The sequence below is a fragment of the Jaculus jaculus genome, chromosome 3 (genome assembly GCF_020740685.1).
Source record: "Jaculus jaculus isolate mJacJac1 chromosome 3, mJacJac1.mat.Y.cur, whole genome shotgun sequence".
Taxonomy (NCBI): Eukaryota; Metazoa; Chordata; class Mammalia; order Rodentia; family Dipodidae; genus Jaculus; species Jaculus jaculus.
In genome coordinates this window covers 154,638,172-154,782,350 of record NC_059104.1, presented here as the reverse complement: position 1 = coordinate 154,782,350, position 144,179 = coordinate 154,638,172, and the positions used below count along the sequence as shown (strand labels likewise).

The 144,179-nt window shown below is 38.4% G+C and overlaps 2 protein-coding genes, 1 non-coding gene and 2 pseudogenes across 5 annotated transcripts; 1 reads left to right on the top strand and 4 right to left on the bottom strand.

The window, feature by feature from the left end:
* Positions 1-15,918: 15,918 nt before the first annotated feature.
* On the bottom strand, positions 15,919-16,022 carry LOC123459684. The gene has a single exon (XR_006636442.1). It is a non-coding gene; the product is annotated as a U6 spliceosomal RNA (small nuclear RNA).
* Positions 16,023-55,867: 39,845 nt separating this feature from the next.
* Positions 55,868-116,082, top strand: Folh1b (folate hydrolase 1B). 3 transcript variants are annotated; one of them, XM_045145940.1, is made up of 20 exons: positions 55,868-56,101; positions 57,279-57,387; positions 58,989-59,175; positions 65,608-65,709; positions 78,848-78,973; positions 79,089-79,275; positions 82,536-82,629; positions 87,710-87,808; positions 88,051-88,136; positions 89,512-89,631; positions 92,092-92,174; positions 94,053-94,116; positions 98,841-98,908; positions 100,978-101,069; positions 104,399-104,489; positions 106,640-106,904; positions 107,267-107,348; positions 108,494-108,586; positions 115,469-115,692; positions 115,821-116,082. In XM_045145940.1, the coding sequence occupies exons 1-19, from the start codon at positions 55,990-55,992 to the stop codon at positions 115,656-115,658; spliced, it is 2,250 nt and encodes a 749-aa protein (XP_045001875.1). In that variant the 5' UTR covers positions 55,868-55,989; the 3' UTR covers positions 115,659-115,692; positions 115,821-116,082. The 3 variants fall into 3 exon arrangements, with proteins under 3 accessions (XP_045001875.1, XP_045001876.1, XP_045001877.1); XM_045145941.1 differs by lacking the exon at positions 55,868-56,101 and adding an exon at positions 56,119-56,228; XM_045145942.1 differs by lacking the exons at positions 55,868-56,101; positions 58,989-59,175 and adding an exon at positions 56,205-56,228.
* Positions 112,135-113,655, bottom strand: LOC105943990 (annotated as a pseudogene).
* A 4,555-nt stretch (positions 116,083-120,637) lies between the features above and the next one.
* On the bottom strand, positions 120,638-121,540 carry LOC101601622 (annotated as a pseudogene).
* Positions 121,541-135,286: 13,746 nt separating this feature from the next.
* LOC101601321 (olfactory receptor 14C36-like) lies at positions 135,287-136,209 on the bottom strand. Its single transcript, XM_004658116.2, is given in 2 exon segments — positions 135,287-136,119; positions 136,122-136,209. Coding segments are annotated over 2 exon segments (921 nt in total).
* Between the last annotated feature and the right edge of the window lie 7,970 nt (positions 136,210-144,179).

Below are 144,179 nucleotides of genomic sequence, written 5' to 3'. Positions count from 1 at the left end.
AAAAATATTTGTCTTTCACCTCCATCTATAAAAAGCAGGTTCCTTTAGCCAAGAGTGAGGGTAGCATTGATTAAAGGGGCCAAATATGCATTCAAGAGGCTTTTTGATTGGCATAAACTCCACCTAGCCAATGAACAGTAGTTTCCCTCTAGTATCTATGACCTTCCGGGCAATAGACTTGTGACTCAGTTCTCAGTACCAGGCATGGATTCACTCCCACTGGGCAGTTTCACATCCAGAGAGTTCCCCCATAACTTACACGTGTCACTATTGTACCAGCGGGTACATCCTGCGTGGCAGGTTGGTATTACCCTCCAGAAGCCAAAGTAGTGATTTCTAGCACTATGACAGCTGTCCAGCAGGAAGATGGTTTCCATCTCAGTTCCAGCTTGACTTCTCATGGTCTTGCAACCAGGGAGACCCAAGACCCCTCAAAATGACAAGGGAAAGCTGAGTGCTTCTCACTGGATGAGTCATCTCTATAAAAACCTCCATAGCCCAGGAAGCAGTATGCAGGAAGACACAAGTTAAATGTGAGTGCTGCTCTCAGAGAACCTTCTCTACGGATGCTGGTAGACACTGAGAAGACTCACAATGCACCAAAACAGAAAATATGATGATGCTGAGGACTCAGCATGAAAGGAGACTTCTATTATGTCCCCTTAGTATGTCCCCTTGGGCTCAGGAAACCTGGCAGAAGAGGGCGCAGAAAGAATATAAGAGCCTCAGGGTAGGATGGTGGACTGTGATGCACTGTCCTCCCCACAAAAACGGACTGGTTTATGACCCCATAGTGATTACCAGTACCCCCATTAAGGAGGGTCCTCGGTACAAAGGGGACAGGGGAGGAAGAGGGACAACCACATGGGAAACTGACAATTCATAGCTTATTCATATATTAAAGCTTCCAATAAAAATTAAACTTAAAAATGAATTGACCTTTTGAAGTAGTAAGATAAAAACACTTTGTATCAAAATTGTGATTTTAAAGAAAAACTCATAAGTTCAACCATCAGGTGTAGAGAAAAATGACACTTCTGAGTGCTGCCCTTGAAATGTCAGCCTTGGGCCTGGTCTAAATCCTGTAAGCAGTCAATCCCTGAGGAGGCCAGCGCTCCTTGTGGGAGAGTGGTGAGAGCCTGCCGCTTCCATCCAGTCAGCCTTCGTTATGCCTCTACATGTGGGGATCCAGCCCCTGGATGGACACCATGGTGGTGAAAACATGGGCAGAGGCACTGAGGAGATGACACGGGGCAGGGCCAAGCCCAAAAGCCAGGGATAATTTTTAAAAGTGGCCCACATGGTATTCGCCAGCTGTGGCGGCTCTCAGAAAGGTGTTTTCTACTGGCCTGGACCTTGCTTTGACCCGGCAGCAGGGCCGGTCTGAGCCTGGGATCAATGCAGACTGGCTACCTCGCCGCTTCAGGCCATCTCCAGTGCGCTTAGCGTGGGAGGGAAGGAAAGCTCAGGTCTGGGGTCAGCTGTTGCTCTAATGCGATGGGGCTTAGCACACAACAGAAGCCAGGATGAGAAAAGACAGAGCGCAGTAATGTCACTCTGCAAAGAGGTGAGCGGACACAAGTCAGAGACCAGGGCCAGCTGCTAGGACAGCACCGATGGCTGAATGGCCTTCTTCGAAGACGCCAGGCCCCCAGCAGGCCCACCTCTTCCTCCGAGAGTGTTTGGTGAGTGACTTCCAGATTTGGTTGTGTGTGACCAAGGTTATGTCCCCAAAGTTCACTTGCAGGATCTTGTCTCCCATCTGTAGCCCAGCAATTTCATCTGGGCCTCCCTCAAATACTCTTGTGGTATCAGTGCCCTTGTTTGTCTTGCCCTCTGAGATTCTGTGAAGAATCCTGGTCAGTCCTGCCTCTGATGCTGGAGCTCAGGATTAAGTTCTTACCATGACATAGCTTGTGAATTTCAAATTTTTGCTATGCTTTACGGGTGACGGGCTGACCTGGGATATAGAACATTTTTGACCCCAATCTGACAATCAGGAAGCTATCCACAAAGCCTTGCAGCTGGAACCAAAAATTGTCTTTTTATTTCTGTAGATCAAGCCCACACACATGCGAGGCAAGCACACTGTCAATGAGCTACATCACCGTTAAACATCAGTATTTTGTGTGTGTGTGTGTGTGTGTGTGTGTGTGTGTGTGTGTGTGTGGCACTAGGAGTCAAATCCCCAAATTCTTCCCTTAGTGAAAACTTTTCCTCAGAACAATACTCGTCATTCCAGATTACCATTAGCCCTATGCTGTCTCTGTTGACACATTCCTCTCGGATTGATCCTTGCCTTGCCTGCCCCTCCACCTGAGTGAACATTCTCAGACCTGTCTAAGCTTATGAGAACCGAGCACTGGGATTTGCATACAGCAGAGGTTCATGACGAAGACACAAGTGAAAGAATGAGTGAAAAGTAGATGAATGAATGACTGGCATCAATACAAAACTGAGTATATGTCTGAAATTGAGTGACAACCAAAACTCAATGAGGCTTTACTTGCTCTTCATCTTCTGACTTTCCTCTTAGCCATAATATAGTAATAGTGAGACAGGCCAAACATATCTTTCTGCAGGGATGGTAATTTCCTACCTGTTCTTAAAATGGAATTTTGATTGTTTGTGATAAAGATATCAAATCTCCACCCTTAAGCAACATTTTATTTCTATTTCTTTTACTTGTCCTGTGGTAATGTTATTTTCCCCTCTAGAATTATCTATGCCTTAAATGAAGACTGAGTATGAGTCTTTATGTATCACTGCAATGTTGTTCACTGTATTTATTTATTCCTGAATTAAGTTTGTTGCCCTTAACACTCTCTATGCTGTTCACAGATAAATTTTTATGGATATTCACAGATATTTATTGTTGTCAGTTTCAAACTATACATCATTGACTGTTTTACTTTGCTACATAAACAGCTATAATTAAAATGCAGTTACAGAGGTCTAAAATATGTGGTAAATACTGACTGTATGTGTGTGACACAGAAAATAAGTATAGTGATCAGCTTTGACAGTTTAATTCCTAAGTGATCCAAACTGTCTGAAGGTCATTAACAGTGACTTAAGTAGGCTGTGGTACACACACAGTGAAACGATGCACGTTTTACATCTTAAATTCAATAGTTTTGTTTTCCTTTGTTCTAAATAGTAGTGCATAGCTTAAGATTCAATATTTGCAATGTCTACATATAATTTTCTATTTCAAAACTTCATGTCAAAAATAAACAATTTGCATATACAAATATGCAATTCTGTGTATAATATATAAAGAGGCAATTTTCTCCTCAATCTATGCATCTAGAATATCATATTAGGAAATGAAATAGGGGCTTATTATATGTTATGAGTTTGTTTTTCTTTTCCTTTATTTCATTTTTGTTTTGTGATATACTAATCCTTATGACATGCTGAAGAATTTTTCAGTTCTTTCTGGTTGAATAACCTCTGCCCACCCCTTGAGGCCCCAGGGCTTGTAGTCCTAATTACAGATTCTTCACCCTTGTCTAGCCAAATGCTGCAATGTCAAGTTTCTGGCATTTTCCAAGGCTTCAGCACACACTAGCTTTGATAGAAGCTGACATTAAGATTCTTTTCACCATCTTGAGGCCATGGAATCCCTTAGGCCTATTTAGAAGTGTTTATCAGTAATTTCCCCAAGATTATCTTCTCCCCTTTACCTTCTGGTGAGCCACCATTTACACAATGCCCAGTGTCGAATCTCCTGAACGCATTTAATTTCTCTTAATCTCTTAATGTTCACCCTGCCTTCTGAAACCCATTATCTGTGGTAACTCATTTGTATCCATATTCTCACCTAAACACCACATGGTTCTCCAGTTCCTAGCATTGACTGAATCTTAAAACTTAGTGGGAAACACTGATGAATCTGCAGACATTCTCTGAGTAGGGCCATGGAGTCTCTATCTTGGGTTTTGTGGTCATGAAGTTTCTGTTGCAACTAATCATCTTTACCATTGGAACACACACAGACACACACACAAACCAACACACACACACAAAGCTACAAACGATATGTAAATAAATGAGTAGAGCTGTGCCCTCCCTACTCATGAGTAAAGGGCAATCATCCTCCCATGCTCTTTGTGTCTCCAGAATAAGGGGTTGAGTCAGAAGCCATTTAACCTTCTAATGAGCTGCCCCCAGCTCTTGTGTATGACACTTTCCACCCTTATCTAGAAACTGGCCTTGACCAACGTCTTGTTCTCACCTGAGCATGTTTGTTAAAAAAAAAATCTAGTGATTCATTCACATTGTTCTTTTTTAAAATTAAATTTTTCTTTTACATGAAAAGGTTTTACTTTTTGATCCCTCATCCCCCACCGAAGTTCCTATTCAGTGGAGTTATTGGTATTCAGTGTGGGGTTCTGAAGGCCTCCATCAATCTCTGTGGTACCAGCAGTAAGGTGTGTAGGGGGGAGGGGTATGCCTTAGGCTAATACTACCCACTCTGTGGCACTTAACAATCTTTACATCCCTTCTTCAGAGGTTTTTCCTGGGCATTGGTGGGTGTGTCAGAAATGCAATTTCATGTTGTGTTCTCTGTAGCCTCTGTTTTGATGAGGTCTGAGTGACCATAGGGTCTGCTGCCATTTTCTTGAAGCACATGTTGCTGCTTCCTCTGCAATAATGACTCCTGGGCCCAGCAGATGTGGTAGAGGTGACCTGACTTGTGATAGACAGTCCTTCTTGTATTGATTCATGTTGGATTGTCCCAGTATTCTGCTATCTGCAAAATAAAACAAATTCTCCAACCAAAAGTAAGAGCAGGGCTGGAGAGATGGCTTAGTGGTTAAGGCACTTGCCTGCAAAGCCGAAGGACCCAGGTTCAACTCCCCAGGACCCACATAAGCCAGATGCACAAGGGGACACATGTGTCTGGAGTTCATTTGCAGTGGCTAGAGGCCCTGACATGCCCATTCTATCTCTCTCTCTCTCTCTCTCTACCTGCCTATTTCTGTATCTCTCTCTCAAATAAACAAATAAAAATAATTTTTAAAAAGTAAGAACAGCTTGGATTAAAGGGGACAAGCATAGTTATTTGAGAGAGGTTTTAATGTGTATACCCATTCCTTTAGTCAAAGGGCAGTAGAGGCTTCTCTATGGAGTCCGAGTTTCCTATCCATGGAATTCTGATTTGGTTCCTAGTATGAGATGTGAGTTCCCTCCCACTAGTGGGCTTCATGTCCAAACAGCGCAATAGGTTACTCACATGGGCTGTGTGTCACTATTGCACAGGTCTGTACTTCTTGCCTGGATGGTTGAGACTGTAACGTTCACGATCTCTTGTTTATTCATGGTGTTGGTAACCATTATCCCCCAGCAGCTCCCATAGTACTTCCAGCACTCTATAGGCTAGCCAGAAGAGAACTGGATTTCCTCTCAGTTCCAGCATGGTCTCCTGATATCCTGTGATCACAAGCTGTCTTCGACAACAAAGTCTCTTAGCTCTGGCAGGTAATCAACTGCTTTGGCAATGGGATGAATGATCTGTGGACTATCTGATGTCTGAAATTTCCATGGCAGACATTTAATATCACAACACAATTAAATACCATGGCACTTAGTGATCTTTCCTTGCAAGCCAATTGGTGATTATTTTGAACACCAAGAATAAAATTAAGAAGAAATGAAGTCCTCAGGAAAATGAGGTTTAGTGGTTAAAAAACACCCCAGGCAATCAAACTTCATGCAAATGTAATATTCTTCAATAAAAAAAAATCATGTGAAGTAACATGAGCAAATGAAAGAGAATGCCAGTGTCTAACTTTCTTAACAGATGTATTTACAAATAAAACCACAATTCATCTGGACCTTAAACAAATTTGAAACTTGGCAGAAACAAAGAACAATATAATTTCATATAAAGAAGGAAGCCAGGTGTGGTGGTGCATGCCTTTAATACCAGCACTTGGGAGGCAGAGGTAGGAGGATTGCTGTGAGTTCAAGGCCACCCTGAGACTACATAGTTAATTCCAGGTCAGCCTGAGCTAGAGTAAGACCCTACCTCAAAACCAAAAATAAAAATAAAAAAAGAAGCAAAACCATGTGCAGCAATACTGCAAGATTGGTTCTCTACAGAAGGGAACGGCAGTGAAAGGCCTGGGACTGTTAGAAAAGGAAAACAATCTCTATGTATTAGAAAAGCTCCAGAAAAAAATAGAACAAGAGGAAATCAACCAGGCTTCTGAGACTTGTTCAAAGCCAAGGAAAAAGAACATCTGAAGGAGTGGACCAAAAAGCTTCAAAGAAGTCATGGCATCAGTGGCCAAGGAACAACATCACTGAAATTCTGAAGGCAAAGGTCGATTTGTGACTTTGTTGAAGAGTCAAAACCAGTTTTATATATTTAACTTTGCTTATCAAATCTTATGATTTCTGTGAACATAACTATTGTGCATATCACTACTGAAAACTGTCATGTCTTGCTTTTGGAATATTTGGAGGTTTGTGCTATCTTTGGAATTTAAAGATACTAAGGAAAGGTTAGACACATTTTCAGCATGCTTTATGATGACCTTTGATATTGAAATGCAGCCATCAGTAGCTTTATTTTTTTTCACTGCAAGAAGGCCTTAGATTTATAACATATAATTCTTTTCTTTATTATTTTTTACATCTTCTCTCCTGCTTCTGTTTCCATGCTTTCATGATTATAATTCTTTTCTCAAAAGTGATCAAATGTTCACTTGCTTTTTCTTTACTTTACTTTACATACTACTTTTAAACACTATTTTAAAACTTTTGTTGCTATAACTTTCTGATTCAAATAAATTTATAACCCACATTAAATAAAATGCAAATTATATGATAAATGCTATTTTATTGTTAAAATAGAAATACACCAATCATTTTAGGTTAAAATAGCTGCTTCTTTTAAAGTTGGCTTTCAAAATAGTAACAAAATAAAAGCACCTTATAATGCATTCCAGAAATCCTGAACTTTAGACTAAAAGTGCTTCCTCTTCTAAAAAGATGAAAATAGTGCTGATTGTGCCCATTTTCAGTCTCGCCGGGTCATAAGTTTGCTCTGTAGCCATGTGATAATAAATTACTAATTAATAATGAGGACTTGCTTCTTCAGCAAGTGCTCATCTGTCCCCAAGATGGGTCAGCACTGACCAGACCTTTTCACCCACTGTGGGGTGCAGGTTTGTACAGTAAGGGCATTATGGAAAAAGTTACTATTGGAATGATACTATTGCATAATATTCTACATGAAATAAAGGTGATATGTTTTATTCTGTCTCCTTTTGCTTGTGATGTTACATGGGAGATAAGAGGATCTATTTATGAGTACCATTTATTTTACAGCCCTCTGAATGAATTAAACCTATGAACAACATTTACTGAGCACAAGAGAAAGGAGAAATGCTATGAAAGGAACAGAGCTCTTTCCAACAGGTATAAAGGTCACAGTATGAGTGACAAAAAAAAAAATATATATATATATATTGACTAAAAGACACTTAGTTGGAAATGGGCACTGTTAGGAGCCGTGCAGACGCTATTACAAGTTGGCACCGGTTTCTGGCCTCTTATTGGTCACAGCTGGTGTAAATCAAGCACAGTGCGCATGCTCCAACCCGTCGGGGGCCGATGCTAATGAGGCATCCAGAAAGTAACCAATCACTGGTGGCCACATATCCGCAGTTGACCAATCATTTGTGGGTAAGCGGCCTAAAACCCTATATAAACAGTTGCCTTTCGTGGTTCTGGGTCTTCGTGTCTTCGCATCTAGCAGTTTGGCAGTCCCCAATAAAGTGTGTTCAGAAGAATCCTGATTGTGGCGTCCTCCTTGCTGGTGAGGCGGGCGTGACAGGGCACAGCTATGGATATAAGCCTGATAGAAGAGTTTGTGGAATTTGAAAATGAGGTCATTGAGAGATCACTAAGAGTAGATGAGGTCATGAGTCAGGTCCCCATGTTGGCACCAGTGGTTTATAAGCGGAAGAGACACTCAAAGCAACATGTTCACTCTGCCTTGTGATCAGATCCCTTCATTATGTCATGATGCGAAGTTCCTCACTAGAGGCTGAATACTTCCAAGCTATTAGACTTCCCAAAAACATCACCAAGAACCAACTAAACTTCTATTTAGTTTGGAAATCAGCCAAATTCAAGTGTGGGGGGAATTACTAAGGTAATGGCCTTGGATATGTATTTTGTCTACCTTATTATATCACTGTTCTGTGAATATTGCTATTTGCTCAGCCACACTGATTGCTTCCTGAGAGCAAAGTCTAATATTTACCAAATATGTGATATTGTTCAATTTTTCCATACCCCTTAAAACCTGAAAAATTAGAGGTTATAAAATAATTTCCTTGCTTTTTTTATTTAGTAAGATAAGCATGTAAAACACAAAGCCTAATTCATAAACGGCTTGAACAAGTCAGTTAATTTCTTTGTTATATGCACAGTTGTAAACATTGATCCAACAAGTGCCCATTCAACAATGGACTGAAAGTCTTTGACTGGGCTTCTGGTAGGCTTGTGATATGCTAAAAAATGCAGTTATATGTGCTAAAGGTAGATAACTTCTGTATAAATGATACCCAGAAAGTTAATGTGCTCCCATGGTTTAGTGATTATTTCTTTCAGTGAGATCCTAATAAGATCAAATATCCTCTGGAGTAGTACCTTCAGTTATGAAAAACTTCATTCTTATTTTCGTTAGAACATGGGAAGTAAATTATCATGTGTGGCAATGATGCTTAAGGTTTGCATACAAGCTTAATAAGGATGGTGCCAAAGAGGAAAATGTTATTATGTCAAAAATAACAGTAATCAGTGGTGAGGAGGACCAAAAGAAAGCCAGTATAAGGGGAGTCAGGGAAAAAGATAAACAGAAAACTTATTAAGGTGAAGGTTTACTCATATCTTAAGTTCTATGACATCAAGAAGGTTTAGGTTTGGAAAAACATAACATCTAACCATCCATATCATGGCAAGGGAGATAATACCTGCATGGGAAATGAAGTTTTCCACAATAATATTATATGTTCTATTCAAAGAAAGCTGCCAGGGGTTTGGGAGATGGTGCAGTGGTTAAAAGTACTTGCTTACAAAGCCTATCAGCGTTCAGTGCTCTAGAGCCCATATAAAGGTGGATGCAAATAAATAAGTGGACATATTTTTAAAACGTATTTTATTTATTTACTTATTTGAGAGAGAGAAAGAGGGAGAGAGAGAGATGGGTGCATCAGAGCCTCCAGCCACTGCAAACGAATTCCAGATGCATGCACCCCCTTGTACATCTGGCTTAGATGGGTCCTGGAGACTCAAACCGGGATCCTTTGGCTTTGCAGACAAATGCCTTAACAACTAAGCCATCTCTCCAGCCCAGTGAACATATTTTTATATAAGCAAGATGTTGGCTACTTGGCTTTTTCCTCAGACTTCCATATACAAGCCTTTGTGCCATTGTTCTTGGTTAGGTTTCTTCTATCCTTGCTGGCACAATCTCAAAAAACAAAAAGGCACCAGAGGCCAGTGCTTGCTTACTGAATACATGAGCACTATGTTGCTTTCCGTAGCTCTGTTTCATATAGTCTGTAGAACCAAAATCATCATTCAATACCAAAAGGGTTGGATGCCACCTGGTTTTGAAATGACCATGGACTTGGAATGACAATGTGGTCTTTTTCTCTTTTCAGATACATCTACATTATCTTACAGGAGACAAAGGTTATAGTGATAGTTACAAATACTTAAGCTTCAGACGACAAGAACACAGTTTGCTTACGGTGATGGATGACCAAGAAAGTAATGACATTAGTAAGATTGATCTAAGCATCTACCTATATACATCATAGATTTGTTGGTAACCCAAAGTTTAGTTTATTGAATTACATGACTAAGAGACAGAACAACACTAACCAAGTCACCCAGATTTCTCAAAGGGAAATTTTAGAGAAAGGTACTGTTGTATTCAGTTCCGTACTGCTAGGATGAACTTACAAACCAGACACAGTTTATAGAGAAAGGGATTCATTTGAACCTTATAGATCTGGGGGAAGTTCCACTGATGGCAGAAGCAGCTGGCCACTTTTGACAGATCTAAGCAAAGAGACACCAGCAAATGGCCAGCAGCAGGGACCCAGAGAGAACTCAAGCACCCCACATCTTTAGGCTGGACAATCAGAACAACCCCTGAACACACCATAGCGCTGGATGCCCAGTGACACCTCTTCCAGCCAGGCAGCTAGAAATCCAGTTTACAAGCTTTAATCAAACTCCTGAGTCTATTGGGAGACATACATTCAAACTAACATGGGTACTTATAGGATTTTTTTTTTTTTTAGATTTTTTATTTATTTATTTGAGAGCGACAGACACAGAGAGAAAGACAGATAGAGGGAGAGAGAAATAATGGGCGCGCCAGGGCTTCCAGCCTTTGCAAACGAACTCCAGACGCGTGTGCCCCCTTGTGCATCTGGCTAACGTGGGACCTGGGGAACCAAGCCTCAAACCGGGGTCCTTAGGCTTCACAGGCAAGTGCTTAACCACTAAGCCATCTCTCCAGCCCATTTATGGGATTTATATAGTTTGTTTTGTAAGTCATAGTTTAGTTTAGTTTGTTACACAAATCACAGCACAGTTTGTTTTGTAATTTGTCGTTTCTGTTTTACCTTTTCAGAATGACTTCCCTAGTGTTTAGTAAAAGAGAATAAAAAGAAAACATCTTTCCTTTGGAAGGGATTATTGCAAACTTTTGTGTAAAAAATAATGTAGTCATTTCATTGCTATTCCATCCAAGTAGCTTACTGAGGGAACAACTAGAGGGAGAAACACCAGCTACAGATAGATGGAAGTGTGTTTTGATTTCTGGGATTTACCAGGTAGATTTTCATATAAGAATTATTGCCAGCAACATCTGCCATTGTGAATAACTTACCCATAATTTTGCAGTCTGTTTACTCACAGTGTGGTCACAGACAATGTAAACACTGGCACTCTCACCTTTGAATCTAATAAAGATACCATGAGCATCTTAGGATATGGCAGAATCAACAATAAACACCTTGAGGAAAAAAAGTAATTAAATCTTGAGGCACTGAGAATTTTAAATATTAAAGAAAAAAGGAGGAAAGGTAAATAAATGTAACAAATTCCTTTTAATACCAGGGAATACACTAATTTCCCTAATAAAGAAAATAAGAGGAAGTATAAGGATTGTAACATCTCCAAGGAAGCCTGGCTATGAAAAACATGTTGCTAGCCATATTATCGCAATCCTATTAAAGAAAATAATTACATCTCTCTATTAAGAAATCTTTGAGTAAGAATCACATGTTTTTCTTTAGTCATTAAGTATATTTGGCCATAAAAAATTGAATAAGCCTGTTATTTATTGGTTTCAAGTAGTAGTAAAAACCCAAGTATGCTATTAAGCACTAAGCTTAAGAAAAGGATAGTTAGAATCAGTTGTGATTTAAAATTATCACATAGGTAATAATCTATAGTTATAATTTATTTCATGAAGAGGGTGTCTTAAAATTATTTAGTGCCCATGTGAAACACAGCTCTAAAATAATTAATAGTTTATTCTGAGCAAAAGATGAGTGATCTGGGCTGGGAAGCATGGATTCACTTGCCCCTAATAACTTGTTCTAAGTCCTGGAAATGGTTAAATGTGCTTTTTTGGTGACAGAGCAAAAAAATAATAAATTAAGGCATTTACTGAATACATTGATGAGAACATTGGGTAGATGGATTCCAGCAGGGAGCAGAAATCTCTTCTATAGATCTCTGATGTGGTCTAATGATGTTTTCAGCTTTGATGTTGGTGGAAGTTAGTGGCCCGCTAAGTTAATATATTCCAAAAGTTTGAACTGATAGTTGAAAGGATGTTGGGTCAGATAAAGAGGCGGGTGATCAATGAGCATAATGGTAACTAAAGGCAGCAGATTCAGAACCACAGTAATTTTGGTTCTGAATCTGTAACATTTCAACTTTCCATAATCACTAAATCCTGATAGGGCAATCAGCCTTCTAAGTCAACAGAAGTTTATTTCGGGGGGTTGGGGTGGCCTGGGAAGGTGAGTTCACATTTGTGAGAATAATGGCTTTTAATTTGTTAAGTCTGAAAATGACTCAGATGCTTTCTTACAGTTTATAGTACATTCGTATATGTAGTCTCAAAATTTAGATTTTTTTAAGTAATCTAGTGAGTAAAAAGAATCTTCTTGAAGATAAAACCCCTTTATGATATTGACTAAAATGAAATGAAACTGCTTTAAGATAAAAGGAAAAATAATTGCTTTGTTAAAAATAAAAGGTCATAAGCTGGGCTGGAGAGATTGCTCAGTGGTTAAAGTCACTTGCTTGCAACGCTTGATGGCTTGGGTTTGATTTCCCAATATCCATGAAAAGCCAGATGAATCTAGAGTTTGTTTGCAGTGGCAAGAGGCCCTGGCATCCCATTCTCCCCCTCTCCTTCTCTTCAAATAAATAAAGATATTTATTTATTTATTTATTTATTTATTTATTTATTTATTAAAGAAAAGAGGGGACCATGGGTGCACTAGGGCTTCCAGCCACTGCAAACAAACTCCAGACATATGTGCCACCTTGTGCATCTGGCTTAAATGGGATCTGGAGAATCACAACTGGGTCCTTAGGCTTCGCATGCATGCACCTTAACTGCTAAGCCACTTCTTCAGCCCTAAAAATATTTTTAAATAAACACCATGTGACTCCAGAAACTCCAGTGACTTCCAGATAATATGATTGGTTTGAAGTTGCCCCTTTGTGAGAAATTTTTCAAAAAAAAAAAAACTTAAACTTTGGGCTGGAGAGATGGCTTAGTGATTAAGGTGCTTCCCTGCAAAGCCTAAAGACCCAGCTTCGATTCTCCAGATCCCACATAAGCCAGATGCACAAGGTGGCGCATGTGTCTGGAATTCGTTTGCCTTGGCTAGCGGCCCCAGAGCACCCATTCTCTCTCTCTCTCTCTCCTTCTCTCTGATTCTAATAAATAAATAATAATAATAATAAAACTTAAACTAAAAAGAAATAGATTCCCATTCATGTAAGAGAAAGAAAAAGGAAATAAGCTTAGGTAAGAATTTCTCAGGGGGAAGCCCAGCTGCCCGTGCCCAGCTGCAGCTCACGGCTCCTGCCAGCCCTTGTCAGCTGTAGCCTTCAGCGAAGTGCTGCGGTGAGCAGGCGCGGCAGTGATGGAGAGCGGAGGGCCAGCAACTGCAGTCAGACGCCAGGTAAGTCAAGCACGGGGAGTGGCTGAGAGCTGGGTAGCAGGTTAGAGGAACAAAAAAAGTAGACCAGGAATCTGAAGCAGAGACCAGGAGAGAAGGATCCCCTCCTCTGCCATTGTCGCAGGGAGCTACAATGGCTCACATGAAATTCTCGGTGGAACCCAGCGCAGAGTCCTGACGATGCACCCAGGTACGCTGAGGTGGGCTGACCATCCACACCCTGGGAACCTCAGTCCCACACAGCCCTGCCTGTAGAAAGATCAAGCCCCACAATAACAAACACTGGGTGTAACTTGGAGGCAGAGGCCTCAGAGAAGTTTATTCTGGAAGAAAGAGATTTTTCCTTGCTGACTTCCTTCTCACCTGGAAGGCGGGGCATTACTGGGAGAAGCATCACCATCTCCGCCGCCTGTGGAGACTGACGCAGAAGACATTCCCGGAGAGGGATAAAACATGTATTCTCGATCAAGAGGAAATGATGCTGGCTGGTGGCCCCATTACCTTTTATTTCATTTTATTGCTTTTATTTAGTTATTCATTTATTACTTACAAATTTACACTTTAAATTTTGTTTGTTTGCTTATTTTTATTTATTTATTTGAGAGCAACAGAGAGAGAAAGGGGGAGACAGAGAGAGAGAGAGAATGGGTGCGCCAGGACCTCCAGCCACTGCAAACGAACTCCAGACGAGTGCACCCCCTTGTGCATCTGGCTAACGTGGGTCCTGGGGAATACAGCCTTGAACAGGGGTCCTTAGGCTTCACAGGCAAGTGCTTAACCACTAAGCCATCTCTCCAGCCCTACAATATCCTTTTTATATTTGTTTTTGTTGTTTGTTTGTTTGTTTGTTTTCGGAGTAGGGTCTCACTCTAGCTCAGGCCGACCTGGAATTCACTATGGAGTCTCGGGGTGGCCTTGAACTCACAACGATCCTCCGACCTCTGCCTCCCAAGTGCTGGGATTAAAGGCGTGCACCACTACGCCTGGCTCCAACTTATTTCATATGGATGCATCATGTGTTGGTACACTCTTTTCCGTCATCCCTGCCTCCATTCTGTTGGGGATGCTCCTCAGTGGGGTTACAGGCATTTCCTATGGAGCAGCAGTCAGTTATTTTGGGTGGGAGGGAAAACCTCTGGTCATAATATCTCAACCTGTGGCTCTTCCAATCTTTCTGCCCCCTCTTCCACAAAATTCCCTGAGCCACAAAGGGTTAATTTTCAGTCTACTTCAGTGACAAGCTATTAGGGACCTCTGGATTTCTGCTTTGGTAGGTGTTCATTATCCTCAGTCTGTCTCCTACAACCTGGCGCTGATTATCAGGTTCAACATGCAAGCAAAACACTTGCTCAGTTCCGCATTCCTCTGTGGTTTTAGCTGTGGCTTGGCTGAAGTGTCCCGGCTACTTTATCTTCTCTGGTGTCACTACCTTTCTGAAAGAGACCAGCTTCTCAATGAAGAGTGAAGTCAACCTAGTTTAAACGGGATAAGCATTATTAATTTAGGAAGAATTTGATGTATATTTGATGACTAGTGACACCTTGACACTGGAGAGCATAATCTTTGTCTCCGTAGGATTCTGATATGGTTCCCAATTCCAGATATGGGTTGTTTTACACTGAGTGGATCTCTTAGCCAATCAGAAAGCTATAGATTACGGCTGTGTGGCACTATCATACTGGCATGTACATTGTGTCAGAGTGTTTGCTTCTGAGTATCTTAGACCTCTGGTTGTTCAGATTATTTTTGTTGACCACTTTCCCCCAGTAGCTCATGTAGCACTTTTCAGCACTAGACAGGCTAACTGTCTGGGGACTGGCTTTCTTCTGAATTCCATCCTGGTCTTTCCATGCTCTGTGTCAACAGCATATGGTGTCTTCAGCAATAGTGTCTCACCTTTTGCCTCAGGTAATCAAGTGCTTTGACAGAAAGCTGTCTTGACTTGGGGACCTTATAGGTCTCTCCAATCAACAACTCAATGTGGGTAGCAACTCAATGTGGATAGCAACCAATCTCTGGTACTGGGAGTTACAGGCCAGAAACAGAAAAAAAAAAAAAAAATCTTTTAATCTTAGGCTTCACCACACCCTCTCCAGGGCTGTACATTTCAGGTGTTCCCCCCGCCCTTACTCCTTTTGAGGGTTGTGTATTTTATGTTATCTCCAAGGATAAAAGGTTCTATGGTACCAGCTCATTTTGGATTTACTGTTTGTTTCCTCCTCTTCTCTCCCAAAACTTTTCCATCCCTATTGTCTGGGCCTTGAGTTGCCTATCAGGTATGTCAGCAACTCCAGCAGGTCCAAGTTAGAAAATGCAGATAGGTGACACCATGCAGTGTTTGCCTTTCTGTGATTGTGTGAATTCGCAGAGTATGATCTGTTCCAAGTCTGTCCATTTTTCTAAAATTTTTTATTGTTTTTTTCTTACTGCTGAGTAGAATTCCACTGTGTAAATGTACCACAACTTCATTACCCATTCATCCAGTGATGAGCATCTGGGTTGATTCCAGTTCTTAGCTATAATGTGTTGAGCAGCTATAAGCATGGTTGAGCAAATATCTCTTTAGTGATGCTTGGCGCATTTAGGATAAATGCCCACTAAGGGAATATATGGGTCTGTTGGTAGTTCTGTGTCCATCCTTTCTAGGAATCTCCATGTTGATTTCCATAAAAATCTGGAACTCTTCAGGAATTTACATGTCATCCTTGAGCAGGGGCCATGCTAGTCTCTGCATTGTTCCAATTTTAGTATATGTGCTGCTGAAGTGAGCACCATTTACAATGCCTTTACATACCTACATTAATCTCTCTGCTATGCATACTTCCTCCTTATGTAATTTAATTCTCACTTTATTTCCTCTCCCACTTTCCCCATGTCATCCTCATTTCACTACTAAAATACTGATACTCTCAGCTCCAAAATACAAAGGTATACCTTCCACCCAAGTGCTGCTGTCTCTGAACCTTATGGCCCCAGCTTAAATGCAGATGTGGGTGACTTTTTTATTGTTTAGTTCAGTGAGTCCTTTGTAGGTTGTGGATATTAAACCTCTGTCAGATATATAGCTGAGAAGCATTTTCTTCATTCTGTAGGTTGTCTATTGATTCTGTTGATGGTTTGCTTGTCTGTACAATAGACTTTTAGTTTCATGAAGTACAAGTGGTTTAGAGTTTGTCTTATTTGCTACTGGGGTCTTATTCAGAAACTCTTTCCTTATACCTATATCTTGGACTGTTCTCCCTATTTTTTTTAACCATTTTAGAGTTTCATATCTTATTGAAGTCTTTGATTCGTTTGGAATTGATTTTGGTACAGGGTGAGTGAAGGGGCTCTAAATTCATTCTTCTAACTTTGGTTATCCAAGTTATTTGGAACCATTTGTTGAAAATGTTGTCTTTTCTCCAAGGAGCATTTTTGGCCCATTGATCAAAGATCAGCTATCTGTAGTAACTTGGACTCATACCTGGATCTTTTACTCTGTTCCATCGATCTGTTTCTATTCCACTGGCCTATTTTGTTCCAGTACCATGCTGTTTTTATTACTATGTATTTTTGGTATATATTGAAATTAAGTATGGTGAGTCTACCAAATGTAGTCCTTTAACTGATGAAATTTTGGGCTGTCTTAGGCCCTTTGTATTTCCATATGAATTTTGAGACTATTTTTTTCTAACTCTGTGAAGAATTTTGCTGGCAAGTTGGAATTGCATTGGATCTGTCTATTGCTTTCAATAGGCTGGCCATTTTAGCTATACTAATTCATGTGATCCATGAGCATGGGGGTCATTCCTTCTCGTGTCTTCTTCTAGCTAATACTAATTCATCTGATCCATGAGCTTGGGGGGTCATGTAGCTGATCTGTAGAGAGGTGCTATAAGAGTATAACCTTTAAAAATATAACATTTAGTTTTGAAAAGATGAGTAAACAAAGGAACAAATTTTAAGGATGAAAAACAAGATCAAAGCAATAATACATTCAACATCCAGACATGTAAGAAACAAAAAATCAACATGACAAAAATTTACAAACTCTGGAATACATTCAAGAAGAAAAACCTATTAATCCATGGGATAGAAAGTCTTGAGGTCAAATTTAAAGCCATAGACAATTTATTTTATTAAACTACAGCAGAAATTTCCTAATCCTTGAAAAAGAAATGGGCATCTAAACATAACAGACAACATATAAATCCCTAAAAATAGAAATGACCAGGCAACAACCTCCTCACAAAATACCAAACTCAATATGTCAAAACTATAAAGGACAAAACATTAGAAATTAAGAGAAAAATTTCATCTCACCTACAAAAGCAGAAATATCAGAAGAATATCAAACTCTCATCAGTAACATAAAAACCTAGAAAAGCATGAAATAACATGCCGCCATGTCTGTCCCCACGAACTTCCCTAATGTAATCTCATAGTAAATTCCTGATTCTTCTTCACACTGACCATGCACATCTATGGGTCATGTAGACACTGGGCTTTTCTTCTGTTCTGTCTCTTTAGAAGACCATCCCTTCAAGGAACCCATTCTGTGCCCTCATTTGATTAAATATCCCATACATAGATTGTGAAAGGACAATGCTCCTGGAGCCTATGTGACATTGATTAGAACTATAGTAATATGTATGCATGCATTTATATGTAATTTTAAGGGAGAAAGGAGAGAATGTTCTTATCAACACTTATTTGGGGGGAGTTCAGCATATCTTTTTATTATGCTTTCTATTGTAGTGCAGTTTTACATTTTTAAAATGTTATGAAGATCATACGGAAAGTTGCCATGTGCACAAATCAATAATTACTATTGTTAATATTTACCATATTACTACTGTAAATAGTGCTGCAATAAACATGGACGTGCAGATATTGCTCTAACTTACTGATTGGATATCCTTTAGGTGTATACCCACAAGAAGATTTGGTAATATCATATGATAGTTCTCGATAATGTTTTGAGGAATATTCATAGTCCCTTCGCTAGTGCCTCTATCAACTCCCACACGTGCTTCCTCTTCCCCACTTTCTCTACAACACTTACTTAAAAATCTTCTGGTAATAGCCATTCTAAGAAGTATGAAATGACATATCATTGTGGTTTTGATTTGTTTTTCCCTGGTAATTAATGATATTGATCACCGAGCAGTAAAAATATCTTTTCAGGACTTTTGCCCAATTTTACATAAGTTTGTTGTTAAAGATAGGGTTGTTTGGTTTATATTATACTCCTTATATATATATATATATTCCTTATATATTTTAGATATCAATATGTAATCAGATATGTGGCATGAAATGTTACTTCCCCAATCTCTTAGTCACATTTCTGTTTTGTTAATAATTTCCTTTGCTGGCAGAAACTTTTTATTTTGGTATACTACCACTTGTTTTTTGTCTGTTTGTTTTTATTGCCTGACACTTTTGTATAATATCTAAAATCTTATAGCTAGAGAACATACCTATATCAGGATGTCTGTGGTTTCTACTTTAACAAATTTTGAATAAAATTTTGTCAGTGGTGTTAGATATGCATCTATTTTTCTTTTGTAGCTGAACATGTAATTTTTGCAATACCACTGATTGATGATTGGGAGACTATCGATGGGACTCTGTTGTATTAATAATATGTTTACTCAAACAGAGTGACCATTGCATTGAACATACCCAAGGAAATATATTTGGACCACAAAGAGACATTCGTCAATGTAGTGAACGTGACTGAACAAATTTACTTTTTCATTTTTATACGTATCATTTGCAGGATATATAACAGGGGGTGGTCTGGTAGAAGGTGAAGGCAAGCATGAAACACAGATTTCTGGCAGATAACTAGTAGGTTAGGAAAGAGGATGATTGAATGAATCTAAAAATTGTGGTCAAACTGAAGCATTCACAGATAAGTAGAACTCAGTAAGCATTGAATCTCCGTATAAGCCTGACCAAAACAGTTTTACTGAGGGGGAAATTTGGATTAAAAATATAGGATCTAGGATCCAGGGAGATGGCTAAGTTGATAAAATGTTTACTGTACAAGCATGAAGGCCTGAGTTTAGATCCCACTGCCCACATAAAATCCAGGTGTGGCGGCATCTGCCTACAATCCCAGCACTTATAATCTCTGTCTGCTGGCTAGCAAGTCTAGCCAAATCACTAAATTCTAGGTTCAATGAGATACCTGCCTAAAAAAATAAGATAGTTAAGGAAGGCACCTTATTGTAACCCCTGGCTTTTGTTCACACATACAGATACAGACATGCAAAAGGAATGTAGTAAATCTAGATTTGCTCGCTTGTACTTGACTCAACTAAAATGTCATTTTGCAGAATGGGATAGCCACATTAAAGAAACAATTTTGCCCCTGAAGATGTACCTAATCTGCAAACATGGCATAGGACATTGGAAGGCTAATAGGTAAGCCAAATTTGTCAGGAAATACTTGTTGACTGAAAGGCTAATTATTATGGGATGTATTATGTTACAAAGCTAAAGATGTTTGCCTGCACTGTGGGGTTTGACACAGGCATACCCCATAAACTTAGGTGTTCTGAATGCTAGGTTCCCAGCTAATGGAGATTTGGGAATAAATGCCTCTTGGAGGTGGTGTATTGTTAGGGGTAGGCTTATGAGTGTTATAGCCAGTTTCCCCTTGCCAGTGTTTGGCACAGTCTCCTGTTGCTATTGTCCACCTGATGTTGGTCAGGGGGTGATGTCCATAGTCTGCTCATGCCATTGTTTTCCCCTGCCATCATCGAGTTTCTCCTTTGAGCCTATAAGCCAAAATAAACCTCTTTTTTTCCTACAAACTGCTCTTGTCTGGGTGATTTCTACCAGCAATGCAAACCTGACTGCAACAGTAAAGTGATACCCAGGAGTGTGGTTACTGCTAGATAGCTGACTATGTGGCTTTGGCTTTATGGAGCTGATTTTCAAGGGGAATGTGGAAGGATTTAAAACCTTAGCCTAAGAGATGCCTTGCAGTGCTATAAGTACAGCTTGATGGACTATTCTGGTCAGAGTTGAAAGATGAATGCAATAAGGACTATGGACTGTGAGGTTTGGTTTATAAGGGTGATAAAGTGCTTTGCTTAGACTGGGCTAGAGGCAGTTTGTATAAAAAGCTTGCTGTTTTGCCCATGTCCTGAGAAGTTGTACAGGGTTGCATTGCATAGAAATGGACTGTTGTGAGCACAGGGATATGACACAGAAATGAAATCTTTGAGTGAACTGCTGCCCATTCAGCTGCAATTGAGAGATTATAACCATTGAGATTGGGCCAGCTGACCTACAATGGGGCAACAGTAAGAATGTAGGCTCCTTTGAAGTTGCCTGAGTGCTTAAGGAGTGTCCTGTTTTTCAAAGTCTGCTTTATTTCCCCCTGGATTAACAAATTGGCACCCTACCTTGTATTGTGGAATATAAGAAATGCAGGAAAGAGAGGGACATTGAGTTTGCAACATGGTCTTGTGTTTTGGAAATGGCCATGGGCAGTGTGAAGCAGGTTTGTTGGATGCCTGCACGGAGACCCAGTGGAAATACTGGGACCATGGCATGGTGCTAAGGAAAGTTGCCCACCCCAACGAAGTTTTCCAGGACTGTGAATAGTCTAGCTCAAGGGGCAGAAATGGAATGCCAGAGACTTGTTGCTGGTTAGGATTATCAGACTTGGAGATTTGTCACTGACTAGAGTTGTCGAGCTTGGAGCTACAGACTTTGATATTTGCCCTGGTTGTTTTAAATATTGTATTGGTTGAATATTTATTTGCTATACCCCATCTTTTCCAGTATGTTTATTCTGTGCCATTATGGCTTTTGGAGGGACCTTTTTGGTATTATTGTTCAGTTAACAGACCTTGGGTTATGAGGATGTTTGACCATCATTAGGATTGATTAAAAAAAAAAAACTGTGAGGACTTTTAAAGCTGGACTGAATGCATTATATTTTATATCATGTATGGATATCAGTTTATGGAGGCCAGGGGAAAAATGTGGTGATTTGATTCAGGTATCCCCCATAAACTTAGGTGTTCTGAATGCTAGGTTCTCAGCTGATGGAGATTTGGGAATTAATGCCTCTTGTAGACAGTGTATTGTTGGGGGTGGGCTTATGGGTATTATAGCCAGTTTCACCTTGTCAGTATTTGACACACTATCCTGTTTCTATTGTCCACCTGATGTTGGCCAGGGGTTGATGTCCACCCCCTGATCATGCCATCATTTTCCCTGCCACCATGGAGCTTCCCCCTCGAGCCTGTAAGCCAAAGCAAATCTCTATTTCCCTTAAACTGCTCTTGGTTGGGTGATTTCTACCAGCAATGTGAACCTGACTGCAATGTGCACCATAGATAGCTGAGTGTTGGAGCTTTAAATGTAGATGTTGACTTAGGGAGGGACGATCTACCTCCTGACTACGTAACGCGACACATGCTCTCCTCAGTGTCACTAACATAGGTGTCACCAAAGTTCCTCCTCAGAGGTTCTAAGTATACTGTCTATTCCAGTGTGAGCCTAGGATTCACAGAGCTAAAAATGACACTTGATTTAAAATTTGTAACTTTTTGTGGCATAAAAGTATGGCAAAAAGCAGGTAAAAAATAAACACTAATAAAATCTGAGTTTGATATGCATTGCTGAACTGCAATTGAGCTGTATTGTAGAAAGAAATTCTTGAAGAGTTACTGCAAAGAAATGTTCAAAAGAGAATTGACGAGGCCTTAGAAACAAGCGTAAAATGCCAGAGGAAGACTATTGCAGCTAGGAGAATAAAAGAAGCTATTACATAACCTCTTGCGATACTTTAGAGTGTTTTGCTGGTAGACAGCATATTTTGAGAGCACATAAGGTCATCAGAAAGAAGCAGAAGGCTACCAAGTGGCCAGTGAATTCCAGGAAGGCCAGAGGTACAGAGATCATAGAACGAGCACCAGAAGGCCAGTTGCAGGGAGACTGCATTCATCATTTGTACCAGAGAGATGACTTCAGGGATTCCAGCATGCAAAACAACAACAAAAAAAGCCTCTGCCAGAGATCTGATCTGTCTGCTTTGCACTCCCAATTAAGCTGGCTCTATCACAGAGCCAACACACGGCAGCAAGGCTGCAGCGATGGGAGAGAAACTGAGGGATCTATTTAGTTACTTTCCATGTAGTTGCCACGTTAATGTCACAGTTAGTGTGTTCTGTTGCAGCATGCTCGTCCTCCTCTGTCCCAGCAGTGCCTCACGCCTGCATTGTATCAGAACTGTGTCATGTTGATATACTCTACATAAGTCTGCCACTAAACTAACAACCAAAGTGAGGTAATTTGTAAAGCTCGTAATATGGAACTGTTTGCATGGTGTGTATGCACGTGCCACATTATCTTTATTCATGTATCACTTGGTAGACACAGGTTGCTTCTGTTTCTTGGGTATTGTGAACAGGACTTCAATGAACATGGGAGTTCTTCAGTATACTGATTTCATTTCCTTTGGATCTTCACCCAGCAGGTGGATTGCTAGATCATGTACTTATATTTTTAGGACCCTCTTTGCACTCTTCCATAATGGTTATACTAATTTATATTGTCAGTTAAAGTATGCAATAGTTTCCTTTTCTCAACATCTTCACCAGCATTTGTTACCTTTAGTCTTTCTGCTAATAGCTATTCTAATTGAAGTGAAGTGGCCTCTCCTTACGGTTTTGATGATTGCTGGTGTCAAGCATTTTTTCATAGGCCCCATTCAAATCTGTAAAGTAAGGGGTGAAGTGATAAGGACAATTGAAATCGTCCTTATGCACACTTTAGAGCTAATAGTTTATCTAAATCACTAGATAAAATAAACTTAATTTAACATTTAGATATACTAAACAAAGACTGGCACTATTGAGATGAGAGGCCATGAGCTAAATTCCCTAGCAAATTCTTGAAGTAGTTTGTAAGATGTTTATTACCAAATCCTCTCCAACCCCCAACATAAAATTCCAGTGGGGCCCAGACTTGTTGGAGGAAGGGAAAGAAAGCAGGATACATCAAGGAGACATTGATCTGCAAGGTAAACTCAACAACAGCCTTAGCTGACTATGTGCAGAGGTGGATAGCTGCCAGAGCCCTTCAGCTACCCACTTGAACCAGCATGCAGAAGCCTCTATATCCTGTTATGTGCTGTCATTTTAAATGGGCCATTCTGGGAAGAAAGTGTTTGCTGGAGAAAGTGATGTAGCTGGGGCAATCTGCAGGGTCAGTGGTACTTCCACTGGTCCAGGCAAGACCTTCACTGATGGGTGATTTGGATGTATACCAAATGTTCTACTCTGTGGTACGACACATGGGCACTCTGGAGAAGACACATGGTGGTATAGGTAGGTAACTTCTAGTTCTTTCTGTGTGGTAAAAACAGAAAGAATCAATGTGAAGCACACATTTCAGGGAATATAAAACATGATAGCATCATTTTTTGATACAAGTTGTACAAACTATGCTCTTTCATGACTCAAAATTTTATTTGGAAGTTATTCATAACAACTTCACTTTCAATGACTGCTGTAACAAATTATCACAGATTTAGCTAATTAAAACCACAAAGTTATTTTTTAAAATTTTTTTAAAGATTTATTTGTTTATTAGAGACAGAGAGAGAGAGGAAGAGAGGAGAGAGAGAGAGAGAGAGAGAGAGAGAGAGAGAGAGAGAGAGAGAGAGAATGACAGGGAGAATGGGTGTTCCTGGGCCTCAGCCAATGCAAACAAACTCCAGACACATGTGCCACCATGTGCATCTGGCTTACATGGAACCTGGAGAATCAACCCTGGGTCCTTAAGCTTTACAGGCATGCACCTTAACTGCTAAGCCTGATTTTTTAAATTTTTATTTTAATTTCACTGTTCACTTATGCATGCCAAAAATCTTAGGACTTTCTACTTGGTCTCACAGGCTGAAATCAAGATTTCGGCAGGAATCCTTTTCTGTCTAGAGCTTGAGGGAAGAATCAATTGCCTTGGTCATTCACATGAGGAATTAAGTTTCTCGCAGTTGTAGGATTAAGATCTCTATTTTCTGTATTGAAAGCTATTTGCAACTATTGACACCACCTACATTCTTGGCTCGCATCCCCCTCCCTCTTCCAAGCCAGTCACAGTACGTTTAGTCTCTCTATCTCATGATTTGACTCTGCTCTGGTTCTTTTTCTATCACAGATTAGACTGTTAGTTTCTCTCCTCTTCTACTTCTAAGAATTCGAGTGATTATAATGGAACCAGCCCAATAATCTAAGAGAATCTTCCACTTTTGAGGTCCATCCATTTAGTCTGTAAACTTTCTTTTGCCATCGTATATCATTGCAGAATCCAGAGATTAGGACGTGGACATCTTAGGTAGCTATTATTCTGCCTATCATAACACTTTGTATTAATGTGTTAGGAGATAAAGTTAAACGCTGGCAGAGTAATCCCTCAGTAAGCAAAAGTCCTGCCAGGAGTCTTTCAAAATAGGCTCATTAATAACCACTGGAGTCATCAGTGACAACTTCATGGAGAAGGGCTAAGTCTTAAAGGAAGGGAAAGATTTAGATAAGGTAAATGACAGACAAAAGGCTATTATGCCATGAAAATAAAATAAGGGATAGAACAGGCAGAAATTTTACCAGCAAGTCCCAGACCTTGATAGCAAATAGATGTGAATTCAAATGTTCATTCTACTTGCTGTGAAGTTTGCTTTATTAAATATAATAAAAATATCAACCTCAGTTTTTTTTTTCTTTTCTACCAAACATCTATATTCGAGAAGATAAAAAAAGGCATTTATTATCCTGTTTTTTTTTGCCTGTCCATTGTACTAGTCACTGTTGGCAAAATAGCACTGTGTTCACAACCATGTTCCTGGCCATTCCCAGAAACTAAGCAGCTTCATCTGCTTGTTTCCTTCTAAAATGAAGAACGTCAAAAGGTTCATGACCACAGGAAGAGAAGATCTAGAGCAAATGTCTCCATGCTTCTGTGATGCTTTTTCCCATCACTGACATCTGAGAAATAGCTGCAAATATGTGCTAGCCTCTTACATAAGGGGATAGTAGCTCAGGAGGGCCACCTGGGTCCTCTACTTATGACCTTTACAGAAGTGGGAAGGGAAAGTTGCCTTCATAGTTTGCAAAATTGGTGCATTTGGCCATTAAAAATGTGTGAATCGACATACAGATATTGCAGTGTACAAAGAACACTGAAGATCTGCAGTGCACAGTGCCCACACAGAGAATTAGATGCTGTTATTCACCCAACATGCAAATAAGGAAATATTTTTGAAATGAGATGCCTAAAAGTTGATCATAAATACATTCTTTCAAAATTTCTGCTTTTTCCTAGTTTAGGGCTACAAAGAAGTTAAACTGGAATTAAGTTATTAAGTGCTACGTCATTAAGGAAGTCAGATGTGGCAGGGACAGAGTGATTCTGGAGTAAAGTTATAAAGTAACCTAAGTTCTGGTGCTGGTGCTGCTACCAACTGACTATGCAATTTCTGACAACAGACTTAAGTTCATAATTTCCTCAGCCATAAAATGAAGGCATTTCATAGTATAAGAGGTATTTTAAGAATTCTTGAATTCATGGGAAATTCCTTCTTTCTTCTGCTTTTTGAAGTAGCATGCATCTTATTCAACCTTTGTTGACTTTTCTTTAAGGCTACATCAATGACTTCCATGTGTGAAGATTAGCAAGATCTTATGTAAGACAAAGTAGGCAATACCTAAGCACTATATTGTATCTACAAATAATTAAATATAAAATATTTAAAAATAAAATATATTTATATTTAAATATAGAATATAAATAGAAAATGACATTTAATAATAATCACCATTTCTTAATAAAAACACAAAGCATTCAGAATTCCATTTTCTCCTGGGGTTGTAATTTTGCAGCATTGTAATAAGAAGTAGTGATTTCCAAAACAGAATTCAAGGTAGGTGCGCCACTTGTTGATACTTTAAATAAGTGTATTTGCAGTCAAATGCTCTACCACTGAGCTATACCCCCAAATAAGTGTATTTCTATAGGACAAATGGAAGGATACCTGAGGGGATCCTGACTTGCTTTGGTGGAGAGGGGCATTTCGATAGGTAATCCAACAACAATTGTGTTACATCTAACTCCAGACTGAGCTTACAAAATTATGCTTAAGCATAACTGTATCTAATATCCCAAGGATTAACAATACTTCAAATTAAATAGTGGAATTCCTATCCAGAAAACACAGAAAGAATCCAGTTTCATATGAGGCCAGTAGTCTGAAGACTGAAAATTATCATTGCTATTTCTGCAAGCCAAGAGTCTAAAACAAACTTGCCATTTCCGCTAGGTTACTTTTTCTAAGCAAATAGTTTGGTGAGTTGAAATATGCTTGGAGTCATAAAATATGAGTTTAAATACTGGTTTCTCCTTTCACTAGCTGTTAAGAAAGGTTATAAATTTGTTAACCTCAATATATAATTTATTTAGGACATGGAATTAACAATATAAAAATTACCCTGTGTTTTTGAAGAGTTATGGATGAAACACAACCATGTGCCTAATGTAGAAATTGCACTAAAATATCTTTAGAATGATCTGATATATTATAGGGGCTAATAATTAAAATATAAATAAGTACATGCTTAAATAATTAACTTGATATTATATGCAAATGTCATGAATTAAACCAATAAAAACAAAACAGGGCTGGAGAGATGGCTCAGAGATTAAGGGACTTGCCTGCAAAGGCGGATGACCCAGGTTCAATTCCCAAGTACTCACATATAGCCAGATGCACAGTGACATATGCATCTGGGTTTTTTTTGGGTTTTGTTTTTGTTTTTGTTTTTGTTTTTTTTTTTTTTTGCAGCTGGATGCCCTGGAACACCCATTTTCCTCTATCTCTCTTCTCTCTATTTCTCTCTGCTTACAAATAAAATATTTAGAAAAAAACAACGAAGTATAGCTCTACTTTCAAGGATATTACAATTTCTCTCTAAAAATATACAGATAAACATACTAACATTCCTCTACTAATACCACAAGAGTTTTATTGCTAAAACTCTCTGAGGCTCAATTCCTTCAGCTGAAATGTTGGAGAACCCCCCAATATTGGCTTTTTTAAGTCTTAAAATTATGATTGGAAGAGATGATTCAGAATAAGGACAATATGCAAAAGTAAGATTTGGCATTAATAGGGCTGGAGAGATGGTTTAGCAGTTAAGGCATTTGCTTACAAAGCCAAAGGAGCCCAGTTCGACTCTCCAGGACCCATGTAAGCCAGATGCACAAGGGGGCACATGCATCTGAAGTTTATTTGCAGTGGCTGGAGGCCCTGGCATGCCCATTTTCTCTCTCTCCCTTTTTCTCTCTCTCTCCATCTTTCTCTCAAATAAATAAATAAAATATTGTTTTTATTTTTTTTATTTTTTTTATTTTTTTTAAACTTTTTATTTATTTATTTGAGAGCGACAGACACAGAGAGAAAGACAGATAGAGGGAGAGAGAGAGAGAATGGGCGCGCCAGGGCTTCCAGCCTCTGCAAACGAACTCCAGACGCATGCGCCCCCTTGTGCATCTGGCTAATGTGGGACCTGGGGAACCGAACCTCGAACCGGGGTCCTTAGGCTTCACAGGCAAGTGTTTAACCACTAAGCCATCTCTCCAGCCCAAAATATTGTTTTTAAAAAGGATTTGGCATTAATAAAAGAAAATGTTGGGCTGGAGAAATGGTTCAGTGGTTAAAGTTACTTGCTTTGAAAGCCTGAAATCCTAGCTTCAATTCCCCAGTACCCATGTAAAGACTGACATACAGAATGGTGCATGTGTCTGAAGTTTGCTTGCCAAGGTAGGAAGCCTTGGCACAAGTGCTCTCCCTCCTCTTTCTTTCCCTCAAATATATAAATAAATAAATAACAAATATTAATGGGAAAACGTTGATTGCACATCTGGTCTAATTGCAAATACAAGAGCCATAGAGAACAATGGTATCTTTTAAGAAAAAAATTTAAAAACTTATAGGTTTTATTATTTATTTGAGAGACAGAGAGAGAAAGAGGCAGACAGAAAGAGGGAATGGATGCACCAGGACCTCCAGCCACTGCAAACAAGCTCCAGATGCCTGTGTCCCCTTGTACATCTGGCTTATGTGGGTCCTGGAGAATCAAACTGGTGTCCTTAGGCTTCACAGACAAATGACTTAACCACTAAGCCATTTTCCCAGCCCCAATGGTATCTTTAATCCTATCCCTTACAAGGATGGTGGGTAAAATGATTGACTAGATACATTGAATATACTGTAGAGCACTCAACAAAGACTTGGAGCTCATGGAAACCATGGAGGTCAGATCCTGCGTTGCTAACTTACTCTGACTTCCATTATGAGTATAATGTATGACAAAAACCCAAGGAGGACTGTGAGGTTTGTACTAAGACTCAGCTTTGGAGCATGTGCCCTCTTCACCCAGGATATGTACTTTGTACAGTGCCACATGATGCTGTTCTCAGTAACTACAACCTTCAAGTACTGTCAGTCCTATGCTGTGAAGCAAAATAAGACACTGGTGTTCCACTTCAAGGGCATTTTCCAAATCAGATTTGAGAAAAAAAAATTCTGTGATTATACAGATGAATTCTACCTATTATATAGTTGGCAGGATATATACATTATATATATCCTGCCAACTATATATATATGTTGTGTAGATGGTGGTGGTGGGGAACCATATGTATGTAACTGACATCACAGCAAGAAAATGTTGGAACTAAAACCAGACCTTGTGTTTTGTAACCTGCAGTCCAATTGTTAGCTTTTTCAGTGTTCCAGACTTGTCAACCATAATTATAACAATTATTTACAGAGCACTTTCTGTGTGTCAAGCACCATTCAGAGCTCTTTAGTTATTATTGCATTTAGTCAAATTTTCTCTGCTTCCCACTTTGTCACAGAGAAAGTTATTATTGTCACTTAACTAGCAAAGAATCTAATGCTTGGGTAAAAGTAAAGCATCTTGCTCAAGGTCACATAGTCACCAAGTGGTAAAGCCAGTATCCACAGCCACATTTCCCTACCTTTCCTGCCTTCTCTCCAAGTGGCATATGTATCTTTGGCAGTTGCCATTTGGGAAGCTCCCCTGCAAGGCGCTTATATTGAATCAAAAAGCAATTTGTCAGAAACAGCAAGGCAGTGCAGTAAAAGACTCGGCATGGCCTTCTTTTTAAGTATCTCTAGCGGCTATGATTGGGGTGTGACATTATTTTATATGACTTATACATGCTAAGTTTAATTTCCATGCCCAATATTCTGGAGGAGACCTGTATATCAGATAGTTGTTTTGTTTTATTTTAACCAATATCTACCACACAAAACACATTTAAAAATTATGTATGTTATATTCTGCCCCTCTATACATATGTAAAGTAGGAAGGAAAATATAAATACTATACATATAATATCCTATAAGTATTCCACATATGTTCACATATATAACATGCAGCATATGTTATACAAACACATCTTTCATGAGCACAGAAGATTTTTTTTTCTTCCAGACAATAGCAAAATATTCTATAATGTTCACACAATTCAGACTGCTCAAATGCTGCTGGGTATGGAGGTACACACCCATGGTGCCAGCACTTGGGAACCTGAGGCAGGAGGATCGAGCATTCCAGGACTACATAGCGAGGCTGTGTTCTTACCTTCCCCTCCAAAAGGCAAGTCAACAAGATGCACAAACCTCATTAACACCATTCCTCGCTGTAAGCACTCTTCTTTCCCTTCTTTTTTTTTTCTTTCTTCACTGCTTTTTTTTTTCTCCCTCTCTCCCATGCCTTGCACTTCTACCATTTACCCATCTAGTCAAAATTTGACATGTCTGCTCTGCTTAGCCCAAGCATGACTATGGGGGAGGGACTTGAGCTCTAGGTGAGGTAGGAGTGCGTGTGAGGTTAAAAACTGACATAGAAACAATGAACAATATGTTGCAGGCTATATGTAGTACATACTTTTGCTAAATTCACAAAAGCTCCTAAATAATGTTCCCCCCACCAAAAAAAAAAAAAACAAAAAAAAAAAACACTTGCATTCACTCTGAATAAAGTCATAATACATAGTATAGGCAAAGAGGATGTGTTGTAAAACTCAGAGAACTCAATAGATTAGTGTTAATTCAGCTTCCTCTCCATGCACACCTTCCCTTTCTCTCAATGACCCAGAAGTTAGGCCATGAGAAGTTCTCCAGCCTACAGTAGCCTGAGCCTCATGCTTGTTTTCTTTGCCTCTGCTGCCCCCTCTGATTGACATGGTCTCTAGCAAACCATTAAACACTTTGAAGGTCAGCTCAAGGATAAGTGGTTTACATGCTCTGTAAAGCTTAGCCTGCCTTCCTGGAGACTCCCACTGTGCGTTGCATATAATTCACTGTGGTATCCCATCTTTGCTTTGTAAGACCTGTGAATTCTGCCCCTGAGCCATGCTTTATGACACTTATTGTGTAAGTGCCACACCATCAACTGAATGGCACACTTAGAAAATGCTCAGTAGATATGTTCCAGGAATAGATAAAATCTAGAAAAAAATATTCAGAAACCTAGTCTATATAATTTTTATACTAGGGTAGTGGCTGTAACATTTTAGGGGTTCCATCTAATTCAAGTTATTCTAAAAAAATATTTGCCTTGTGTCTTAATCCTGGGGAAAATCATCACAGAGGAAATGAGAATGAGAGAAGCCGTACCATGGAAGGAACTATGTGCAGTGAAAACTGAAACACAAATGTGCACAGAAAGAAAAATGAGCCATTTGTACAACAGTGTCTGAGTCTACTACAAGTGGCTGTGATTACAGGCCACTGGGAGCAGCATGAATAAAAGATTAAGCTGTGTGTATTTTAGGTAGGTGGATGGGTGGGAAGTACAGAGAATTGATTTTTAAAAGTGGAGAATATTCAGATTACATATTCAGAAATATCTAATATAAATAATTCATTTCCCACTGAGAGTATAACCCCAAAAATGACAGCTGCTAAAATTATATTTACATGGAGAATTAAATAATTTTTGCTCAGGACTCATCACCCTCAAGAAAAAGTACAATGAGAAATTTTGAATACTTATTAACAAGAAAAGTTGGAGCAGTCTCTAAATGACAATGTTATATTACACTGTGTATCAAGCCTTTATATGGGAACAGTGCAGAAACAAGAAAAGGCATGAAGGTCTTCCAGCTTCAAGGTGGATAAAAAAGGTAGGCCTCCTTAGAATAAAAGAGAGGGTGTTTGGTGATCTGAATGTTTAGAATAAAACAGAGGGTGTTTGGTGGTCTGAATGTAAAATGCCCCTGGTTGGCTCTGGTGTTTGAATATTTAATCCCCAGATGGTGACACCATTGGTGAAGGTTGTGGCACCTTTAGAAGGTGGACCTTGCTGGAGGAAGTATATCACTGGCCACCAGCCTTGAGATGTTACAGCCCAGCTCCCAAGTCCAGTTCCCTCTCTGCCTCCTGGCGGTGCTACAATGTCAGACCAGCTTCTGTTCCAACAGAATGTGTTTTCCCTGCCATGAGGAACCTTACCCTCCGAACTAAAAGCAAAATTCCTTCTACATAAAATCATAGTAATCCCTTCTACAACATCTTCTGGTTGGTTATTTCTCCTTATCAATGGAAAATTAACTAATGCAGGATGCAGCAGGTCCTCAAAATTCACCTTGAGCTGACTTTCTGGTGACCAGAGTTTGAGAATTTAGGAAATGCTTAGCATGAAGTGGGAACCATAGCTTGTCAGAGGTGAAGGGTTGTTATTATAATATGTGTGCGTGCAGGAGGTACCTTCTTTGGCCTGTCCTATTTTCAGATGAGGAAGTCTTAGAGTCTAGAAAAGCAGAGTGCTTATCAAGCGTTCACGAGACTCCAAGTTCCATGCCGTGTCCTGAAAACAGGGACCAGAAAGGTGAAGAAACACATGAGAGAAATGTAGAATTTAAGCTAAAAGCAAAGTGTCTCAATTCTCAGTCCAGAGCTCTTTCCCCTGCATTAGAATTAATCAAAATCCACCTCCAAATAAAATACTAAAGAGTCCTAGCCTTAACTCCCCAAGGTTACAAGGATACATTTTGTGCTCCAGGTTCCAAGGTCACATCTTTGTTTTCTTCTTGTTGACACAAAGAGCAACCTGGCCCATAGTCTCCTAGTGACATCTGGTGTACGAATCAGGTAATACAGAAATATAAGAAGATTCATTCTTTTGCACCTTTATTTATGAAAATTTTGTATAATAGTTAAGTCTAAAACTTGGACGATAGCTTGTGATTTTTAAGACAGCATTTTGTGGTTCCCTTCTATATTAATATGCCTACAAAAGAGGAGCCATTTTATGATTTTTTTCTTTATTGTGTTAACAGGAGCTTGTTGGCAATCTGACCTAAATTACATCATTACTTGAACAAAGTTTTACAATAAAGAAATCATTGTCATGGGAGAAACTGAAACACTTTCATTTGAAATTCTTACACTCTCTCTCTCTGTCTCAAACAAATAAAGTTATTTTAAAAAATATTAATTCCAGCAGGGCCTGAACTAGAGTGAAATCCTACCTCAAAAAACAACAAAAAAAAAAAATTAAAAGGGGGGCTGGGAGAGATGGTGTAGCACTTAGGGCACTTGCCAGCAAAGGCAAATGACCCAGGTTTAATTCTCCAGGACCCACATGAGCCAGACTCACAAGGTGGCGCATGCTTCTGGAGTTCACTTGCTGTGGCTGGAGGCCCTTGTGCTCACACTCATATTCTCTCTCTCTCTCTCTCTCTCTCTCTCTCTCTCTCTCTCTCAAATAAATAAATAAAATTATTTCTAAAGAATAGTAAAAAGAACTCTTGCACTCTGAAATATAATTATCTCCGGAGCTTTAATACAATATAATCACTACTATAATTAAAATAAATACAACACTAAGAAACATTTGGCTGCCTAGAAAGTCAGAAAGGCTTCTGAGAGTATATGACCTTTGATCCAGAGTCCTACAGAGTCATTAGGTATCTGCTTGACTCAAAAAAGCAAAAGATAATGACTATTTTTTCAAAAATAATAAAAAGTACCCATAATTTAAATATATTTGTTCAAATTCATCCCATGAATATAATTGCCACTGATATTTCCTTATTATTGATTACCTTAGTCTGTCTGATACTCAAGGTACAAAGTTATGAACAAAATCTATACCCTATAGAGAGGATACTAATCAATAAATGCATAAGTAAAATATGCAATGCATCAGTTGGATGTGCAGGAATGGGAAGTGTGGTGCTGGGGGAGAACAGTGCAATTTTAAATCTGGTGAGAACCACCCAGAGAAGTTGGCATGTGAGGAAAGGGCTAAAGGTGGCCATGGAGGGAGGCATGCAAGTACTTGGAGAGAGTACTGCAAACGTAGGTACAACCAAGGGGTGGTCTTTGCGGCAGGTACACTTGGATTGTGAGGCAAAATAGAGTAGTGTGACTGATTTACAATATCCAGAGAATGAAAGTTAGATCTAAGTAGAAATGAAAAATAGGTCTTGTTGGCATTTATAAAGAGGCTGGTGGAAAACATTGTAGTGTGATGCAAAGAGATGTCATGGGCTGACCTGCCTGACCCAGCTACTATGCTCATCGTAGACAATAAGAAGGCAAGTGGTGAAGAAAAGAAACAAAAGGTGTTACAGAATGGCCATTTGAAGAAGTTAGCAGTGAGAGCAGAATAATCAGTTTCTTGATACATCGGAAAGTACAATTCACAGGATTCTGATGGGACAGATGTACATGAAGAAAGGAGAAAAGCCTCTAAGAGGAAGATCCTGCCCTGAGTTGCTTAGGTAATCAAAAGAAAGTGGAGGGCAGTTAAAGGTGCTTGCTTGCAAAGCTTGCTGGCCCAGATTCAATTCCCCAGTACCCACTTAAATCCAGATACACCAAGTGGAGCATGAATCTGAGTTTATTTGCAGTAGCACAAGACCCTGGCACATCCATCCTCTCTCTCTCTTTCTTTCTGTTTCTCTTTCTCTCTCTCCCTCACTCACTCCAAATAAACAAATAAAATAATCTTTAAAAATTAGGTAACATTTGAGAAAAATACAGGAAGAACAGGTTTGAGAAGATGACCATCAGGGTTTTCTCAGTCAGGTTGTAATAAAATTGAGTTATTCGTTTGCTATGTAAGGGGGGATGTCTGGTAGCAGCTAAAAGAATCTCAATCAAGTTCAAGGAAGATAATATTTGTGCACCAGCAGCATCCAGGAAGTACTAGAAGTAATAAGGTTGGCAGTGTGACTTTGGGACTGAGCATTAGTAGAGGAGAGAATGAATCTAAAGACTGAAGCCTAGTGAGCTCCGAAGCAGACCTAATATGAGCCAGTAAGCAAAGCCTAAATGCACTAATGATAAAGCAAATATAAGAAATGAGAATACATCCTAGGAGAATGAAAGGAAACTGTTTCAGGGAGGAGGGAGCAATCATTCAGTGGATTGAAACTACTGAAAAGTCAATAAAGACAAAGTGTGTGCCATGGGGATTATGGGGAACCATGAGAAGCTCTCTATGTGGTGGACTGGAGTTCCTTCAAGTAAGGGATTCAAGAATGGGAGGAAGGAAATAGGAAACAGTGCATACATGAAACGTTAAGGAATTTTACATTTGGGAAAGCAAAGGATTCAAATAAAATTGGTGATCATTGTAAAGAAGGGTTTATCCTTTAAAACAGAGGGACAACACATACAAAGGGGGGAGAAATGGCTCAGTTGGCAAAGTGCTTGGCTTGTAAGCATGAGGACCTAAGTTCAATTCACAGAAACCACATAAAAATGCCACATGTGGTTATCCTAGTGCTGGAAAGACTGAGGCAGGAAGACCACGGGGTTTTGCTAGTTGTTGAACTCCAGGCCAAAAGAGACCTTGTCTCAAGGAGGTGGATGGCATTCCTAAGATACCCAAGGTTGTACTCTGTCTTCCACATACATGCTCATATATGGACATTCATGCACACATGTGCCCTCATGTATATTACATACACACATTTACACATACCACAAACACAAAGTATAAAAAGGAAGATAGTTTACCATGCTAACATAGCTATGGTAACTGTCCAATTCAATGAAAATTTCCTGCTGCAGAAGGATAGGGAAGGTACTTTCTGAAGTGAAAGAGGATGAAACCTTGGGCATCAGTGTTACCAGGTAGGGTCATGGGTAGTGCCTCCACAGTGACAAGCAAGAAGACAGACACGCATGTGCAGGCAGGTGAGTGATCCACATAGCAGTGATGGGACATATGGATAATCTATCTATTCCTTCTGTGTCTTTAGGTAAATAGGAAGCAAGTGAAGAAGAGTGAGGCAGTTTCAGAAGATTAGGGAAAATAAATAAGGGCTGGAGAGATGGTTTAGCAGGTAAGGCACTTGCCTGTGAAACCTAAGGACCCAGGTCTGATTCCCCAGTACCCAAGTAAGCCAGGTCCACAAGGTGGAACATGCACCTGGCGTTTGTTTTGCAGTAGCTGGAGGCCCTAGCAACCCATTCTCTCTATCTGCCCTTTCTTTTCTCCTTCCTTCCTTCCTTCCTTCCTTCCTTCCTTCCTTCCTTCCTTCCTTTCTTTCTTTCTTTCTTTCTTTCTTTCTTTCTTTCTTTCTTTCTTTCTTTCTGTCTCTCTCTCTCTCTCTCTCATAAGTAAAGTAAATAATTTAAAAAGATATAAGGCAGGGGCTGGAGAGATGGCTTAGCAGTTAAGGTGCTTGCCTGAAAAGCCAAAGGACCTTAGTTTGATTCCCCAGTACCCATGTAAGCCAGACTCACAAGATGGCACATACATCTGGAGTTTGTTTGTAGTGGCTGGAAGCCCTGCTGTGCCCATTCTCTCCTTCTTTCCCTCTCCCCCTCTCCCTCCTCTCAAATAAACAAATAAAAATAAATTTTTTTAAAAAAGATATAAGGTAGAATTACAGGGATTGAGAAGAGACACATGCAACTAAGGGTCAAGAGTTTAACATGAAACAAGTCATTATTGCTATTTCATCTACATAGATTCAGGCACATAGAATGTTGAACTTAAATAATAGGAACTAGGGATCAGGTGTGGCTCACTGGGAAAACACTTGTCTAGAATGTACCTTGGGTTTGATCCTTGGCACTGAAAAAAATATGTAAGTAAATAAATAAATGAAAATAATAAGAAAAAGGCGTACATTTTTATAAGATCAACACAATGAAAGATGAAAAGGGAAAACAGATGGGGATGTTTACAGAAGTGTAGTAATCATGGAATGTTAGCAAAAGAAAGGGCTTATGAATTTTAGAAATATATAGAATTTTAAGGAGTGAAGGGCTAGTGGATTTTAAGTACAGTGGAGTCAAAGAATGTTTGGAGGCAAGTTTCTAGAGGTAATGACTGAACACCTATAAATGATGACTGGTGAGTGGAATGCTTAAAATTAAAATATAGAAGTGTATAATTACAAATGTTGAAAAGTTCTAGGTTCTCTCAGGGATCTGAGTGACTGAGGTAGGGTGGAAGCCCTCAGAATGAGAAAACACCAAGTACAAGCCTGTTAATAATCATAAGATTTAAGCCAGTGTTTAAAGACTTACAGTAAGATATGCAGGATAAAAATCTTTAAGCAGTAATGAAAGGTGTTGCACAATAAAGTCTGAAGATAACAAGCATCATGACTGAGATACTTTTTAAGGAAGATGGATGTGTGTTGTGTGTCAGGGGAGGGGTGTGATCTGGAATAGTCAAATGGAACAGAGAATATATTCCCTAGATCTAGATCTATGGACACAATATAGGAAATAAAACAGAACTGTGCAAAGCACATATTTCCTAAGTTTATAACTTCCATTTTTCTTTCAACACATAAGTATTTAAATACCATCTGTATTCATTCCAATAAGCCTTGGCTTTTTTAAGAAAAATGGACTCTGGCACTGTATGACTTTGTGTTTATCTTAATAGGTTTTATCCCATTCGTATTTATTGGCATCTACTGCAACAATGGAAAAAGTAGGCATTGACAGTCTATATCCCAGCCAGTTTCCATTAAGAACACCACATTGTCTTTCCTGGCATTCTTCTCTGCTATTTCAATGGGGAAAAAAAAAACATTCTCTGTTTCATGACATTGAGCAAAGACAACTGGGCTTGAAAATTTCCACTCTGAGGAATAGCAGTGGATTGGTGTTTTGCCTCATTGGCTAGGGGTGATACCCTGTGTTCAAGATGCTTTCAGTCCATGCAGGACAGATACCCAACAGAAGAATTGGCTCAGTATTCACACAGGAGCCTCAGCAGGAGATAACTGCAATACAGCTGGTTCGAGATGTCACATTAATTTTTCTTTTTGGGTCATGTCACCATCCTCTCACCCAGTACCAACTGTATTTTCCTGAATTTGATCTCTTTTTAATTTATATAAATCTTATTTTTCTTCTATAAGAGATTTTTATTCTATAAGTTCAGATCATCTTTGCTTACTTATATAAACAAGGGATTGGGTCCTAGGAAGACAGTGAATAAATCATAAAAGAATCAAAGTTTAAAAATAAAACAAAAAATTATGAATGGAAAATTTATCTTTAAATGCTACAAGTTTGCGGTAAAAGTGTGGTTTACATTGCCTGTCTGGTTTTTGTCTAGATGGGAGCATGCACTAACTACAGCCAAGTCCCACAGCAGTCCCCGGGGCAGTAACAAGCATCTCAGGAGCTTCTTCTAAACACTGAGCAAACCCTAACCTTGGAGCTGTATTTTTCATGTGCTCTTACCTTAAGTAAGTGCCATGGGGATACTAGTTCTCTCACTTTTCTTACATCAGTATTGTCACATGTGTAGATCATGTAACTACTTTGTAGTCTAATACCTGCTATTACTTGTTACAGAGTAAACTTTACTGTCTTTAACTAGGAAGATAAAGAGCTGCCCCAACATACCTCAAAAGGGGCCCAACTGAAACTAAGGATAATTGACAAAACAAGCAAGGGTGATGTTTTCCTGATAAACCGGATACCAGCCCAAAGGAGAAGGAGACCAACACAGAGAAAAATCAACTTCTACCAAATCAGAGAGCCAGAGCCTCAGAGGCCCCCAACACCTCAGCACTGAAGCAGACCAAAAATGAACCCAACATGGCTCAGGGAAATTTTGCGGAAGAGGGGGCAGAAAGAATGTCAGAGCCACATGTTGGGTCATGATATGCAGAGACATTTATCGTACCAATAACTGTGGGCTACCTCCACAATGCACAACCCATTTACATCAACAAGAAGGATCCATTGGAAGGGGGTAGATCATAGATGAGCCTAAACAATGGTACCAAACTGCCTGTATTTGCTGAAAAGAAAACTAATAAATTAAATTTAAAAAAATTCTAAAATCTGTCCTCAACCCACAGTTCACTTTTGGAGATAGTCCTTACTCTGGAGAGAAAAGACAAGCAAACAAAAAGAGTGTGTGGAGCCATAGACCTCATTACAAGTTGCAGTCAACCCTAGGAGTCAGACTGGGTACCATTTAGTATGTCATTAGAACATGAATTCAAAGCAGCCATCTAGCAAGTGTCAGGTCTTCTCATCTGTAGCTTAAAAGAAATACAGCCTGTGGTGGTTTGAATGTGAATGGATATTCCCCAGTCACAAAGATTTTTCTTTTTTTTTTTTTTTTTTTTTGATTAAGGTTAAGCTTCCTACTTTAAGTCTAGCAGCCTGCTGGAAGGCCAATATTTGTATCAGCATATGTTCATTGTATAAAATAATGGGCTTCATCGTGCTACTTTCATCCATATACCTTGGTTTATTAATCGCTTCCCATTGCCCTCTCCTTTCCTCACTTCCCTTCTAGCTGGTTCTCCATTCCTTTCAAGTCTTCTTTATTTCTTTTTTATAATTTATTAGTTATGGACACAGTGTATATAGCCATGTTAGTACCATCATAACCCTCCTCCCTGTCCTCCCCCATTCGCCCTCTTGTAGCCCACAATGGTGGGAGCTTGATAATGGAGAGCGGGCTTAGTTTTGGATAAGGCTCTGATTTGTTTCCCAGTTCCAGCTATTTTTTTGTGTGTGTGTGTCTATAATATGGGGTGTGTGTGTGTGCGTGTGTGTGTGTGTGTGGTGCATGCATGTGAAGGTGCAGGTGGGTGTGACTTTGTATGCACAGGTAGGCCAAAAGAAACTGCTAGGTGCCCTTCCTCTATACCTCATCTGCATATTTCCTTGACACAGCATCTTTCTCTGAACTCAGAACTGAGTTTCTCATACATTTTGCCAGCCTCAGCAAAGCCTCAATTTCTGCTCCTCACAGCACTAGGGTTACAGATGTGTGTGACCATGCTCAGCTGTTAATGTAGGTCCTAAGTGATTTTGGGCTTCTTGGATTCCCAATTTTATGAACCCCAGTTTTATGTCCTGTCATATTTTAAACAAAGAATTGAACAAAAAAATGGACTCATGAAAGCTAAATTATGAATTGTTCAGTTTATTTATGGAGAAATCACAAATTGGGGGGGGGTTATTTAGGGGAAATTGGGGCCTAGGACAAGTCAGAAGCATGTGAAAGATAGGAAACAAACACTTGTGTGGAAAGCACAGCATAGTTCATGAGGTTCATTTAAGAGAAATGGAGGTCCAGGAAGAGGCTGGGGCTGAGTCATAAACATGTGGAAGATAGAATCCAGCTGCTAGAGTAATAAGTACACACACCATCAGCTCTGAGTTTTCCCGTGGAAGAAAGTTAAGAGAGCAAATGTTGGTGGACGAATAGCAGAGGGAAAATTTCAAAGTAGAGACTAAGAACTTCAGATGAGGAATTAGCAATAAAGAGAGTTACACCCACGGTTACCCTGAGTTTGGAAACATTGCACAGGGAGCAGGCCCAGACTTTAGAAGAAACACCCAAGTGGTCAATCTAGAGTGTAAGGGAAATACTCACGTGGTAGATTCAGAGACCAGAGGACAACTACACATGTATTTAAAGTGAGACGTTACCCCACAGTATAAAGCAGAGGCAAGCAGAAAATTGCATAGTACAAGAAACAGTATTCTGTCCTCTCCCACCTCCAACAGGGATAGGAAAACCATGCTTTCATGTATCCAGGCAGAGAGCACTGGACAGAAAGTAAAAAGTGGCATGGACAAGCCTTTACAAACAATTGAAGATGCATTCTTTCCTCAGATTCGGGTATGTAAGGAGAAGGCCTGATTGGTTTGTAGAGTCGAAGGGTACGTTCCAAAGGCCAGCCCATCTAGGTAGTGTGCTAGACTGCGGCAGCAGGGGACAGTGCAGCTGCTGCAGATGAATCTAGAGCAGATAAAAGCTCCATTCCCGTGCCAAGGTGGAGAGCACCTTCTGGTTCTCTCTGTGGGCTCTTGTCCCTAATTGAAACTGCCTAAAAGAAGCTAGCTTTCTCCTGAGTCTCTTTCATTCGGTAATCGAACTCAGGATGTCTCGGGGCCCTTTTGCTTGTGGCAAGTACTCTTCACTGCTGCGTCATGTCCCCAGTCCTCAGTTGAGACCTCAGCACCATGTCCTCTTCTTGGAATCCTCTACTAACAGTGAATTTGCTGTATTTATAGCTGCAGTCATCAAGAGCCTCAGACAGTTTTAAGCTTTGCAGATCACATAATTGCCTCACAACTTGTTCACAACTTCCTGTTTTAGCTACATTTTTACAACTCTCCAGAAATAAGAAAAGTTAAATAACTAAAATATAAGTAGTCTTCATTGTTTTTAATGGAATGTCATATTGTTTTATGCCAAGGATAGACCCAAATACTGATGAGCACTGAAGTATGTAATTTTATAAGTTTGTGACACTTCTGAGAATCTTCGTTTTCTAGAACACGTCTACATCTTGTTATTATTTCCTTGCTTTTGTTTTATGTTTGCTTGAGTGTATAACATTACTCATAATACTTTAGATCAACACATCTCAAAGTTCTTGCACACAAATTATTACTGATACACAAACAAAATAAGAATTCAGAATTAAAATCTGAGGAGCTAAGGATATAGTGCATTGGTTAAAAGTATGTACTTAGCAGTTACATGGCCCTGTGCTCAGTCCCCAGCATAACAATATTTTTAATTCTATAAAATAATTAAAACATAGTGTCACTTTTAGCTCAATAACAGATTTATTGTATAGTAATTTTACTAACAGTGAACGCCACATGCAGGTTTACATTCCAATGTGGTTGCCTCATCCCTTCATGGACTGGTGGCTGACAATTCATGGGCCAGACCAGGCTGTGACCATATTTTGAATAACGTGCTCTAGATGATAATAAATATTCCACTACAGTGCATGCTCACTCACCACTGCTCTGCTTTGCTCAATGAACTAAGCACTAGAAAAGTGAGGTTTGTTTGTCTTTTTTTTTTTAAATAAACTTTCAAAGTATACAAAGTGTTATTTAGCTGATTAGGTTTAACAATTTAGAGAGTAAAAACTACATTAATTTTTATAAAAGTCCTGAGAAATCATATTCTAACTTAACATTTGTGCAAAGCAATATATTATCCTTTGTTTTATTTTCTATGTTTTTAAGGAAGGAGAGTTACTGTAGAGGCATTTTGAAAGCAGTAATTTTAAGTGTAACAAAATGTGGTCCCCTGTGTAGTCTAGACATTGCTACACAGGAGACTACACATCTATTACATCTTTTCAATTTTATGGAAATAATTTTATTACTTGTTTTCAGAAAAATACATTATACATGTAAGTATTAAACACTACATGTTTTCTGAAATGTATTCCTGTAGAGCGCTTCTACAAACTCAATAAAGTTGTTAAATTGGAAAGCAAAAAACAACAGCAGTGACTTGGTTTTCCTTATAATTTATTCAGAACTTCATATTCATAAACAAGCCAAAGGGTGTCATTCTCAACTTCAGCTGAAGACTATATCTGAAAGCATTTCATATAAATTTTTAGGCTTTTAATACTCCCCTTTGTTTATTATAGAATTTTTTTTATCCTGATAAGAGCATATCCATGGCATTTAACCTGAACTTCGAAGGCGGAAAAGGCATTCATTTCCACGTAGTTATCTTGAAAAGATTAGGGACTGAGGAACTGTCTACTTATAACCAACTTGGAGTACACGTGAGAGTGAATTCTGGTGCAGGAATGGCAGTGATAAATGAGCAGCAGCCGATGTAATTTGTCCTTGTCATTGTCAAGTCACAAAGTGTTTGAAGCCAAGTCACAAAGTTGGATGAAATTAATTTGAACGATATTCTTTTTAACATTTTGTTTCATTTTGACATTTTTGGACATGCATATAAATAATGTGCTTTGACGACATTCACCTTCCATTACCCTCTCTTAACGGTCCCATTGAATGCCAGTCTTTGTTTATAGTCGCTTTCTAATTTTTTTTGTTTGTTTGCTTTTAATCTAAGATCACATGTGGGAGAAAATATGAGATGCTTGCTTTTCTTAACCTTGCTTATTTTGTTTTGATCATCTCCAGGTTCACACATTTCCTACGAATGACATGATTTCATTCATCTTAATGGCCAAATGATACCCCATTATGTACACGTCACATTTTCTTTATGTGTTTACCCACTGAAGGACAATGAGGCTGATTCTATAACTTGCCTATGGAATTGTGAATAGTGTTGTGACAAACATGCATGTGCAGACATCTCTCTGATATACTGGCTTGGCTTCTTTCAGATACATGCTCAGGGGTAGCATAGATGAGTCACATGGTAAATCTGCTTTTAGTTTTCTGAGGTACTTCATATTGGTTTCCATAGTTTCTAGACCAACTCATATTCTAAGAGTTCTTTATCCCAACTTACCAGTATTTGTCATTTGTTTTCTGATGGTAGCCATTCTGACCAGGATGAGAAGGATTATCAGTGTAACCTCAATATCTATCTTCCTTCTGGCTAAAGATATTGCACAGTGATTTGTCCGAATATTTATTCCTAATCTGCTTCTGACTGACATATCTTTTATATTCCAAACAAATCTGAATAGCTTCCCATTGGACCACATAAATCTCATTTCTTTTGCTTTTGCCTTTTATTCCCTGGCATCTCTAACCTTCCTTAATTACTCTGCTAGTTGTGGAATAAAAAGAACCTTTCAGCTGGGCAAGGTGGCTCACCTAATCAACACTAAAGAAGCTGAAGTAGGTAGGTTGCTGTGCATTCAGAGCCATCCTGGTCTATGTAGTGAGATGCTATCTCAAAAAGAGAGAGAGAAAAAGAGAGAGAGAGAAGAGGATAAAGAAAAAGAGACTCTTCTATTATATTGATTACTATGTAAAGTTTAATCACCAGCTTGTGTAGGAAGTAGATTTTCATGTGCTTTGGTTGTAGGAATTACACAAAACACTTTAGAAAGCTGAAATTTTCTAACACCAAATAGTTTCATTCCTATGACTTCTAGATCTATTCACAAGAATCAACTAACTTGATCAGAGACCTTGAAATAAGAAATGAAACTCTGAAATTGCTATTTGAAAAAGTCAAGAAAACACTTCAAGATATAGGCATAGTAAGGACTTTCTGAATAGGGCTACAGTTACTTGGGAAACAACCGTTAACAAATGGTACCTCACAAATTTGAAAAGATTCTCTATAACAAAGGTAACTTACTAAGGTAAAAAGGAAACTTAAGCAATAGGAGAATATTTTGTCAGCTTTACATCTGACAAATGATTAATATTTAGAATGCACAAAACACTCAAAAATTAAATAAGAAGATGAACAACAGGATTTTAAAAACTAGTTCAGAACTGAAAAATGAGTTCTTATAAGAAGATATACAAATAACGAATAATGATAATTGTGTTCAACATTTCTAGAAGACATAAAACTGCAGAGTAAAACTACCTTGAGATTCCCTCTGACCCCAGTTATAATGGCTGTTATCAAGCAAAAATTGGGCTAGAGAAATGGCTCAGTGTTAAATGTGTTGCAAAACCTAAAAATCTGGGTTTGATTCCCCAGTACCCACTAAAAGCCAGATGTCCAAAGGAATGCATGCATCTTGAGTGTGTTTGCAGCGACTGGAAGCCCTGGAGTGCCCATTTTCTCCATCTTTCTCTCTCTTGCTCTCTCTCTTCTCTCTATCTTTCCCTACTTGCAAATAAATAAATAAACTAGTTTCTTTGAAAGGGAAGAGAGTAAATGATACAAATGCTGGTGAGAAAGTGGGGAAAGAGGAACCCTTATTCACTGTTGGTCAAAGTATAAACACATATATAGACATACATAAATAAATACACACACATGCATATATATATATATATATATATATATATATATATATATATATAATCTTTATAAACCTACAGTACTGTGTCACTATTTGTAACAGAATTCAAAATAGGTCTCCTTCATCAAAGATAGTGTTATAAAAGTGATGTTAGACAGGGTTTAGGAGGTCCTGACTCAGTGAATTCATTTTGTGAAAATTCACCAATCTATATAATTATGATGTGTGACTTTATGTATGTATTAAACATTTCCATAAAATAAAAAATAAGTGAAGGAATATACATATATATGTATGTATATATGTGTGTATATATATATATATATATATATATATATATATATATATATATACACATATATACATACACACACACACACACACACACACACACACACACATATATATATACAGGCTATACACTTTTATTCCTGTTCCTCTGCTTGATTGCCCTGAGGGTCCTCCTCAGGGTAGTTATGGTATTCACTGTGGGCTTATGAAGGCCTCAGTCAATCCCTGTGCTGTAGCAGGGGAGGGTACCTCAGGGTATTCCTGCCCAATCTGTGCCTCTTACAGTCTTTCTGTGCCCTCTTCAGCAATGTTCTATGAGTCATGGAAGGCCTGTTGGCAGACTGATTTGGTATTGAGTTCTTGGTAGCCTCTGAATTTCTGCTTTGATAAGTTTTGATTTATCACTGCATCTGTCACCACTGACCTAAAGCTAGTTTTCAGGCTAGCAGTAAGAGCAGTATTCAGGTCTCCCCTCCCTCTATAATTTCTCCTGGGCCTCAGCAGATATGACACAGGTGTTACTTCCTGTGATGGGCAGTCAACTATCTTCTTGTCTTATGAGTGGATCTTGATTCTCCTCTGATTTCACTGTCTTTTGTTAAACAAAACAGATTGTCTAACCAAGAGTGAGAGCAGCTTGGGTTAAAGGGGATATATGCAAAGTTACTTGGGAGATTTTTTGTTGTGCAAGCCTACTCTTATTCTCCAGAGATCAGTGGGGGCTGCTCTCTGAAGTCTATGAGTTTCCTGACCATGCGATTCTGAATTGATTTCCGGTACCATTGATGAGTTCTCTTCTGCTGAGTAGGTCTCAAGTCTAATCAGAAACAGTTGGTTATCTACAGAGGATATGTGCCACTATTACACAAGTGTGTGCTTTTTGTCCAGCTGGTTGATTTTGTAGGCTACAGGGTTATTTGGTTATTTTTGCTGGTAATGACTGTTTTCTTTCAGCAGTGTCCGTAGGGCTCTGCAGCACTATGAGGACTAGCCAGGAGGTTGTTTCTCTTTTGGTTCCAGCATGATATTCTGCAGTCCTTTGACCACAGCCTGTGATGTCTTCAGTAACATTGTCTTACCTTTTATCTATGATAAGTAATCAAGTGTTTGGGGTACCTCTTATGTCTACTTGGCCACCAACTCATTTTAGGGGTCAACCCAATTATGGACCAGGGATTTATTTGCCTGAATCCATGGTTTTGAGGTTAAGCATTTTCCATGTTCTGTGTGAACTGTCTCTTTCCCCCTTTATTGGTAATTATATGCTGTAGAATGATAGATAGAAGGAGGGTTTCTCTAGAACTGATTAATGTTGTCTTAACTTTTGTGTAATTCCCTCCCTACATTCTATACCCTCTATTCCTATAAGCCCTTTCAACCCCCTATATTCTATCCCTAGCCTAGCCTGTCAAGTAACTCCTCCTCTACTCTCTCCCTCTTTCTTCTCCATCCTCATCTCATTCTGATTTTGGGCCATATTCCTGGTGCTTACCATCATTTGCATTCATCTACAATTTATCCCAGTTAGGAACTGCAAATGAGAGAGTACATGAAGTGATTTGTCTTACTGGGTCTGTGTCACCTTCCTTAGACAAACTTTTTTTTTCAACTCTAACCATTTTCCTGTAAATTTTATGATTTCATTTTTCTTTGCTGTTGAGTAAAATTTCGTTATGTATAGGTACCACATCTTCATTATCCATTCAACAGTATATGGGCTGATTTTGGATGTGAGGGCAATCTGGCTACGAAATCTGTCACCCCATTGATCGCCAGGGTTGATTCGGCTGATCTGGCTGGCTAGGCGGGTGTCCTCTTGCTCCCTCACCACTTCATGTGCGTCTCTCCTGAAGCTGCGTGCTCGGTCGAAGAGGACGACCTTCCCCGAATAGAGGAGAACTGGTCTTCGGTCAAGGGTGTACGAGTAGCTGCGCTCCTCTGCTAGAACCTCTAAACAAGCTCTCAAGGTCCAATTCCTAATTATTGTGAATAGGGCTACAAGAAACATGGCTGAGCAAGTATCTGTAGTAAGGAGTGGACTCTTTAGGGTATAGGCCTAGGAGTGGTATAGCTGGATCAAAAGTAAGATTTACTTTCATCTTATTGATGAATATTAATGAATATTAATTTCCATAGTGGTTCTACAAGTTTGCCCTCTCACCAGCAGTGAGTAAGGGTTCCTTTCCCCGCAGGCTCTCCATCATTTGTTGTCATTCAATTTGGGGATGAATGCATCCTGACTTGAATGAAATGAAATTTAAAAGTTGTTGTAATTTGAATTTCTCTTATGACTAAAAGTGTGTACCATCTCTAAGTGTGTAAAGTTCATTAGTATTTCTTTCTTTGAGAGTTCTCTGCTCGATTCTCTACTCCATTTTTTGGTTGGGTTGTTTTTTATTGTTTAATATTTTGAATTCATTGTAGATTCCAGGTATTAGACCTTTGTCAGAGGTACAGCTGATGAAGTTCTTTTTTCCCCCATTCTGCAGGTTGTCTGTTGACTTTGTTGATGGTTTTCTTGTCTGTACAGTAGCTGTGTAGTTTCAAGAGGTCCCAGTAGCTGAGTGTTGATTTAATTTCCTGTGCTACTGGAGTCTTACTCAGGAAATCTTTCCTGATGCTTATATCATGGAGTATATTCCCTTTTTGTCTTTGAGCTGTTTTATACTTACAGGTCTTATACTGAGGTTCTTAATCCATTTAGAGTTGATTTTTATGTAGGGTGAGAGAAGTGGGTCTAATTTCATTCTTTGACAGGTGGTAATCAGATGCCCCCACACCATTTGCTGAAGATGCTGTCTTTTCCCCAGTGTGTGTTCTTTGTACTTTTGCCAAATATAAGGTAGCTGTATTTGTTTGGATTTGGAGATGAGTCTTCTATTGTGTTCCATTGTTCTGCATGTCTGTTTTTGTGCCAGTACCAGGCTGTTTTGTTTATGATGGATTTCTAATATATCTTGAAGAAGGTTCTATAGTTAGGTTCACATTGCTGGCAGAAATCAACCAACCAAGAGCAGCTTGTTTGGAAAAAAAATAAAAGGTTTATTTTGGCTTACAGACTTGAGGGGAAGCTCTGTGATGGCAGGGGGAAACAATGGTATGAGGAGACAGTGAACATCTCCTCCTGGCCAACATCAGGTGGACAACAGGGACAGAAGAGTGTGCCAAACACTGGCAAGGCTATGATACCTTTAAGCCTGCTGCCAACAGTACACCGCCTCCAGGGCACATTAATTCCCAAATATCCATCAGCTGGTAACATAGCTTTCAGAACACCTAAGATACAGGGGACACCTGACTCAAACCACCCCATTCTTCTCCTAGCCCCCATAGACTGATAAACATACATGATATAAAGTGAAATGGATTCAGTCCAACTTTAAAAATCCCCATAGTTTTATCAATCCCAATGATGTTCAAACATCCCTATAATACAAGGTCTTTTAACTGAGCCATAATAACAAAAAATCCCACCTCACCCCCAGAAAACCATAATGGCACAGAATAAACACCCACACTGTAAAAGATGGCATTGGGCATAACAAAGAAATACTCAACCATTGTAAGATAAAAAAATAAATAAATAAATAAGCAAGCATCAAATTCTGTAGCTCCTACTCCAACAACTCTAGTCCAATAATTCTAACCACTGATAAGTCTCTAGAGTTCCAATTCTGCCCCTCCAGCTAGGCTACTCACAGTCCAGGAAAACTTCATCTTGGGTTGGCAGCACTCCTTAGCCATGTTGTGGCCCTGGCATCTCCACTGGGTCTCCACTGCAACCCATGATCCATCCTCAAGGCTCCAGTGGGTCTCCATGCAGGCATCCAGCAAACCTGCTTCCCACTGCATATGACCATTTCCAAAACACAAGACCATGTTGCAAATTCAATGACCCTCTATTTTCTGCATTTCTTATACTTCATAATGCCAGGTGGGGTGCCAAATTGTTAATCCAGGGGGAATAAAGAAGACTTTGAAGAACAGGACACTCCTTGAGCATTCAGGCCCCTTCAAATGCTTCATTCTTTCTGTGGTTCCAGTGCAGGTCAGCCTGCCCAATCTCAATGCTTATAATCTCTCAATTGCAGCTGAACAGGCAGCAGTTTCACACAAAGATCTTGTTTTATTTTTCCTCTATCATATCCCTCTGCTCACACCAGTTGTTGCAGTCCTGTTCGCATTGCTGGTAGAAATCACCCAGCCAATAACAGCTTCTGGGAAAAAGAGGCTTATTTTGGCTTACAAGCTTGAGGGGAATCTCCATGATGGTAGAAGAAAACGATGGTATGAGCAGAGGATTGACATCACCCCCTGCCCAACATAAGGTAGACAGTCACAACAGCATGCCAAACACTGGCATGGGAAAACTGGGTATAACACACATAAGCCCACCCCCAACAATACACTCCCTCCAGGAGACATTAATTCCCAAATAGCCATCAGCTGGGAACCTAGCATTCAGAACACCTAAATTTATGGGAGACACCTGAATCAAACCAGTCCATTTCTATGCAGTGCAACCCTGCACAACTTCTCAGGACATGGCCATAAAAGCAAGCCTCTCACACAAACTGCTTCTATCCCAGTCCAAGAAAAGCTCCTTTTCACCCTCATAAGCCAAACCTCACAGTCTATAGTTTTTTCTGCATTCACATCTTGCAACTCTGACCAGAATAGTGCATCAAGCTGCACTTTTAAGCCCTACAAGGTGTCTCTTAGGCCAAAGTATCTAATCCTTCCACATTCCTCTTGAAAATCATCTCCAAAAGGGCCAAAGCCACATGGTCAGGTGTCTAGCAGAAATCCCACTCCTCAGTACCACTTTACTGTTGCAGTCATGTTCGCATTGCTGGTAGAAATCACCCAACCAAGAGCAACTTGTGTGAAAAAGGTGTTTATTTTGACTTGCATGCTCATGGAGAAGCTCCATGATGTCAGGGGAAAACAATGGCATGAGAAGAGGGTGGACATCACCCCCTGGCCAACATCAAGTGGACAGCAGGAATAGGAGGAGAGTGTGCCAAGTACTGGCAAGGGGAAACTGGCTGTAATAGCCATAAGCCCACCTCCAACAATACACAGCCTCCAAGAGGCATTAATTCCCAAATCTTTATCAGCTGGGAACCCAGCATTCAGAACATGTGAGTATGGGGTCACTTGAAACAAACCAACACATAAGGTAAGATGATACTTCTAGATATTTTTCTTTTGTTGGAGGGTATTTTTTTGGCTATCCGAAGCCTTCTGTTCTTCCATATGAATTTTGAAACTTGATTTGTTTTGTATCTCTGTGAAGAACATTGCTGTAATTTTTATTGAAATTGTATTGAATCTGTGTAATGCTTTTGGTAGGAAGACCATTTTCCAACATTAATGCTTTCAATCCATGCATATGGGAGGTCTTTCCATCTTTTCCTGGCCCCCTCAATTTATTTCTTCAGTGGTTTTTGTTTTCTTTGTATAGGTCTTTGCCACAGACTGGCAAAGCTGGGACCACCAGTCCAAGGGAAAATTGGGCCTTGGGAGGTGGGCAAGGAGTCAGTGAAGTGACAAACAGACACACACACCAGGTTGATGTATCTGAGTGTATTTCACTGAAGTAGAGCATCAGGTTATACACAATTCTGGATGCATAAGTTTAGCCTTTGTTGGGTACAATTTCTATGAATAGACTGTTCCAGGAATCAAGGCACAAATACATGAGTAAAGATTACAATCTCATATTTAATAGTTAATGTATCACCAAAATTAGTGTTAGATAGTCAGTGGTTACAAATGACTTTTGGTTTTTAGCCTGCTTCAAGCATCAAGTATTTTTTAAAAAAAGTTCTAAGAGGGCGACTTCATAACTCTAATATATTTTCTTCTTTGAACCATACCATAAAAATGTAGGTGTATCAAAGCCTGCCTTCTCATAATTGGATCCCAGTTGTTTCGTAATGCTTTCTCTTTGTGCGTGAGTAAGCAAGCACCAAGGTGGCCTCGACTTAGCAAGTCTGTCCACAAAAGTTAAAGAATACCAAGAAACACACTTCCCGCTATTGTTTACTAGTGTATCCCCATTCCTATACACTCCTGTACAAGGTAATGGTTCATTGATTGGTTCTGGTCCTTGGAATTCTGACTATGGCTTGAAACAATAGCGGGGTCTTTGGAGTAAGGGTCACACCATCAGGTAACTCAATTTTTGGAAACTGTTCCATGTCTAATTTTTACTAAATTGTAAAAGAACATCATGCTGCTGTCATATGTCAGGAACAGAACAGTAGTAAAGAAGAAAACAGCTATTAGAGAGCAGCAAAAGGCACTACAAGCCTGGAGAATGCACATCCTTCCAGGAGGCTTTCTTCCTTGAAGCTTTCGCCTCGGCCTGGTGAACAGGTCACGCAGACTCCACTGGAGTTGGCATGGCAGGTCTTTAACTTCCTTGGTTACTGATATTCCATGAAAATCTGGTTATGTCCTTGGGAAGCTCGTCTTTCCTAGTGTCCAAACTGGGTGCTGTTTTTCTAGTCCTATTGGTTATTTGGATTTTTGGAGTGACATCAGCTCCCAGCTTCCTCTAGGGGCTGGAGCTGGTACACAGTTTCTCTCTGCTTCAGCTTTTCTTCAGACACCTTTTTTTTTTTCTGGGAGGGTGGGCAGGACAGGGGCCTACAAAGTGGGTGTGAGAAGTAGACTCCAATCAGGTATACTAATTGCAGCTATCCTTCCTTCTCCTGGTATGTTCCCTCCCTCAAGCCAGTGTAGAATGACATCTAGTCCTGGCACTCAACTGTGGCCCTCAGTCCCATCTCACAATGGCACCCTGCCCTGCTCACTACTTATTTCTTCCCTGTGTGTGCACCCCCAGGCTCCCAAGTAGCTGCCACAGAGCAGCAGCTAGCCCTGTTGCTCAACCCTGGCCCTCTGCCCTGTCTCACAATGTCATCCAGCCCTGTTATTTTTGTATTTATAATCTATTGTTTTATACATAGAAAATATCTGTAGTGATTATGTTTTCTTGTAGGGGAAGATGTGGCATGCCCTATCCCAAACTTATTTTTCCATTGGGTCTATCCTTTACTTGCCATTTTATAACTATAGTAGTACTGCTATTTTCTACTTCTCAACTTTCCCAAACAAAGAAACTTATCTGCAAAAGTTTCCTTTGAAAAGATCCCCCTAGTTCAGGTCAAGTAACTACAAGGAGAATGCAGATTAATGAATTTAAGTGAATTGAAGTAAATCAGTTAGAAGTATTCTGATTTATCTTTGTTACCATTATTTGATCAAATCAGGATTTTTTGGTTTATAACTTATATTCAATAAAATCCATTGATTTCAAATATACAGATGAGAGAGCTCAACAAATATATCTTGTCATCACTCAATTTAAAAATATTGAAAAAAATTTAATAAATTTAAAACATCAAATAACTTGGAAAAATTAGGATTCTTATCTTCAAGAAATATGTCATTTACTATGCAGCTTTGAGTGTGAGAATGTTGTTTAAAAATTGAAACAAAGCCAGGGAATATTTTAAATAACATCAAACATTTTCAAAAACAAGTATGTATTAAAGGCTATAGATAAAAGAAGATAAATGTTACTTTTTTCTCCCAAAACAGAACCCTATAGATCAGTATCATGCTTTGTTCTAGTTGATGTTTCTACCAAGATTTATCTTGTCCTAATTTTTATTTTGATTGATGTCATCCCTTTCAATTTGTGAGAGAATACTTAGCTTTGTGGCTAGTGTGTCTCAATAAACATTCCTTGAAAGTCCAGTGCAGGAGGAAGCATGGCATGGGGAAAGACATCTGAGTGAACGAGAACATGCCTATGCAGTTCATTGCTCATGAGACAGGGTCAGTAAACACCAGCCATTACTATCCTGCTCCCCACCCCCATCCCGTGCTGGTTAGGCTTTACACTATGAACATTTGGGTAGACAGAATAAATACTGGATTTCTAAATCCTTCTCATCTATTTAACAACTTTCCATGTTATTTCACTTTTCTCAGAAATCTTTTATTGGAGCATCTCTGACACTGTACACAAGCTCTATGGGAAATAGAAAGCAAGATATTGACTAACCCTTGAGCATCCTTTGAGTTCTTGCCTTTTGCCTGTGCTGATGGACTCCAGCCCCAGCTATGTCTTCGTTCAAATGCCCCTGTACTCCAAGATTCTGTATGGATTACCATATGGATACGCCTTCAATTCTTCTTCTTTTTTTTAAATACTGCAAGTGTGAGGATTTTTTTTTATTTTTTTAGATTTCAAAATATATATTTTATATTTATTTATTTGAGAGAAAGAAAGAGAGAGAGAGAGAGAGAGAGAGAGAGAGAGAGAGAGAGAGAGAGAGAGAGAATGGGCATACCAGGGTACCCAGACACTTCAAACCAACTCCAGATGCATGCATCTGCTTGTGCATCTGGCTTATGTAGGTCCTGGAGAATAGAACGAGGATCCTTGGACTTTGCAGGGAAATGCCTTAACCAATAAGCAATCTCTCCACCCCAAAATATAGATTTTTTATTTTCACAATTTTTATTAACATTTTCCATAATTCTAAACAATATCCCATGGTAATACCTTCCCACCCCCTGCACTTTCCCCTTTAAAATTCCATTCTTTATCATATTACCTCCCCAACTCAATCATTGTACTTACATATATACAATACAAACCTATTAAGTACCCTCCTCCCTTCCTTTCTCTTCCCTTTATATCTCCTTTTTAACTTACTGGCCTCTGCTACTAAGTATTTTCCTTCTCACACAGAAGCCCAGTCATCTGTAGCTAGGATCCACATATGAGGGAGAACATGTGGCACTTGGCTTTCTGGGCCTGGGTTACCTCACTTAGTATAATACTTTCCAGATCCAACCATTTTTCTGCAAATTTCATAACTTCATTTTTCTTTACCACTGAAAGGAACTCCATTGTATAAATGTACCACATCTTCATTATCCACTCATCTGTTGAGGGACATCTAGGCTGGTTCCATTTCCCAGCTATTATAAATTGAGCAGCAATAAACATGGTTGAGCATGTACTTCTAAGGAAATGAGATGAGTTCTTCAGATATATGCCTAGGAGTGCTAAAGCTGGGTCATATGGAAGATCAATCTTTAGCTGTCTTAGGAACCTCCACACTGATTTCCACAATGGCTGGACCAGATTGCATTCCCACCAGCAGTGTAGAAGAGTTCCTCTTTTTCCACATCCCCGCCAGCATTTATGATCATTTGTTTTCATGATGGTTGCCAATCTGACAGGAGTGAGACGGAATCTCAATGTAGTTTGAATCTGCATTTCTCTGATGACTAGTGATGTAGAACATCTTTTTAGATGCTTATATGCCATTCATATTTCTTCCTTTGAGAATGCTCTATTTAGCTCCATAGCCCATTTTTTGGCTTGTTTGATTCCTTATTATTTAACTTTTTGAGTTCTTTGTATGTCCTAAATATTAATCCTCTATCAGATATATAGCTGGCGAAGATTTTTTTCCCCATTCTGTAGGTTGCCTCTTTGCTTATTCACTGTGTCCTTTGCAGTGCAAAATCTTTGTAATTTCATGAGGTCCCAGTGATTAATCTGTGGTTTTATTGCCTGAGCAATTAGGGTTGTATTCAGAAAGTCTTTGCCAAGACCAATATGTTGAAGGGTTTCCCCTACTTTTTCCTCTAGCAGTTTCAGATTTTCAGGTCTGATGTTAAGGTCTTTAATCCATTTGGACTTAATTCTTGTGCATGGAGAGAGAGAAGAATCTATTTTCACCCTTCTATAGATATATATCCAGTTTTCCCAACACCATTTGCTGAAGAGGCTGTCTTTTCTCCATTAGTATTTTTGGCACTTTTATCGAATATCAGGCGGCTTTAGCTACCTGGACTTACATCTGGATCCTCTATTCTATTCCACTGATCTATATGTCTGTTTTTGTGCCAGTACCATGCTGTTTTTGTTACTATGGCTCTGTAGTATAGGTTAAAATCAGGTATGGTGATACCACCAGCCTTACTTTTGTTGCTCAGTATTATTTTAGATATTCGAGGTTTTTTGTGATTCCAAATGAATTTTTGGATTGTTTTTTCTATTTCCATGAAGAATGCCTTTGGAATTTTGATGGGGATTGCATTAAATGTGTAGATTGCTTTTGGTAAGATTGCCATTTTCACAATATTGATTCTTCCAATCCAGGAACAAAGGATGTTTCTCCACTTTTTAGTGTCTTCTGCAATTTCTCGCTTGAGTGTTTTAAAGTTCTCATTGCAGAGTTTCTTTACTTCCTTGGTTAGGTTTACGTTCAATTATTCTTTTCCTCCACACATCATTATTTAAAAAAAAAATTGTACCAAGGATAGAAGCTTGTATGGCTACCTCAGTTAACCCAAGCAGTAACCGATTTGACAAACAGTGGACAAACAGGGCGGTGACGTCAAAATGAAACTGCAGCCTCCAAGGACATTGTGGGATGTAAATCTCTGGGACCTGGTAGGATAACTCCCTACATGGTCATAAATAACTTGAGAAAACTTCCAAGGACAAAGACCCTCCCTAATTTTTCAGGCCAGTTTAACGAACTCCACTTTTTCTCCTTGAATTCATACTGAATAGTTTGCAATTTTTTTTTTACAGGATTTAAGATGGTGAGGAGGGCAGGAGAAAGTGGGAGTTGAGAATAAATTCTATCTCCCAACTAGCTGGAGTCAGTTTTGGGGCATTTTTCTAGGCAGAGCAGAAGGGCATTTTGCTGAGTTACAAGACTAGAGGAAAGAAAGCCTCTTCGCTTCCCAGTCCCTCCCCACCTCCCAGTTTTTAATAAGCAAGAGCTGAAAATTTTTCCTAAGCGGAGAAATTTTTTTTTTAAGTGTCCTTGGGAAGGGGACATGCCTTTCTTTTGCCTCTCTGAGATTGGTTGAAAGTAAGCCAGAAGTCTTTAAGAGGTGGAGAAAGTGGATCTGAGGCTAGGAGTGAATTCCATTGGCCAGAGGCGCTAGAGGGAGGGAAACTTTTTTTTTTTTTTCTTCTGCCGTGGGACTGCGCACTCCCGGCGCCTGGTGAGGCCTCGGCGGAGCGCAGGGCCAGGGAGCGGGGCGCTGGTCCCCAGAGGCTGCGGAGCGCCAGGGCTGCAGAGTACAGGTCCTCCCCAAACCCCCAGGCCTTCAGGTCCCCGAGGCCAGGCCCCTGCGCGGAGATGTGAGATGTGGAATCTTCTGCACGACTCCGCGGGGGTCCCCGGGCGCCGCCAGCGCTGGCTGTGCGCCGGGGCGCTGGGGCTGGCCTCCAGCCTCTTCTTCGTGGGCTTCCTCTTAGGTAGGCACGCACTTGCCAAGCCCACCGCCCGCCCAGCCTCCGCGGGCAATCTGGCTGCTCCTGGACTTTCCTGCCCAGCTGGCACCGCGCTGGTGTCCTGTGGCAGGCCTCTCCGAGAGGTGGCCAGGTGGGGAGGAGGGTATGCGGAGGTCCCGCGAGCTAGGAGGAGGGTTGCTGTCTGTAGGAGGGGGTGCAGGAGCCCAGTGCTGGACCCTGTGGACCCGCGTGCTGGGCGGGAAGCAGCTGCTACCTGGCGTGGGGTTTCTAGTGTGGCCCGGGGTGCTTCCTTGTCCGAAGCATTGGGGCAGCTGCCATGGGATTTCAGGTCTCTTCACATTCTTCCCTCCTGAGGGTGGGTGTATAGGCCTTTCCCCCAACTCATGTACCTTAATATTTACGTTTGTGTGTTAGCAGATCTTTGGAAAAGCTCCACGAACGCTGGCTGGGTGCGAGGGTTTGTAGTTATTTTATTCCCAAATTTCCCTGTAATGATGTTTTATCTCTCAGATTTAAGTCACCTAGAGACTAGTGAGCTTTCACTGTGTGGCTGTAAATGGCCCTGCGGCCTTCTGCTCACTGACTTTCTTGCACAGACATTGTGTAAATGATAGTTCACTATCGCTATTTAAATTTCAGTTCCTCAGACCTTTTACAAATGGAAACATAAATTCTCAGCACATTTTGTTTTAGTTTCATAACAAGAGCAGATAAAAAGTCCGAGTTTTCTTTAGCCTTTGAAGTGTTTTATGCACTTGGGCTATATAAATCGTCATAATCACTTTTAAGTGTTTATTCTAGCGCAACAGAAAAGCAAGGGTCTACTGGTGAGAAGACCTTAATGGAAAAGCTTTATTTCCCAAAGATCTTGTTTCTCCCCATTAGCGGAAACATTTATAACATCTAACTTTGGTGATGTGTTCCATATAAAACTTTTCTTAGAACTAGCAGCCACAAATATTATTGTAAAATTTGTTGCAGTTGCTTTTTAATTTAAAATAAGTGTACATGACTTTTTTCTAGTAGAAATTAGCAAGGGAAATTAAATTTCAAAACAATCTCAGCTAATGCCAGAGATAATCGATCAAGTGCATCTTACCTAAGGTAGATTCACTAGTAAAGACCAGTAAACCCTGTCTGTGAGCTCATCTCTCATTCCTCCCCTTGCGTCATTTTTCAGGGTGGTTTACAAAATCTTCCAATGAAGCTATGCACTTTGCTCCCCAGCCTCATATGAAGAAGGCATTCTTGGATGAACTGAAAGCTGAGAACATCAAGCAGTTTTTATAGTAAGGACATTCTGGAAAATGTGCCTTGACAGTATGTTGGAGAAAATTATTCTGTTCAAAGTTTAGATCTAATATTACATACGAAAGCAAAGACTTAACAAAAACTTATTTGTTGAGGATCATGTGTTATATTCCATATTGGGAAGTTTGTACTTTCACAGCTAAACTTCATATTAGAATTCTTATCAAAAGCTTTATCTAGAGCTTCTAAAGGGGAGTCAGCACAAGTTCTGAGTCACTGGACCATACTTCACAGGCAGCAGATCTCTGTCACAGCTACTTGCCTGTGGTAGCACAAAAGAAGCCATAGGAAATACATTAGCAGATATGTGCTCCAGCCCTGATAAGGAATCATTCATGAGCACAGGAATTTGAATTCCATGTGTTGGTACTTCACCAAGCTCTGTACTTCTGTTTTATTCATCTGTTTAAATTTAAGAACCATTCTCTGCCAGTACAGTAGCCAGATTTGGCTGTAGGAACATAGTTTGCTGACTCATGCTGATAGTATATTTTAATTTAAAAAAAAAAAAGTAGACTTGGATCAGACAGAATTGAGTTTGATGCTCATTTACAGAGAAATAACTTTGGGTAAATATTTAATTTTCCCAAGAATTCATCCCCACACCTATTAGATGGAGATAATATTGCTGTGATAAGGATGCAATTTATCTGATATTTGGCATATAATAAAAATTAGTTCCCCTCTTGCTGTAAGTTTGTGAAGCAAAAGAGATAAGTAAAATTTAAAAGTATTGGGCTAAAGCTGGGCATGGTGGTACACCTCTTTAATTGCAGCACTCAGCAGGCAGAGGCAGGAGGATTACCATGAGTTCAAGGCCACCCTGAAACTACATAGTGAATTCCAGGTCAGCCTGGGATAGAGCAAAATTCTACCTCAAAAAAAAAAAAAAAGAGTATTGGACTAGAGATACAGCTGAGTGGAAGAAAGCACTGGCGATCCTCAACAATGCAAGAAGTTAAAAGTTAAAAGTATTTACAAATTAATTTCAAAACTATGTGTATGTATCAAATTAGAATATGTAATTGATAAGAATATTCTCTTGGGAGTGTATGTTGAAAATATTTGAAATTTCTCTAGTGATTAAAGGAACTCATAATGGATATAGATAGTGACTTGATGTAAAAAGACTTTATATATATGTGTGTGTGTGTTTATGAATATGTCTCCTGTATAAATTATAAGTTAATTAAGACTATGACCACTGTGTGGTAGCTCATGCCATTAATTAATCTCAGAACCCAGAACTCAGGAGATTAAGGTAGGAGGACCATCATGAGTTCAAGGCCAGCCTGGGCTAGTTTGAGACCCTTCTTCAAAACACAATGACAAAAAAATTAAACCTGTGGAAAAATTTCCAAGGACACCTCCTAGGCTTTTGGATGGTACCCTTCAAATAAGAGACCTTGAAACTTAACCATCTTTAGTGTTTTGAAAACCATCTTCTGCATCTTGGACTTACTCTAGGATAATTGTTTGTAATTGTCATATTGAAAGTAGAAGTTTCATCTTGGTTTTGATTTTAGGTAACGACTGATTCAACATAATTTTTTCAGTTTCTAAAATTTTCCTTTCTCAGTAATTTCACACGGATACCACATTTAGCAGGAACAGAGCACAATTTTGAGCTTGCTAAGCAAATTCAGTCCCAGTGGAAAGAATTTGGCCTGGATTCGGTTGAGTTAGTCCACTATGATGTCCTGTTGTCCTATCCCAATAACACCCATCCCAACTACATCTCAGTAATTGATGAAGATGGAAATGAGGTAAAAAAAAATAAAGACGCACTCATCCTAGCCCATGTTTTTCAAATGTATTCAATGAAAGAATAACTTATACCATCATTAGATATTCATGGAATTATTGAAGGGTGTGACTTAATATCTCATTACCAATGTCAACTATTCTTTTACAGTGTTTGAGTTTAATGTGGTCGAGGAAAAACTTTGAAAAATTAATGCTTGATTTATGTCTTTATTTTTAGTATTATATACCAATTCCAAAAGGAATATGTAATTAAGATTCCAAGGCACTAGAATATATACCTTTCATGGAATTAAACCTTAAAGATCTCGCATTGATTTAGAGTTGCTAGGATAGAGAGCCAATGTACAGTTTGAACCAGCACAATTTTCAATGATTATATTTCCACTTGAGCTTAGCCAATAGTCCTAGAAACCATGAATTATTATGTTTCTATTGTCTGTATTCAGACTTTTGCTAAGAGCTTGTATGTTGGCATTTGAAACGGAAAACAATTTTGAGGGTAAGTTTATAGAATATCTACTTCAAAGAATTTGCAATCTGTTTGCAAGTTAGGGTACATATGTGAAAAATAAAATATAATACAGAAAGGTAAGATAATTCTGATTGTGACATATATATAATAAGAAAGGTTGTAATTTATAACTGAAGCATCCATCTGTATTCAATGCACCTTGTTAGTAGAGCTGTTATATCTAGCATACTCCTCAATCATTATTGCTTCCAACTGTTATTTTGTTACTGAGCCTCCTAAACTATAAATAGCATGCTTTCAGTCATATATGTTAGGAGGTTTGATTAGTCAGCTGAAAATGGCATGTGATCTGAACTTCTGTGTATATATGTGTGTGTTTTCTTTTTTATTTGAATTGTTTCCAAAATACATCATGAACCTCCTTTTTTGCTGATATTGTATCTGTTTTTCTTATATATCAATACATTATTGTTTATTACCATCAGTGATATAATCTCATGCTGTGCATCTTGATTCTTGTTTTAGTTCCCCTTTCCATCGTGGTCTCTTTTCAGTTTTGAGTTGATTGTTTTGACACATATTACTTTTCTATAAATAGCAAAGGCACTTTGTTTTCATTGTAGATTTATGCAAGTTCTATTAGCATTGTGGTAATTCAGCTCTATGTTGATCCCACTGCCCTGGAAAGCAATATGTTTTCTCACTGTCATCCATTCCCCTTAGTTTATTACTACTGAGTCTTGACAGCTCAGTTGGCTGGTGAACTACTGAACCAGTTACTGTGCTCATTGCTCAGATCAGATAACCTGACAAGAGTGACTTAAGGAACTTGAGCGACTTATTTTGGATCACAGACTTGAGGGGAAAGTACATCATGATGAGGGGTCATGGCGACAGCAGTGTGAGGCAACCGCTCACATTGTAGTCAGGAAACAAAGAAACAAACACTGGTACTCAGTTCGCTTTCTCCTTTTTATTCACTCGCTTACCACAACCCAAAGGGATGGTATCACCCACAGTTAGGGTGAGTCTTCCCACCTCAGTTAATCTAGTCTACAAGCCCCTTCACAGGTATGCATAGAAGTTTGTTTCCTACATTGTTCTCAATCCTGTCAAATTGACAGTCAGTACTAATCCACACAGCTGTGATTCCTTCTCTTCTCCTCTGGAGCATAGACAAGTTCCCGTGGCCACAGAAAACTAACATGGCTACTAGTTTGTGTAATCTATCAGAAATCTTCTATTTTTTAATGCATAAAGATACACTATTTCACCTTTTGTGAAAAGATGAAATGCCTTAGAGATTAAAGTCTAATAAAAAAATAAATATATGCAGTAAAAAAATATGAGTCAGGTGTGGTGATGCATGCCTTTAATCCCAGCACTTGGAGGCAGAGGTAGGAGGATTGCCCTGAGTTTAAGGCCGACCTTAAGACTACATAGTGAATTCTTTTTTTTTTTTTAATATATATTTTTTAATTTTTAATTTATTTATTTGAGAGCGACAGACACAGAGAGAAAGACAGATAGAGGGAGAGAGAGAGAATGGGCGCGCCAGGGCTTCAGCCTCTGCAAACGAACTCCAGACGCGTGCGCCCCCTTGTGCATCTGGCTAACGTGGGACCTGGGGAACCGAGCCTCGAACCGGGATCTTTAGGCTTCACAGGCAAGTGCTTTACCGCTAAGCCATCTCTCCAGCCCAAGACTACATAGTGAATTCTATGTCTACTCGGGCTAGAGAAAGACCCTACCTATAAAAACAAAACAAAGCAAAAAAATTATGAAGTTTGAAGGACCATGAATAACTCTGGTAATAATTTTATTAACCAAGATGACCCCAAATCAGAAAGCTCAAAGCAACATGTTCTCTCTCACATACAGATGATAGCTTGTAATACTTATAGTTATATAAATTGGACAAACATGGGTAAAGCCTAAAAAGCTAGACAAGTGACCAAAAGAGAGAAAAAAGAGATGGTGAAGAAAGGGAGATGGAGGAAGCACAAAGGAATGCATGTGACTTGTAATCAGAGAAGTGGCAAAACATGAGGCAACAAGAAGATGGGCAAGTAGAGGAGGGGAGGAGAATCAACCTAAAGAAATTGTGTTTGAAAATATTATAAGTACACCTAAAACTTTGTGTGCTGATTAAAAACTTTAAAAATAGAATAGATGAAATATAAATAAAATATATAGAAGAAAATAAATAATATAAATAAACTAGAAATAAAACAGAGTACATTTTCTACTTTCTCTAAGTTTTCATGAGTCTTATATTCTTACCTCTTAAAATCTGTTCAGCATCTAAAGAGAAGTCTTTTTAAAAATCTAATATTGATTTTTGTGCTTTTGCTGTTTTTTTTCCTTATTGATCTTGACAGAGATATGTCAATTTTGCTATTGTATGCAAATAATAAAAATTTGACTTTGGCAATCTTTTTTATGCATCTTCCCTTTATGTTTTATTAATTATGTTCTTACTTTAAAGTATTTCTTTACCATCTCTGTATTGACTTTTCTGCTCCATGTGGTAGCTTCTGCTGAGTACTTAGCTTCCACTGGCAATCAGTGTGCATTAAAATAAGAGCTTCAAGGCTATAACTTTTCCTCATAGAATTGCTTCAACTAAATCTCACAAGATTGGGTAAGAAATTTTTATTTATCATTGATATGTAACTATTTTCTAACAATCATGTTTTCTTATTTGATACTACAATGATTTCAATTAATTTTATTTATTTTTATAGAGAGAATCTTGCTATGTAGCTTAGCTTAACTAGAACTCTTCTTGCCACAGCATCCTCAGTGTCGGTATTATAGGTATAAGCTTATATGCTTAGCTTAGAATTTTATTTTATTTTAAAGTTTTTATTTTTTATGTATTTATTTGAGAGCAACAGATGGCGGGGGGGGGGGACAGAGAGAGAGAGAGAATGGGCTCACCAGGGCCTCCAGCCACTGCAAACAAACCCCAGAGGCATGTGCCCCCTTGTGCATCTGGCTAACGTGGGTCCTAGAGAATCAAGCCTCGAACCAGGGTCCTTAGGCTTCACAGGCAAGTGCTTACCCACTAAGCCATCTCTCCAGCCCTTAGCTTAGAATTTTAAGTTTTTGACTTTAAATATTGTTCTCATCCAGCTTGACATTATTTCAAAATTAAATATATTACACTTGGATAATAGCGTTTATAGGACACTAATCCTGTCACAATTGTTGAAGTTTATGTTCGTGCCTAATATGGGGTCATTTTAATAAATACTTGAGAGGACTTAGCAGTTAAGGCATTTGCCTGCAAAGCCAAAGGATCCCAATTCGATTGTCCAGGGCCCACAACAAGCCAGATGAACAAGGGGGTGTGGCATCTGGAGTTCATTTGCAGTGGCTGGAGTTTCTTTTATATTCTCATTGCTATGATTTGGTTTGGAGCTAAATAATTCTTTCAGATCAATCTCCTACATTTATCATTTTCTACAACTTTGTCTGTCTTTGTTTTTAGATAGAATCTCAATATATAGTGGACACGGGCCTTGAACTCCCGATCTTCTAGGCTCTGACAAGAGGATTGTGATTGTAAATTTAGTCTAACCTGAGCCACATAACAAGATGCTGTCTCACAAAGTAAATAAAAATATTTTTTTCAGCATTCGGTGTGTGCCAATATACTGGGCTTCTTTGCCTGCTTTTGTTAATTACACATTATTTGTAGTGTTTTTTCATGATTTAGTGTCAAGTGCAAACATGATTTTACTCTGTTCTTTCTGTTTTCTCTTTCCTCTAGTACTTGGTATGCACTTAGTGATTTTATTTATTTACTTATTTTGGTCTGTTGAGGTAGGGTCTCTAGCCCAGGCTGACCTGGAATGCACTATGTTGTCTTAGGGTGGCCTCCAACTCTCGGCAGTCCTCCTATCTCTGAAGTGCTGGGATTAAAAGCATGTACTATCATGCCCTGACTCCCAGTTAGTAATTTTGTTAGTTTGATTTTGGATCTGAGTTCTTCCTTACAATTTTGTGAGAATTCTTAAAGTTACAACTTCATGGGTCATTCATCTTGGTAATATTTACTAGGATTCAGGTGGCACTACAAACCAGGGAAGACTTTATTTAGTTAGTTATTTTTTTTTTTATTAATTAGTTTTGTACTCAGTAAATTCAGTCAAGATGGTACCATTGTTAGCCTCCTCCATGTCCTAACCTCTCCCCCTATCCCCTCCTCTTTGAGATAATATGGGTCATGCATTGTGGAATTAGCCCACAGTTATGGGTAGGAGGAAATGCCTCTGCATATCATGACACAATGTGTGGCTCTGACATTCTTTAAGACTTTAAAATGAATTCTTTATCCTGTGAAATTTTGTACCACATAACTAGTGAATGGAAACAAGCTTTATGCAGGGGCCTCCTGTATTACTCAGTTACTTGGATTGCACTCAGATTTTCTTATGCCCCTTTCATGAACAAATTATCCTGGTCAGATCTCATTACCATAATAAATTTTTGAGATAGTTAGCTTGTAAGAGTTAGGATTTTTTGCTTTATGTTTTTGATGATTCCAGTCCATGATTAGGGAGTCCGATGGCTCCGGGCCTCTGATGTAGCCATATTTAATGATAGGAGCATGTGGTAGAGAACATTTCATGATGGGAAAGCAAAGAATGAGGAAGAGGCTGGGGTCGCCTTCAGGATCACATTTTCAGTGACCTAAGCAATGCCTCCAAAGCGCGTCACAAAGATTCCACATCTCCTCAATGGTGCCACCCTGCTGACCAAAGCCTTCAACATATGAACTTTTGAGGAACCTTTGATATCCAAACCGTAGCACAGGCTTGAGTGCTATCTCCCAATATCCCAGCGGTCATCTTTGTTTTCTGACTTTTCCTTACTTTTTCCAAATGATTCACTTAAGAAGACATATATTTTGTGTTTTTCATTCTTTTAAATATGAATTTTGTTCCATGTATTCAGATACCATATAGTTCCTCAATTATGTAACGTTTTTATTTTTTACAGTAAATTTGTTATAGAACCTTTCTTTGTTTGCTTTTTTCCCAAGGCAGGGTCTCGTTCTAGCCCAGGCTGACCTGGAATTCACTATGTAGTCTCAGGGTGGCCTCAAAATTATGGTGATCCTCCTATCTCTGCCAGCTGAGTGCTGGGATTAAAGGGGTGCACCACCACGCCTGCCTAGAACTTAAATAATTATCTTAGTATTATTACTAGCACTGTTACTATACAATAATATATTTGTACTTAGATTTAAAACAATTAGCTAGGGATGTTTATCCGCTAAATAGATAGGTGTGTTTAAAGGTCCTCTCAGGGACCTGACGAGGTTAATACATCACTAACATTCTGTGAAACAATTGCATATTTTGTGCCACTTTTTACAAAGTGTACTGCTAAGTCTTCCTTGCTTGAAATACAGCTGTTCTTCCCTTTAGGAAGTCATTGTGGGTCTTTTGAACTTACTCTTAAGAGATTCAGAAATTTGCTGCAGTATGTAATCTTTTATGGTTTTTTTTAGTTTGCTTCTTTTTCATACGTCTGTGTGTGTGTGTGTGTGTGTGTGTGTGTGCAGAGTGCAGAGGTTGACTTCAGGGGGTCTTCCTCAGTTGCTCCCCACCTTATTATTTGAGAGAGGCTCTTCTTGTGGTTCCAATGAGCCCTATAGATTCCCCTTGTCCGCCGTGCCATCACCAGGATTTCAGGTGTGTACTGCTACACCCAGCACTTCACTCGGGCACTGCGCATCCAAACTCAGACCCTCATGCTTGTGCTTAGTGGATTTCAGGAGCAGGTTTAGAATTTCCTCATCTCATGCATTTTTTAATCTTCTAGCCGAGTGTTGAGTACTAATATGAATTAGGAAAACACTAGAGGAGATAGCATGCATTTTTCTTGCTTCACTGTCATCAACTTTAAATGGATCTACTTTTGATTAGTGCATTTGTTTCTCTAGATTTTCAACACATCATTATTTGAACCTCCACCTCCAGGATATGAGAATGTTTCAGATGTTGTTCCCCCTTTCAGTGCCTACTCTCCTCAAGGACTGCCCGAGGTAAGAACACAGAACCACCAAATCATGATAAACAGGAGCCGGGAGAAGTGGCAGAGGTTGGAGGACTGCTGTGAGTTGGATGCAGCCTGGGACTAGAGAGGGAAGACCAGATCATCATGGGCTAGAGTGAGACCCTACCTTGAAAAAAAAAAAAAAAAAATGACCGGGCTGGAGAGATGGCTTAGCGGTTAAGCGCTTGCCTGTGAAGCCTAAGGACCCCGGTTCGAGGCTCGGTTCCCCAGGTCCCACGTTAGCCAGATGCACAAGGGGGTGCACGCGTCTGGTGTTCATTTGCAGAGGCTGGAAGCCTTGGCACGCCCATTCTCTCTCTCGCCCTCTATCTGTCTTTCTCTCTGTGTCTGTCGCTCTCAAATAAATAAATAAATAATTTAAAAAAATGACTAACGGAAGCTTTCCTACCCCTCATACACTTAGGTAGTAATTAAAGACAGTAAGGGTGTTTTTGATCTAATTCAAATTCAGACCTTTCACAAGAAACTAGGATATTTTTAGTAAGAAAAAGAATTATTGATATGTTTGTTCATGGTGTTTTTTAAGATAAAAACAATGAGATGCACAAACCCATGTGTGTACTGACTATTGACAAATGCATAACTGTAATCCAAACATCATCAACGCATACAGCATTATTGTTATTTCAGAAAGCTCCCTTATTCTGCTTCTTTTAAAGCATTAATTAGCATATATTAATTATACATAATATACACTACAAAAATTTCACACAGGTATATCATTTTCATACATTTGTACAATAGATTTTGATCACATTTGACCCTCTATTGTCTTCTCTTGCACTGTTCCCACTCCAGCTGATCTACTTTTTCCCAAAAAGTCCTACTTATATTTTCATATCTTCTTATTTTTGATTGTTTGTTTTTTTGATTTTTTTGTTTTGTTTTGTTTTGTTTTTTGAGGACACAATGGATTTCATTAGTGTTGCTGACAGGAGCTTGGGAGAGGGATTGTTTATAGGAGTAAGGACACCTTACCTCTAGCTACCCCACTGAAAATAAAAGTCTCTTCTCCTGGATCAACTGTGTATAGATGCTCACATTGGAATCTGCTTACATTGATTGTAAATTACAACATCTGAATTTTGGAGGATATATATTCAATCCATAGCAGTGAGAAAGTCAAAATTTGCAGAATTTAATATATCTTATTAATATTGTTTAAAATACTCAATGTCAGTTTGGGGTATGTTGAGTTTGTGTTGTTTTTAGGATAAAGCCATTTGAATTTACTAGTTTCTAGCTGGATATATTGGATTACCAATTAGGATTACCATTCCCAGTGATTTTCCATCACTAAAACATCCTAGGCAAATTCTTTGCACTTAGGATTAAACAGTATAAATGGTGTCTTTACCAATCAGATAGAATTTGTGGCAAGAACACAATGATAAATGAGGTATGACAGACACGTATGTGGTCTTAGGTACTTGGGAAACTGAGGTGTTTGGATTACCCAGGAATTTGATATCAAAACAACATAAGACTGATTTAATGTCAGGTAATGACATATACTTATAAATTTAAAAATATTTCTGGGGCTGGAGAGATGGCTTAGCGGTTAAGTGCTTGCCTGTGAAGCCTAAGGACCCCGGTTCGAGGCTCGGTTCCCCAGGTCCCATGTTAGCCAGTTGCACAAGGGGGCGCACGCGTCTGGAGTTCGTTTGCAGAGGCTGGAAGCCCTGGCGTGCCCATTCTTTCTCTCTCCCTCTATCTGTCTTTCTCTCTGTGTCTGTCGCTCTCAAATAAATAAATTAATTAATTAATTAAAAAAATATTTCTGTGGTTTTGAAATGAATTTGATTTTTTAAATTCATTTCAAATTTTCAAAAATCTTACAAATTTAGAGGAAAATCACATTTTCTATTTGTTATTTGAAACATATCAAATGGACAGTGCACAAATCTAAAGCTGAATCAAACAAGGGTGCTTATAATCATTATAGTGACTTCATAAGTGACATTAGGTTGGAGATGAAGTGATAGAAGATTTTAAATTTTACATGTAATAAAGTTATTTGACTATATTATCACATAAAAGTAAATGAGTATTCATCCGTGTGAAGTTCCTACTTGTCTTACTTTATTTCTAATTTTACTTTTAATCTCATGCGACCTTTCCTCTCCCCACATTCACGTATCTACTCTAGTGTATACATATTCTTAGACATGTTTGACTTAGGAAAATACATGGCTTTGTCTTGCATTTTATGTACTTTACATTTGTATAAATGGCATTATACTTTACACCTCTACTAATCTCAATCATAGTCTATTCAAAATCTCTCTCTGGCTTTATGTTAGAGAAGGTCATTAATTTTCATCATTCTGCTATTTCATCTTATGTGCATGCCACAGGTAACTTACTCATTCTTTTAATGGCAAACATAATTTGTCCCTAAAGTCCCATTATCCTAAGCAGTGTCACAGTGTTTATCCTCACGTTTGTCTGGCTGAAGGCTTTTGAGGTTTTCTCTGTGTGCAACAGACCAAGCATTGCTGTGTTGTAGGGAATGCACAGTTTTTCAAGTGCAGCCTGTAGCCATTTGTATATGCACTTACAATGCCTGAGTGTTCCCTCTACTTGTAAACACTTGAGGTTATATAATTATAATTTGCCTCATCTAATTGTTCTCTCATTTTAATCTGCCTTAATTCACATTTCTCTTGATTATAAATGAGGTTGCTCATCCTTGAACATGAATATTTATTAACAATTCTGGGATTTTACTTTGTGAAATGATTCAGTATAGCCTTTTTGTTTTGTTTTGTTTTCCTGGTGAATTTCTGACCACTTCTTTTTGTTATAGTGGTTTCTTATGAATTTTATTTGCCTATCTCATAATGGTTTTATACATTGTAAATATCTTCTAATTTTTCAACTCTTTGTTCCTTTTGTCTATGTTGCTCTTTATGAAAAAAGTCCTTAATTTTGGTACTGTCAACATTTTACCCACCAGGTTTTGTGCTTGGGTCTTTTAAAGTTAATTAACTGATTAATTTGCATAGACATACACACACATAGTTCAGTGGGCAGCTGCCAGGATTCTACGCACCACCTTCATTGAGGCAGTCTTGGGCTGCAAGTGAACAGCCAGACTAGATAGCACCAGCTTGGGATTCTTTGCCTCCCATTTCCATTGGACCACAGATGCATGTCCTATTTTGGACCTAGCTTTATGGGTGGTGGGGAATTGAACCTGGGTTGGCAAGATTTGCAAGCAATCTCCTTTAACCTCCCAGCCATCTCCTCAGTCTCTGCTTTGGTTCTTTTAAAAATTGTGTACATTACTTACAATACTACCTGTACATGGATAACTATAACCAGTTATATAATATAAAGACTATTAATTAACAAATATTTTCAAAACAAGATTAATATTGTCATATCAGAGTTAAATATATGGGAAAATAATCTGTAATAGCAGAACATATAACAAAGGATATAGCTTAAAATTACCATAAAAAGTACACTTTAAAAATCTTAGTGGAGTAGTCTGGAGAGGTGACTCAGTGGTTAAAGGTACATGCTTACAAATTCTGATGACCCAGGTTGGATTTTCCTGCATCCACGTAAAGCTAGATGCACAAAGTGACATAAGTGTCTGGAGTTTGTTTGCAATGTCGTGCCCCTTCTCATTCATTCTCTCTCTCTCCTTACAAATAAATGAATATTTAATAAAATATTAAAATGAAATAAATATTTAATAAAAATAAAGAATATATTTATTATTATTATTATTTAAATTTTATTTATTTATGAGTGAGGGGGAGAGACAGAATGGGCATGTCAGGCATCTAACCACTACAGATAAACTCCAAATGCATGTGCCACCTTGTGCATCTCGCTTACATGGGTCCTGGGGAATCGAACCTGGGTCCTTTGGTTTTGCAGGCAAGTGCCTTAACCATTAATCCATCTCTCCAGCCTCCAATAAATAATTTAAAAAAAATATTAGAGATTTAGAAGAATGTGAACTGAGCAGTGAAAATATGTATGTGAAAACAGATTGCACTTCTAGACAGTGAGACAGTGTGTGTAATAAGGAGGAAATTGTACCCAAGTTAGTTTGTAGGTGTTTTGAACAACTGATTAAAATCAACTAAGTAATTTTAAGTTGTGTAATATTTCACTTATAAGAAAAGTGCTGTATGGGCTGGAGAGATGGCTTAACAGCTAAGCACTTGCCTGTGAAGCCTAAGGACCCCGGTTCAAGGCTCGATTCCCCAGAACCCATGTTAGCTAGATGCACAAGGGGCGCACGAGTTCTTGGAGTTCCTTTGTAGTGGCTGGAGGCCCTGGTGTGCCCATCTCTCTCTGTCTGTATCTGCCTCTTTCCCTCTCTGTCTGTTGCTCTCAAATAAATAAATAAAAATAAACAACAAAAAATTTTAAAAAGAAAGCACTCTATGTGGTACCTAGTGGGCTGTGCCTATGACCCCAGCATGCAAGATACACAGGAAAGAGGATTACTTCAAGTTTGAAGCTAGGTTAAGTCAGTTAGACACTGTCTCAAAAAAAAAAAAAAAAGACAAATCACAACATAAGTCATTACTACTCCTTTCAAGTGTGCTTAAATTATTTCATATGAATGAGTGATGGGATAGAAAGAGCACATTATTCTCGATGGGGTTGCTCTTTACATTCAAATAGGACATGAGCTTGTTGATCCCATGATTTGCTGGTCATCTGTAACCCAGCAGAGTATTAATTTTCTTTTGAATTGTATATGCCTGTTATATATGTGTAACATATTTCCTACCTGCTGTCTTTCAAACTACCTCAAGAATGTGGGACCTTGGTCAAATTTAGTGTTTCTCAAGCTTTAGTGCATGTCGGATTGCAAAATGCAGATTCTGGTCTCTCCACCCCTTGTGTTCCAGTAGGTCTGAGAATGAGTCTGAGAGATTGTGTTTCTAACAAAGTCTTGTGTGATGCTCCTTCTGAAAGTTTGGGACCATTCTTTCAGAACCAGCAATTTACCCTCCCTATCTTCTCTTTTAACAAAGGCAGGAAAAATCATAATGAAGAAATTAGGGAAAAATTCAAGCCAATAGTGCAAGATTGTTATTTATTCGTGGCCATAGAACAACAGTACAGTGTAAATTACACAAGGAGTCATTGTCTGAAGACAAAGTGTTTTTCTAGTCAAGTGTTACTCACATTTGAGGACTGCTGGAAGGGCATCTTTATCTGTTATTTTCAAAATGCAGTTTACCTCCAGCTTTAAGCTCATGTCTTCTCTAATCCTTCTCCACTATAATTTGTTTTATGAGGACCACCCATTCACGAAAAGAGAGCTACCATTTACTAGCATTTTAAAAGGAGGTCTCCCAAAAATTTTGAGTTTCTTCCATGTGAAAACGTATTAATAAAATTAATAAATATGATTTTTTTATCTGATTCAGTGAACAAGTAAGCCATTCATTCACAATTTTACATGATAATGCTTTATTATCTCACTCATCATATTAAGATAAATTTGTAGTTAAATTATGTGCTTATGTATGTTTAAAAAATTAATGGTATTATTAAATTTACTTCAATGTTAATAAAAATCACTTTACTCCCAAAGATTTTTTAACACATAGTCTTTCATAGGAAATAACTATTTCTAAAAATTCAATTTATATACTACACATGTTTAAGGAAATTTGTCAGGCTAACGAAAGTATTTTATTAGTTTTTTGGTAAGCATACAAAGAAATGGGTTTAACTGATATTTCCAGGCAAATATATCCTTATACTTTGTTCTTCTTTGCCCTCCACCATCGTCCTCCCCAGTACCCATCCCACTATTGGTTCCTTCTGTATCCCAATGGTTCCTGTCTCTGCATTCATGACATATATATTCTATTATCCTCTCTTATTCCCTTCTCTCCTACATCTTATTCCAGTTCATATTCCTCTTTCTACTTCCATGTTCTACTTATATACATATATAAATTTAAATCTAGATCTCACATGAGAGAAAACATACTCATTATCTGTTCATCTGTTGATGGACATCTAGGGTGGTTCTATATCTTGACTATTATGAATAGTGTAATAAGAACATTGATATGCAAGTGTCTCGATGGTGGATTAGAATCCTTCCAGTACATTCAGGAGTGGTGAAATTGGGTCACGTGGTGATTCTATTTTTAATTTTATGAGGACCCTCCAAACTGATACCTACAAAGTCACTGATATCCACAGATTACATTCCCATAAGCAATGCAGAAGGGTTCCTCTTTCCCCACATCCTCACTGGCATTTGTTGGCATTTCTTAATAATTGCCATTGTGACTTGATGATTGACATTCTGATGGAATCTTGGTGCAATTTTAATTTGCATTGTTCTGATGGCTAAAGATGTTAGAGCTGGTCAAAGAGACATAAAACTTTTTAAAATATTTGCTGGCTTATATATTTCTTCTTTTGAGAAATATCTATTCAGTTCATTATTCTATGTATTGATTGAATGACTTGATTTTGATATTTAATCTATGGTGTTCTTTTTAGAGTCTTGATAATAATATCCTTCCAGATACATGTTGACAAAAATTCTTCCTCTCTTTAGGCTGTGTTCTCATTATACTGAACTACTTCCCCCTTACTATGCAAAAATTTTAATTCCATGCACTCCTATTTGTCAATTTTAGAGATTATTTCCTGTGTTACTTTTCAAAAGTCCTTGCCTATCTCTCTCTATATATCTCTATATATTGGAATGTTTTCCTATAGGAGTTTCATAGTTTCAGGTTAGAGTGAGTTCCTTGGTCATTTTTGAACAGATTTTTGTTCAGGGTGGTAAGATAGAGTTTCATTCTTTACATATAGAACTCTGGTTTCCACAGCAATGTTTATTGAAGAGGCTCCCTCCACCCTGATCAATATGTGTTTTATTTTGCATTTTTCTCTTTTTTATCTGTTTAATTGATAATATTCATATTTGAATATAACATAATTTGATCATAATCTCCTTCAATATCTTCCTCCCTCACATACCTCCCTTATACCTTCCTTATACCATTTTTTCTTTCCAACTAATCCCTCTTCTATTTTGATAATTTTTTTGTCTGCCTCCATATCCATGTCAAAATACTGATGAGCTCAATATTATGGAGGTCTTGAATACTTTGGGACCCTGTCTTCTAGCTTTGCATTTATTGCTTCATGATTTCACATTACGTGTCATAACCTGCAGTGTATGCTTATGACGCGTTTGTCAAAGATTAGGTGGCTGTGGCTGTGTGTGACACTGCCCTCTCTACACTGTTCTGTTCTCTTATTTAAGTTTCTTTCTTCTTCAATGAATGCTATGCTGTTCATGTCACTATGACTCTGTAGAATAATCTGAGATTGGATACTGTGACGCCTCCTACATCGCCCTAGAATTGCTTTGGCTATTCAGGATCTTTTGTGTTTCAAAATGATTTAGAATTACCTTTTCTAATTCTATGAAGAAAGTTACTTTGTAATATAATCTTGACTCTAAGGTGCTTTTGATACTATGTCATTTTCACAATATTAATACTGTGAATCCAGGAACATGGGCAGACTTTCTTTCTTCTAGTGTCTTCTTCATTGTCTTTCTTCAGGGCCTTAAAGTTTTTATTGTAGAATGTCAGTGCCATCCTGTGGGAGAATGTGGAATGATTACAGAACACACAAGGTAAGAGTCTTAAGGAGTCCTAGGGGGAACAGGGAGTTCCTGCACTTCATGTCCTTCCAGGTATCGCAGGACAGTACTGGCAGTAGAAATCTATTCATAGTCTTTTGTTTGTTTGTTTGTTTGTTTTTTAAGCTGTTGCAAATAAGATTTTCCCCCAATCTCATTTTTACAAGATTCATTTTTGTTTATATTAAAAGAAATATTTGTGTGTATGTTGATTTGGTTTCCTGAAAGTATTTTTCAGATCTAAGGATTTTGGAGGAATATTTAGGGTCTTTTAAGTGTCTTCTGAGTAAGGAGGATTTGACTTCTTTCTTATCAGTATTCCTTTTATTTCTTGCCCTATTGTTCTAGCTAAGACATCAAGCACTGTATTGTTTAAGAATGATGCCATTGAGCATGTTTCTGATTTTAGAGGAAATATCCTTCCCATTAAATTATTTATTATTTTTTTTTCATTAAGAACATAACTTGTATGGATATATCATATGTTGGTGCCCTTTTCCCCTCCTCCCTGTCCCCATTCCACTAGGGACGTTCCTCCGTGAGGTTGGTGGTATTCCCTATGGGTTTGTGGGTTATGCATTGGGGGTGCAGCAGTTAGTTGTTGGGGGAAGGCAGTGTGTCTATGCATGACACCCCAACCTGTAGCTTTTACAATCTTTCCACCCCCTATTTCACAAATTCCCCGAGTCATGGTGGGTGTGTTTTGTGTTAAGTCTACTTCAGTGATGAGCTCTTCGGAGCCTCTGGATTTCTGCTTTGGTATGTGTTGAGTATCCTCAGCGTCTGTCTCCTTCACTCTGGCACTCATTGTCAGGCTCACCATGGAAGCAGCACTTTTGCTCATCTCCCTAGTTCCTCTGTATTTTTTTTTTTTCATCTGGGCCTTGACTGAAATACAAACGGTAGTTTATTTCCTTAGGTCTCACAAATTTCTGAAAAGAAAAACAGATTCTCCAGAGGAGAGTGAAGTCAGCATAGGTTAATTTGATAAGCATTATTAATTTAGGGAGATTTTGATGGATGTAGCCCCTCTTTTAGCCAAAGACTAGGGGGAGCTTGGCATTGGAGAACATAATATTGACCTGGTTCCCAGTTCCAGATATGGGTTCATTTTCAGTGAGCAGATCTCTTAGCCAATCAGGAAGCTATTGGTTACCCACCGAAGCTGTGTGCCACCATTGCACTGGTGTGAACTTCTTGTCAGGCTGGTTGCTTCTGAGTAGCTTAGACCTCTGCTTGCTCACACGATGTTGGCTTCTTTCCCCCTAGTAGGTCATGCAGTGCTTGAAGGGCTGTCTGGGGCCTGACTCACTTCTAGATTCCAGCTGGGTCTCTTCCTGTTCTGCCTTCCACTCAATTCTCAAGTTCATTCCCTTGACTGTGTTTCCGAGTTCTGGCTTGTCGTGGTCATTCTTTTGCTTTCTTTATTTTTTATTGTAGTCTATTTTCTTTTACACTAGCTACTTTTTAAAATCAAGTTTCCTTTTGGAATTTTTCTGCATACTTAGATTTTGTTGACCCACCTTCCCACCTGTTATTTACATATATCTATACACACACACACACACATATGTATATATATATACATATATATATATATACATATATATGTATATATATATATGTATATATATATATATATATATATATATACACACACACACATATACACACACACATATACACACATATATATATGTAAATTGACAACTTCTATACTTACAGATAACAAACCATGGTATTTTCCTCCCCTCTCCCGCTTTTCCCTTCATAATCTGATCTCCATCATATCCCCTCCCTCTCTCCATTAGTCTCTCTTTTAATTTGATGTCATCATCTTTTTTCCTATTATGAGGGTCTTGTGTAGGTGTTGCTAGACACTGTGAGGTCTTGGATATCGAGGCCATCCCTCTCCTCCATCCCGTATAGCCTTTTTCTAGCTTTTGGGTCTCTGCTACTTATTTTTTATTCCAGCTTACACACAAGTCTATACAATTGTAAGCAGGATCCACATATGAGAGAGAACATGCGATGTTTAGCTTTCTGAGCCTGGGTTACCTCACTTAGTATACAGGATAAGGTGGCTGAGTGGTTAAAGTGATGGACTGCTATCCCACACCATTTGTACCCCCACTTAACCCGTTCCACTCCTGGTGTTCCCCCTCCCACATGCATAACACACGTTATCTTCCCCTCCCCATCTCTCCCACTTTTATCCTGTCATGGGCCCCTTTCTATATTCCTGGACTCTACATACACACACTCTCATATAAATATGCATATGTAAAAATTTGAAGTACGTCTTACCATAACTGATGTTTGGATGTACCGTTTCTCTGGTATTGTCTGTCATCCCAGTGATTCTTCCTTTTGCTTGATTTCTAGTCTTGTTTTATTTGATTCATGGAGTTTTCCTAAGATTTCTGTCTTTTTCAAAAAATTCCACTTCTCATATTAAATTTCTCTTTTATGTTGTTGATTTGTCTCATCTATGTTGCTGATTTTCTCACCCGCTTTGCTGACCTTCTCTTCTGTGTTGCTACCTTTTCCTAGCTCCTCAATTAACTCCCTTTATTCATCCTTTTGTTTGTATCCTCTTTTAGGTCAGTGGCTTTTAAAAAATGTTTTATTTATTTGAGATAGAAAGAGGCAGTGTGTGTGTGTGTGTGTGTGTGTGAGAGAGAGAGAGAGAGAGAGAGAGAGAGAGAAAAGGAGTGCAACAGGGCCTCCAGCCACTGCAAATGAACTTCAGACACATGTGCTGCCTAGTGCATCTGGCTTACGTGGATCCTGGAGAATCGAACCTGGGTCCTTAGGCTTTGCAGCCAAGTGCATTAACTGCTAAGCCTTCTCTCCAGTCCCAGTGATATTTTTTTAATTTTGTTTATTCTTATTTAATTATTTGAGAGCAGTAGACAGAAAGAGAGAGAGAATGGGCACACCAGGGCCTCCAGACACTGCAAATGAACTCCAGATGCATGTCACCTTGTGCATCTGATTTATGTGGATTCTGGGGAACTGAGCCTTGAATAGCGGTCCTTAGGCTTCACAGGCAAGCACTTAATGGGTAAGCTATCTCTCCAGTCCCCCCAGTGATATTTGTAAAAGCCAACTTTTTAGATCTTCATCTGGTATTTTATCCATTTCATTATCTTTGAATTTGGTAATTTAGGAGTTATGAACTTTTAGAGGTTTGTTTCTTTGCTTTTTCATGTTTATTATATTTCTGTATTGTGAGTTATGCAACTGCTGGCTTTATTTGGATATTTTTCTCAGGAAGAAGCCTACTCTTCAAGGCTCAATCCTTTCTGCCACTTAAAGAGGAGAAAACAAACTGCTCTGGGATGAGGATTCCGCTTCCCATTCCCCCGGCGAAGAGCCACTCTGGAGCTGTGTTCCGCTTGGCTTTCTCCTTTCACTCTTCTGTTTCTCTTCACCTTTCAGCTCTCCTATGGCTCCTTTATGAATTTCCAATGCTTACTCTTTCTTTTTCCTTTCTTTTCCTCCCCCATCTCTCTCTCTCTCTCTCTCTCTCTCTGTCTTGGATAGAGTCATTTTTCTTCCTCCCCTTGATATTTCTCCTTCATTGGGTCACAAATAGCTTCTAGTCCACCAGTTTTTAAAAAAAAAAAAAGTCTTTTATTTGTAACTTGGTTCAAGATAATAGAATCCAAAGTCGACTTTAGTATGCTAGGTGGCAAAGCAAATGCTCTTTAAATCTGCATCTGATGCTGTGTGCAGCAGATGAGCATTTATATGTGCTACTCTTGATGGTGCCTGTATATGTTTATAGCTATGAAATATAAGATGAAAATGAATTAATTTAATGCATATGCCGCCAATTCATCCATTTGCTTTCTCCACTTAAATGAACTTCTTTAAATCTCTCATTTGAAGTTCATGCTGGGTTAGGTAAAATAAGTCACAGTACTATGATACCAACTCTGGGACAGCCATGGCTGACATTAAGCAGCACATTGGAAAAATCCTGTCATAATTGCCCTAATTCAGACTGAGATTTTTATCAGCCAGTGATTGAATATATGGTATCTTCAAAATTGGAAAGTGGCATGGCCTTGGGCAGGGTGGCAGAGTGCACCTGAGGCAATGTCTGGAGGCTACCCTCAAAAAGTGTTCCTTGCACCCTGAAGCAGGAGAGCCTTCACTGCAGGATAATCCAGGCAGCACATCCTAATGCCCATTGCACGTATTTCTCGAGTTAATGCTCAAGAAGAAAATGAGTGATAAAATTGTGATAGTAGAGGAAAGGGTGGGTGGTCATATTTATTTATTTTTAATTTTAATTCTTGTTCATGGTGTTTTGTTTCAGCTATGTTCTGGATAAGCACTCTACCACTAAGCTACATCCCCAGCTGGTATATGTATGTGTGTGTATGTAATATATAAATATAGACATATGCACATATATTTTTAATACATATAATATATATTATATTACATGGATGATGTTGCACAGCAAATAAGTATAGGTAGTATTAAAATTCCTTAAGACAAATAAAGTTACATAAATTACATCTAAAATTGATATTCATACTATGCTAGAAATCATATTCTTTGTAGATACTTAAAAGTATGATTAAAAATTTTAGATGCTGGGCTGGAGAGATGACTTAGCAGTTAAGGCACTTGATTGCAAAGCCAAAGAACCCAGGTTAGTTTCCCTAGGACCCACATATGCCAGATGCACAAGGTGGCACATACATCTGGAGTTTGTTTGCAGTGGCTGGAGGCCCTGGTGAGCCCATTCCCTCTCTTTCTGTATCTGACTCTTTCTCCCACACAAATAAATAAATAAAAATAAAATATTTAAAAAATTTAGATATCTGTGTTAAAAAATGTATGAGTACATTTTTTGTCACATTAGTTTTGGAACTGGAGGAAGAAAACATATTGGAAGATGAATAGTCAAACCCAGCAAGTTATTTTATAAATGAAAAGGTTGAGACTTAGAAATGCCATAATATTTGTACCTGACTACAAATGATAAGACTGAGAACTGTAAAGCTGGTTATTTTTCTGCCCCTGATGTTTGTGAATACCCATGATGTTCCTGTTTGAGAATGCACAATGGAGATAGAAATCTTTCTTCAATAGTTTCTCAGTCTGTAGTGCCTGGACCCTTTCAGAGTGCATGCAGCGACACGTGTACCTTTATGTGGTATTCTTGAGAACTGTGTCTATGTTTTATAGCACCAAAAAAAAAAAAAAAAAGACAAAAACAGATTTACTCTTGAATTCATACCCCTTTAACTTGCCCAACTAGTTTTTCAATTTCAACCAAGTTTTGCTGTGAATCTCTCCTTTGAAGCTGATACCTTTCTGTCAGCAGGCCTTGTGCCCCTTCCATTGATACAAAACATCCCTCATGCAGAGAGATGCCTTCTTGTTATATCTCATAGTAAATCATTCCTGATCTCAACAGGGGGATCTAGTGTACGTTAACTATGCACGGACTGAAGATTTCTTTAAGCTGGAGCGGGACATGAAAATCAATTGCTCTGGGAAGATTATGATTGCAAGATATGGGAAAATATTCAGAGGAAATAAGGTAAAGAAAATATGTCATTTGTCAGAAAATAGGTGGACTGGAGATCATGGTGTTAAGTGAAATAAAACCGAATCCAGCTTACTTAAACAAAGAAAAGAAATGCTCTATTTTCTAGGTTAGAAATGCTCAGCTGGCTGGAGCAAAAGGAGTCATTTTGTTCTCAGACCCTGCTGACTACTTTGTTCCTGGCGTGAAGCCCTACCCAGATGGCTGGAATCTTCCTGGAGGGGGTGCCCAGCGGGGAAATGTCTTAAATCTTAATGGTGCAGGGGACCCTCTTACACCAGGTTACCCAGCAAATGGTGAGTAATCAGAGCTCAACCATCATAGGATACTTAAACGTTTTAAGCGATTTCATACAGGACAAAATGACAAAATGAATAAGCATATCTTCTTTTTCCTAATTCTCTTTACAACTGGGAAAAAAATGATTCAAATTCTAAAAGTTATTTGTTCATATCTTTTGTCCCTTACTTGGAAGCCTGAGGTTTGATGTGTTTGGAGTTCTGACTTTTTTTAGATATTTAAAAAGTTATATCGTACATGTACCATATAACATAACATGCACCTAGATCTTTGGGACAGAATACAACAAATACATAAGTATTTCAGATTTTACTGCCAAATGAGTCCTGGTCAGGTCAGTGTTTAATGTCAAGGAAATTCACCCCAAGTTATAATATTCAGGATATATATTTGGATTTTTCTAGTGCATAATGGGCAGGAGAATAAATATATATATAAAGTCATTAAAGAGCACATTTATTAGAATACTGAGCCCAGCAAAGGCTTTGTCACTGTAGTAAGATACAGTGGTAACTATTGGGAATGTTTCCTACATGCCAACATCTGTGTGTATTAGCAACATAATTAAATTATCTACAATGTTATTATGTTTATTTGACATGGAAGAAAGAAAGGCTAAAATTAAATTGCCAGAGATCACTACACCACTGAGTGTGGCATTGGGATTCAAATTCCAAGTCTGAGGGAGTCCACATACTTGCCAGGCCAAATTGCTGAGCTGTAAAGCACTAATATAAAAAACTTAATTATTGTGGCTGTACTAAACTATGTGATGATGTTAACAAAAATTTATGCTCATTTAATATTTTAAAACTAAATTTGTATAACGTGGATAAAGGACTTTGCCAAAATTCCTATGAAATTTGCATGTTTATCTTTCATGAGATTTTTTAAAAATCAAATTAGAGATTGCTCTAATGCTTATGTGTTTGGGGGGATATGATGTATATTTTCTTAGAACACAGAACATTGTCGTAAATTGTTTTCTTCATAAAATACTGAACATCACTTTATCATAAGACCACATGAATCTGAATGAACTTTATTTACTTTGTCTTTTGATTCAGACATTTAAAAAAACAGTTGGGCATGATGGCACATTTGGGAGGCAGAAGTAGGAAGATCTCTATGAGTTTGAGGCCAGCCTGAGAATACATGAGCCTGGGATAGAGCAAGACCCTACCTCAAAAAAAAAAAAAAAAAAAAAAGAGGGCTGGAGAGATGGCTTAACATTTAAGATGCTTGCCTGCAAAGCCAAAGGACCAAGGTTCTATTCCCCAATACCCACATAAGCCAGATGCACAGGTGGCACATGCATCTGAAGTTCATTTGCAAGGGCCCAAGGCCCATTCTCTCTATCTGCCTCTTTCTACCTCTTTCTCCCCTTTCTTTCTCAAATAAATAAGTAAATAAATAAAAATAAAATATTTTATGGAAAAATAAAAGAAAAATGAAATATAATTTATGTAGGATATTTAGAGCAAATATGAAAATAAAATGATATTTACTGGAATGTTTCAGTCAATGATCTTTGAATTTCCTTTTGTGCCCTTTATAAATTTCCATTTTAATTTTAGCTTTTAGTATAGAATATATCTACCATAATTGTCTTTATAAATACATGCACAGGTATAGAGATAATTATCAGTATTTTGACAGTCTTTTATCTTCTATTGATCCTTCTTTCTTATTATGCTAGATAACTCAAAATCAAATCAAACATAGAAAATAATCCAACCATTTTATCAATCAAAATGTTTATAATCACTTAAGTTTCTTACTAGATCATTTTAAATGTTGGAGGAAAATGAAAAATTGTTTTTTTTTCTTAAATTTGAAGAAATTTCAGAATATATATTCTTTTAACATAAAGTTTACATGCAAAAAAATGCATGGTTCTTGAGTTATGATCAATAGATTTTGAAAATTGCATGCATTAATGCCACCTGAAATAAAGTATAATGTAATCTGTGTCACTTTTGAAAGTTATTTCTGCTTTTTTCTGGTTGATTTTCATTGTGTTCTATAGAAGCAACTGCTTTTTGGTGCTTGACACCATATATTACTTTGCCTGGCTTTGAACTTCATATAAATGGAATCAGACAGTAGGTATTCTTTTGTGCCTTGCTTATGTCACTTAGTATAATGATTTTATGATTTTCCATGAGATTTGTCTGTGATGTATGTAGTAGGAATTTGTCCCATTTAATTTTTAGCACATTTTGTTGTAGAACTGTGCATGTGTTATGTATTCTACTGCTGTCACAGATGTGGCTGTTTGAAACAATTTTGTATAGATCTTTCTGTGTTTCTGTCTTTCTTGGGTTAATAGCTAAGAGTGGAAACGATGTTCCACAGACCATTATACCTGTTTGATTTCTCTTTCTCTCTCTTTCTGTTGGTAGGGTGGGTGGCTTAAGTGCATGTTGGCAGGTGCAGGTGCATGCGTGTTCATATGAACACGGGGGCCAGAGAACAACCTCGCGTGTCTTTCCTGAGACACCATCCACCTTTCTTATTTTTCTTGCTTTATTTTGTTTTGATTGAGACACGGCCTCTCCCTGGACTGGATTTCAACAAATGGGATATAGAGTGGCTGGCTATTGAACCCCAGAGATCTACCTGTCTCCACTTCCCCACTACTGTGATTACAAACATTTGCTGCTACCATGCCCAGCTTTTTTTGTTTAATGTGGGTTCTGAGAACTGAACTCAGGTCCCCATGTTTGCAAGGAAAGCATTGTGCCCCTTGAAATATCACCCAGCCCTTATTTTTCTTTTTGTAATGGAGCTACCCTAAGCAATTGTCTGATGGTACATTTTCATAAGCAACGCTTGAGAGTTTCAGCTGTTCAACAGTCTTGCAAACTGTTGGGAATAACCATCTTTTTTACTTTACCAATTTTTTTAAAGATAATTCATTTTTATTTATTTGAGTGAGAAAGAGGGAAAGAGACAGAGACAGAGAGTGAGAGAAAGAGAGAGAGAGAGAGAGAATGGAAAATCCAGGGCCTTTAGCCACTGCAAACGAATTCCAGATGCATATACCACCTTGTGCATCTGGCTTACATGGGACCTGGGGAATTGAACTTGGGTACTTTGGCTTCTCAGGCAAGTACCATAACCACTAAGCCAACTCTCCAGCCCTACTTTACCAATTTTGCTGAATGTGAAATGAGAATGTGTTTAATCTTATTCACAGAAATCTATTGGAAAGGGTGATTTAACTGTAAATATGTTCTTTTGTTTTTCCCAGAATATGCATACAGGGGAGGACTTGCAGAGGCTGTTGGTCTCCCCAGCATTCCTGTTCATCCCATTGGCTATGACGATGCCCAGAAACTCCTTGAGTAAGGTGGCAAGAAACAAATGGGTGCCTGTTTGGGTATTTCTCATTTTGGTGGTTTTAAATGTGTTACTTTTATCTTCATTTTTTGTTATTCTATTAATAGAGATGAGTGAACCATACAATTTTTAATTTTTTTATATTTATTTATTTATTTTGGATTTTCAAGGTAGGGCCTCACTCTAGCTCAGGCTGACCTGGAATTCACTATGTAGTCTCAGAGTGGTCTTGAACTCACAGCAATCCTCCTACCTCTGCCTCTCAAGTGCTGGGGTTAAAGGTGTGAGCCACCACGTCTGGCTATTTTTATATTTAAACATTTATTTATTTACTTATTTGCAAGCCAAGTGAGAGACAAACAGAGAGAAAGAAACTTACAATTTAAAACCACAATTTTTAAAAGTAGTAGCTCACTTCTGAAACTTACATTATATTTGGATATCTGATGTGTGACAGCCATGAAAAGTGGTCATGCCAGGTCTCTGACTCAAGGGAGCACATAGATCAATTTCTGTAGCCACAGTGTTTTGAACCCATCACCCTGTTTGTATCACATACACACTTCCCTACATGTTTCAGACAGGCAGTGACTGAATCTCTCAGGGATGCTGAAACAGTTTTGTTCTGGTTGGCATAGTTCTCCTTAGGTATAGGACTTCAAGTTGAAGACTCCTTAACAACCTTGCTCAAATAAGTGCTGCACTCACCCTTGCCTTGTTTTTTTAATTTTTTTGTTTGCTTTTATTTATTTATTTGAGAGCAACAGACAAAGAGAGAAAGACGCACATAGAAAGAATGAATACGCCAGGGCCTCCAGCCACTGTAAACAAACTCCAGACACATGAGCCCCCTTGTGCATCTGGCTAACGTGGGTCCCGGGAAATTGAGCCTCCAACCAGGGTCCTTAGGCTTCACAGGCAAACGCTTAACTACTAAGCCATGTCTCCAGCCCATGCCTTGTTTTTTAAAGTATTTTATTATTTATTTATTTAAAAGAAAGAATGGGAATGGGTGTGCCAGGGCCTCCAGCTGCCACAAACGACCTCCAGCCGCTTGCACTACCCCATGCATCTGGATTTATGTGGGTACTGGGGAATTGAACCTGAGTCCTTTGACTTTGCCAGCAAGCACCTTAACCACTAAGCCATCTCTCCAGCCCACCCCTACATCGTTCTGATCTTCCTTTCCTTTCTACTTGGCCCTGTATCAGACCACATTGCACTCTTGAGGGCTTTCTCAGCCTTCCCTATATCTCTCCTCCTTCTCCAACCTGCTCACACTTTTCCTTAACATAGCCCATATGTCCCAAAAGTCATTTACCTTCTTTTCACCCGCTTTAAGGACCAGAATAACATGATGCAACAGCTGATAATATTTCATTGTTAATCTCTATTCCTGTTTCCTTTTTGTTTTCATTATTGAAACTTTTGTACTTGTTACTTACATTGGAATTCTTCCCTTTGCTACCCTACATCCATCCATTCATCCTCATTCCCCTCTTCTTTCACTACCCTTTTGGAGGAGAAACTGAGTTTTCTGAAAGTGAAGTTGATAGAGCATCTGGTTCATTGATCCTTTTCTTCTTTTAGCTCAAAACATTCTTTTTCTTTGTTTTATTTTGAGATATTGTTTCACTCTGCAGTGCAGGTTATTTCCAAACTTTTTCTTTTTAGTTCATTTTTTTAATTTTTTTTATTTTTATTAGTTTTCTATTCAGCAAATACAGGCAGTTTGGTACCATTATTAGGCTCATCCGTGACCTACCCCCTCCCCAATGGCTCCTCCTTGTTGATGTATATGGGTGGTGCATTGTGGATTTAGCCCACAGTTATTGGTATGATAAATGTCCCTGCAAATCATGACCCAACATGTGGCTCTGACATTCTTTCCACCCCCTCTTCCGCAAAATTTCCCTGAGCCATGTTGGGTTCATTTTTGGTCTGCTTCAGTGATGAGGTGTTGGGGGCCTCTGGGTCTCTGGCTCTCTGATTTGGTAGGAGTTGATTTTTCTCTGTGTTGGTCTCCTTCCCCCTTGTGCTGGTATCCAGTTCATCAGGAAAACAGCACCCTTGCTTGTTTCACCAATTTTCCTTAGTTTCATTTGGGGCCCTTTTGAGGTATGATGGGGTGGCTCTCTTGTTAGGATCTGCATCTATCTGAAAAAGAGAAGCAGATTCTCCAACGGAGAGTAAGTTAGCACCAGGACAAATGAGATATCCCTTACATTTTAATAGAGAGTTTAGTAGGTGTAGGCCCTCTTGTACCCCATGATTGATGGTAACTTGATATTGGAGAGTGGACTTATGTTTGGATATGGTTCTGACTTGTTTCCCAGCTCCAGCTATGGGTCCTGTACCACTGAGGGGATCAGTTAGCCAAATCAAGAGCAGTTGGTTCCCCACCATGGCTGTGTGCCACTATTGCACTTGTGTGGATATTACAACAGGTTATTTGTTGCTAAGTAGGTTAGATCATGAGTTTCTTGGACAGATATTGGTCATTTCCCCCAGTCGCCCATGAAGCACTTTCTGGCAATAGACGCATTGACTGTAAACTTTTTGTTTGTTTATTTTTGGTTTTTCAAGGTAGAGATCACTCTAGCTCAGGCTGACCTGGAATTCACTATGTAGTCTCAGAGTGGCCTCGAACTCTCCGTGATCCTCCTACCTCTGCCTCCTGAGTGCTGGGATTAAAGTTGTGTGCCACCACACCCAGTTATTCCTGAACTTTTTATCCTGCTGCCTCAGCCTCCCAAAGGTTAAGATTACAGATGTGCACCATCATTCCTAGCCTCAACATGAGTACCTGAATTCAGAACCCCAGAGCCCACCTTCAAGCTCAAAGATGCCAGAGGCTTCTGTAATTGAAGCATACCTATAGCAAGATGGAAAATGAAGGCAGAAAAATTTCTTGGAACTCTGAAATTACGTAGCCTACAGCTAGAGAGGTGAGCAAGAGATTTTGCCATAAATGAGGTGACTGATACCCAAAAAGTTATCCTCTGACTGCTTTACATGCACACTGTGGCCAGAATCAAACACAATCACAATAACAGTCACACCATACTTATATCATACATATATACCCACACTAATAAAAGAGAATAAAGTGATTATATGATTGTAAGAGTGGAAACTTTTAAACAATATGAGATACCAATAACTTCAAACATGTTTCTGGTACATGAAGTACATAAAACTATTAATTTAAAATGTGAGTATAATGCAGGAATAATGCTAAGGAACATATTTGTGATATAGTAAGTTTAAGAAGCAGATTTCAAAACAACATATAAATGATTCTTGCTATAAAAGAGGATAAAATGAATCCATATTTTCTTTATAATCACAAAAGGAATTCATGGAATTTTATAGAATTCAATGCAAGATTTATTTAATAATGTCTACTAATTGGCTGGTCCAGGCAAGTAGATCAGTCAGCTCTGTCCTAACTGTGTAGGAGAATTATTTGATTGAAAAATTACAAATGCTATTTACTCCAAGTTAAGCCTAGTTTCTAAGTAAGTTTCCAAGCTTTGGGGGGCATAATTTCTTTGTTTTTATTGCTGAATAATCTTTCATTGTATGATTCTACCGTAGTTTATTTAAACATTAACCAGTTGAAGGACAACAGGTTTTGTTCCCACATTGTTGTTATGAGTAAAGATACTATCAACAATTACATATTATAGTCATCATATATCTTTATGACTATGGAGTTCCACTGATGATAATAACATGTTTTGTTTTGTTATTTATTAAATTATTTATTCTTTATTATTTGCTTACTGTGCTGGGGACATGGCTTAATGGTTAAGGTGCTTGCCTACAAAGCCAAAAGACCCTGCTTTGATTCCTCAGGACCCACATAAGACACAAGCACCAGGTGGCTCATGCATCTGGAGTTCACCTGCAATAGCTGGAAGCCCTGGTGTACACATTCTCAATCTCTCTCTCTCTCAAATAAATAAATAGAAAAAATATATTTATTTACTTACTACCATGTGTGTGTGTGTGTGTGTGTGTGTGTGTGTGTGTGTGTGTCCTGTGTGTGTATTCAGGCATGACAGTGTTTGTTGATGCTTCAAAATAACACCCTTCCAGCTTTATGTGAGTGGCCTCTAAGGAACTAAACTGAAGCCATCAGGCTTTGCAAGCAAGTGCCTTGGACCACTTAGCTTTATCCCCAGCCCCCAATGGCTTGTTTACAATGATAAATTGGCAAACTATTTCCAGATAAGCTGTACCATTTTAAATCCTATAAAGTGTATTAGAATAATATAGTTCCTTTCCATAATTCATTGAAGTACCTCATATGTGCTGACAAAAAGTGCCAAGCTCATTTTTATCTTCTTTTCACATTCCCAGTTTTCTGATATTTTTAAAATCATGACTGCATGTTGAATTTTGCCAGTTGTTGTGTACTGTATTAGTAAATATGATTGTTTCCCTTCTTTCATCTGTTGATATGAAACATCTCAATGGTGTAAGTTGTACCCATCTTGTATCTTTGAAATATCTCCATAGAGCCACAGTTGAATTCAGTTTGTGAACATGCATGCTATTGAGATTGTTTTTTTAATCTATGTTCATAAGGGGACTTTGTTTTCCTTTTCTTGTGATCTGTTTATCTATCTTTTCTTCTTTTTTTTCAAGGTAGGGTCTCACTTTAGCCCAGGTTGACCTGGAATTCTCTATGTAGTCTCAGGGTGGCCTTGAACTCACGGTGATCCTCCTACCTCTGCTTCCTGAGTGCTAGGATTAAAGGCATGCAACATCACGCCCTGCTCATCTTTATCCAATATTTGTGTCAGGGTCATTTAGTATGTTTACCTAATTTTCCTCCATTTTGGGCTCTTTATTTGTCAAGCGAGAGTGTGACTAGACACCATCCTATAAGAATGGCAGAAAGGATTAGGTGGCACATTATATGTAAAGCATTTTAAGCTATATATATTTATATATATTTATTTATATATATTGGAAACTATTATAAGCAAATGCTTAAGAATGCACACTAGCTGACATTTTAACTTGCAATAACAATGTTTTCCTTCAGTTTAAATATTGTTTTATGTCCAACAGACACATGGGCGGATCAGCACCACCAGAGAGCAACTGGAAAGGAGGTCTCCACGTGCCCTACAATGTGGGGCCTGGCTTTGTTGGAAACTTTTCTACACAGTTAAGAGCCTATTTTAATTCTTTTATGTGAAATGCCTTAAAAGCAAACAATTATAAAAAATGTAAAATCTATACTATCAGGAAACAAGACCAGAGGTTGAGCAGGATAATGCTTTTAGATCTTTACTATTGACCTGTGTACAATTAAAGTTCTTCTAATCAATGATGGAAGACTTAAAAATTGTGGACTTTAAATTTGTCATGCAGTATTTTAAATATGGTGTCCTTTATCTTTGAATTAGAAAAGTTAAGATGCACATCCATTCCAACAATAAAGTGACAAGAATTTATAATGTGATTGGCACCCTCAGAGGAGCAGTGGAACCAGGTAAATGAACCATTTGTTCAGCAGGTATGAGTGCAGCAACCTTCATGTGCCATGTCTTGTGCTGCATGCTGGCAGAGCCAAGTGAACAGAGGAAAAATATTTTGTTGTCCCAATGAGCACCTGAATACTTAGTAGAGAAATATGCGGTCATATGATTTGCGATAAAGAGGAAAGTGAATATTTGAAATAGGTTAGTAGTTATAAACTGCGTGTTCTGATTAAAAGATCATGAGAGGAGCAGTGAGCTTTATAATAAAGTGTTTATTCCAGGAGTCTTCAGTATTTATTTACCTTGTGTTTCACATAAAGAAATATCTTTGTGATGACTATAAATAGCTCTATATAAGATAACACTCAGAAAATTAAAGTAGCCTTGTAATTACAAATTCTTCACACAGCTTTATTTTCATATATAAAGTACTTAACAATAGGACATATCATTTCTGTACAACTTCAGTTGGCCTGTTCATTGATATGTTTTGTACATAGCTTATTGTATAATGTTTGGGTTCCTTAGTATCTAGCTGGTTATTTTATCTTTCTTAATCAGAACAGATACAGTTAAATTGCATGTGTTTTTCCATAAGCATATGCTTTATTTGTGTTGCTGTTTTAAGCAGTGTCTTCTTTATCCAGTTGTACAGTTGAGGATGACCTTGAACTCCTGATCCTCCTGCCCCTACTTCCCAAGTGCTCAGATTACAGCCATGCATCACCACATTGTCACAGACACATACTTTCACTTTAAAAAACAAGTATATTAGGATATCAGTGCCTTACTATGAGCACTAAGCTATATATATGTAACCAGTTACCTACTGGTGACAAAATATCTAGTGTGTACAGGCGTTGTGCTGGACATTGGAGATGGAGGGATTTGCATGTTTGCGCACACACACACACTCACACACACACTTAGGGACAAGTAGATCATGGTTTGAAAGAGAACTCAGACATTGAAATGTGAATATGAAAAGATTCACATATGAAAAGACTTCCCAGAAAAAAATAGAGAGACAAAGTAATTTCCTCTCTATAGAAAATATTAAAAGTTTATAGAGGAAGAACATTTTGGGGTAGACTTTGAAAATTGAATAGTATGGGTAAGATAGAGAATTATGAAGAAGTAGATGGATAAAGCTATGTCATACTTTCTTATATTACTTATTGACTTCTAATTTTAACAACACATTGAGTTAATGTTTTATTTATCATTTTTATATTTTAATTATGTAAATTAAACAAATACTAAAATTTGAACAAAATATTTTATGTGCTTAAGCCTTTAGTACCCTTGCTATTTTTCTTTGAATCATTCTCAATTTGCTCAATTGTTGACCCTGAATTATAATCATTTTGTCATCTTGCTTTCTAGACAGATATGTCATTCTTGGAGGTCACCGAGATGCGTGGGTATTTGGTGGCATTGACCCTCAGAGTGGAGCAGCTGTTGTTCATGAAATTGTGAGGAGCTTTGGAACACTGAAAAATGAAGGTAAGAAAAACTGTGAGTGAAAAATTAAGTTCTATGAGCCTTAGTTTAATCTCCTTCAAAGTGAGTGTGAAAATAATCATCTCAGGAGTTGGGAAGCAGCTGTATGCTAGATTGCATGCCTCATGTGCATGAGACCCTCTGTTCCAACCCTAGCACCATAAATAGCTAAATAAACACCTGAACAATGACTGTGAATTTGCAACAATACCAACAGAAATATTAATGTCAATTAATTGGATTCTGTATTAATTGTGTTAGTTTGTAGAGTATTTGTAATTGGCATTTATTCATTAAATGAATGTCTAATACAAAGCAGCCATACTCTCACTGACTGCTATTTACAGATTAAGATGAGAGGGGACACACCACAATCTGTACTGAGCCAGTGGTTCCCAGATAGAGAACTGGAAGCAGATATTTCTAGACTTCTCCATCCTTGCTTGTACCAAAGTAAGTGAGGAGAAAAAAGGACTACTGAGAAAAATGGTGGTCTCGCTGCCGGTGTCAGTTGCTATTTCCTTGCTGGAACAAAAATCTGCTTAAGGGATGAAGGGCTTATTTCAGTTTACAGTTCCTTGTCCATCCTTGAGGAGAAGGTATGGAGAGAAGATTTGAAGCAGGTCCACAGTGAGGAAACAGAGTGATGAATGCTGCTAAGCTCGCTGTTTTTATATAGTCAGGACCCTGATCCATGTAAAAGCATGCTGCCCACAGCTAGGGTATGTCTTTTCACCTTGATTCACCTAATGGAGGTGATACCTCACAGATGACTCCAGGCCCTGTCATGTTGGCATTCAGTAAAATGCACCACACTGTCTATTGGGATCCTGTCCAAACTTTGGTGTCTGTATCTTCATATTCTCAGCTATAGGGTTAGCATCTTTGATTTAGTCACTTGAGAATGTTTATATGAAATATGAAAATTAAAGATAAAAAACTAGTTCCAGTAGCTACTTTTTACAATAGTGGTCACACATTGTGAGTAAGCAACCCATTTCCTTTATTGACCCTATAAACAAGGTACCTGGGAGCTGTCCAAAGTAATTCTCACATTTTGAGCAACAATTAAGACAACGTTGTATACAGTTTCCTTGGAGATTTTCCCATGATGTTTTCCCATAATGGCCTACTTTGAATTCAGAGCAACAAGTGGCAAATTTACCTAGTTACTTCTGCTATCATTTTACAGGTAAATTAACATCCCAGACTTATATAGGTATTGTGTGGCAGAGTGAGAAAAGTCAAAGTTCACTTTCCAGTTTTTGGTCACCAGTGCACAAACCCATGTTTCTTTAAAATAAAGCACAGAAATGCTATATTCCTTTTTCCACCTTGGTGCCTCGTATTTATCAAAACAAAAATAATGGCAGTTTAAATGGAGTTGCTCATGATTCAGGTTGTGTTTAATATTACTTAATAAAAACAATTGGTTTTATAATAAAATCCCTGTGGTAGATGCAAAACAGAATTTTTTCATAGAGTTTGCCAAAAGAGTGAAATTATAATGATAAGTAGGAAATTTGAATAATACTATAACAAATTTTATCAAAATAAAACATTGGATAATAGCTGCTTGAATAAACATTTCTGAAATACACGTAAATAGATGTAAATATTTACTAACATAATGACAACTTAAAATTTTCACAATACTAAGTGCTTTGTAAATAATATTCCATTTAATCTTCCCAACTCACATTTACTCTGTGATGCCTGGCACATAGATGAAGAAATGAAAGCCTAATCAATTGTAATCACACCTGGGAAGAAAGAAAATCAGAGTTTGAAACAAGATCATTTATAACTCTGAAACCACTATTTATCATGTATAAGCCATAAAACTTCCCTCTTGAAATATATTGTTTTCCACAGTAACAGACATTGCTGACCTTACTGAACCGCTGATAATTAATTTTTTCAGAAAATGGTGAATATCATACAACCAGATGACAATGTGTGACTGGTCATGTGATGTCAGAGCACCAGGGAAGAGTTGCAAAGTAATTTCTTCCTCCATGTTAGACATCTGCAGATGACAGATGTGCATGGCCAATCATTATAAACCCTTCAGAATACTGACCTTGTGAGATGTTTACTGTCTAAATCCGCCCCCCCTGTTTATTCAAGATAGAGTCTTGCTATAGCCCAGACTGACCTGGAACTCACTGTGAAGTCCTTGGCTAGCCTTGAACTCACAGCTATTCTACCTACCTCTGCCTCCTGAGTACATGGATTAAAGGCATAAGACGTGACACCTGGCTCCATTTTCCCCTTTTTCATTGCATTGATGTTGTTTTGTTTGAGCAAATCAGCTTGTAGAGCTTACAAAAGGAAATTGTATAAGGGTTCACAAAACATCCTACCAAAAAGTAATATTTTGGGTTTTTCCACCCTGAGTAGTAGGCTTTCTCTGTATTATGCAGCTTGCCAACATTTACACATTATATGCATGTATTTTAGGATGGAGGCCTAGAAGAACAATTTTGTTTGCCAGCTGGGATGCAGAAGAATTTGGTCTCCTTGGTTCTACTGAGTGGGCAGAGGTTAGTTGGCAGTCGGCTTCAGTATAAATTTTCATGTTTACAAAGGACATAATTGTCAAGCATGTGAAAAGAACAAGTGAGCCCAGTGAGAAAATGCTCAAGGTTTTCCCAAATCATCTAATGCTTGATATCCTTGTTCAAAAATTAAACAAGAAAAAACTTTATTTCACTTAAGTAGGCTTTGCATGAAATTTTCAGAAACAGTATTAGTTATTGAAATTAAGTTATCTCCATTTTCTGACATTATGGTAGCAAATAGAGACATTGGAAACCAGCCATTAAAAAACCATGCTTAGCCGGGCGTGGTGACAACACGCCTTTAATCACAGCACTCAGGAGGCAAAGGTAGGAGGATCGCTGGGAGTTCGAGGCCACCCTGAAACTCCATGGTGAATTCCAGGTCAGCCTGGGCTAGAGTGAGACCCTACCTCAAAAAAACCAAAAAAAAAAAAAAAAAAAAACAAAAAAAAAAAAAACCAAAACATGCTTGACTTCTATTGTGACTCTGTTATACATTTTAAAATGGCTCTTAATCCCAGCTACACTTAAATACCCCTCAAGTTCATGCAGTAAGATCTACTTTTGACATTTAATCTTTTCATATCACAGTGACCTACTCTCAATTAAGTCATTCAGGATATAAGACAGAGAGCCTTACCTCAGAATATTTGCCAGGCTCCCTGAATTATTTATTTGAATGTATTATTGGTTTTATGTAACAGAAACATTAATTTTGAAAGATATACAATTACTATGGACCCCAGTGCCTTCCCATCATGTTGTAGACACTTGTTTGACGCCTTTAGTACTGAGTTATGGTGTGAAGCCTTATAAACTTCAATTTTCTTTGAAAGGGTTGTAGCATTTCTGTCGACATGAGTGTAGCTTTCATGACAAAGTTTGATGCTGATGTTGAAGGGTCTATAAACATTTTCATGAAATAATGTGTCCCCCATGATATTCTACAAATTATTATTAATATTGTTGCTGTTGTTCCTGTTATTATTGTCTTTGTTTAAACATGAGGTCTCATTATGTAGTCCAGAGTGGCCTGCAACTCACACAGTCCTCTTGCTTGAGCCTCCTGAGTGCTGGGTTAGGACAGATAAACACGTCCTGAGTGCTGGGTTATGATGGATATGCACCTCCTGAGTGCTGGGTTATGACAGATATGCCCCTCCTGAGTGCTGGGTTATGACAGATATGCCCCTCCTGAGTGCTGGGTTGTAACAAATAAGCACCTCCTAAGTGCTGGGGTTGTGACACCACCATATTGGACTCAAATTACTTTCATCCTGTAGAATTGCACACGTTTACCTTTTTGTTAGTTACAATCACAATGTTTGAGATATCAGACATTTTGGAGACTCATACTCTATGTCAATATCTCAAAATCACTGCTATACCTCTTGTTGTGGTTAAAATTGTGCAGTTCTTAGTCTTCACCAATGGGTGGAGCTGTCCTACAGTAGAACTTGATAATTTGTAGATATTAACTTCATAACTCTCTCAGCTCCTAGCTCATTCCTTGTGAATCCAGCAAGAGTCTCTACTAAAATAATATTATTTGCGGTGGGGAATAATTCTACTCACAGGTTACTTATGTTCACTGAGAAAAGTAATGAAAGGAATATGTAGATAGTTAAAAAACACAACTCCATTTCCTTAAGAATGTTTAAAAATGTTTTGCTTGCTGTTTCTCATTAGTAGCCATTCGTGATTTTTTTCAAACCTACTTTTTTTTGAGACTCTTGTATGCCAAACTTGTGGACTACATGATCCCACTTGCTTCAGAAACCTACATTCAATAAAGGCAGATGCATGCTGAGTGAAAGTTATATCTATAATTAGCTAAGGTTTTCTATGTCTTTCTTATAGGAAAATTCCAGACTACTTCAAGAGCGTGGTGTTGCCTATATTAATGCTGATTCTTCTATAGAAGGTAAATATTGTTATAGTTGGCCTCATTAGGAAAGGCATTATTATTCTGGAGGTAGCAATTTAGTTGACAAATTCTGTCCCCACAAGGAAGGCAGTCCAACACAACCAATTAACACATGCTGTCTTGGGAGAGCATTTTTGGTGAAGCAGGGCAGAGTGCCCAGTCCCAGCTAAGAGACTGCTTTACCTGGTTTACCCTGTTACTGAGTGCTGATTTAAGAAAACAGCATTCTTCCATTTGCATCCACTTGGGGTGGGGGCTCTTTAAATAGGCAGCAGAGATCTGCTAAATGACTAAATGGGGGAACCTAAAGAATCTTTGAATGGAGTTTATGATAGTTCCCTCTTAGCCTCTTCAGTGTTGATTGCTAAGGTTCCATCTTTCACCAGATATTTTTCTTCTGTATTTCTTTATTTGGAATATATTTTTCATTAATGCTTGTCCATGCAATGCACTTTTCCAGGGACTGATAAGTCAGGATTAGCAAGGGATGGCAAACATGAGGGCTTATGTCTCAGGATAAGTAATAAAATGAATCTGTCTTATAGTATATGCAAATATTGTAAGTGGAACTTAATTAACTTCTCGGGAACTTCAGAGGAGAGAATAATAGCAATTTGAGGCTAGGATTAGAAAAGAGCTGTCCAAGTGAGATAGGTCTTGAGGGTGGGATATACTGTTCACAAGTAAAGGTCAAACTAAATGACATCCCAGGCTGATTTCCACAAGAAAAAAAAAAAGCCCATTGTTATTCCTGTCTGCATTGATACTATCTACAGTGCTGTGATTCTTGCTTTTCCTGTGACCCATGCAAGTACATCTCTGTTCTCTGTCCTCAGAAAGCTCTCCAGTACATTCTCAGTCTTCCCTAAAGTGTTGTCTTTTCAGAGAAGCATAGTTTTGTACCCATCTTGCATTGCCATTCTTTTCAAACTTGATTAAACTTTTTAAAATTTTATTTATATATTCATTTATTTATTAACTAGAGAGAAGAAGGAAGAATGGGCACATCAGGGCCTGTAGCCACTGCAGATGAACTCCAGAGGCATGTGCCACCATGTGCATCTGGCTCACATGGGTACTGGGGAAATGAACTTGTTTCCTTTAGAGTTCTCAGGCAGGTACCTTGACCAGGAGGCCATTATCCAGCCCTCCATGCTCATTTTTAATTGTTTTGCAAGCTTACTTATTCTGAGCAGATAGATCAGTGATAGAATGTTTGCCTAGCATGAGTTTGATCCTCAGCACAAAATAAAGGAATGGGAGGAGGAACCAAGGGAGGAAGAAAGGTAGGAGGGAAAGAGGGGAGAAAAGAGAGAAGAAAGGGCATGAAAAGCCAGTTCTCCTCAGTCAACTGCATTCTTCAGCGAAGAACAGGCAGTAAGTAGTATGTTTTCTCCCTCCTGGACTTCCTAATATTTCATTAAATAAATATTGGTGGCATGGATGCAAACAGTGAAAAAGGAAACAGAGAGTAGACATTTACAGTGATTCCTTTCTTGTATTAAAAACGTATTGGTGTAAGCCTAATGTAAATTTGCCATGTCAATAATTGAAGTAAAGCTCTGGGAGGGAGTCCTGTTGACTTTTATATCTTCTTCTTTGCACATCTGGGTTTCGCTCTCTGAATGATTTGCCTCCTCAGCACAGGTTAGCGGCTAGTGGCTTGGTCTTACACATCACAGTGTTGGGATTCCTTCCTTACCCTGCCACCTCTTTTTCTATACAACTTCAAGGTGTTACTGTTGTATCTTTTTGTTGTTGTTTGTTTGTTTGTTTTTAACACCCATGCAGTTTTACTAATGAAACCTATCTCAAGGGTCTTGTTAGGACAAAAGGAGTTAACATTTGACAATTTCCCAGACCATCTGCCTTGCATAGAGGGACTTCAGTGATCTTCATTCCTATTCAAACCATATGATTACAGGCCTGGGGCTGTAGCTCAGTGGCAGAGAACTTGCCTAGCATGCCCCAGGCTCAGTGTTCAATCCCCAGCACAGCAAAATGTACAAATATTACTAGGTGAATCATGTAAGCTTTACAGAATAATTACTCTGAGTGTACAATTTTCAAATAAAAAGAAATAATATTCTTTTTATTACTAGTTTTATAAGATTTCATTCTTTCTATTTTTTTTTTTTTTGGTTCTGTGTGTAATGTGGTGGTGATAATGGCTGCTTGTGTGTGAGTATGCACATGTATGCAAGTGTATGTGTCCTTGTAACATCTCATGGGCTGGCATGGAAAGTCGGGTGTGGTGTCTCTTTTCTTCACTCTTTTACCAGTTCTAGTTTGAGCCAGAGTCTCTTGATGATCTCTGAGGCTTGCTGGCTTCTTATTGTTGTGGTTTGTTTGTTTGTTTTCATGAGCTCTGGGATTCCTGGGTCTCTGTTACCCTACAGGACTGAGGTTTCAGGCTCATGTGGCCATATCCAGCTGCTTAATGTGGGTTCTGGTGCGCAGTATCCAGCCCCCTCAGGCCCTCATGCTTGTGCAGGAAACACACTTAACTGCTGAACCATCTTTCCAGCTTTTTTCATTCATTAAAAAAAATCACTGGGATTAATTTTTTAAAATTTAAAACATTTATGAACTTTCATTTCTCATATAATACAATAAATTACATATTTGTGAATATTTGTTAAAATACAAAATTTACAAATAAGCCAAACTATATCCAAGCCACTCTTACATTTTATCTCCTCCTCAGAGGAGCTATAGCTCACAGTTTGTTGCCATTCAAATAGACTCTTTAGCTGACACACAGAACCAGCAGTGTTGCAGGTGCTGCCTTGATTGTTTTATATATAAATATTTAATTGCTACACCCACTGTGTGATGTATTTTTATTATTGCTACTGTAGAGAAGAGAAGACTGTGTCTCAGAAGTTATGTGCCTTTCCCCCAAGATTATATTGTTAGTAAAAGGACAGAGCTGATACTCAAAACTAGTCTGTTTCAGCTTTATTATTCTAACCATCATGTTTGCTCACATGAGATCATATTTGAGCTAAGTAGTTCTACAACTTGCCTTTTCATTTGGCAAACATTATAGAAAACTTTCTATATAGTGAATACATATTGATATACTTCATTAACAAAGCAAATAAAATTAATAAAAGAACTATATAATGTATTCAGCACACCAATTATAGCAGAAAGAGTCTTTTAGTTTATTTCAGTAAATATCCTCTGTGCATTTTTCTATATAATGTGTGAGGAGGATAGTCACAAGTATAAATCTTTTGTCCTAGGCAATGTGCATTGAACTTGTAATAAATACTAATACTACTAGGCTGTTCCCCTCCAGTTTGTGCTCTTATAACATCATTGATGTTGCATTTTACGCTGGGTATATAGCTCATTTGGTAACACAAAAGGCCCTGGATCCATCCCCCACACACCAAAAAGACCAGATGCAGTGGCACATGCTTGTAATGCCAGCACTCCAGAAAGATCAGAAGTTCAAGATCATCTGCATGTTTGAGGCCAGCTGAGCTACTTACTTGACACGCTGTCTCAAAAAATAAAATAAAAAAAATAAAAAATAAAAATAATAAAAATAATAAATTTTTTTTTGCTATTATTACTTTATTCTTGAATTTTTTTTTTTAATTTGGAAACAAGGGGTCTCACTTATGGAGCCCAGCATGTCATATGACTTGTGATTCTCATGCCTCATGCTCCTGAGTACTGGGATTACTGACCTGCACCCCTATACCTACCTTGAATTTTAGAATTTCAAAATCAACTTTTCAAGTTCCATAAATAATCCTGCTTGGTTTTCACTACTGGGTTTTTAAAGGGTCAGCCTTTGTTATTCATAGATGCAGAACCTGTGCCTTGGGGATAAGAGCCATGTGTCATCTTGGCCTGTAGTCTGTGCACTTACATCTTTGAGCCTGTTTGCAGCTCTGCTCTTAGTGGAAAAAATGCCATTTCTTTTTTGGCCCAGATATTTTCTTCTGTTCTAGAAATCTCTGCTAGGGAGTCACCCTGTGGGCTTGCCTTCCTCTCCCTCAGTTCTCCACAGGCAGTTGCCCCACGCTGTGCCTCCAGGAGTCTTAAGAGCCCCTCTCCTGGCTGCTTTCTTGGACTCTCCATGCCAGCGGCCCCGCATTCTGGAAGTGTGGTGACCACATCCCGGCTCCCTGCCGAAGCAGCGAGAATGTGGCTGCCTTACAAACTCATTTTCATAGCAGATATCTATTGGGAGAATGCTGAATGCTGACCTTTTCAGGACACTAGAAACATGGCAAGCTTGTTCAAGAGAAGCACCACCTGCTCCCATGGAACTCACAGGCTAGTTGATGGGTAGGTAGTAAGAAGACAGATACTCAGTGTATGAGGGAAGTGAGTGATGTGGAAAAACACAGGCCGAGGAGAAAAAAACTAGAGCATGCGGTAGTGTGCAGCGTTAGGTTGAGTGGTCAGGGAAATTGTGCAGAAAGCAAAACATGAATGGAGCGGGTAAGTCATGCAGATGTGATGCAGAACACTGGTCATGCCTAAGGAACATTATGTGTGAAGACTCCAATACCTATACTTATTTTCATTATGTCACTCTGCTAAGGTGATGATGCTGGATTTTATAGTGTGATGGAGAACATTAGAGTTTTAATTAAATGTAGGTTTTCTGTCTAGATCTAGCTATTGTTGTGAATAAAAGAATAACAGAAAGAAATGAAACAAAAAATCCAATCTGTTATTACCTTCTATTTCAGGCAACTACACTCTAAGAGTTGATTGTACACCACTGATGTTCAGCCTGGTATATAATCTAACAAAAGAGGTAAAATAATTGCAGACAATTTAAGAAAATCTGTTCTACAAATGATGGTTCTTTGAGGTACTGTTACTGTGTTACACATTGATATTGTTTCATAACTCACTTTCTTGTCATAGGAAAACATTTCATGAACCTTTACACCTAGCAAATCATAAGTACATCTTCATGTCTCCCACACCACTGTAAAGCACTCTTACGTGTATTATCTCCATTCTGAAAATGAGAACATTGTCCTTAAGAAAAAAAAGTGGAGCCGCCCAAGTCATACAATTATATAGCTGAACCAATGGTTTCATCCTTTATCCTATACCTGGTTCATACTACGTAATTTAGGCTACATAACTCAGAACACTGGAAGGTTCTAAATGATTACATACAGTGTACATGAAAATATCAGCTCAGTTTTGGCAGGGACTAGATGAAACCTTGTAACTCCCTGTCCAACTGTTGTCTGGAACTCCAATCAACAACGCCCTGGCACATGGCTGACATGTTATCTTAATTCTCTAAACGACAGAAGGAACAGAAGCTTATTGAAAGGCAGTGCTTAAAATTCTTTAAGAGAAGCTGATATCTATTTGAGTTCTTCCAATCAGTAACTCGCTGTTTCTAGTGCAAATGAAGGAGATTTGTGAATGACATTATACATATATATATATCAGCTTTTCTTTGAACTCCAGATCCTCCTGCCTCAACTTCCCCAGTGCTGGAATTGTAGGCATCTTTCATCATTCCTTGCCACATGACAGATATTTGAGAACTCTGATTTTTCAGACTGAGTCTGAAACCGACATGAAGTGAACTACAAAACAAAACAACAAAAAAAACAGTAAAACCAATTATTTTGAGTAGATTTGCCAACCCAAATGTAATTTCTAAGAAAAAACACATGTATATTCCTTCACATAGGTATTAAAAATAAAGCCTACATGTCATTGAGCTTTGGTTTCTTAAGTACTCAATTTAGCCATGTAACCTAACTTCTAGTGGAATCGAAAAATATTAGTTAGAAGTTCTTTCTTTATCTAGATAGTAAAGAGCTCTAACATTTGTGTTCAATTGGATCAATTACTGTGTAACATGTAACAGTTTGAATCTCTGAAACCATGTGTTTCAGAGACTTCACTGTCCAAGTTAAGGTCAGTGAAGCTTGGTGGTTGTTTGCTGTTTGCCAGCAGAAATGGCAACATCCTGCTACAGTTTCAGCAGCACTGCCCACCAGATCACATGTGGCATTTGTGAAGCCTGAAAGTTTCTAGTTTCATTTTATTTTGATTTCTTTGTTTTGGGAGATGATTTGTAGGAATTTAAATATAGCTGGTAGACCAATGATTTGATAACACAGTCTTACACTGTTATATTTGTGCTTTAAAATAAATACAGAGTGAATTTATAAACCCTTGTGAAATACTTTTTCTTCCTTGCTTGTTTCATTTTTTTTATAAGTGGAAATGTTGGTTTGACTTCTGGCTGTCTTCCTGCTATGCAAATTTAATTAGTGTCCATATGAACCTTTGTAGATATATGTTTATTACAACACGCACACATAGCACATCGAACTCCACGTTTTTGCTTACAGCTCTCCTATAAAGAATATTCGATGTGCCTTTTGGTCTCTGCATCCCTGGCATGTACAAAAACTCTCAAACAATGTAGGTATTTAATAGCTTTTTTGAATTGAACTTGCTGCAAACTAGTGCTTTTGGCACTTACTAAATATAAAATAAAAAACATTACATGACTATTCAGTTTCCTGTAACAATAACTTGGGATAGTCTTCCATGAATTTCATGTGTATCTTTAACATATATGTACATATATATAGCATAAACATATACATAACATAAACATTTTCCCTTGTTGGAAATACCTTCTTATAATTCCTTACAACTCTCCCCCATGCAGGGAAAGCATTCTACCACTGAGCTACACAGGCAAGCCCATAATAAGAGGTCCTGTAGAGGTTGCATCTTCTGCCTGGCTGAACTGTAGTTAACTCTTCATTCACTCACTTATGTATGTTTAAGTTTACTTCATTAGACTTATGGATATTTTCTTTCTGATTTGTGTAGCTGCAAAGCCCTGATGAAGGCTTTGAGGGCAGATCTCTTTATGAGAGCTGGAGGGAAAAGAGTCCTTCACCTGAGTTCACTGGCATTCCCAGGTATGCAAACAACCTGCTTCTTCCCATTTTGGTTGCTATATAGAATTGATTTGGAAATTGAAGTGTAGTTTATTTCAAGCATTAATTTTAAAAATAATGTTCAAAATACTCTGAAATCTGACAGATAAAAAAATCAAGGCTTACAAATAAAGCACCATGTGTCTGAAGTTGAATATGTAGGGCATTAAAATCGATTCTTTGGAGAGCTGAGTGTAGGAGGCAGTAGCGTGAGGGGAGTTCTCGGGAGACATTGGATCCGTGAGAGGCAGGACAGTGGAGCTGGGGTCACATGTTCCTCTGACCAGCCATATGGAAGAAACCGAAAAATGAGACAAAGACAGTACCAAGGATAACACTGATTCTTCACTACAGACTCAGAAGGAACTGACACTGCCAAGGAACAGGAACCTCAGAAATCAAAAAGTTAAAGGAAGAAGGAGAAAAAAGAAAAAGAGAGGACTGGAATAGTATTCATTGGCAGCTTGAAGCATCAGCACTGATTGAGATACCGCTGCAGTAAGGCCAATGGAAAACAAAGATGGATTTTGCCATAAAACATGACAAAAAAGTAAAGACAGAAGTACAAAAACAACTCCAAGTTTTGATAATAATGATGAACCAAAAGAGAAAGAATGACACTAAAAAAAAAAAAAAAAAAAAAGACTATAAAACACAAAGTGGAAAAAAGGAAGACTCCTGACTATGATGTGACTGCCGATGAACACACAGGATGGATTTGAGGAGGCACAAAGGCCATTACTACAGAACATGCACAGCAGGGTATGTCTGCTGCTTCTGTTCATGAGAGTAAAGGTCTGCACCTTTGGTGTCCTCAGTACTTACCTCTGAATGTACTGGTGATGATGTGGGAAGCCTGACCTGCGTTCATGATGAGTTGAGTCGGGCCATGTTGAGTACAACCCTCGCACACTGTGAAGAGCTGAGCACTGGGGGCGGCAGCTAAAGCTCCACCAGGCATTGACCCCTTGAGACATCATTTTGTTCAATTTTGGCATCTAAAGGTGTTAGGTACAAAAATCGTTCCTGCAACAGAGGGACCCACTGCCACTCAGATTCAAGGCCTCTGATCAGATTGTTTTCAAACAAAGGAATTATAAGTACAAAACAAAAGCAATACGTAAAGCAAACAGAAGTGGAAGTAACTCTGGGTAAAGATTCTTATAAAAAAAAACTTTGAGAAAAAAAAATTTCTGATTTACCTTTCCTACTGGCTGAAAAAGAAGATGAAGTTTGTCATTATAAAGGTTAACTAATCCAAAAAAAAGATTAATTAAACCATGGGTTAAAGCAGACAGAAATGCTAACAAATTAAAAGAAAAATTACTCCATTTCCAGGAATCTGTAATAGACTCTATTGAACTTCTGCTTGAATTTCTGGAAACATCAGAAGTACTCTGTGCACGAATTAGCATTGTCCAGACCAGAGGAAAATCATTAGGAAGGCTTCAGGAATGTTGCAACATGATCCTCAGTGTGTAGTAACTAGGCCTTTGGTGTAAGGAAAGAAAGCGATGCACCAGAAATGACTGATAGTTTGGGAATTAGAATTGCAGTCCAGAAATTACTTATCACTTGTGCGATGTCTGTATGGAAGACAGACAAGTCTGTAACAAATAGAAGCAAGGAAAATTTAAACATTTCACGCTAGTTCCCTACAAGATGAAAGGTGTATTTCATTTTTCAGGATTCAGTAACGACAGGAATGTCTATGCTAGCAGGCCATGTGACAGACATGAGGGACACCCCTGGGCATCCCTAGCAACAATGTTGACATCAGAGTAGCATGTATGAAAATCAATCATAAGCAAGTGGATATTGTGGAATGCAATAGGGTCAAAATATATGTCAAAGTGTTCAGAAGACATTTTGAAGCTGCAGGAACTCTGGTCTGTAAAAGCAGTGGCAGTCCAACCCTGCACTGAAAGGCTGCTTCTGAGAACAAAGCAGAAGTGTGAGCCGCAGCTTTTTGGGGAACTAAAGAGAGCACTTGAAATCATCTAAATTTTCCACATGGGACAACAATTGGAGTAAATGCGATACCATTTTGTAATCACCAACAGAGCAAAACACACACACACACACACACACACACACACACACACACACACACACACACAAATGGAACAGTCTTACAGTATTTAACTCACCACTTCTGTGAATTTTGTTGTCTTTGGAACTATTTGTTTGTTTTGGTTTGCTTTGGCTAGTTGAGGTTGATTCTCACTCTTGTGGTTTGTAGTAGAACTTTGTAGTTCCAGGCTGGCCATGGGCTCATGGTGATCCTCCTGTCTCAGCCACCAGAATTAAAGATGTGCACTACTGTGCTGAGCTTTTGGGGACTTTTAGATGTAAGAATTGTCTACTCATCTCTCAGTGATTTTCCAACATTTTTGTTCTGCCCTATGCATTGAGGGATTTTTTTTCTTAATTGAAAGGGTAGGCATTCTGAAACTTCTTTGTATGTTTTATATGAAACTACAAGGTAAAGCATAGCTGACTGCTTTTTACTGCTTCCACAGATCATGAGAAGTCTGTGTTAACAATAGAATAGTGCTTCTCATGAGAATGGGTAATACTTGCACATGATTCATTTAGGTCAAAGTGGATATATTGGGGAATGTAATTCCTCTCATATTTCCATTAATTTGCTAAGCTATAATTCTTTTTGCAGAGCATTATGTACTTAGAAAATATTTTGTTTAACCAAAATATAAGTATGACTTCATTGCTGGTGTCTTCCCAAATAAGGGAAGATAAAGAAATTTCTCGGTAGGTTGTGAATATAGACATGAGTAGTATGAATAATTTAAATGACCGAGAGCAACATTTGCCTCTGTATTACCTGAAAATGCTTCTTTTCACTACCAAATAAAACAAATATAAATGAAACAAGAAATCTAAAGGAAAATGTTTTCTAATTTCAGGAATTTTTAAACAAAAATTACGAAATTTTCACTCCACCCAGTAGTCTTATAGAAATGAATGACTTTTTGCCAGAATTAATGTTCCTCTCATTTTTGCTGCTGAGTGTGTAAACCTATGATAAATGTGTATATATATATGTTGAGGTAGGGTCTCACTCTAGCTCAGGCTGACCTGGAATTCACCAAGTAATCTCAGGGTGGCCTTGAATACACGACAGTCCTCCTACCTCTGCCTCCCAAGTGCTGGGATTAAAGGCGTACACCCATGCTAAACCTATGATTTTTTTTTGTAATAGTGAAAGTGGAGTTTAGTTTAATTGACCTTTAAATCTATACCTGATGAAAAAATTCAGTGAACAAATTTTGCTGTTTTATTCCTCTAAGGATCAGCAAACTGGGGTCTGGTAATGATTTTGAGGTGTTTTTCCAAAGACTTGGAATTGCTTCTGGCAGAGCACGGTATACTAAAAACTGGGTAAGTGCATTTCAATGAATTCTTCAAGTTCTTTTACGAATATATTCTAATTAAAAACCAGTTTGAGGGCTGGAGAAATGGCTTAGCAGTTAAGGTGCTTGTCTGTGAAGCCTACAGACCCAGGTTTGATTCTCCAGGTCCCACGTAAGCCAGTTGCACATGGTAGCACATGTGCCTGGAATTCGTTTGCATTGGCTAGAGGCCCTGGTGCACCTATTCTCATTCATTCACTCTCTCTCTCCCTCCCACTCCTCACTCTGTCTTTAATAAATAAATAAAAATAAATATTAAAAATATTTTTAAAAAACATTAAAATAAGTTTGACTTCAAAAGGTGACTGAAACATTAGAGGAAGTGGTGACTTGAAAACAGAATGATGATGCAGGTGGATGATGTTGCTACTCCCCACCTCACTTGTCTCTTGGCACCCATATTGCTGACTGCAAACTTAAACTGGCATGTTTCCCCTCAAATACATTCTCTGTTTTCCTTGGTGATTCAGTTTTCACTCCAGCATATAGGTTAGAAGTATAATAATTACTCAGCACTATTCTCTCCCCATTATCACTCATGATCAATCTGAATCAAGGCTTGTAAATATTTGAATCTTTATCTTTGACTATAGCTCTGATCTTTTAGTAAATAACAAACCATTGAACAATTAATGACATAAGACAGCAAAAACAATAAAAATCATGTTTCTTTCCCTTTATTTTTCAGATTGATGACTTTTTTTAGTCTTTCTTTGTCAAGCATTTCTACACATCATAACTGAAATCAGAGGTTTCTTTTCTTCTTTCCATGTTTATCCCTTCCCTTATTTCTGCCCATCAGATGAAGTATTGCAGCCTTTTAAGGTATTTCTGACACCTCCCTCCATGGTTACAGGTAGCATACCACTGCTTGATGAAATGTCTTATTTCAAACATAGATGTTGTCAGGGGGAAGAGAATGAACTCTACTCCACAGACTCCGAATGAGTTCAAGTCCTTAAAGTCAGATGGGAGTTTTCAGCAGCATTTCCTGTCAGTGGTTATTTTCTCATGGACTGGTTATTCTCTCCCAGCCAATAATCTCTTGTTATTAGAGTAAGAAGCTAAGCAGTATATGGTTATTCAGGGGTTTTGATACAAATAGATATGAATATTGCCTAGATTTGACTTGAATAACTACAAAAAAGAAAGGTCATGACCAACAAAAGTTCCTGGTAGTAAGTCCTGAAGTGAGATAAATACCCTACAATCTAGTATCAGAGTCATTGTCATTCCAACACAGCACTGTATAAAGTGTGCTTTTATATCAGTGGCAAAAATCACTATGAAGAATTATCAAAAGGCATAAGTCACCTCTTCACTGCTTGAAAAGTCCTTCATAATTTGTCATGCATACAATTGATTTTCCTTAGGCCTGTCTATGCATTCACTACTGTACCATTCTTAGCATCCTGCTTGTTAGAGACTCATTTCTCCATGGGCTTTTCAGTATTTAAACAATTTGACATAACCCTTTTATAATATTGTATAATTCTTCTTGACTTATCTCTAACAATTTCCTGACTCTTTACTTATTTATAATATGAGCAATTTTGTGTAGTCTTTTCTGCAGACTCCTGAAGCATTACCATCTCTCTCATATATTTATTCATTAATTTATTTGAGAAAAAGAGAGGCATACCGAGAGAAAGAGAGAGAGAGAAGGAGCACACCAGGGCCTCCCTCTAGCCACTGTAAATGAACTCCAGATGCAAATGCCACCTTGTGCATCTGGTTCGACGTGTGTACTGAAGAATTGAACCTGGGTCCTTAGGATTCCCAGGCAAGTGCCTGAACTGCTAAACCATCTCTCAAGCCCTTTCTCTCATATTCTTGACAACAATTCTTTTAGTTCTCTATAAGAATTCATATTGTTGTTTATATCATATGTACATATATTTTAATTTGTGCATGCCTGAAGTGTCCTTAACTAAAGCAGTGTTAGCATTGTGCTCAGCAGGTTACTATGGTACTTTCATAGGTCCTTTTACTCATCAGTATGAAACATCCTTGTCAGTATTAATAGTAAGTACCATGTTATGTATTATAAATAGTAAATACCTTGCTATATATTTTATTGTGAGCTGTCTTACAAAAGATGTATTTTCCCCTCCATAGGAAACAAACAAAGTCAGCAGCTATCCACTGTATCACAGTGTCTATGAAACATATGAGTTGGTGGAAAAGTTTTATGATCCTACATTTAAGTATCACCTCACAGTAGCCCAGGTTCGAGGAGGAATGGTGTTTGAACTGGCCAGTTCCTTAGTGCTCCCTTTTGACTGCCAATATTATGCTGCCGCTTTAAAAAAGTATGCTGACAAAATCTACAATATTTCAATGAAATATCCTCAGGAGATGAAAAAATACACTGTATCTTTTGGTATGTCACAACTCCTATTTCAAAACTCACCTTTATGTTTCTATTGAGTTCTGTCACTTATATTTCACTTCTGTTATACCTGATAAGATATTCTGTTTCTATCCTGTAAAAATTTATTTACCACTTCGTAAATGCTCACATCTGATACACAAAGAATGGCTGTCTATATTGTACTTATTTTTGTTAATAGTTGTCATGAGGAACCATGGTATCTGTTTTATGGAGATACAATCTCCATATCTTTACCGACTGGTGTCCTCATGCCTTCATCTACTGAGCGCTGAGATGACAGGCATGTGCCACCACACCTGGTTTAGGGGTTGTGTTCTTAAAACTTTGGATAACTGAAATTTCCATTCCAGATCCACTGTTTTCTGCAATAAGTAATTTTACAGAAATTGCATCTAACTTCAGCAAGAGACTTCAAGGCTTGGACAAAAGCAAGTATGTTTACATTTATTTATGTATTTAATGGAGATTATTAATATAAAATACTTGTTCTTATTTCTGTTGCTGAAATATGTTTTGGAAATGCTTTCCTTTTTTTTTTTTTTTTTATTTTCAAGGTAGGGTCTCACTTTAGCCCAGGCTGACCTGGAATTTACTATGGAGTCTCAGGGTGGCCTCAAATTCATGGCAATCCTCCTACCTCTGCCTCCCAAGTGCTGGGATTAAAGGCATGCGCCACCATGCATGGCTGCTGTTTTTCTGTTTTCTATCTCTCCACTTGAATGCATATTGTATAAGGTTTCCATATTACTCAAAAATCTTATATCTGATTGATGAGTAACAAATACAGCACCTCACTGCTGCACATTGAGGAGTCCCGGTGATCTCATTTTAGCTGAGACAGCCTGCCACTGTGTGACTCCAGCAACCTCGAGTTTTATCTCTGTTGTTCTTCAACATTATGTACATCACATTCTTTTATTATCAGGGCATGCTTCTCCAAACTCTTTTTAATGACATACCCTCTATAATTCCTTTCTACCTCCAGCTAGAAAAATTCAGTGTTTCAGGAATAATGAAGAGTGTGAGGCCATTATTTGTAGAAATGGTAAATCCTTAGGATTAATTTTGTGCGAAAGCATAAATATAAAATGAAATTGTAACAAGTATGAAAAAAATTAAAGTAACATCTCGATATAATATGTACATATTTGTGAGGTAAAATATGATCATTTAATTAACATCTAGTTCATTGAATGCAGAATTATGAAGGTGAATATCTACTATGTAGTAAACAGAGTATCTTGGTACAATTACCAAATCATTGTGAACTGATGTATAAATACATGAAAAGGTAAGAAGAGATGATCTCCAAAATGGCTCAGTTTTATTTAAACAAGTATTTGTAATGAAGTATACAGAAAAAAATGGGGAAACAATTATTCATCAATAATATTGTATGACTTTTTCTGTTGGCACAAGTCACTGTTTGTTAAGGTTCATACACCCTAGCAAAAATAGTAGATCATGGGATTTTTAAATATGATAATTATGTATGGTATTCTTACTTTCATAAGAGTTTAAAACGTTTCTTTTTGTTTTGATTTTTTTATTTGTAACTACATTAATTTTCTTTTTAGCCCAATATTATTGAGAATTATAAATGATCAGCTGATGTATCTGGAACGAGCATTCATTGATCCTTTAGGGTTACCAGGCAGGCCTTTCTACAGGTAAGGGAAAAAACTCCTCACCCTAATGGGACTTTAAAAACTATTGTGCACTGTGTAAAAATGAGTTTCTTTATTCAAAACACATTGTTGGTGTATGTTCACTGTACAGTTTCAGTTTCATAGAGGCAGTTTCTTTGAAATATACATGTACTTGGACCACATTTACTCCAGTTCTATTTCCTCTTCTCAGTATCCCTCCCCCATTCCATCTGCGAGTCAAGTACTCTGGTTTCTTCAGACTCCCTTCTACTTTCATACCACACACACACACACACACACACACACACACACACACACACACAAATGGCCCACACAGAAGAGAAAATAAGATATTTTTCTATGTGTGGCATATTTCCTTTAATATGATTGATTTCTAGTTGCATTCACTTTTCAGAAAACAAGGTACAACAGACCCAGTTATTCCCTTACTGGGCATCTACCCTAAAACCTTCAAATCACAGGCCAGAGAGATTTGCTCAACCATGTTTGTAGCATCTCAATTCATAATAGCTAAGAGCTGGAATCAATCCAGATGCCCATCACAAAAAGAATGGATAACTAAGATGTGGTATATCTACACAATGGAATTCTATACAGCAGTAAGAAAAAAATGACACAATGAAATTTAATTGTGTACTATTTATCACTGAATTTTATCAAGGACAGCATTCAGGCTGCAGTATAGTTACTATTCACTGCTTGTATCCAGTTCTACAGTGAAGGAGAACAGCAAGTAGAAAAGAAAAATAAGAAAGATGTACATTTTGGCAAGGAAGTCACAAGGCAAGTGTAGGAAAGAAAGCAATAATTTTTAAGATGATGAAACTTAAGGGACAATTGGTGTCATTTATGCAAGAGAAAAGCCTTGAATTTTGAACTGGGACAATAGAGAAGGTGCTGTAATGGCAATGCTCCACCTGTCAAAGTTCCCAGCTTATTAAAACATAAACTCATTTGAGAAGAAAGAGTCTTGCTATACTGTCTAGAGAAATGTTTTCTCACATGCGGCCTCCAAGACACTTCAGCTGTGGTGGAAGGGCCCACACTGCATCTCTGGCAGACAACTGAAGTAGCCAGAATCATCCAGACAATGCTTGTTTTGCAAACATGCCATGTGCAAGAGCTACATGATCATGGAGGCTTATACCAGAGCTAGGAAACCACTGAAGTCAGACACTGTGGCAAGGTCATATTGCCTGCAGGGAGATTCTGAAAGGCCATGCCATGAAGTTGTTAAGGTCTTTCCTAAGTTGTAATGGAGACCCCAGGATGTTGGCAATCCCAGGACCAAGGGGCACTTGCTGAAGAAGCTACATTTCTAAAATATAGACAGCTCAAGAGAGTAGCCAAGTGTATTGCATGCAGCAAAACTAGACAGAGGCTCTCCAAACTTACTGGAGTCCAAATGTTGCCATCATCAGTCACATATTCTAGTGATTAAATTGTAGGTTTTGATAAACATCTTGTTTAGTTTTGATCTTGTCTTTGAGCAGGATTCCTCCATATTGGAATGGGAATATTACTTTTTTTAAGATGTATTTTTATTTATTTATTTATGAGAGACAGAGGGAGGAAGAGAGAGTGAGAATTGGCACCACAGGGGCTCTAGCCACTGAAAATGAACTCCAGATGCATGCACTGCCATGTGCATCAGACTTACGTGGGACCTGCAGAATTGAACCTGGGTTCTTAAGCTTCATAGGCATTCACCTTAACTGGTAAGCCTTCTCCCCAGCCCAGGAATATTTCTTATTGGATTTTACACTGGAAATATGTAGCCTGACTTTTTTTGTTAATTTTATGAAAACTCACAGTTTACATTTTCCTGGATCTCATAAGAGACATTTTTTTTTTTTTTACATGTTAGGACTCTGGGGACATTTAGGGATCTATTGAATACATTTTGCATTATTGAATTATGTTAGTTTAAATGCAAATGCATTTGCCCCATAGACTCAGGTTTTTTTATCAAGTCTCCTATGTAAGTCTCCAGCAGGCATAAGCATATTCCTGCTAGAGGAGGCATGTCCCATGCTCATGGGGTTAATCTTCAGTCCAGCTCTACTAGATGGGAAGAGAGCCAGTTTGAGCTTTGACTATTGGTGCTTGCTGTTGTTGGTTTTTTTTTCTCACTGCAATTGATCTATGAAAGTGAACCAGCTCCTCTCACCATGCTGGCGTTTCCCCTGGAATATGAAAACCTGAAATAATCCTGTTCCTGCCATAAGCTGCTTCTGTTCAGGTGCTCGTCCCAGCAGTGAGCAAGGGGATTGCAGCAGAGATGAGCATGAAACTTCAGGAACAAGGAGTGTAGTGCTGTGACTGCGAGTGATAGGAGCAGGACTCACATTGACAAGGAGTGGACCTGTGGTGGCTAATATTGGTTCCTCTGATATCTTTGCTAGCTATAGGTCTGTTCAAGATACTTATATCCTGGGGCTGGAGAGACATCTCAGTGGTTAGAGGCATTTGCCTGGAAAGCCTGAAGGTCCAGATTTGATTACCTAGTACCCACATAAAGCCAGATGCACAAAGTGGTGCATGTGTTTAAAGTTCATTTGCAGTGGCAGGAGGCCTGGCATCCCATTCTCTCTCTCTCTTTCTCTCTCCCCTCCATCCCCCTCTGTCTCGGTGCCTTTTTCTCTCTGTCTCTCTTAAATAAATAAATAAATTTTTAAAATATATTTATATTGTGTTGGATTAATTTTGATAGATATGTGTCTAAATACTCATTAATTTCCTCTGGATTTTCTAATTTATTGGAATATAAGTTTTCAAATTAATGCCCTAATAATGTTCTGAATTTCATTGGCTTAGGTTATAAAGCCTCCCTTTTTAAACCTAATCTTAAAACTTTGGTCACTTCTTTCTTTGGGCTAGTTTGCCTATGGCTAGGGGAAGCTGTCCTTCACCTCCTTTTTTAACTAAGCAGTGGCAAGCAGTTTGAGGATGCTTGCTGGATGAAATATTAGCGATTGAGAGTAAAAATGTGCCTCTTTGCAAACCTACCACTTCTCCTCATTCCTTAACTCTTTGTCTGCCCTAAGAGAATTATCTAAACAGGATTACTAGTGTACCAAATGCATCATTTCTTTCTTTTTTTTTTTTTTTTAGAGATTTAACAACCTACATACTTTCATTCCATTATATTTACCTTTCACATTTCCATTTGCTTCTTTATGTAATCATACATGTATTGGGTTAGTGGATATTTAGGCATTTCATACTTTATAAAACTATGTCTAAAAGAATCTGCATTCCCATTCTTTATCAGAGAAGAAAAAATTCTGTAATAAAATTAAAGGTACAATAGTCAAGAAACACATTCAGATTAATAATTCACATAATAGCATATATCTGATTCCTAGAAGGGACTGAAGGGCACTCCTGTCATCCCGGAAGATCAATGACATAATACTGTACAGTTTGAATAAATGTACATTCTGAAGAATGTTGAAAATCTACATGGAATTTGTTAAAGAATGTCTTTGGTTCTGAGAACCTTTGGAAGTTACAGAGTGTGCATGATCAAACCACCCATCAGTCGATCAGTTCTTGTACAGGCAGTTCTGATTATGTTGCTCCAAGTAATGCAAGGGTGGCAGGATGGGTACAGGAAAAGTTTTACTTTTAGCTTCCCCAAATGCTGTCTCACTTGATTTAGGAGGGCTTGGAAATTCCCAAGAATTGTCTTCCAGAGAATTTCTGCTGTAAGAGTTGTATTCCTGAAAGTCTGCGCCATCATTAGGAATGGATCTCTCATTATCTGATAAAACCTTTATATCTCTTGGTAAAGGGGAAGATGGAGTATAACAAATAGCTTTGCCATTGGGTGATAAAGGAGGGGGTGCCTTTTGTACGTTGCAGTGAAATTCATCAAGTGTAATTTCGTGCTTTCTTTCCCAAGGTCTTCCACACATCCTACTGAGGCACAGTCTTTCTTGACAGCAGCCGGGGTTTTCAGTTTCTTTAGTAGGTCAACTTGCACTTGAGTCACCAGATGTAAATTGGACATCCCTCTTTTCAGTTCCCAGTATGCATGTTCCACAATATCACTGGAAATGCTCAGTCTTTGGAGATCTCTGCTCTGCACACTGCTTCCTGAGATGGACTTATTTGAAGGGCTTTCTGCAGCTCCATCTTGAGATTGCTCTGCACACTGCTTCCTGAGATGGACTTATTTGAAGGGCTTTCTGCAGCTCCATCTTGAGATTGCTCTGCACACTGCTTCCTGAGATGGACTTATTTGATGGGCTTTCTGCAGCTCCATCTTGAGATGCTTACACTCTTTCCTGGTCAGATCCAGCTCCTGTTCCAAACCATGGATCTTCAGGTCACAACTCAACTTTTCTACCTCCTAGTTTGATGAGGGTGGATTTAAATTCCTCATTACCTGCTGAGTTTCCACCTCTGTTCTTAGCTGCAGGAGCTCTACTTCTTTAAACTGGAGCTGTTCATTCAATACTTTTAAAGATTCAGAGTTGTCTTTATTCATTTTATCCAACTTACTCTTCAAATTATCCCGGTCAATGCCAACTTCTTGATATGTATGATAGGCCTTATTTATTTGTTCTCATCCCACAGAACTTGCCTCTTCATCTGACTGAGTTCCTGCAAGCCTTTCTTCCAAAACCCTTATTCTTTTCTTTAAGAATGAGTTCTTCAGGCTGGAGAGATGGCTTAGCGGTTAAGCGCTTGCCTGTGAAGCCTAAGGACCCCGGTTCGAGGCTCGGTTCCCCAGGTCCCACGTTAGCCAGATGCACAAGGGGGCGCACGCATCTGGAGTTCGTTTGCAGTGGCTGGAAGCCCTGGCTTGCCCATTCTCTCTCTCTCCCTCTATCTGTCTTTCTCTCTGTCTGTCACTCTCAAATAAATAAATAAAAAATGAACAACAAAAAAAAAAAGAATGAGTTCTTCTCTGAATCCTTAAGTCACTTTTTGATGTCTTCATATGCAGTGGCCAGGGCAAAATGTGAAGCAACAGATTCATCTTGTGTGTCAGGGTGTCTCCTCTGTGGGCCTTCTCATGATTCAGGATGCAGATATCATCTTCCACTAGTGTGTCCATGACAGCTACCACCACTGACCACCGCCAACCTGAGCTCCAAGTGGTGGTGGTCCTCAGGGGTCTCTGAGGGGGATCCTGGACGAGGTCCTTCACACGTCTGGGGCCCGGCCCCCGCGGGCCACGGGACCAGAAGGCCCGCTCCAGCATGGCCCTGGGACCTTCACGACGAACCTGCCCGGAGGAAACACGAACTCCGAGCAGGACTCAACTGCAAATCTGCAACCGCGCGCTGCTGCCGGCCCAGCGCCCCAAAGGCATCATTTCTTCTTTAAATCCATATGATAAAATTTACCCTTCTTGGGCTGGAGAGATGGCTTAGCAGTTAAGGCATTTACTTGCAAAGCCAAAGGGTCCAGGTTCAATTCTCTAGGACTCACATGAGCCAGATGCATAAGGGGATACATGCATCTGGAGTTTGTTTTCAGTGGCTGGAGGCCCTGGTGTGCCCATTCTCCCCCTCCTCTCTCTCAAATAAATAAATAATTTTTTTTTTTTTTTAAATTAAGAAGACCTTACCTTTCTCCAAGGTGAACATGAATTTGCTTGGCCATGTCAATGCAACAGATCTTATAGAAGATTAAAAATTTGTTTTTTACTGGTTCTCCATGCTTTAGTTAGCCACTGTAACATATGAATGTAAGATTTTTTTTTTCCTGAGTGTGTGTGTGTCTGTTTTGCATTCGTGTGCATAGCATACTCATATGTGTGGGGGTGCATGAGTCTATGAAGGTGCATGTGCACTTGTGTGCATGTGGAGGCCAGAGTTCGAAGACAAATGTCTTTGTCAATGGTTGTCTACATTAGTTAATGAAATAGGATCTATAACGGAACCTGTATCTCACCAATATGGCTATTGTATCGAGTCAGCTAGCCTTGGGGATCCACTTGTCTCTGCCTACCCAGTGCTGGGATTAAAGGTACGGGTCACCATGCCTGGCATTTACATGGTGTTGCAGTCAGGTTCACATTGCTGGTAGAAATCACCCAACCTAGAGCAGCTTGTGGGAAAAGAGATTTATTTTGGCTTGTAGGCTCAAGGGGGAAGCTCCATGATGGCAGGGAAAATGATGGCATGAGCAGAGGATGGACATCACACCCTGGCCAACATAAGATGGACAATAGCAACAGGAGAGTTGCTGGCATGGGGAAACTGGCTATAACGCCCATAAGCCCACCCCCAACAATACACTACCTCCAGGAGGTATTAACTCCCATATCTCCATGAGCTGGGAAGCTATCTTTCAGAACTCCTAAGTTTATGGGGAACACCTGAATCAGACCACCACACATGGTACACACATTTAAATTCAGATCCCATACTGCACTGCCACTGGTTTCCAACTGAGCTATCTCCTTAAATCCAAAATGACTATTTAAAAGTGGCAAAAAAAAAAACACCCATAAAAATAGTAGGTTTCCTAGTCACATTGGACTTCAGTGGTCATTATAATGCAGATAGTTATGTAGTAAAAACTTAGTGGCAGTGTACATGGAGACAAATAATTTTATCGCTTATCCTCTCAGATGAAATAATACAATTAACTTTGTAGTTTCTTTTTAATAGCTAAAAAATATAACATGGTCCATACTGGATTGTTATTTTTCGTAGCTTTGAACCAACTTGATTTATCCAATTAAAGTTATAATTATATATACTAATGTGTCTGTGGTTATTGATCATTGAAGTTCAGTACACAGTGGGTTATTCAAATCTTAGAAACAAGAATATGTCATCTAAGATAATAATCTGCTCTTGCTTTTTTCTCTTATATATTGTTTATGCAACTAAATGCAGCAAACTATTTTCTCAATAGGCATGTCATTTATGCTCCAAGTAGCCACAACAAGTATGCCGGGGAGTCGTTCCCAGGAATTTATGATGCTCTGTTCGATATCGAAAGCAAAGCAGACCCTTCCAAGGCCTGGGGAGAAGTGAAAAGACAGATAGCAATTGCAGCCTTCACTGTACAAGCGGCAGCAGGAACTCTGAGAGAAGTAGCCTAAGGATTCTGCAGAGAGCAAGCATTGAGTTGGTGTGGTATGTCACTGTGTACATTAATGAATAAATAGTAAATGGTGGGGACTTTATATGTATATGTGCATGGAAATTACTGTTACTTTTTCCTCTAAGTAAAAAAAAAATATTTTTTTTTTCTGTAATTGTAGAATGGTTTTCCAAAGAGTGATGTTACAGGAGCTGCAACCTGGACAAAAGTTTACTTTTCATAGAATTTATGCCTCTTTCGAGATCATTTCTGAAAACAAACAGGCTCATTTCCCTTCTCACCGAAGTAGAAGTCCAATTAGAAGAAAGGGGATGAGGAGGAGAAAGAGGAGGAGGAAGAAGAAGAAAACGAGGGTGGAGTGGAGGGAAAACAGGAAGAGGAGAGAGAAAACAATGAGAGGAGAAGAGAAAGAAGAAAAGAAAGAGAAGAGGAAAAGGAAAAGAAGAAGAAATATCTCAATGTTAGATTCTATTATTTTTTTTTTTGGTTTTTTTTTTAATTTAACTTATTAGTTTTCTTTTCAGCAAATACAGGCAGTTTGGTACCATTGTTTAGGCTCATCCATGATCTACCCCCTCCCAGTGGACTCTCCTTGTTGATGTAAATGGTTCGTGCCGGATACCAGCACAACAGGGAAGGAGATTCTATTATTTTACCCTGAAATGCAAATATGGACCAAGCTGTTTCAGTATAGATTCTTACACCTGTGTAGTATTAACTGGTTTTGAAAAGACAGTCAGCAAGTAATGGTAACACAGCAAGTTATGATGCAGACTTGACCTGATCTTGCTATTGAGGAAAACTTAGCATTTCAACTTCTGAGCAATAACCTCTAGGGGACACATTCTTGTGTATTCTAGTAAACTCATGACAAAATAAAATAAGGGTTAAAAAATGTTTTATTTAGTTAATTCAATAATCCAATATGTCTGAAAACATGTTTCTCTTTTTCATAATTTTATTTATCCATTTGTAAGCGGTGGGGGGGGGTGTGCAGAGAATGAGCATGCCAGAGCCTATTGCCACTGCAAACAAATTCCAAATGCATGCATCATTTTGTGTATCTGGTTTTATGTGAATACTGGGGAACTAAACCTGTATTGTTAGGCTTTGCATGAAAGTCTCTTAAACACTGAGCCATCTCTCTAGCCCTGAGCCATAAGCCTGCTTGTGACAGTATGAATTAATTCATTAAAATCTGCCTTATATACTTCAAATTTCATCTCAAGCTCTTTCTCTCCACTATGTTCACAAGTTTATAACTATTTAATCTGAACTCTGTCATATACCAAACAGTTTAATATATTGAAGATACTGATTTAAACTGTTTGATAACTTCACAAAGAAAGCATAAATTATCCATGTGTAAATCCTCATTCTGAATGTTTGTCAAAATGATATTTTCCATTATGTTCATGTTCCTAGCATTTTGGGGCAGAAGGTTGGTTAGCACTCAATTTAAAAGTAATGGTTTAAACACCACTAACAGTGGCAATTTTCACAATTTCAAATAATCTGGTTGACACATAGCTTCAATAACATATTTTGACTCATCATTCTGTAAAGTAGCTGGACCAAAGAAATACTGTAAGTTCATTTCTGATGAGAGAAAATGCCACATGTTTGTTCACAAGCATTTCCTTTGCATCCGGATTAACATTAAAAATAATGACATGCCAATTGATTACTTGGAGTGAAATAACTAGTCCATGAAACCTCATCACATCATTTGGGTTAAACCAAAAAGTACATTGATAATGTTTCTTGTACCTAATCTTGCTGTGTCAGGTATGCTGTAACGCAGATGCCCTTCTATCTGTTTGTGCATTGGATGACTCTTCATCAAAGTAGATTGAAAGATTTGGAAGCCAGTCAAGGTGGCTCATGCCTGTAATTTCAACTTTTGAGAGTCAGAGAAGGGAAGAATGCAGGTAACCTAGTGAGTTTCAGGTCAGCCAAATATGAGACCATGGCTCAAGCCATCAAAAGAAGAAAGTAATAAAGGATATTGAAAACACCATAGATCCCTTGAGAGGTCACCTAGAAATAACCCAATGGTATTTACCTGAGTGCTTGATTATTGCTTTTCTGCATTTTGTTACAGCATCAGCTATAGAATGTGGTAAGACAGAAAACTGAAATGAAAAAAATATATATCATGTGTCGTTTATGTAGGAGTAGTGAAAACTAACCTTTGAAGGGATTGGGAGATAACCTGGGTGGTAGAATATGTGTAAAACAAATGTGCGGACCTGTGTTGTTCTGCCAGGCATGGTGGTGTGTGCCACCTGTGATCCCAGCACTCAGGATCCAGAGTAAGGTGAATCCCCAGAACCAGCTAGCTCCTAGAGTAGCTGAACTCCTGAGCTCTGGGGTCAGCAAGAATCCATATTTCCATAAGTAAGATTGATACTTACTGACGGAGACATCCAACATCAACCTCTGTCCTCCACATACACATGTACATGTACCAACAAACACACATACACACACATGTGCCCATGCACATACAAACATACACAGAACACACACATACACATTAAAAAACTAATCATTGGGCTGGAGAGATGGCTTAGTGGTTAAACACTTGCCTGTGAAGTCTAAGGACCCCGGTTCGAGGCTCAGTTCCCCAGGTCCCACGTTAGCCAGATGCACAAGGGGGCACACGTGTCTGGAGTTCGTTTGCAGAGGCTGGAAGCCCTGGCGCGCCCATTCTCTCTCTCTCCCTCTATCTGTCCTTCTCTCTGTGTCTGTCACTCTCAAATAAATAAATAAATAAAAATTTAAAAAAATATATTTTATAAAAAACTAATCATTGAATAAGGAACCATGGATTTTTAGTGATTACTAGGCCCTAGACCATTCTTATATAACCTACCTGAAGGAAATCTCCTGACCAAATAGAATAGTACTTATTATAACTAACTATAAGAGATCTGGGAGTGAGTAGGACCCAGCAGAATGGGGGCAGCTAAGAGGGAAAAGATGCTACCAACACATGATATATCCATGCAAAGTATTTTCTTTTTTTTTTTTTAAATTAGTTTTCTATTCTGCAAGAACAGGCAGTTTGGTACCATTATTAGGCTCATCCGTGACCTACCCCCTTCCCATCGGCCCCTCCTTGTTGAGGTATATGGGTCGTGCATTGTGGGGTTAGCCCACAGTTATTGGTATGAGTATTTTCTTAATAAAAAGTGACAGAGCGTGGGTCTCCACATTCAGTTATGTTTGTCAAGACTGGTTGTTAATTCACATGTTTAAGCACCAATAATATATTTTTAAAACTAATGTTCCCATAAGCATAGTACGTAGTGTGTTCTTTTTATATAGCTTCTACTTTCCACTCAGTGAATCTTAAAACATACATTTATCATATGTAATTGGCATTTTATTAAGCATCAAATTCCTTGATTATTTACTAACTTTTAAACATGTGGAAAAATCTGTCTCTTCAAATTGTTTTATGCAGCATAATTTAAGATTTTAAAAAATATTTTTATTTGTTTATTTGAGAGAGAGAAAGAAAGAGAAGAGAGAGAGAAAGAAAGAGAGACAGGTCTTCTGCTACTGCAAATGAACTCCAGATGCATGTGCCGCATTGTACATCTGCTTTACATGAATACTGGAGAATTAAACCTAGGTTATTAGGCTTTACAGGCAAGTGCTTAACCACTTAGCAATCTCTCCCTCCCTATAATTTAAGATTTTAGGTGAATTGGTTCTAATTTTGTTATACCAAAATTTCTTCAAAGGCAGAATCTTGCATATTGTTTGAAGTTACTTTGACACAAATTCTTGTGCGTATTGGGAAGATTGTGTAGTGACTACTAGCTAACCTATTACACAAATTTTAGCTAACACATCATGAAGAATAGTTACAGTCAAATAGATGGAGTAAACTGAAGAGCTCACATGGGTCCACAATGAACATATACAATACGTATCCAATAATGTCATCTTTTTATAGTCACTGGACTTGGCATTTTATTTAAAAAATACATGAGAAATAAACTGGAGACGCAAAACAAAAGAAAACAGAACTCTAACCAGGAGTTTGTCTTTTCCTCAAAAAGGGTGGGCGGGGGGGGGGGGGGAATTCAGCATAGAGTAGTTAAATGCAAATGAAGTCAGTCAAGTAGGAAAGGTAACTATCTTAAAGGCACTATTTTCCTTTTCCTTTTGAGGATATGCATTTTTGTGTGTTCCAGGTTGATTGAAATATGAGGATAGGTTGATGCACTATAAATTTTACATGACCTGACTTTTAGAAATATTTAATTCCAAAGCACCATAAAATTTACATCAAAATTTTACATTGTATTGAATAATAAATATGGATCTATAAATCTCTACTATTTGACTTATCAAAGTATCCCTATTGAAACTGTCAACCTTCAAAATTATATGATGGGTAATAAATATAATTATTTTAAAATTATTATTTGCAACAAATGTTTAGTCACAGCTATTCAAAAGGATGCATATGCTACAAAATCCTTAAAAAATCAAAATATGTCTAAAGTGATATAAATGATAGCTACCCTAATTTCATAATTATGCATTGTATACATCTATCAACTTGTCACAATATTAGCTAGGGGATGGTCAACATGTTAAGGTACTTATTTGGAAAGCTTGACAACCTGAGTTTGATTCCCCAGTAGCCACATAAATATAGATGTACAAAGTTGTGCATGAGTCTGGAGTTGGTGTACAGAGCCATGAGGCCCTGGTGCACCCATTCTCTGCCTCTCTCTATATATCTCTTGGCCAAAAAATAATAAAATAATTTTAATTGCAACCATGTACTCAAAAGAGCTATACAAATTAACATTAATAATTAACTTTTAAAAGCTACTCAATTCCAATATGATAAATGATAGAAAACAGTTACAATGTTTACCACTAAGGTCTCAATAGGATGACATTGGAGTTGCCAGTGTAACAAACAAATCTCAGAAAAGGAGTGCATTTTTAAAGTTTGAATCTCATTCGCATCCCAGATGAATTCACACTGATCTTTGTAACTTTATTGAATAAAAGCTTCTTAAAATTATACTTCTCAGGGCTTCTTTTATGTTTGTTTCTAAAACTGTAGATGATAGAATTTAAGAATGGAGGAACAATGGTATAAAATACAGAAAGAACCATGTCCTGAACCACTTCAGAGACTCCTGGAGGTTTCAGATACACATAGGCACCAGAACTAAGAAACATAGACACCACAGCAATGTGAGGGACACAGGTGGAAAAAGCCTTTCCTCACTCTTCTTTGACTGGAAATTTCAACACAGTAGAAAATATGTAAACATATGATATGGCAATGAACAAAAAGCAGCTACCAGTAAGTCCTATGGCTGTGAGAAGAAGTGACTGACAGAAGGACAGTTGGAATGTCCTGCTCGTGTGTGCACTTGCAATGACAAGACTGCCAAGTACAGAAGCCAGTGTCATCTGAACACTGAATTGGTGACTCATGATCACAGGGTAGAGGAGGGGCTGGCAGATGGCCACATAGCGGTCGTGAGCCATTACAGTGAGAAACAGAATCTCCACACATGCACAAAAAAAGAACATAAAGATCTGGGTTGCACAACCTGACATAGAGATGACCCTGTTGTCAGTGAGAGAGTTGACACAGGCATTGGGGACAGTGACAGAAATGTAGCACATGTCTAAGATGGACAGATTCCTGAGGAAGAAGTACATGGGCGTGTGCAGGTTCTGATCCAGGGTGGTGGCCAGGATGATGAGGAGGTTCCCCAGCAGGGTGGCCAGGTACATCAGCAGGAACAACATGCTGAGCAGGAGCCTGAGCTCCCATGACTCAGCCAAAAACTGCAGGAGAAACTCAGTCACCTGAGTAGAATTGTCCATGTCCTGAAAATGCTGGTTGATCTGGAATAGAAAAACAACAAAAGAAAAAACAAAACCATTAATAAAATGACCAAAGTTTTCTTCATTGTATTTAAGTCTACATTACACAACTAACCTTTATGTGCCAAAAATGAAGTATCTATATTTTTTGTTCTGCATGTATTTTACGATGCTCAGTTGTTACATAGACAGGTGCTAAGATGGTGGGGCAGTCCAAGTAATTTTATGCATTTTATGGTTTGATGTCAGCACTATAACTCAGTTTCCATCTCATGACCTGTATTACTTTAGTGAAGAGTAAATTGATCATTGTATCCAAGTTCCTCTTACAAGTAAATTATCTGTATCTTTCAGAAATTTCTAGAGAAATGCAATACATGAAACATTTAAAATGTGTTTATCTGTAATTATGTTACATATATGTATCTATTTCAACAAAATATGTCCTCATAGCCTTTGATTATGTTAATCTTTCATATATGCATAGATGTATGGGAAAGGCAAAGAGAATGAAATTGATAGAGATAGACATAATGAGACAGAGGACCAGACAGAAAAGAGGGAAATGTGTGCGGAGGAAGGATAATTTAAGAAATTTGTTCCCCCAGTGTGTCTAAGAATAGCAGAGTAGACCAGTAGACTGCAAACCTATAGCTGTTCATCAGAGAGCCCTACAATGTCTGCAAAACAAGACAGGTTTCTATCAAAGCCCTTGATCACCCACCTGAGGCAAAAGGTAAGACCTTATTGCTGAAGATACCATATTCTGCCAACACAGAAACATTGAGAGACATGGCTGGAATCTGGAAGACAGCCAGTCCCCAGACAGTAAGCCCATCTAGTGCTGGAAGGCACTAAATGAGCTTCTGGGAGAAAGTGGCTAACAATGATCTGAGCAACCAGAGGTCTAAGTTACCTAAAGGCAAACACCTTCACAGGATATAAACACCAGTGCAGTAATGGCACACAGCCTTGGTGGATAACCAATAGTGTTCTGATAGGCTGAGAGATCAGCTCAGTGTAAAAGAACCTATATCTGGAATTGGGAACCAGATCAGAATCCTATGGAAACAAAAATTATGTTCTCCAGTGTCAAGCTCTCACTTGTCTTTGGCTAAAAGAGGGGTTACACATATCAAATTCACCATAAATTAGCAATATTTATCCCATTTAAACTATGCTGACTTCACTCTCTGTTGGAGAATCTGTTCTTTTTCAGAAGGGTAGTGAGACCAGAGGAGATAAACTCCCCTCCCACTTCAGCCAAGCTCCAGCAGAAACCACAGAGGAATTGGACAGACAAGCAAAAGAGTGACTCTTCTATGGTGAACCTGATAATCAGTACCACAGTGTAGGAGACCGACCCTGAGGATACTCAACATTTACCAAAGCAGAGACCCAGATGCTCCTACGAGCTCATCACTGAAGTAGACTTAAAACTCACCCACCATGCTCAGGGAATTTTGTGGAAGGGGGGTGGAAAGATTGTAAAAGCCACAGGCTGGGATGTTATTTAGAGGAATTCCCTGCTCCCCCCGCCCCCAGAAAACAACTGACTGCTGCTCCCACAACCCCATGGGGAATACCTGCAACCACACTGAGGAGCATCCCCAAAGGAATGGGGGCAGGGATGAGGGAAAAGAAGGAACCAACACATGTTGTATCCATACAAAATATGTTGCTAATAATAATAAAAGAGTAAAAGTGATAGTGGGATGCCAAAAAACATGATCTGTACATAATTAAGCCTGAATGTTGGAAACAATTTCTTCTCATGGAAATCTTGGGTTTTGATCTTAAACTATTTGAACATGTTGGATGAGCCCAGTGGTACTATGATACATAATTTCCATCACCTAAAGTCAAGTGTCTGGACTCTTATTTACATTTTACACAGCAGCAACTCCTAGCTTAATGTGTGGTAAAATAAAGGTCAGGCCAAGTTCATATCTAATAATAAATAATAAATATCATGCTATCTATGACCTGACAACTTTGAAGGTTTAAGGAGTTTGACTGCAATTTTTTTGTTTGTTTGTTTGGTTGGTTGGTTTTTCTTTGGTTTTCCTAGGTAGGGTTTCACTCTAGCTCAGGCTGAACTGGAATTCACTATGTAGTCTCAGGATGGCCTCAAACTCATGGCAATCCTCCTACCTCTGCCTCCCAAGTGCTGGGATTAAAGGCGTGTGCCACCACACCCAGCTTGACTGCAAATTTGGTTAAGGTTAATACACAATGGAGACTGTTCTGCCATGGTCTAACTGTGATATGCATATCTTCAGGCTTCCCTGAATTGGTTCTGATTGTTCTCAAGATAAGCACAGATACTGTGTTTTCAGTTTTCAAGTATTTCTGCCAAGGTGGTATGGACATAACATCCAAACGTAACAAGAGTAGGATGAGGCTAAGCTTATGTATTTTGTATCTGTAAAGTATAATTTTGTCAAGTATGTATATCCTTGGTAACTATTGAAAAGATAAACTCAGCAATGGTTTAGGGAAATAGTCTGACCATAACAGATTTTAAAGACCCTGGTGAAGGCATAATAAGCCTTTGGAGAAAATCTTCAACATGAGCTTGTGCATGTTTGAAATTTTACTGTGACATATTTTGTAAAATTTTTGTTTATAGTATCAGAAAACCTATAGTTATTACTGTTGACTGATCTATCATAGTAAACAATTAACATCTTTAACATCCACATGTGTTATCTGTCTTAGAAACCACATTTTTAGTCATGAACATACTTCTATTTCTCCATCGGGTTGTAAATCCAAGTCAATAACAATTTTTGTTGTGGAGCCTTCAATATTTGCAACTTTATTCCATTATTTTTTATTTGTTTAAGTCATTATATAATTCACAATTAGAAAAATTATAGGATGCTAACATATTTGCATACTTTCTTATGCATAATTAAAAGGTAAATTCTAAAATACTTCACATAAAGTGTAAGGGTATTAAAGTGAAAAGTTTTATATGAAATTAAAAATAGGATACTGTCACTTTAAATGCTATTATAACACCTTCTTAAAAATATTTTGGGGCTGGAGCGATGGCTTAGCAGTTAAGGCATTTGCCTGCAAAGCCAAAGGACCCAGGTTTGATTCCCCAAGACCCACATTAGCAAGATGAACAAAGGGGTGCACGTGTCTCGAATTTGTTTGCAGTGGCTGGAGGCCCTGACACGCCATTCTCTCTCTCTCCCCCTCTTTCCTTGTCAAATGAATAAATAGATAAAATATTTAAAAAATTATTTATCTACAAGGATAGAGAAAGGAAGAGAGAAAAAATGAAGGAAGGAAGGAAGAAAAGAAGTGAAAGGAAGGAAGAAGGAAGGAAGGAAGGAAGGAAGGAAGGAAGGAAGGAAGGAAAGAAAAGAAAGAAAGAAAATGAAAGGGCATGCCAGGTCTTCTTGGAATTGCCAACAAATTCCAGAGGTATGCACCACTTTCTGCATATGAGTTTATGTGGGTAGTAGGGAACTGAACCCAAAGAATTGAACCCAGGTCATTGGCTTTGTAAGCAAATGTCTTAACCACTGAGCAATCTCTCCATAGACAGTCATAATTAAATAATAAATATTTCAAATGAAAACCTAAATTTTTATAGTAAGTAAACCAAAGCAAAGATATATATTGTGCCCAGATTAGAAATAAAGAGCATAAATGTTAGATCAAAAGCATGAAACTAAATAGAATTATTATCAATCTAAAAATGATAAAATTTTGTAAAGATTAGTACAATTGATGAACTAATGAAAAATAAGTTCTAATTCATGTAAATAAAATTGCAAATTATTCTCATTTTTATTGTATGTGTGTGTGTGACCCAGTTAGTTTAATTAGGTTCAGTGTGGGTGAGGGACTTTTTACTAGAATAGTTTGATTATGAAAAGTTCATATTAACTCTGCACTAAAACATCATGAGATTAAATAATAGAACAAATATGGAAGCTTTTTTTTTTTTTTTTTTTTTTTTTTTTTTTTACTGGCAAGCCCCTCTACTGTGGAGTCATCTCTCCAGTCCTGGAAGCTTTTTTAAAAGTAAAAGTATATGGCATGGTTAAAAACATGAACAAAGAAAGATTAAGATTATAAAAGAAACGGAGTCACGGTGGCATACTCTTTTAATCTCAGCACCTGGGAGGCAGGGAGAATGATCATCATGAATTCAAGTTCAGTCTGAGACTACCATAGTGAATTCTAGATCTACCTGGGTTACAATGAGACCCTACTGCAAAAACAAACAAACAAAAAAGAATAAGGGATCCTTAGGCATTTCCAAATATTAGAAATGATGTTAATTCAGCAAGCCAATCCACACACACTCCTCTCTGAGTCAGTAAGTTGGAAATGAAGGAGCTTATATGTCCCCACTGTGAAATTGGCATTTTTAAAAAGTTGCTAATGGCTCTCTTTAAAAATCAATAATCATCTGTTGATTATAAAACGATGTATATTAAAATGAGCACATATTAAAACTTTGATATTATAGGTACTGAAAAAATAAGAAAATAAACAGATCCTAAAGTCCTGCATGTACCACCAGAGGCTCCATATTTATATTTTCGGATATTGACAGCCAGTAACCCACACACAGGAATCACAATATTTCGTGTACAGCATATTAAGACTTTAAGTGATAATCCAGAGATATGTGTGCAATTTACTCTGTAGTAGTAACATATTACATAGAGAAATCTCCTGTAAGACCAAGCTCCCAATATAATAAGAATGTCAACTAATTATGGAATCAGAAATTGTCTTCCAGGATAATGTTAGTACTTATGCTTCGTACAGTGTAACATATTTCCATATATATCCACTTAGTCTTTCTATCTCTGATAAATTTAGTTTAGGTCTTCTTTAGAAATATGGTGAAAAGATTCTGGTCAATTATTTAGAATAGGAGACAAGCTACTGCTTCTGAGTAATAATTTCATAATCCTAAATGACTTGAAGAATTTATTTTATATCCTATTATTTTGATTTCTTAAAAATATTAAAAGATTTTAATGTCAGTTTTATGATAACAGTCAAGATATTTGAAACCAAATTTATTCTCTTTTCTGATATAAGTTGTATTATGTGTTCAATATTTTAAAATATATGTTCTCTATAAAAATAGATATTTCAAAAGTCGTAAAGCAATATTTTAGAGGTTTAGTTAGGAGAATACCTTGAAAAGACTGGTAAAAAGATAGTCTGGGACTGGAGAGATGGCTTAGTGGTTAAGCATTTGCCTATGAAGCCTAAGGACCCTGGTTCGAGGCTCGATTCCCCAGGACCCACATTAGCCAGATGCAAAAGGGGGCACACGTGTCTGGAGTTCATATGCAATGGCTGGAAGCCCTGGTGTGCCCATTCTCTTTCTCTCTCTCTCTCTCTCTTTCTGTAGCTCTTGCTCCCAAATAAATAAATAAAAATAAACATTTTTTTTAAAAAAGGTTAGTCTGCATCCAAAACTACTTTCAAATTTTACATTTGTAAGATTTTAATTACATTGTGCATACACGTGTGGATCATATATATTCATATATGTCTGTATGGTAAATTCATTTTGTAACCCTTTTGCTTCACTTGTTTTGCTTTCTTGTATTTCTATGTAAAAAGTTATCCATATTTAACAAATATTTAATAAATATAAGTTATTTCAAAGTACAAAGTCCTGACAGCTCATGCTTTTCCTGAATAAAACCTTTCATCTTTGCCTCAGAGTGGTTTGCCTAGTCTCAGTCTCTCCAGAACCTTATATCTGGTGCTCGTGACTTGGATAGGAGGCTCCCTGTTGCCATCTTGGCAGCCAGACCTCCTTTTCCCTAACCAAACCACCTAACTGCCATTGACCCTCTGACAGCTTCAGACCATCTCTGCCTGGTACTGGCTTTCACATCCACTGCGATTCAACCTTCCTTTCGTTGCTTCCCCGTCTCCTTCTTCCTTCTCAGTAAGTGTCCCTCTCGGGTTGGTCTACTCTTGGGTTTAATCCCTCCTCATGAAAGCTGTGCTGGCATGCCAGGTTATACCCCTCTGCCTCTATTGGGTTCCAACCCAAGGTCTTGAAAAAGAAGCATTGACACCTCAGGTCCTTTGCTCTCTGGTCTGCTGTACCCTAAGGGGCACCTTAAGGTTAGGTGGCACCATCTCAGGACACTGTCCTCCTCCCTGTCCCTCCTGAGGTCTCATCTTTCAACACCAGCCTCTTTCGCCATCAGGAGCATAGTCACCCACCTCACCCACTAACAGGCTAAAAGAAAACAGTTGTGACCTGCACGGCCTCTGCCCGTGTGGGAAGTTAAGGCCCTGTTCACCCTGACAGGCCAGGGGTCATATTGGTGCTCTGTGTAAACCCTGCATAAGCCCTGATTCCTTTCTCTCTCCCAGATGTTGTTCTTTCCCTGTCTCCCTAAGAACTTAAAGCCTTTACGACTCTTGGATGAACTCTGCCTGGCCACAACATAAGCTGAACAATGAGTCCAAATGGCCTGAGAATTGTACTTCTGATTTCCAAATTCTCACTGATTTAAAAGACTTCTGCCAGTGGTCTGAAATACCCTATATTCAAACTTTTATTTTTCATTCTGTGGGCATGGCCTTATCTCTACCTGCTCTTCTCACCAGGTCCCTCTAGCCAAGGTCTCGGGAATGCACTCTCACTCAACCCCTCCCCCATACTTGTCCTTACCCTATGCTTTTAACCCAGATGGGATGCCACAGGTGACCTTGCCCCAACAGTTCCTCTGGCTCCTTCAGTTCCTTCAGCTTCTTCTGACCCCTGCCTAGTAACAAGGTTTGGTTTTAATCTCTGAAGTTGTAAATAGAATACAAACTTAAAACGAGAATATAATACACAGCTAATGAATGAATGAATGAGTGTGTAAAGAGGAAATTGTTGTCTAGAGTCTATATGAAAATTTCACTTCAAATGAATGTGTGTGTATGAGTATTTATGTAGCTCACAGCCCTCAGGCTTCAGAATGATTTCTGTTCTGAGCAGTTGTCATTGTGGGGATTGTTCTACACCAAGCCCACTGTACTAGATGGCATAGCCAACTTTGACTGCTGGGGGTCCCCCAAAAGAAACACTGAAAGTAATTAAGATCATAGGCAAGAAAAGATACAAGATTCTCCTACTCTTTAAAGAGTTGTAAAATGGCAGTATCAGAAAGCTGCCTTGTAGCCCTGAGGAAGGTCAAAAACTCTCCCTGGAATTTAGGAAGAAAAAATACAATGGCTCTTTCTTAGCACCCCTGCCTTGCAGAGCCAGGGAGCTACAAGCACGGAAAATCTTAGGATCCTTTCCCAGCATGATGATGGGTGATTGACAAGTCACTATGAACATATGGGAACTTCTTATAAGAAATGTGTAACTGTTTTATATTTAGTTTATCTTTCTATGCTTCTATGAAACTATTAACAAACAACAGCCTCAAAATTTGCTTAAATTTAGAACTACTCAATACTAAGTTTGTAAAAAAAAATTTCTAAATATTCTAATGTTTGAATATGTTTTCAAATTTTTTATAAAGGTGTTTCAAGAAAGTTATAAGAAACAAAGTTCCAAAATCAATAAATGATAAAATCTACATATTTATTCTAGATAACTAATATAAATCAAATCTAGTCTACTCTTTTATAAAAAAGTTATTTCAAAATGCCCTTTATTAAAAGTCTTATGATAAGGACAGTGAAAGTTCTCATTGGCAGTTATAAGCTGGAAAAAAACTTTAAATGTTGGATATTAAATGTTTGATGAAAAAGATTGTCACAGAGTTGTTACATAGATTGTAAAGTAGAAGTATGTAGATGAAGATATGAGTGAAGTACGTAAATGAAGATATGAGTAAGCTTAAACAGAAAGTTAAAGACAAAGTACTTAATCAGATTCCAGACTTCTTGAGATATAAAATGACTATTAGCCTAGGACTTACATCAGACTAACAAAAAAAGGCCCTGGCTGGTAGCAGGTTACTATTGTGTTCAGGTTGTAAACTTAAAACTTGAACTTATTGATGTTAATCTGGTCATGATAATGATTATGAAAAACTGAATTTAGAGTACCCAACCAAGTTAGTTAAGTTCCTCTATTTGTCAACCTTTCTAACTAGATCTCAAGGTTAAAATTGACTCATTAGGGGGCTTCCATTCAAGATGGCACCTGCCTAACCTTGCCTCACCTCACAGGGAAGGAAAGGCAAGACCCTTAAGTTTCATTAGGGTACTTAGGAATATGCTGATTCTAGTAGATGTCCAGTGGGAGGATGCAGGGAAGCAAAGAAGAGAACCCATTGATTCCCACACTCTCAGGTAGCCCACCAGTCCACCAATCCCTTCAAGCAGCCAGCTTAGCCACACTCCCAGGCACAGGTTCCTCCTGCACTAACTGCAGGCTGAGTAGACCCAAGCCAGCTGGTTAGCATCCCCACCCTAGGCTTTCTGAGATCCATGTATGCTGGAAACACCCTCCCACTCACTGGCCCCTCTGACCATGGACCCAAGCCAGCTGGCTACTGTCCTCACCCTAGGCTTTCTGAGATCCACGAACATGGAAACACAGTCCCACTCACCACCACCCTTCCCACACCTGTATGCAGACCCAGACCAGCAGGGTAGCATCCCTGCCCTAGGCTTTCTGAACTCCACCTGCCCACAAATGCAGTCCCATTTGCCACTGCCCCTCCCACCCTGATCACGGATTGAGTCCAACAGGCTAGCATCCTTTCCCCAGGCATTCTGAGCCACTGTCATGGGCAAACCACAGCACAAAACGCAATAAAATGAAAAATCAAGCCAGGTGTGGTGGTGCATGCCTTTAATCCCAGCACTTGGGAGGCAGAGGTAGGAGGATCGCTGGGAATTAGAGGCCACCTGAGATTACATAGTTAATTCCAAGTCAGCCTGGACCCGAGTCAGTCCCTACCTCGAAGAAAAAGAAAAAAAGAGGGAGAGAGAGAGAGAGAGAAATCAAACTGCCCAGTCCCACAATGGATGTCTCTAATGAAAACATAGAAGAGACACTAGGACCAGAACCCCAAAATGAAGATACAAGATATGCAACCCTGGCCAAGCAAATAGCATAACTTGCAGAAATTCAACAAAGGGCCAATAATTGTATGAAAGCTGTCTGCTCCAGATTAGACCTAATAGAAAAGAACCAGGAAGGGTTCCAAAGGCAGTTAAATGACCTGAAGGAGAGAAAGAAAAAGAAGAAGGAGGAGAAGGAAGAGGAGGAGGAGGAGGAGGAAGAGGAGAACAACTCAATAACATGACTAAGCTCAATAAAGACATAAAACATCTAAGGATAAATTCCAAGAAGCATTAAGAAAATCAGAAAATGACATGAAAAGGGAACTCTACAGAGGGATGGAAACTATACATAAAAAAGCAATAGGAAATACAAAGCAAATTGAACAAGCCCAAAGCTCTATAGAAGCTCTCAAGAACAGAGTCAGCCATGTGGAGGATAGAAACTCAGAACAGGAAGACAAAACAGAAGAAACAGTTCATGAGTCCAAAAGTTTCAAAAAGCTCAAAAACTTTTGTGAGCAGAACATGAGGAAATTGTGGGTTACCCTTAAGCATCCCAACATTTGCATCGTGGGAATACCAGAAGAGGAAGAAATTCAGACCAAAGTCATGGAGAACTTATTCAACAAAATTATCAAAGAAAACTTTCCCACTCTCTCAAAAGAAAGTCCCATCAAGCTACAAGGAGCTAGCAGAAATGCAAATAGACTGTACCAAAAGAGAAATTCTCCAGGTCCTATTATCATTAAGACTCTAAACATAGATCACAAAGACAAAGTCAAGAAAGCAGCTAGGTTGCATTGCTCATAGCTTAATTTTGGTGTTCTGATCCTAATGACTCTTCTATGTTTTGATTAGAGATGTTCATTGTAGGACTGGGTGATCTACCTGGATTTTCTTGCATTTGATTTTTCATTCTTTTATGCTACGGTCTGCCCATCACAGTGTATGGGCACATAAGTGGGTGTATCAGCCTGGGCTCAAGCACAGTGGGAATCTGAGGCAGCCTGAGGCAGTTGCCAAGCAGCCTGGGCTTTGGCTCTCACTTGCTAAAGCCGCCTGATCTACTGCCTGGCCAGGGCGCCAAGGATGCCTGATGTCGCAATCACTAATCCACCAAAGCTGCCTGCGTTTGAGCTAGAAGGGACACTGAGGCACCAAGCACTAAAGTAGACCAAACTCTGGCATGGGAACACTGGAACCCAGAAGCAGTCTGTGCTCCCCTGCCACAGGACAATGGAGGATGGTCAATGAGGCAGACAGGTAGGGGATGGCACCTCAGCTGGCGCAATCGACAGACACAGTCTGAGCTTCTGTGGCAGTTGCTATGAGCCTGGATTCACTGAATGTCTGGTGGCAGGAGCAGTAAGTGAGCGAGTGGGCAGAGCAGCCTAAGCTTCCACACGCAGGGATTGATTGCTGCACTGGGTGCTGTGGATACAGTAGCTGTTGGGGGGTGGGGTAGGCTACCCGCCTGGGAGGGAATCAGCGATTCCCTGTTTTGCCGGGACTCACTGAGCCTGCAGCAGCAGAGCAGTAAGTGGGCGAGTGGGCGGAGCACCATAAGCTTCCACACGCAGGGATCAATGGGCGTGCAGTGGCTCCATGGATATGAGGGCTACTTGGGGGGAGGGGTGGGCTACCCACCTGCGAGGGAATCAGCAATTCCATGTATTTCCCCCTTCTGTGCCCTCCAACTGGCAATCTATTGGAGATTGCTTTCCCCTAAAAGACCCAGTGAACTCTTAATGCCTTGCCTTTCTTTCCCCGGTATCAGCAGCACAGCTAGGTGGTCGCCATCTTGGCCCAAAGAATCATCAGGACTTATTTCACAAACCTCTACTCCACAAAACTGGATAATGTGGAAGAGATGGATAAATTCCTGGGTGCATACCATCTATCAAAGCTAAGTTCAGAGCAGATTAATCTCCTAAACAAACCTATCACACTCATTGAGATTGAAAAAGTAATAATAATAAAAAAAGCTCCCTAAAAAGAAGAGTCCAGGACCAGATGGCTTCTCAGCTGAATTCTATCAAACCTTCATGAAAGAACTCAAACCGGTATTCCTCAAACTGTGCCACACAATTGGAGAACAGGGAAAGCTACCCAACTCCTTTTATGAAGCTAGTATCACCCTAATTCCAAAACCAGGCAGAGATGCCACAAGAAAAGAAAACTACTGGCCTATTTCCCTGATAAACTTACATGCAAAGATCCTGAACAAAATCCTCTCAAACTGAATCCAACAACACATCAAAAGTATTATCCACCCTGACCAAGTAGGATTCATCCTGGGAACACAGGGGTGGTTCAACATACAGATATCTGTCAATGTAATACACCACGTAAAAAGGTTAAACATAAAAACCACATGATCATTTCGATAGATGCAGAAAAGGACTTTGACAAGATAAAACATCACTTCATGATCAAAATATTGGAGAGAATTGGCATGGTTGGTTCATATCTTAACATAACAAAGGCAATATACAAAGCTCCTAAGGCCCAAATAATACTTAATGGAGAGAGACTGGAGGAATTCCCATTAAGATCAGGAACAAGACAGGGTTGATCTCTCTCACCTCTGTTTTTTTTTTTTTTTTTTTTTTCAATATAACTGGAAGTCCTAGCTCAAGCAATAATACAGGAGAAGGAAATAAAAGGGATACAATTTGGAAAAGAAGAAGTTAGGTTACCTCTATTCACTGATGACATGATTATATATGTAACAGACCCAAGAGACTCCATCCCAAACTCCTGAAGGCGATTAACTCCTATAGCAAAGTAGCAGGATACAAAATCAATGTACAAAAATCAGTGGCCTTTCTATATGCAAATGACAAAGATGCAGAGAAAGAAATAAGGGACATGGTCCCATTTTCAATAGCAACAACAACAACAACAACAAAACAAAAACCCTTGGAATAACATTAATCAAGGAAGTGAAAGATCTATACAATGAAAACATAAAAACACTCAAAAAAGAAAATGAGGAGGACTTGAGAAAATGGAAAGACCTCCTATGCTCCTGGATAGGCAGAATTAACATTGTGAAGATGGCAATCCTACCAAAGGCAATATATAGATTTAATGTGATTCCAGTTAAAATCCCTACAAATTTCATATGGAAAGGCAGAAGGCCTCGCATATCCAAACATACCCTCAGCAAAAGAAATACCTCTGGAGGCATCACCATACCTGATCTAAAGCTATATTACAAAGCCATAGTAATAAAAACAACATGCTATTAAATTAAAAACAGAAGTATAGACCAATTGAATAGACTTGAGGACCCTGACTTTGGGTCAAGCAACTATAGCTACTTGATATTTGACAAAGGCCCTAACAATATAGGCTGGAAAAAAGGCAGCATCTTCAACAAATGGTGCTGGATAAACTGGATAACCATGTGCAGGAAATTGAAACTTGATCCACACATGTCGCCATGTACTACACTCAAGTCCAAATGGATCAAAGACCATCCCAAGGTCATTGCCATCTGAAAAGACAACCTTCTTTAACCAAAACTGAGAGTTACATTAATACATGGATGGGTATGAACATTAAGAGAAGTGATTACTGGGCAGTTTGGTGAGCATAGTATATACATTTAGCCAGACACCAGCAGACATTACACCCCTAGGGCTCATGACTACCCCTGTTGTAGGTTTTCAGTATCAGGGCTGTTTGCCCTTCCTTGGAGGAGGCCTCCAGTCCAATAAGAGAGCTATTGGTTTCTCCCATATCACACATGTCACTATTGTACCCATTAGCTCATTTGGCCTGGCTGGACAAATTTAAGGCTTGTAGTATTTTGTCACAATTTTATAACTACTTCTTTTGAAGATATACATTTTCATATTCCAAATAGATTGAGATATAAGTGCTAGTTGGATAATTATTTTATGTTACCTTGTTTTTAGACATACTTGGTTCCAAAGTACCATATTACTTATATCTAAATTTTCCATTGCATTGAATCAATAACAAGGGTGGTCCTATTAATCACTCTACATTTGATTGATCAAGGAATTCTTTATAAACTCATCAAATTTGATAAATACTTGATGAATTATAAATATAATTACTCTAAAATAATTCCCTACATATATGTTTAGTGATATTCACTGAGGTATATAAATGCTACAGAATTACTCAAAAATGTAAAAAATGTGTAAAGTGATAAAAATGATTACTACTCTAATTTCATAATTGAGGCACTGAATACCTGTATCAAATTAAACAAAATGTGCTCAATAAAGATATACAAATACATTAATAAGTTCAAAATATTTATTCAGTTTCAAAGTAATAACTGACAGCAATACAGAAATGGTTACAATCTTTACCACTCAGATGTCAATACATGATTTTGGTGATGTCAACATAAATTGCAGAAAAGGGTTGCATTTTTAAAATATTTTATTTATTTTTATTTATTTGAGCGTGAAAGAGAGATAAAGAGGCAAAGAGAAAGAGAGAGGGAGAGAATGTGCACTCCAGGGCCTTCAGCCACTGCAAACGAACTCCAGATGCTTGTGCCCCCTTGTGCATCTGGCTAACGTGGGTCCTGGAGAATTGAGCCACTAACTGGGGTCTTTAGGCTTCACAGGCAAGCGCTTAACCGCTAAGCCATGTCTCCAGCCCAAGGGGTGCATTTTTAAAGTGAAAATCTCATTTAGTGACATCCCAGGATAAATCTACAAATGATCCTTATAACTTTCTTAAGTAAAACCTTTTTAGTACTATTTTCCTCACAGCTTCCTTTATCTGTTTGTTTCTAAAACTGTAGATGATAGGATTGACGAACGGAGGAACAATGCTATAAAATATAGAAGGAACCATGTCCTGAACCACTTCAGAGACTCCCTGAGTTTTGAGGTACACATAGGCACCAGAACTAAGAAACATAGACACCACGGCAATGTGAGGGACACAGGTGGAAAAGGCCTTTCCTCGCTCTTTGACAGGAAACTTCAGCACAGTTGAAAATATGTGAGCATATGATATGGTAATGAAGGTAAAGCAGCTACCACCAAGTCCTATGGCTGTGAGAAGAATTAAGAGTTTGTTGCTAAAGGTGTCTGAGCAGGAAAGCCTCAACAGTGAAGGCAAATCACAGAAGAACTTAGAGACCACATTAAACTGACAGAAGGACAGCTGGAATGTGTTGCCTGTCTGTGCACTTGTAATGAAAAGACTGACAAGTACAGAAGCCAGTGTCATCTGAACACAAAATTGGTGGTTCATGATCACAGGGTAGAGGAGGGGCTGGCAGATGGCCACATAGCGGTCGTGAGCCATTACAGTGAGAAACAGAATCTCCACACATGCACAAAAAAAGATCATAAAGATCTGGGTTGCACAACCTGACATAGAGATGACCCTGTTGTCAGTGAGAGAGTTGACACAGGCATTGGGGACAGTGACAGAAATGTAGCACATGTCTAAGATGGACAGATTCCTGAGGAAGAAGTACATGGGTGTGTGCAGGTTCTGATCCAGGGTGGTGGCCAGGATGATGAGGAGGTTTCCCAGCAGGGTGGCAGGAACAACATGCTGAGCAGGAGCCTGAGCTCCCATGACTCAGCAAAAAACTCCAGGAGAAACACAGTCACCTGAGTAGAATTGGCCATGTTTTGAAAATGCTGATTGATCTGGAAAAGAAAAGCAGAGAAAGAGAAAAAGAAAACATAAAACAATTGATAAAAGTAATCAATGTTTTCTTTCATGGTTTTAATTCTGTTCTGTACCATTGGACTTTAGGTGTGAAAACTCAAGTATTTGTACAGTCTACATACATGTTACCATGCTTACTGCTTATTATAGACAGGTGCTAAAGAAAGTGGCACAGTCCATCTAATTTTATGGTATGATTTTAGCAGTTACTCAGTTTTCATACTAATGTATCATAAGAAAGAGTAAGTTGATTAGTGTATGACAAATTTCTCTTACAAATAAATTATCTGTATTAGTCAGGAATGTCTAGGCAAATGTAGGAAGTAAACTGTTTAAAATGTGTATATATATAATTATTATTACATATATGTATCTATGTTTTATAACATGCATTTATAGTCTGTTTATACTCATCCTACATATATGCATACATGTAGGGGAAAGGAAGGAGGGAAAGAGAGTGAAAGTGAAAGAGATAGACATAATGAGACAGAGGACAGGACAAAAAAGAGAAGGTGATATGTGGGGGACAAGGAAAATTTAAAAAATTTGTTTACTCAGTGTGTCTGAGGACTGCCAAATAGACCCATAGTCTGGAAACCTATACATTATTAAGTCTGGATGCTTGAAGCAGAATTTCTTCCCATAGCAATTCATTTTTGGTTAATCTCTTTGAATATTTTGAGTGAAGCCCACCCATATTATGGGTTATAAACACCATTAGTGAAAACCAAGTGTTTGGATATGTGGACTTTATCGACAATATGCATATATTTATATATTTATATACAATATACATAACATATATGCAGCAACCACTGGCTTAGTGTGTGGTCAAATACATGTGTCTTTGGGCCAATCCAAGTATGATGCTATCCACAACTGTTTTTAATACTTAGACTCCAAGTTTGGTTAATGCACTGTTGTTTGCATATTTTCATGTTTCCAGTGTATTATTTCTGATTGTTCTCAAGCAAGAACACTGTGGCTCAAAGTTTCCACAAATTCCTACAAAGCTGATCTTGACATAACATCCAAATACAAGAAAAGTAGGCTTGGGAAATTTTCTTACTTTAAAGAATAATTTTGTCTTACACACATATTCACATTAATTCCTGAAATGATGGAGTCATAAATTGTTAGGGGAAATGTCCTTACCTTGGCTAGTTTGGATATCATACTCAAGCCTTGGGAAAGAAAGCTTCCATGAGACCATGTGAATCTTTGGAACTTGACTGGTAGTTTTTGGTCTGTGGTCCTACAAAACTTAGAGTTAGTACTGTGAACTGATGGATCACTGCAAATGAGAAACATCTTTAATATATAAATGTTTTATTCATCTCTTAAATTACATTTTTATATGAACATCCTGCTATTTCTCTATTAGGTACAAAACCAATGTCAATTACAATTTTTGCTATGGAGAAGTGCTCAGTACTTGCAACTTTATTCCATTAGTTTATGTCTTAGTTATGACACTTACTACCTAAATTACTGAACTTATAGGATGCTTTATACCCTAAAACATTTGTAAAATTTTCTTGAAAAGGGGGTAATAATTTAATCATTGTGGTGGGGAAGAATTTTGGTATCAAGTACAATTTAACAAGCATTGAAGCTGATCACTAACATTCTTTATATGCTCAGTAAATATACAATACCAGCCCCCAAAAGGATTAGGCTCTGATTCAGTCTGATTAGTGAACATGTGACATACGCAACTAAAGTCCTGTTTAATGTATACCATTTTCCAAGTCTTGTTTTATTCTGCCACAAACAAATCAGCCTACTCAAGATATTACAGCAGAAGGAAACAAAATGCTGCTTTTAGGTGCTTAGTTCTACAGAAGGAAAATACAACATTAAACATAATTATGAAAATTAACAAATAACACTCCTACAATACTGTTATGGAAAATTTCACAACGTCCCACTCACCTCTAGAATGCACAAAATCAGATATCCCCTCAATATTAATAACTGTAAGCCCATGGTACTCAACTTTCAAAAATGCTCGGTGAAGTCTCCAAGTTGGAATAATTGAACACTAAATAAAAGACTAACTTAGAAAACTTAAATTTTACAAGTACAAAGTAATACAATAGTATAATGAGAACACCCAACATTTTAACCTATTATAGAAGATCAATGAAAAAACATTTAACAATAACTATCACCATCATGAATAAGTGGAAGAATAAAAATCACAGCCAATCTCAAAATCAAGGAAAAATATTTCAATAAAATTTGATACTATTTCATTATGAAAAATACCAATACTTAAGTCAACTGGAAAGATTTTTTTTTTTTGCAGTGGTGCTACAACATACTATTGTGTTGGTGTAAAACCCACAAAAATAATTTATGAGGGCTGGAGAGATGGCTTAGCGGTTAAGCGCTTGCCTGTGAAGCCTAAGGACCCCGGTTCGAGGCTCGGTTCCCTAGGTCCCACGTTAGCCAGATGCACAAGGGGGTGCACGCGTCTGGAGTTCGTTTGCAGAGGCTGGAAGCCCTGGCGCACCCATTCTCTCTCTCCCTCTATCTGTCTTTCTCTCTGTGTCTGCCACTCTCAAATAAATAAATAAATAATTTTAAAAAAAGAAAAATAATTTATGAAAAGCCCACATACTATATCTACATTTAATTTTGAAATGTCATATTTAATTTAAAAACAAAACCTTTTTATAAGATCTTACACAAGACAAAGATGGAAACTTTCATCTCATCTTCTATTAGAAAAAAAAATAAGTAAATGTTATTAAAACATAAAACATAGATAAAATTTCCTTAATTTTAGAAGGCTTACTTTTTTGATGAGCTGAAGAGCAAACATGTTAGGCAGTCAAGCTACTACTGAGCAACATCCCAACTCTTAAAAAAAATAGTTTTAGGGCTGGAGAGATGGCTAAGTAGCTACAGGTGGTTGCTAGCAATGCCTGATAGTTCAAGTCTCCATTACCCACATAAAGCCGCATGCACAAAGTGGCACATCAGTTTGGAGTTCATTTGCAGTAATAACAGGCTCTGTCATGACCATATTATCTTACTCTCTCTCTCTCAAATAAGTAGACAAAAATATTTTTGGAAGATGGATTTATATGTATAAAATTATAAAACCTCTGCAAAAATTATTCAGAAGTAATTATAAAAATACAGGATATAATATTTTTTAAATTTTTATTTATTTATTTAAAAGCGAAAGACAGACAAAGAGGCAGATATAGAGAGAGATTGAGAAATGGCTCGCCAGGGCCTCCAACTACTGCAAACGAACTCCAGACGCATGTGCCCCCTTGTGCATCTGGGTAACATGGGTCCTAGGGAATCGAGCCTCGAACCTGGGTCCTTAGGCTTCACAGGCAAGCACTTAACAGCTACGCCATCTCTCCAGCCCGAGGATATATTAACAGAGAAAAAATACAAATTTCTAGTCAAGCAACTGTCAAAAAATGAATTATGAAAACAGTCATTTTATAATAATGTCAACATACATTGTAATAAACTAAAACTAATGAACTTAGCTAAGGAGCTGAATCATCTATGCACTGAAAAATATAACAGTGAGGGACTGCAGATATGGCTAAGTAGTTAAAAATGCTTGATGCATAACCATGAGGCCTGAAACAGCCCAAGTTCCATTCCCCAGTACCCATGCAGGCAGCAAGGCATGGCTACATATAACTGTAACCCCAGTCGTAGGGAAGAGAAAAACAGAGATTGGAGAATTTCTGGAACTAACTGACTGAAAATGGCAAAATCTGCAGCTCCTCACCCTCAAGAAGACAGACAGATGGATGAATGAAAGGAGGAGGACAATGGACCCTCTCCTCAGGCCTCTGCACACACAGGAGCAAACAGAACAACACTGCACAAACATCACATCACAAAAGACACACCTGCACACATGACAAAAAGATTAAAAATGTAGCAATGATAAGAGAATGGATGCACACAAGTAAGCGGGAAGATGTCCTGTGTTCAAGGAATGGAAGAACTAATGCTTTAGCCACCCAGTGATAAACCTCACAGACACACTTGGAATAGTGGATTCTTTGAGGTTAGCCACAGTCACATATGTCTGTGTAAAGTTTAGTCTGGACTTCATGCGGTTTTTACATTCGAAAAGGTACAGTTTACTAAATAAATAAACTTAAATATTGGAAAACCTATGACATGTTTGTATTTGAATTTTTAAAAAATTTTTCCTTAAAAATTTTCTTGACAATTTTATGCATTTATATAATATTTTTATGACAATCACATGCCATTACATTCTCTTTACCTCCCTCCCAGTCTTTCTTCCACTGAACTCTTTTTACCCATCTAGTGCCTCTTATATTTTAATGTTTTTTTATGTTGTATGTGTTCATCCTACCAAGTTTAATTAGGTTTTCTGCATGAGCAAGGGATGTTTTATCAGAATATTATGATTATAAAAATTTCATATTAAATTTGCTCTGAAATCTTATGAGATGATATGTATGACAAATAGGTAAACTTTCCAAATAAAGTTACATGGCAGGCTGGAGAGATGGCTTAGTGGTTAAGGCACATGCCTGCAAAGCCTAAGGACCTCCGTTCGATTCCCCAGGAGCCACATAAGCCAGATGTACAAAGTCGTCTGGAGTTTGTTTGCAGTGGCCAGAAGCCCTGATGCGCCCATTCTTCCTCTCTCTCTCTCTCTCTCTCTCTCTCTCTCTCTCACTGTAATAAATAAATAAACATCTTTAAAAAAAACTACATGGCATAGTTGAATACATGGAGAAAGAAATAATTAAGATTATAAATAAAATGCAGGTAAAAGAAGGGAGCCTTAGGCATTCCCAAAGCTCTGAAATGTTAAGCAACCCAGGCTAAGCACCTTTTATCTGAGTCAGTAAACAGGAAGTAAAGCGGCTTACATGCCCCTTACATGCCCCAGTGTGATGTTGAGATATTTGTTTAAATTTATAATGGCTCTGCAAAAATCAATAAGCATCACTTTAATTGAAACATCATAGAATATATTACCATACATATTCAAATGAATTTATATTCTTAAAATATTGTTATAATTTATATATTATATTATCTTATAATATATATTATATTATTGTAAAATAATTCAAACACTACAGAAATACCAAAATATATGTACTACATTCTGGTACCTGAATTTGCAATGACTTTTCTGTGACTACTTTTTCCCAAACTAATTGACATTGTACTGTCTTCGCTCACTCTTTTAGTGAAATTACTATTTGTTTTGTAGGAGAAAAATCATGAGATGGGGTTTTCACTTATATTCCATGCTTTTAATTGTAATTCTTTCTTCATTTTGAAACAATTTTTCAAAGGGAAGTAAAATATTATTAAGAAATCCTAGTGCTCATGAAAGGAAAATTTCAGCAGTTATCACAGGCTACTCACCCTCAGGTATAATCTTAGATGAAGAAAAAGCTTCCTCATGTTAACTTCCTCAGTTAAAGGTGTTGAGGACAGATTAATCAAATTTCCCTATGCACATAAAATTTCAAGAAATCTTAAAATGAACAAAACAACATTGTTGCTTTTAAAAATGTGTCAGAAATATCCTTTTATAAAACATGAGGCCTCTTCATACATCACTAGCAAATGTTCTGGGAATGCAGTTCTCAATGTGCAATGATTGCTAGTGACCCAGGGGTAATTTCATCAGGTGATGATTTCCAGAGAACAAATGAAAAGGACCCAATTAAATTCCAGAAATGGACACAAGGGCTAAAAAGGCACGCATAGTGTCACCTGTGTGTGTGGAATGGTGTTGAAGAAAATGAGCCAGTGAGTATTGGAATGTGAAAATCTCCCTCATTTTAAGTGTGTGATGAGGCATCTGTTCAGACCCCATAGGCAGAGACAATATCCTATGTCTCAAATATCATATCAGTCAAATAATATAAATGAATCTCCCTCTGTCTGTCTGTCTGTCTCTCTCTCTCTCTCTCTATCTCTCTCTCTCTTTCTCTCTCTCTCTCCCTCCCTCCCTTTTTCTCTCTGAATAACCTCCTATGGTGGTTTGATTCAGGTATCCCCCACAAATTTATGGGTTCTGAACGCTAGGTACCCAGGTGGTGGTAATTTGGTAATCGGAGCCTCCTGGATGTAGTGTATTTTTCAAGGTGGGCTTATAGGTGTTTTAGCCAGCTTCCACTTGCCAGTGTTTGGCACACTCTACTGCTGCTACTGTCCACCTGATGTTGCCTAGGAGGTGATATCCACTCTCTGCCGTCATGAAGCTCCCCTAAAGTACGTAAGCAAAAATAAACCCTTTCCCCCCATAAACTGCTCTTGATTGGGTGTTTTCTACCAACAGTGCAAACCTGACTGAAACAGCTTCTCTATGTCTTTATCTCTCTATCTCTCTCTCTCTCCTGATGTGCACATGATATGAACATGAAGATACTGAGAGAACTTTCAGTAGAAGTGGTGCCAGGAATATTGATCTTACTGGTTGCCTGACAACCACCTTCAGGGTAATAGTGGCAGACATAGTGATCAAGTACAACCTATCAAAGCAGAAATCCAGACGCTACAGAGAATTCAACACTAAATCAGACTGCTAACAGGCCTGTTGTAGCTCAGGGGAAACTGTGAAAGAGGAGATGTAAAGATTGGAAGAGCCATAGAATAGGTAGGAATACCCTGAAGCATGCCCCCACAATCCTACTTGGACTGACTAAGACCTTCATGGCCCTATGGTGGATCCTCTAACCCTACTAAGGAAGGCCCCAGAGAAATGGGAACCAGAGTAAGGAAATAAAAGGCTATAATTTGTTAATATATATGAAAATTAAAACAAAATTCTGAAAATAGTACACAAGTATACCTGTGGGTGCATAAATGATAGTGACAATAATGAACCACTGAGTGTTGAAATGAAAAATTTCCATCATCTTAAATATGTGATGAGATGTCTTTGTGGACCTTAGAAACAGGAAAACAATGTGTATTAAGTATTTCAGATCATTCTGATAACCTAATTAATAATAATTAATAATTAATAATCTGTGCATCAAGTGCTCAGTCTCTCTCACTCCACTCCTCTCTCTCCTTCCATATATACTCATATGTGAAGATACTGAAAGAAGTCAGTTTCAATAATCCCTTTTGAAACCTAAAGTCATGTAAAAATTGATGCACAAGGATGGAAATAAAAATAGATGGCTTTAAATAACCATTAAATAACACAGGGCAAGGAAACACAGATCCCAGCAATAACACCCCATATTCAATATCTGCATCCAAACGTCTGTTTTCAGAACTGTCACTGCATTTCAGTGTGTGTGAAAAGACATTAAGTCCTTTTATTCTCTCTATAGCTCTTCTTCTTTGTTGTTGCATATTTATAGGGATTATCCAAGAAAAAATATATATAAAGTTGTGAGGAACACTCATAATTTTCGAAATCCCTTTGGGAACTTGCAACTGCAATGTTCCATTAAGTCCTGCTTAAATGCTCAAGATTAAAATATTCTCAGGCTTCTTTATCCTGCTCATCTAAAGCTTTCCAAAGGAAGTAACCCTACTTCTGTGTGACCACTTTTAATTACTTTCACATATCTGTAATGAAAATGCATGACAGACATAATTTAAGGAAGGAAATGTTCATTTTGGTTCATGGTGTCAGGCCTGGATCCACTGTGGCTGGAAAGGAGGTAGAGCAGCATGACAGGAGCTCTTGGCAGGGGCTGCTCACACCCTGGTAGGCCATGATACACATGAAGGCACCCAGGCAACTGGGGTGGGTGGGTGTGTGACAGCAAAAACACCCCTGGGAGATAGTTGAATAGCTCTCTCAGTTTATTGTCAGTGAAATGGGTTTATAAGCATCTGAGGGTAGGGGGAATGACCCTAAGGGGATTGGATTTACCAAGTTCATTTCTGTTTTCTAATTATTATATGGGGACAT

Coding starts and splice junctions, on each gene's coding strand:
- Folh1b (XM_045145940.1), top strand. CDS start 55,990: ATGTGGAATCTTCTGCACGACTCCGCGGGGGTCCCCGGGCGCCGCCAG. Junction 82,630..87,709: donor GATGCCCAGAAACTCCTTGA/GTAAGGTGGCAA, acceptor TATGTCCAACAG/ACACATGGGCGGATCAGCAC. Junction 107,349..108,493: donor CAAGGCTTGGACAAAAGCAA/GTATGTTTACAT, acceptor TTTTCTTTTTAG/CCCAATATTATTGAGAATTA.